General features: G+C 35.6%; 1 long non-coding RNA gene, 1 other non-coding gene and 1 pseudogene across 5 annotated transcripts; all 3 read right to left on the reverse strand.

The window, feature by feature from the left end:
• Nucleotides 1-16,086: 16,086 nt before the first annotated feature.
• On the reverse strand, nt 16,087-74,662 carry LOC106560174. 4 transcript variants are annotated; one of them, XR_005375497.1, is made up of 4 exons: nt 62,652-62,694; nt 28,658-28,751; nt 27,685-27,734; nt 16,087-16,346 (listed from the first exon to the last, which is right to left on the reverse strand). It is a non-coding gene; the product is annotated as an uncharacterized LOC106560174 (long non-coding RNA). The 4 variants fall into 4 exon arrangements; XR_005375500.1 differs by lacking the exons at nt 28,658-28,751; nt 62,652-62,694 and adding an exon at nt 74,384-74,662; XR_005375498.1 differs by lacking the exon at nt 28,658-28,751 and having other exon boundaries at nt 62,652-62,715.
• LOC119865102 lies at nt 41,864-41,999 on the reverse strand. The gene has a single exon (XR_005375960.1). It is a non-coding gene; the product is annotated as a small nucleolar RNA SNORA72 (small nucleolar RNA).
• A 9,028-nt stretch (nt 74,663-83,690) lies between the features above and the next one.
• Nucleotides 83,691-100,882, reverse strand: LOC100683882 (annotated as a pseudogene).
• Nucleotides 100,883-123,097: the final 22,215 nt, after the last annotated feature.

Here is a 123,097-nt window from a genome sequence, read left to right on the forward strand (position 1 = left end):
GGCTAACTGAAAGTAGAGCAATCAGAGATTAGTGGAACATTTCTTCATCTTCAGGTATCATTCAATCAGAGCTGATGCTTAAATCCATAGACTGGTCTTGATAAACTTTAAGAAAGGAGATTTACTACCCCTTACATATAATCTACCAGGACATTTTTTTTTTTTTTCTGAGCATTAACCTGAAGTTTGAAGGGATTTCCAAAGGTTAGTCTCCCTGCCTCTTGGCAGAATTGCTTTCAAGTCATGCCAGATAGATGACTGTGTTAATAATAGTCTAAAGATGCCCTGAAATTGATGCAAAGATGCCACTAGAATGAGAAGGAGATTATAATCGTAGGAAATCTTAACTGTAGTCAGACTGAAACAAAGAGCTTTAACAATTTTCTAGAGAAAATAAAGCTAAAATAACTGTTTATCATACAGATAGAAAGGTGTAAATAGCATATGTCAGACTTTGAAAACATGTGGTATCGAAAAATTGCCAATGTATAGAAAATTAAGTGAGGGTATGATCTCATGAATATTATTAGTAACTGGCAACTAAAAGAGAAAAATTAAGCTAACCAAGTAGCATTATTTTTTAGCTAGCTTAAAAAAAACAGAAGGCAGACTAAGAAAATTCATGCTAATCCATTCTGATTTGTTTGTTCTTTTTCACATTTCAACTCAGGACATATATAACTGACCGTGAGGGCATGGGTTTTTCATATTTTGTCATTTGCACCCAAGTGTCTAAAAGAGCAGCTGGAATACTGTATCCCACAATTTATACTTTTTGTATGATTGAATACCTTCATTATAAACATTTATGTGATCTTTTACATATTTCTTAAAATATTTAATTTTTTTTCACTTTAAGTATTTAGAGGTGATATCAAAGACACCTCTCAATTCACACATGATATCCACAAATCCTATAAAGCATGATGTAGGATGAAGAGATTCAGGGCACTGGATTTAGAATAAAAAATTTGACTGCATTTGGGTTTGGGTGCTAATGCCAATTGGTTATAGATCTTATGTGAGTCATAATATTTCTCTAATCTTCAGTGTCCATATCTATAATATGAGATTAATAACACCATTAGGTTGAAAATCAGGTTTCTCACTTTTGGAGTGAGATGTTACAGGCAAGTAAAAAGGACTAGAAGTATCCATTTAGTAATGGATGAAAGTTGGGAACATTAATACGAACTCATTTTAGCTTAATATTTATAGAACCAGTAACGGAAATATTTATAGATATGTACGAATATATGAGCTTGTATACAAGTATATATTTCCTTGAGATGACTTAAAATCAATGGCACCCAGTAGCAATAAACACACCTAGGACATAGTTTCTAATGTCTAATACCGTTCTCCAATAAAAGTAACCAAGATTTCTTGGAGAAATAACTTATTATAGGACCTAGAACAAAAAATGTTCAAGATAAGTGTAGATTATTCTACAGATGCCATAAAATGCTTAAAAAAATAAATAAAATCCACAACGCACAATGATATATGTGTGTAAAAGGACACAGGAGCCAACTGAAAGAGCTACTAATGGCCAAAGCTGGAATGATTTCACTAACAGAACCATGTATTATTGGATTATTACTCAAGTGTATTGTACTGGTATAAATAAAGCATTTAATAAATAAAAAATGGATAGAGAATAGATTTCCCATGCAAAATAGTTTCAAATTTATGTAGAAACTGTTTTTAAGAATGTGAGGTATGTTTAACCTCTTAACTATGGACTATACATTCGAATTATTCCCAATATAGAAAGGAAGGAAATCTGACAAGCATCACCCCAGCTAGTTAATCAAAATCAATGTCAACACTGATAAGCTGTGTTGTAGAATGTGCCCTTGTTACAATGTGACGATTGTGTCACTTTACTTCTATAACCTTCCTCCCCAAAATGTGTAACTCCAGTCTAGTCATGAGAAAAACTTCAGGTCATCAGGGACAGAAAACCAGGGAATATCCCACAAGATATCTAACTCCCCTAAACTGCCAAGAGTATCGAAAACAAGGGAATTCTGAGCAACTATGACATCTGAAAGGAACCTAGGAGACATCACAACTAATTGAAATAGAATATCCTGGATGGGATCCTAGAAAAGAAAAATAGCCCTAGGGAAAAACTAAGGTAATCTGAATAAAATATAATAATAATGTATTAGTATTGCTTCATTAATTCTAAAAAATGTACTGGGCTATGAAAGGAGTTTCTATAAACCATATGTTCTATACGTTTTCTATAAATTCTATGTTCCATATGCTTTCTATAAATCTAAAACTCTTCTATAAGATGTTAATTTAAAAAATACCTATCAGGTATAATCTATAGGATTGCTGTAAAATTCAAGTGAGATAAATAAATAAATAAATAAATAAATAAATAAATAAATAATTTAAATAAATAAAATATAAATAAATATATTTTATATATATATTTAAATAAATAAATATATATATTTAAATAAATAAATAAATATATATATATATTTAAATCCAATTTGGCATTTTTTCTTTTTTTCTTTTTTTTTTTTTTTAATTGCCGTACAAGGAGATAGAGTAGGTAGCACTTGGAAGGAAATTGGAAATAAATTGCTGGGTCATCTCATCATAGCAAGAACTTCTCTTCCTCTTATGTTTAGCTAGAAATGACTTTGTAGTTCAAGGGGCTCGAGTAGATAGCACTTGGAAGGAAATTGGAATTAAATTGCTGGGTCTTCTCTTCATAGCAAGAACTTCTCTTCCTATTATGTTTAGATAGAAATGACTTGGTAGTTCAATTAAAGGTAGTGTTAACTTTGGTTTCTGATGAATCTATACTGGATATCAGAATTGACTAGACAACAAATAGCTTCAACTGGCAAAAGCTTCTTTCAGATTCACAATACATTTTCATTACAGTTTGACTGTTTCACATCATCCTCACTCAGGAACATGAAATGACAGGTTCCCCACCAACTGGCATCTTTCTCTAATACTGTGATAATATGAAGAAACAGTGAATCTCTCTCTCTCTCTCTCTCTCTCTCTCTCTCTCTTTTTTTTTTTTTTTTTTGAGAGAGAGAGAGAGAATGGTGGGGAAGGGGGTGGCAGAGGGAGAAGGAGAATGTTAAGCGGCTCCACACCAAGAATGGAGCCTGACACAGGACTCAATCTTACCACCCTGAAATCATGACCTAAGCCAAAATTAAGAGTCAGATGCTTAAATACTGAGCCACTCAGGTGCTCCAGAAAGTGAATCTTAAAGGTGACTGTGTCACCAGGGAACATATTTTAGGTCACATTTCATTGGCTAAGTGCCATATCTGTAAGGAAGTGGGGAAAGATAATCCTAAAATATACCTGCAGATAGTAAAAGTGCAAATACCAGTGAACAGAATGAATGACTATCACATTTTTTATAACAGCCTCTGTTATATATTTATTCATTCAACCATCAGCCAACAGTGAAGAACCAACTACAGTTATTCTTGATGAAACTGGAAAGTTTGTGTATCAGAAACTCATTCCCCAATTCTTTATATGCTACAGACCTCTCTCACTGGACAAGTGATGCTCAAAAGCTCAAAAGCTCAAGATTCAAGCTGATATTCAATATAGAAACTCCTTAGGCCATCTACTTGAAAATTTCTTTGTAAAAAGGAAACAATGTTTTTACAGATCACCTTTTTAGAGTGATGAGTTTTGATCTTGGTTTCTTTCATAAGTACATAAGGAGGTGACAAAAGGAGGGAAACAACAAAAGCAATCCATTCACGATAGTCAATTTATATGGAGATTTCATGGCAAAAATCACAGGCTTTGGTTCAAATCCCAGCTCTGCCATTTACTTTTCCTTTTTTCCTTTTCCCACAAAAACACAACAAAACCACGTGTACAAATAAATCCTGAGTGAATTAGGTGTGCTCACCATTGAGCCAGTTGCAAAGACAGATAGAAAGCACATGTAAAACATACCCTCTGCTCTCAAGAAGCCTCACAGTATAGTGGTTTATCTCTGGTTTGTGTCTCTCATAACTGCTCTTGATTAATATCTGTCTCTGGGTGGAAAGCCGTCTCAGTCCCCTGTATGACTCCTCCTCTGATCTGCAAATCATCAGTGCTTGCCAATTACACAAATCTGTTTAACGAGCAAGTATCACCTCCGTTGTATAAAAATGATGGTTTGTAACAGAGCTTTCCAGAGGTTACTGGCAGTACTTACTACAAGTGTCTGAAATTTCACTCTCAGGGATTTGTTTCACTGGTGGAAGTTGGACACTTGAAGAGCCTACTCTAAAAATGTGAAGAAGGAGGAGTACCTTCGACTTATATTAGTTAGAACTAATGAAATTATCACGTGACAGTGCAGAGGGACCAAGATCTTGCAACCATAGGTAACAGTAAGAGCCCTAGAAGACATAAAGTGGAAGAAACAGGCACTGAAAGAGGCTAGATGAATATAAAAAAAAAAGTCTTGCTGAATCCACAATTTTGCCTTCAGCTAAACTCGTATGAAAGAAATAGTGATACAAACTGGAATAAAAGTTGCCTGCTGTTCAAGTTTTCAGTTAATTGACAGACCAATCTTTTCAGCTTAATATTTAAAAACAGTTTAATAAATCCTAAATGTGTAGTACTAATAAATACATTAACAAGGAAGAGAAGGTCCTAGGGAGAGTAAAATTCCTTTAATTCATCTCCATGCCATTATTTTCAAGAAACACTGTAGGGTTTAACATGAGATTAGCATCAAAATCAAGACAGACCATTATAATTTTTTTTAAACATCCTGCAGATATGCTTTCCTTGGTAGATTCCTTTGGCCCCCCACTGCCATTCTGTTTGGAGATAGTGTTTGAAATCAGGACTCTGCTCTGCAGGCCATCTAGCAAGAAGAAATTAGTAAACACATGGCTGGAGACAGGCTAGAAGAATCTATTCACAGTCTAACAAGGCAAGCATTATGATTCCACTGACCAGATAAATGGAGAAGTGAGGAGATTGAAGCTACATGAAAATATTTATTATTAAAACACATTTCAGGAGCTTTCTGTTCTTCAGGGGATTAGTGATGAATGGAAGTACTTATGATTAAATTATGAAGCCTGCTCTTTTGGTAAACAAAGCATGTTTGATGAAACTTGCCAGGGGGTATCTGCCTCCATAATATAAGATTCTTTTCATTTTTTGGTCCTGGAATGACCATGCCTTTTCCTTACCAGAAACAATGTCATTATTGCAAGCCAATGGTCCTGTTCATAGGCTACTTAAAAGTTAGCCATGCATTCTTGTTTGCTTGGGATAGTCCCAGTTAATTCTGCAGTCCCGATATCTTTATTAATGGCATCACTTTTACTCGTGAAAGCATCCGATTTAGATGATAAATTATATGGTCACCCAACTAATAAGCAGTCTCTGTGAGTGGTTTGGGCTCAATATAAATTGATACCAGATTCACACCAGTAATGATCAATGAAGAATTTCACTGAGTATGTCATTCAATTAAAGGGCTGCACTCATGGGGTCAAAACCATGTGTCTTACCCATATAACATGGAAGAGTAAATCTATTCCAAGATCAAATAATTTTCTCCTAACAAGGCGAACTTTCACGTATATTTAGGGACATTGAAAGGGAATGTTTGTGAATACACTTCATTTGAAGGCTTAACAACCATGTGAATTTAGGCAGGTTACTTTACTTCCATGAGGTTCACTTTTCTTATGTGTAGAACTGAGATAAAAAACAACTAGTTTTGGGGCACCTGGGTGGCCCAGTCAGTTAAGTGACTGACTCTTGATTTCCGCTCAGGTCAAGATCTTGGTATTGTGGGATCTAGCCCCATGTTGAGTGCTGCAGCAGGCTCTACACTCAGGAGATTCTTTCTCACTCTCCCTCTGCCTCTACCCCCCCCAAATAAATTAATTTAAAAAAATCTGCGTTACAATTTAAAATAATACAAACCTTCCTAAGGAGAGTCACCTGGACAAAGATCACTGAATTTGGAATCCAAAGAATCAAATAATGATGCTATCATTTACTACCTGTGAGATCTTGAGCAACTCACTTTAGCCACTCTGTGCCTTAGTTTCCTTATGTGCAAATAAAGGCTTTAAAAGTTTGAGGGCCTTCTCTGTTACAAGGAAGGAACATACACAGAAGGTGATGGAATGAGGAAATTGTATAATTTGCACTGGGTGCCCAGAGAGGGACTCACATTAAAGTTTTCTCAGATCTGAGGAGACTGCTAAGGCTTTGGGATGAGGATAATCCTACTGATGTGGATGTTTGTAAAGCAGTTTCCGTAGAATGGGATTTATTTTGGGAGAGAGCTTTCTTTGATTCTTAAAAGTATTGAATTGTTGAGCTTCCTTATTTATGAAGATGTGAGACAAATACTTCTTGCAAAATTTTCTATAAGAAAAATTTGTAGGCTGTGCAGCCACCCAATATTTATGCTATAACTTAGGTTTAAATGTAGTTTGATAAAGTAACTTGGGTATATTAGCCAGACTATATTTCTGTATAATAATCATTTTTCTTTTCCAAAATGTGGACATAAAATGTATTAATTTTTGACAATTTTATTTATTTTATTCATGAGAGATGCAGAGAGAGAGGCAAAGACATAGGCAGAGGGAACAGCAGGCTCCCCACCAGGAGCCTGATGTGGGACTCAATCCCAGGACCCCAGGATCATGCCCTGACCCCAAGAAGCATGCCTTGCCCAAAGCCAAAGCCAGACGCTCAACCAACCACTGAGCCATACAGGTGCCCCATGGACTTAAAATTTGTCATGCCTGAAAATTATTATTTGTTTCTGGGTTATACATATGGATTTATGTCCAAACTTTTGCACAGGAGCTGTCAGAGCCAAAACTAGACTACAGCAGGAGTGTGTCCATTAATCGGCCAACTCTTGATTTGGGCTCATCATGATTTCTGGGTCCTGGGATTGAGCCCCATGTCAGGTTTGGGCTCAGTGGGGAATCCACTTCAGGATTCTCTCTCTTTCCCTCTGTCCTTACCCCCCCCCCCCCCAAATAAATAAATAAATCTTAAAAAAAAAAAAAAAAAAACTAGACTACAGAAGGAATAGGAAATGTGTAAATCCTAAACTTCTCATCAATTCATGCAAGAGAAGAAAACAGTTATAACAATAATAATAATACTTATCACTCCCATAATGCTTATTATACAGCCACACTATAGTACTAAGTACAATTTGACTAAGTTCATACATTAATCTTTTTAATTCCCTCAATAACTCTATAAAACAGGTATCATATCCCTAATTTACAATGAGAAAACTGAGAAGTGAGGTGTGTGTTGTCACATATCTAGTAAGCCATAGAGCCAGGACTCAAAACTAAGGAACTTGACTTCATAGTCTTTTAACCTTATCTAATATTGCTTCCCAAAACTGGCTATAGCATTATGAAATTTATACTGTGAGGTCTTTTTTTTTTAAATACCATGAGATCTCATATTTGGTATTATTTGCAATTAATAAGTTCAAGGATGATAAATGTGGTATCAGACTATCATTTCTGGAGTTTGTGAAGCCTGATTTCACATTTATGAGGGATAATGCCTTCTATTCGCTACAACCATCATCATTCTAGAAAATAGTGAATTCTCAATCCATAGAAGCGTTGGATCTTAGACTGAAGGGTATAAAGATCCCCTCTTTCTTCTGGTCCAGTTGAGCCTGGGATCTGAGGAGTAAAGGTGGCAGAGTATTCATGGTAGTGACTTGATTTCTGCCATTTGAAGATATTTCAGAAGCTAGAAAAGCAGCCAACCTGATGTAGGACTCTGAGATCAGTTTGAGCTCATGGCCTTCAACTGTGGTGACTTTGAGTAGTCCTTTGTCTATATTTCTATTATTTCTAAACCACAAGTAAGTCTTTTCACAAGGTAAAATGTTGTCTTTTCAGTTCTGTGGGAAAACACAGGCATGATTGTTTCCCAGAGCTGCAGTGGGCTAGGAGCCGAGGAGACCAGTGAAAGTCACTGCTGTCCAAATAAAAAGTAGTCTATCCGGAATCACTTGTGGTTATGGCAGAGATAGCCATGCAGGGGCAAGATGAGTTTCTGACCAGAGGATGCTTTGGGATTTGATTAGGATTGCCTTCAGGCAATATTTCAAAAACTCAGAAATTGCTTGGGAGGTATTTGGCAGGGTTAGACTGGAGAAGCTGGTGACAATTTGAGTTACATGTGAATAAGTAAAGAAGCAAAATTACCTTAGAGATAGTTCTAGAGCCTTACAGACACTGGATCTGTGTACAGTTAGACTCTTGGAGAACAGAAATGAATTTAGCTTTCAGGATACAACCTACATGTGATAATGACCCACTCTTCTGTGTATAGTTTATACTCATAATCCTACCCCTCACCCTTCACAAAGCTTATTTAAGCATATCAATATCCATCATTATCCATATCCACTTCTCCCCCTCTGCTGGTTTGGTCATATTTACTACTAGGTGAGGTAACTACTAAAGGCACATATATTTGAACACTGTTTTTATTTCCTTCTTAGAGTCTTCCATCTCACTCTGATGCCAAGGCAAAGGTTAGAACATGTCATCATTCTTAATCATCCTCTTCTGTTTTCTCTACCCTTTTACCATAAGAAAGGATAAGAGCATATGGCTTGGTAAACTTTGCAGATGGCCCAAGAATCTTCTCTTTGCTCCCTGTGAAGCTCCCTGACATTAAGCATCTTGTTCATTCTGTTTACAGATAACAACCCCAATGCCAATGACTAATCACTCCATAAATTCACTGAAAGAGTAAATGAATGTATGACTTAATGCTCATGACTTATGCTTCTCTCCACACAGCTAGATATGCAGTGCAGCCCTGAGTACTTTCTCTGAGCAGGTCTGTTCAGCATGATATCTGCTTTGACTCTTCTTAATATTTCATCCATATGCTGGATTCCACTACATATTTGTGTCTTGGCAGCAAAAGGAGGTGAAGTAGGAAAGCCACACTGTGTAGCACTCTGTAGGCCTCTAGGCTAAGCTGTTTTGCAGTGAACATCAGTTGTTTGATGTGTTTAGCTGTCCTCTTTTCTTCCCCTTCCTTCTACATACCCCTTTATGTGGGTAAGAGCTCTTTAGCAATTCTATGTGGTTCTAAAGCAATTGTCAAGCCCAGAGATGTGTCTTTCTGAACTGAGTTCACTCAATCTGAACCAATTATATTTTTTTCTGGAAAATTTAATTTTAAATATAGGTATAAAGAGGCAGAACATAGTTTGAACTGAGTTATTTGGTAGTAGTCTCTTAGAGACATAATTCAGAAGCTTGTGCTAATATGATCCTTGGGGTGTCTCCAATTTGTCATTTTCCCAAAGTGTGATGGTCCATCTCTTTATTTTTGAAAGCTATGCAGATGAGTCCCCTTCAGCACCTCCTTAGGTTAATCAGAATAATGTTCTGCTACATGCAACCAAATAACCTTAATTATCAAATTTTTCATCAGACTATCAGAGAGCTCCACTTTTTGGGTTATAAATGTAAGTGTGCCCAACAATAATGAGACACCTTACTTATTCTTTGTGATTATCTAATGCATTCAGCCCTCTATCCCCAGTATCTGGAATAGTGCCTAGTATACAGTGAAAATTCCATACATATTTTATATCAGTGAATGAAAGCATGCATTGTTTTCTTATATTGCTCTGAGAAATCTTTTGGGGTAGTCACTGTTACTTGAAAAGAGTTTTAGGCATTTCTGAGCCTTCCAGCCAAGAACCATTTCAAGTAGTGCCTTCAGATTGCTTCTAAAAATGTCATCTTTCTATTGGGAAGGATGCTAGACCACTATTCAGCTGCCTGGTCTCTCTCTTGTCCCTTAGGGTGCTTCTTAGCACTGATCACAGTACTAGTCACTCAAACTGCAGTGGTATAAGACACTAAGTGAAACAAGGAAGAAACCCTCAGGATGCTTTCTTTCATCAGAAGGAGTAAAGAGGTATACCTGGCACTTAGACTCCTGTGAAGTTTTCTATGGCATATTATTACTTTCTATCTCAATAGGTAATATTGTTAATTATATTTGATCCATGTGAAAAACATTTCCAATGTGCCTCTATGCATGTTCTTGCCAATCTGTCAGTCTGTGACATTCCCTGTCTCCCACCATGATATGTGTACTTGGCTAACTCCTCCTATGTTTGCTCCATTTTTGAGAGTGGAAGATATAATTTTTCTCATGTATACTCACTTCTCACTCCCTGTATTAAATAGGTGGTTTCATCAGATAGTCTTCTCAAGTGCTATTCTTTATCTTTCATGAGATTAAATTACTTCTGTAAATTATTATTCAATATCATGCTTTCCAGTAGACTATATACTTTAGGTAGTCAGGACCTTAAATCTTTGTTCCTTGCTGTGCATAACACAACTTCTTTGTCTTGTGTCTACTTTTGTATTTTAACTGACGAACAGAATTGACCAGGAGAACTTTTGCTGACTATTAAGTACTCAATAACTACTTATTAATTTCGTAGCATATGGAAAAGGACTCTATCCAATATATCTAGGAGGGTATATGTGCAAGCCAATTGATATAATTATTCTTTATTGACTATTATCATTGAAAATTCTTAAAATGCCACTCGATATTGTAAATATTTTTTAAATAAATAAAACCTGACCTATTTATTTTTAAAAATGAATGAAACATTGATAACTTAAGCCTCTCCTGCACAAAGTAAAATGCTATTTAAATGCATCCATGATAAAATGAATTTCAATATGGCTTTGAGCACTGTACCTACCATGTCCGCTTTCTAAGTAGTTCCACCAGTATAATTTCGTTGCTTTTTATGCATCAAATAATAAAGAGAATTGACTAGATAGAAGTTACAGAAGGATGTAGAAGTACCACATCCACCTGGAGCAGAGCTCTTGAGAAAGGCTGACAAGAATCCCGAATAGTAACTATATACATCTCTTTCCCTTCTCTTCACCACACAGATGCACAGACATACACACACACGACCCCCAAGAGGTTCCAGAATTCTAAATATGGACTAGGTCTTTTTTATTGTTCAAAATCCTCTACTGTATTCTGCATACTGCTTTTACTTTGTGGGTAATGACTGCTTAGAACAAAGACTTTTGTAAGGAAAAAAGACTGGGATAGTCATTTGGATGGCATCAGATTGTGTGCTAAAATGGACATGCTTTATATTTTGCTTAGGGACACCTAATTGGTCAGGCAGTAACAGACACTGACCCCTTAAAAGCAAAACAAGGTAGTTCTTTCTGAACCAAGACATCAACAGATCTCAAATGCACTGAATAGAACAAGTGGTAAGCAACATCATACAAGCATATATAGCACGGGCCTTCATAAATAAGATCATAGCATGATGTATTACAATTTAAAATATTAAACTATATATTTTAAATCCTCATGTCCATAAACTTAGATCTACCTAATGTTTGCTAGGTGGGTTTTTTAATGTTAGTGATATTTTATTTCTTTTTTCATATTGTAATTTTATATATACAAACATAAAATTTACTATTTCTAACCATTTTTAAGTGTAGAGTTCTATAGCATCAAGAACATTCACATTGTTGTACAGTCACCACCACCATTCATATCTATAACTTTCCTCTTCTCACACTGAAACTGTATCCATTAAACACTAATTTTCCATTTCTCCCTGCCCACCATCCCCAGCAACCACCATTCTACTCTATATATCCATGAATTTGACTGCTCTAGGTACCTCATGTAAGTGGACTCATAAAATATTTGTCCTTTTGTGACTGGCTGTACAAATATCTTTTGATCCCGGTTTTCATTTCTTTTGTATGTATACTACCCAGAAGTGTAATCGCTAGGTTCTATGGTAATTCCATTTTTAATTTTTTTGAGAAAACATCATACTATTTTTATAGCAATGGCACCATTTTCCATTACCATCAGCAATGCATAAAGGTTCTAATTTGCTCACATTTTCACCAACATTTATTATTTTCTGCATCTTTTTTTTTTTTTTTTTTTTTTGTAAAAATACCCACCCTAATAGGTGCTAAGTGACATCTCTTAAAGCTAGCTTAAGGGACTCCTGAGTGGCTCAAGGATTCAGCATCTGCCTTGGCCTCAGGGTGAGATCCTGAAGTCCCAAGATTGAGTCCTGGGATTGAGTCCTGGGATGGTGCCCTGTATTGGGATCCCTGCATGGAGCCTGCTTCTCCTCCCTCTGCCTGTGTCTCTCGTGAATAAATAAATAAAATCTTTTTCAAAATAATAAAAATAAAACAAAACCTCCTTTATTTTTTTATTTTTATTTTTTTACAAAACATCCTTTAACATGTATTTGCCAGGCATGTAAGAAAACTGTGATTTGCCAGCCAAGATTTGAGACATCTGTTTAAGAAAATATGCCTTTTGTGCTTGCCCCAGTTTTGCATAGTTTCCCTCTACCTATCCAATTTCTTGACCCGTGACTTTTAGACTCACATCTAAATCCTCCAGATATAGATTGTATTCAATTTCAGTGTGCAGTTTTTCAATTTGGGAACCTACCCTTAGCATTCTTTCCTATAATCTGACTTTGTCTGTCTCTCTGACTCCAGCAATTTTTGTGGCTCAACTGTGAATTCACTACTCTTGTGTAGTTCAGTAACCCTGCCTATAAAAGAAAGACATAGACAATAACCACCACCTATGGGATGTCACCAAGCCTGAGATTTTTGCCTATCACCCTTGCTTTCTGACTTGTAGGATGATTGTGACTCTAAAAATAAATACAGCTTTTGTTATGTGCAACATAGAACATCTCGTCAGAAGTACATCTCATCGGAGCAATTTCTCATATATTAGATTGTTCATCTAGTTTTGCACACTTTTGGCGCATGAATCTACATATGCCAATAGACATATTCCATCTATCTAGTACAGATATCTGACTATAACAGGATCTCAGAAATATATGAACATGGACTTAAGGAGTAATTGAAGATGTCTGTTCTCTGCAAATTGATGATTATATCTAGTTTTCTATATAATTAACTTATACAAAATTATACAAGGCAATAATATATGTATAAAAGGAATTTCTCTTCTTCCTCCAATAAATCTATGAAACTGTTAGAATAAAAGAATGTTTGCATTTTATTTGGTCCAGTTTTACCTTCTCTTTATATTACCCACTGTTATTGACTATATTCTTTGTGTTTCATGAGTTTTTGGTATATCTGTTCTACCAAAATTCTGTGTTAGATATGCCTCTCATAATGGTGCCTACGCTATTTTTTTTAATTCACTATTTGCAGTTGCTTAATTTTTCTATTTTTAATTTAGAGCTTTTATCAGATATATTTGATCCTGCCAATATACTGCACAAAATGCTGTCACTAGTTACTTGTTATATGTTCCTGGAAATGGCCTTACTGCCCATTGAAAGTTGGTCAGCTTGTCTTCCTGTTGAGTACTCTGGGCAGCTGCTTCTCTCTTCTATCTCTGCTTTAAATTTGCAGAACAGGGAGCAATATTTTTATGTGGCAGGAAGAACACTCTCTGCCCTTCCAAGCTCTAGCTGGACTAAAAATTAAATGGACATCAAACAGATTACCAGGAGAAAAATCAAATTTCACAAGTAAAGAGAATCCACAGAGACATAAAATTCCAAAGACAGGCAAAACAAGGTATATATATGTCATACCGAACTAAGAGGAGGGTAGTATAATCCAACTAACATGACTGTTCCTCCATGAGTTAGAGAGACTGACTACATCAGGTGGAGTTGTCACATAAAAGAAACTTTATTTACAGCAAATAAAGAGATCACGGGAAATAACTGCCAAAGCTGTGGCTCCTGGACAAGGGTGAGTGGTTTCTTTCTTTCTTTTTTTTTTTTTTTCTTTTTTAAGATTTTATTTATTTATTCATGAGCAACACAGAGGCAGACACAGGCAGAGGGAGAAGCAGGCTCTGTGAGAGGAGCTTGATGTAGGACTTGATCCCAGATCCTGGGATCATGCCCTGAGCCAAAGGCAGATGCTCAACCACTGAGCTACCCAGGCAGCCCAAGTGAGTTTCTATTATTTAGGATTAGGATAAATATTCAGAAAGGACAACCTTGTCACTGCACATAAAGGCCATAAAGGCGGGCATCAGTTTGCACAGGAATACTTTAAAAACATGCATCCTGTGTTATGTTGATGAAGCCTGTGTTGCTCCTAGGACGGAGCCTTTAAAATTCTAATGAAGCAGAGGTAACTCTCTGCAAGAAGAGACTAAGAGCATGCTCCAAGGGCCGATATAAATTGGAATGGGGTCTTGGCTGGTTATCTCAGGTAAGGAAAGAGCACTTTTGCACCAGCACTGGGAGTTTTTACCATTGATTTATTGTCTTTGACACAGTGAGACTATTTCCTGGCTTGGGAGAGACTGTTAGTTTTTGCATTCCCTTTGTTCCCTTAAAATCCTTAACTACTGAGGTTTTTGCATTTCTTTATAATCCCACATCTCTTAGGAAGTTCTGCAATAAGTATAGCCTGTAAGGCTAAGATCAGGAAAAATAGCTGGGGGTTAAAATACTTCCCCTGACTCAACTCTGCTTACAGTATGGGTCTGAGGACTTAAGGGGAAAAATGCAATTCACAGGAAAATGAAAAAGAGTCAGTGTTTGGTAAGCAAATGTTTTCTGGGCCATACGGAAACAATGGTGTAGGGAGGGCAATTTTGACAAACAGACTCTGCTAAATTCCTCCCGATGTCCCCTAGTTCATATTAAAATATAGTTACCTATGGAAATAGCTCTCTTCCGGAGTGGGTTCTCTACCTAAATTCTTTTAGGCCTGTCAGTGAGAGAGAGGAGTGGTCAAAATTTCTTCCAGAGTCTTTCAGGCCTGGATTGTTTTCAGCTCAAGCATGATCTGCAAGCCCAAGTGGCCAAGGGGTCTTGAGGCAACCTGTTCTTGGTCCCTATGTGGAGGCCGAGAAAATTAAAGCCATTCCGCTTTAAGTTCAGCGTTTGCATAAGTACAGCCATCTCAGGCCCCTGTGAATAAGAGCTGAAATTTACAGGGATCCCTGGGTGGCGCAGCGGTTTGGCGCCTGCCTTTGGCCCGGGGCGCTATCCTGGAGACCTGGGATCGAATCCCACGTCAGGCTCCCGGTGCATGGAGCCTGCTTCTCCCTGTGCCTGTGTCTCTGCCTCTCTGTCTCTCTCTGTGTGACTATCATGAATAAATAAATAAAATCTTAAAAAAAAAAAAAAAAAAAAAAGAGCTGAAATTTACATTACTTCAGTTACAGGAAAAAGAAAAAAGTTTACAGCTTAACGCCCTAGAAAGCCCCATATTAGAATGAGAACAGAGCTCAATGCCCTTGAAAGCCTCATATCAGAATGTAAACAGAGCTTGAGAAATTCCTCCACCCCTTCCCCTAGACCAGCCCATAGAACTAAGCTGAAACCCACTTCAAGTCCCTGCTCCACTGTGTCGGGTACACTTGGACCCAAGCTCGAGCTTGTAAATAAACCCTCCTGTGTTTGCATCGGTGTCGGCTCCTTGGTGGTTTCTCGGATATGTATCTTGGGCACAACACCTACACTCCTTTTTCAATGGTCTGAGTTGAGAATTAATTCTTCTAAAAAATTAAATTACATGGATATTATAACATTTCCATATATGGATTTTTATTATTTAGCTCTTTAACTTCTAAATAGCACAAGGCTTTGCACGCAATCGTGAAAGGACTAATGATTACAAATTCATGTATTTCAGATAAAGTCACATATCTCAAAACCACCTTTGGTCGGTAAATCAATTAATTGTATTTATAATAAAATGGAAATGCATTTGAAATTCGTTTGAAATTATAGTTGTTATCAATAGTCTATTTTCTGTCAAGTTGCAGCCACTCCTCCCTCCAGAACTTCCTGAGGTCTTGGTACTGGTACCCTCTTATTTCTTTCTAGGTTATCAAGCTCCTATTTATCTCTGCTTACCCCTTTTGTAACCGGGGCCCAAGGGAACAAGAGCATCTGGCCAAGTTTGGCCACTCTCTGCGATATATATCATCCAAAGAGAAAGAAAATACTGGTGATGAAGCAAAAAGGAATTTATTTGCAATGAGGTCAACACTGGGACGAACATCTCAAAGACTGTCTCCAAAATGATGAGACTACTTCTGGATTTAGATAAGGGGAATGTGGGGCCAAGATAGGTGGGTACATGCAGGTCAGGTCCATCGTTGTCTTGAGGTCAATCACAGGGGTTCTTGCTGGTGCCAGCATAGTACCTGTAGCTTGAAGGTTTAGTTTGGGTTCTCTTATGGGATGGTTGGCCCACCAGGTCTTTTACCTGCTGAAAAGAATATAATCGCATACACAGTACAGACTGAAGTCAAAATGGAGGTAGTTGAGATGTTCTACTACTTTCTCATGCAGTGACTCAGTTTTATCTGCCTTTCAAGCCTTATCTGTTATACCCATCTCTTTGCCAAAAAAGGAAAAAATAAAGTTTTAGCATGTTATTTTCCATTTGCATAGACAGATCACTCCAGCTAATGACATTAATATTTTTGTTCAGTGTTGAACATAGACAAGCTTCCATTTTTGAGTCATACTTTGTAATTCAAAATCATTTTACCTACAAAACTTTGCCTCCTTTCTAAACAACAATATAGAAACTTTTAATTCAATTTTGGATATAACAAACAGAAAGTGCTTATGTTCACTGTGGAGGCCAAGAAAATTAAGGCCATTCCACCTTAGGTTCAGCGTTAGCACAAGTACAGTCTCAGGCCCCTGTGAATAAGAGCTGAAATTTACATTACTTCAGTTACAGGGAGAAAAAAAAAAGTTTACAGCTTAACACCCTAGGAAGCCCCATATCAGAATGAGAACAGAGCTCAATGCCCTTGAAGGCCCCATATCAAAATGTAAACAGAACTTGAGGAATTGCTCCACCCCTTCTGGAGGTCCCCTAGACCAGCCCTTAATACTAAGCTGGAACCCACCTCGGGGTCCAAGTGTGTCGGGTACACTTGGACCCAAGCTCCAGCTTGTAAATAAACCCTCATGTGTTTGCATCGGTGTCGGCTCCTCTGTGGTTTCTCGGATATGTAATCTTGGGCACAACATTCACGTCGCCTGTAATTGCCTAATTACTTTTAATCATATGTATTTCTCTATAAAAATATCATGATAGATCACTGTTTCCAGATATTTCTACTAAGGATTAATTGCCTTTAAAATAAACTACAAATAGTGTAACAATGAGCATGCATAAAAATGGATTCAGGACACTTTTTAGGTTGGCTTGGGAGATAATGAGTAGTTCTGTGTCCTTTGACTCCATAACCTTGATTGACTGCTATTTTTCATGCATCAAAACCTATCAAAATAATTTATGCATTTGTTCTTAGAGATGGTATTTTACTCATTAAGAGAACGATGATAGCGAATGATACAAAACACATATTCAGGAAGTTTGTCAAAACATTGTTTAGTGACCATCTGTGCTTACCTTTTTATCCTCCCCCAAGCAGATTTGAAATTACAGGAGGGAATAAAGAAATTGTTAACTTACAAAAACAAAGAGAATGGAAAGATGATGCTAGAGAATGAAAGAGTAAGATCTGGAATCATGAAATGGGAGCCAGCATAGGAGAGTAACAGCAACTTTCCAGGATATCATGTGTCCTCTGGACATTTAGAGCCATCTTTTCAAACTTGCTGCTAGAGGACAGCTAACTACAGGAAGGAGAGGGGGGCAAAAGTTGGTTGGAGAATGAAACTTTTAAAAACTGTGGGTTTAGATATTGAAAAGAAAGCATTGTTAACTGTTGAAAAATATTTTGAAGTATATTGAGGGGAGTTTTAGCTGATATGTACAAAAATTAAACGAAATAAATAATTGCAGAATAAACTAAATAATTCAAGAAAGAAATCATTCAATAGTTATAAATAGATGAACAATTATAATACCCTAAGTCCTAACTATCACTTTATTAAATAAAACTTTAAAAAGAATAGTAGGAAGGTATGAGTAGCAGAAGTATAGATGGCTTATGTAAGCAAGAAAGAGAGCCTCTCAGCATTTTAAAAAGATAATAGACAATAGAATCTATCTATAGTAAGTAATTCAAGAAGTAGCAATACACATATTTTGGGAGATGAAAAGAGTAGGCAAGAGACCATTGTTTTTTTCTTAGAAGCTTTTTAAATTATTTGATTTATTTAAATATGTATATATATTATTAATAAAAAGACAAAAACAATGAAGGAAATAATTGAAGAATTTTGGTCAATTACATTTCAAATAAATTTGAAGAAAAAGATGTTTCTTGTGATGGCACATGCCAGGATTACAGACTTTTAAGTCAATTTTCTAATGATTTTTTTATACTTCCAATAACTTGTACTCTCTAATCAGGAAGTACGAAGTTATGTAAAAATAAGGCTTATTGTTGTATATAAATTGAAGCTAGGGACCAATATGTTAGTTCCTTATTCATAATTAAAAGCTTTAAAACTCCATTTAGAATTTTTAGAATTTTTTAAATATGAGGAAAAATATGTAATATTTCAAAAATCTGTTTTCCTGGAGTATAAATTATACTTAGCCAAATGCACAGACCATAATTGACATTTGATAAGTTTTAAAAATACATACATTCATATCAAGTTATAGAACATTTAAATCACAAGAGAAACATCCTTTGTGTCCCTGCCAAGTCAATCATACACCCTTTCAGGGACAAACACCATTAAGATATCTTCACCATGGTTTAATTTTATCTGTTCTAGAATTTTAGAAGGATGAAATCATAATTTATGTACTCTTTTGTATATGAATTATTTTGCTCATTATAATTTGACATAGTCACCTATATTATTATACATAATGGTAGTTCATATCTTTTTGTTGATGAATTCTACTTTTTTGTATGACACCTCAATCTTATCCATTCTCTGTTGGCATTTGGAATATTTCCAGTTTCTGACTTCTGGAATAAAATTTCTATGAAAATTTGTGTCCATTTTTTTTTAAGACATACATTTTCATTTGTTAAAAGAAAATACACATGGAGGGGTGCCTGGGTGGCTCAGTTGGTTAAGTGTCGGCATTCAGCTCAGGTCACTATCTCTGGGTCCTGGGATTGAGCCCTGCATCAGGCTTCCTGCTGAGCAGGGAATCTGCTTCATTCTCTCTCTCTCTCTCTCTCTCTTTCACTCTGCCTCTCTCTGTGGCTTATTCTCTCCCTCAAATAAATAAATAAAAATTTTAAGGAAAAAAAAGAAAATACACATGAAAAGAATTCCTGGATTGAGAGATAGATATATGTATGACTTTATAAGAAACTTCCAATGTTTTTCCAAATTGGTTTACTTTTGGTTTACTCCTACCCACCAGTATATAAGAATCTCAGTTTTAGGGGTACCTGGGTGGCTTGGTTGGTTCAGCAACTAATTCTTGATTTCAGCTCAGGTCATGATCTTGGTGTTGTGAGATCAAGCCCTACCATGGACTCTGTGCTCAGTGTGGAGTCTGCTTGAGATTCTCTTTATCCCTCTCCTTTGGTTCCTTCTCTCTCTCTCTCTCTCTCTCTCTCTCTCTCTCTCCCCAAAATAAGTAAATCTTAAAAAAAAAAAAAAAAAAAAACTCAGTTGTATCAAATATGTCCTTGTAATATTTGGTGATGTCAGGGTTTAGTTTTATTTTATCTTAGCAATAAATGTATGGTATCTCATTGATTTAATTTGTATCTCTTCAATTACTATTGAACACTTTTTCATGGCTTTATTGCCATTCATATAAAGTACATTGTGAGGTATCTGGTCAAACATTTACCCATTTTTTAAAATAGTTTTTATTTTTGACATGTAAGAGGGTTTTTTTTTTTTCTCAGCCCTAGTCCAGTGTCATATATATTGAGAACATTTCTTTCAATCTGTGGTTTGCCTATTCATCTTTTAAACATGTCTTTTATGACAGTGTTTATTTCTATGATGTCTAATATATTATTTTTTATGGTTAGTGCTTTCTTTGTTCTGTTTAATAAATATTTGCCTACTGCAAAACCCAAAAGATAATATCCTATGATTTCTTCTAGACACTTCATAATTTTAGCCTTCTAGGCTTATGTCTATGACCCACCTCATATTAATATTTATAAAACATGTGTGATAGCAGTTGAGGTTATTAAATATATGTCATTCTAGAGCATTTTATAAAATCATTGTGAAAAATTATTTAAATTCATCTCTAAGAATTCTGTCTTTTGCTCCTATTTTAACTGTATAATTTGTATTGCTTTATAGAAATATATTGAGATATAAAAACTATATATTTAATATGTAAAATCTGATAAGTTTTGATACATATACTCACCTTTGAAAATATTACCACAATCAAGTTAATTAATGTGTCTTTAAGACTCACTTTCCTCACATATTTGGAGTCCTTTTCTTTTTGCCCACTTAATGCCACCACAGTGCCTCCTGATAACTGTTGATCTTTCACTATAGATTAATTTGATAATTTTTAGAAATTGTTATACACGTATTCATCAATGTGTATTCCACTCAGCACAATTATTTTGAGATTCATGTATTTTGTTATTCATATCAGCAGTTTTCTTTTCTTTTTTTATGGATTTTTAAAAAATATCTTATTTATTTATTCGTGAGAGAGAGAGAGAGAGAGGCACAGACACAGGGAGAAGCAAGCTCCACCCAGGGAGCCTGACGTGGGACTTGATCCTTGGTCTCCACGATCACACCCTGGGCTGAAGGCAGGGCTAAACCGCTGAGCCACAAGGGCTGCCCAGTAGTTTACCTTTCTTGCTGACAATTCCATTGTATGAATGTGCCATAGTTTATCAACTCACCAACTGATAGACATTTGCAGTGTTTATAATGTTTGACTGTAATAAGTAAACCTGCAATGTACACTATTATACAAGTCATTGCTTAGACATATGCTTTCATTTTTCTTGTGAAATGAGTTGGATTGCTGGGCTGGGTCATATAGTAGATGTATGTTTAATTTTTAAAGAAACTTCTAAACAGTTTTTGAAAGTTTTAAAACAGGTTCTTTTTTTTTTTTTTTTTTAATTTTTATTTATTTATGATAGGCACACAGTGAGAGAGAGAGAGGCAGAGACATAGGCAGAGGGAGAAGCAGGCTCCATGCAGGGAGCCCGACGTGGGATTCGATCCCGGATCTCCAGGATCGCGCCCTGGGCCAAAGGCAGGCGCCAAACCGCTGCGCCACCCAGGGATCCCAGTTTTTGAAAGTTTTAATACCATTTTACATTCTTACTAGCACTGTGTGAGAAGTTTGAAATTATTGAATTATTCTTCATTTTCAGTGTTTTCTTGGTAATTATAGTCCTTTGCATTTTCATATTAAAAACACCTATACTAAATAAAACAAACAAACAATAAATAAGTAAATAAAAATAAAAACACCTATACTTGGATTTTCATTGGCATTACTTTGCATCTATTGATCAGTTTGGAAAGAATTGACATCTCTAAATATTGAGTCTTCTGACCCCTAAACTTGGTGTATCTCTACATTTACTTAGGTTTTCTTTAATATCACTTAAAAATGACTTATTTCACTCAGCCTACAGGTCATGTGTCTCTTGACAGGTATGTACCTAAGAATCTCCTATTTTTCATGTTATTGTAAATAGTACTGATTTTTTTATTTCAATTACTAATTGTTAAGTGCTACAACATGTAAAAAAATCTTTGAATTTATATAATAAGCTTGCATTAAGAAATCTAACTAAATTCACTTATCTATTTCATTTCCGAATGGTTTTCTGCATAGATAAAAATGGCATATTCTAATAAAAATAGTTTTTTTTTTCCTTTTCAACCTACGTGCTTTTATTCCACTTGCTTGCCTTATTACACTGATAAAAACTTCTAAGACACTGAAAGTGGATATCTTTGTAATCTTCTTGATCTTTGGAGGAAACAAGCTGTCAGCTGTAAATTTTTCATGGATTTCCTTTACTAAGTTCAGTACATTTCTTAACCTTTCTAGTTTGTTGTATTTTTATCAGAATTAGATGTTGGAATTTTTTCGAATGTTTTTTTCTTACGTAGGAGATAATCATTTTTTCACTCAAGAATATGTGAATTATATTGATTGGTTTTCATATGTTCTTACATTCTTATGGAAAATATCATTTCATCATGGTGTAGTTATTGTTTACATATTGAATTTGATTTACTAAATATGTTAAGAATTTTTGTATCTATATTCATGATTTAGTTTCTTTTCTTAGTTTTCAATATTGAAATGCTGGCTGTATAGAATCAACAGGAAATATTACCTTATCTTTAATTTTCTAGTAGAATTTTCAGAGAAGTTTTAAATATTTGGTGGAAATTAATAGTGAAGCCTTCTAGAACTTTAATTGCTTTAGTAATTATAGGGTTGTTAAGATTATCTATTTTTTCTCCAGGGATTTTATTTATATCTCTCAAGGGATTTGTCTATTTTATCTAGATTGCTAAAATTATTGGCAAAAACTTGCCATACTATTCCTTATGATATATGTATAACATATATAATACATATATATTTTAATATATGCTTGGTGTTATGATGCTACCCCAGTAATTCCTGATATTAGTAACTTATAACTTTTCTTTTTCTCTTATGATCATCGTTCTAAGAGATTTATTAGTTTTATTGATCATCTTAAAGAATACCTTATCATTTCATTTATTTACTCTATTTTCCTGTTTTGTTTTGTTTTGTTTTCCTGGTCTTATTTCTCTTATTTCTCTTCTTTTACTTAATCTAGATAATGTTAGATTTTGTGAAATATGTTTTCTGCATTAACTTAAATTTTCTTAATGTGTTTCTCTCCTTTATTCTGTTGAAAAGATTAGTTAAATTAATATTTGAATGTTGAATAAAATTTGCAGTTCTGGGATATGTCCCACTTGTTATACTCAAAAAGTTAATATTTTAAAATGATTTTTGTGTTTATATTCAATGTGTTATATATAATGGCCTCTATTTTTCTCCTCTTATAATATTTTTGTCAGATTTTAGTATTAGGGTATCACTGGTATCGTAAAATCAGCTTCTATACTATTATTTAAGTATTTTGTAAGACTGATAGTATTTATTCCTTAGGGGTTTTATTGAATTTACCAGTGAAGCAATCTAGCTTTGATTTTTTTTTTTTTTTAATGAATGTGGAAAGGCTTTTTATAATGAATTTACTTTCCTTAGTAGATTTTTGGTTATTTAGTTCTATTGACTCCTCTTGAGTCTGTTTTGCTAATATATGTCTTTTAAGGAATATATCCATTTAATTAAATTGTCAAAAACTTTTGGCAGAAATTTGTTCATATTATTTCTTCATTATTCAGTTGATACCTGTATGATTTCTAGTGATGTACCCTTTTTTAATATTTGCTGAGAGTTATCCTTTCATTTTTTCCTGATTTGTAACTTAGAATGTTCATTCCCTTCCCCTCTGTTTCTCTCCTTTTTATCAATCAGAAAATTTATCAGTATTGTTGATCTTTAAAAAACAGCTTTTTTTTTTTAATGTTTTACTTTGCTTACTCATTCTAGGTGCTTTGGGTTAATGTGTTCATTTCTAACTTTTACAGATGGAAGTGTAACTGCAATTTTCAAACTTCCCTCTTTTCTAATATAAGCATTTAAGACTTTGGATTGACCTGTGAGCACTGTTTAAGTGTATTTTAATTTTATGATATGTTGTCTTTAAAGTATCACTCTATTTAAAATATTTTCTAACTACATCTGTCATTCCTTCATTGGCTCATGGATTGTTCAAAAATATGTTGCTTAATTTCAAATATGTGGTGATTTTTCTACATCATGTTTTTGTCATTGTCTACTGTTATGGTCAGAAAATATGCTAGTATGAATTCAATCCTTTAAAGTATACTGATTTATTTTATAGCCCAGTATAGTTTGTTTTGGTGAGTTATCCATTTGTGCTCAAAAGTAATGTGTATTTTTCAGTTTTTATCTTGTAAGTTAAAAGTTTATCTTGATTAGATTGTGTTTTGTTTAAATCTTCTGTATTCTTACTACTTTTTTACTTACTTGTTTTATCTTTTAACTTATTGAGGGAGGACTATTAAAATTTGCAATTCAGGATCCAATAATTTCTCCTTAGTTTGGTTAGTTTTATTTTTATTCATATAGATGTTCTTTTATTAAGTGCATACTTTTAAAGGATTGTTATGTATTTTTGAGTAATTAACCCTTCATTATAATGCCCTCTTTTTCTCTGGTAATAATTTATGTTTTAAAATCCCTTTTTGAACATAATGTAGCCACTCCAGGTATCTCAGAATAAGAGTTTTTATGATATATTATTTTTATCATTTTTCTTTTCACCTATCTATATCTTGACGAGTAAAATTTGTCAGTTTTAAGAAGTAGTTAGATCTTGCTTCTTATTAACTAATATTAAAATCTGCCTTTTAACTTGTGTGCTTAGTTTATTTTATGCTTTTAATGGGATTACTTTGATATTGTTGAGTGTAAGTTTGTTTTATTGTTTTTACTTATTCTTTATTCCAACTCTTAATTATTTTGTTTTTTTCTACCTTCTTTTTGATTATTCATTTTTAAGACTGTTTTTTTCTAGATCAATTTTTAGGTTCACAGAAAAATTGAGGGGAAGGTACAGAGATTTCCCATATACTCCATGCCCACATGTCTCTATAGCTTCCCCCATTATCAACATCCATCAGAGTAGTACATCTGTAACAACTGATAAAATCTATTGACTCATCATAATTACCTAAAGTCCATAGTTTACATTAGGGCTTATTATTGGAGTTGTAAACTCCATAGGTTTAGACAAATGTATAATGAGATGTACCCATCATTAAAATATCATACAGAACATTTTCAACTGCCCTATTTCATTTTTAGCATTCTATTTTATGTCATTTATTTGCTTTTTCATTTTACTTTCTTATTTTTTAGTGTTTTTCTAAGATTTGCTATATGCATCTAACTTACTAAAATATATCTCGAATGAATATTATATCACTATGTAGAAACTAGAAATTCAAAACAGAGGTCTTCCATTTACTCTGTCCATTCTTTATGCTATATTCTTTATGTATGTAGATGTAAAGTAAAGGCACTTTACTTCTATAGTATTTTACTTCTATAGTAAAAGCACTTTACTTCAATATACATAAAAAATGCCACAGCACATTTTCATTTATTTTTTTTTCCTTTGGTCATTTGTCTTTTATAAAAACAAATAAGAGACAGGAAAAATAATTTTATATTTTCACATATACATTCCAGTCATCACAAGTTATCCATGCACATAGATCTGTGTTTCTTTCTGATAGCAATTAGTTTGATGTTTGATCTGGCAGGACATTTAGTAATAGATCAGCTTGATCTCCCAAGGATTGTTTTCAGGCTTTGTTAAAGCATTTGTTGAATAGTACTATTGCTAATATGGACTTTTTGAGCTATCAACTGTCTTTAGTGAAATCCCTTCCTTCTGCTTCTGAGAAGTCTACTGTCTCCAAGGATGGTGTAACCTTCAGAATATATGCTTTTCTCAAAGATTCGTGGTAGCTGTTGTTTGCTGAGCCTTAAACATTTTCATTTAAGTATATGCATTTAATATTCTGACAAAATCTCCATGCAGACTCTGTACTGCTTCTCTGAGCCTCTTCTTCTTTTCTAAAACCCTGCCCCACGAATACTACCTACCTCAGTAGCCCTGAGCTACTTCTCTTCACTGAAATCAGTAGTCTTACTGACACCTGTTTTGGTTCACAGTTTTGTGCTGTAGTTTAGAAAGTGTCCTCAGGCAGAAGGTCAGGTTGAAACTCACTTTGTGTTTCCCTTCTATCAAAAATTATAACTTTCTGCTATTTGTTGTCTAGTGAATGGAAAATTCTTATGAATTTTACTTAATTTTATACTTGTTTAAATCTGGAATAAATCAATACCTGTTACTCTGCCATGGCTAAAACTACCCTACTTTTTCTTAAGAACCTAAACTTTTCAAGAAATAACTAAAGAGCTCCTAAAAATTACACAATTAGTATATATTTAAGTGGAATCCTTCAGAGAAAGCTACCATTAAGATCAAAAGATGTAAGAAAGTGAAGTTATAAAATTATTTTGTCCATTTTTCTACTTTTTAAAAAAAGATTTGTTTATTTATTTGAGAGAGAGAGCATGAGCAGGGAGAGGAGCAGAGAGAGAATCTCAGGCAAACTACCCACCAAGTGTGGAGCCCCGACAAGGAGCTCAGTCTCACAACCCTGAGATCCTGACCTGAGCTGAAATCAAGAGATGGACACTTAATGGACTGAGTCACCCAGGCACCCCTCCCCCCCAACTTGCTACTTTCAATAAAAAGTGTCTCTAACCTGGCATCAACAATATCTTATGGTGTATAGCTTATGGTGATCCTCAGCCATATTTCTCATGGGTTTTCTATCTTCACTTTGCAATGTGACCACTCATCCTTGTTTTCAAGGTTTATTTTATTCTATTCACACTTCCTGTGTGTAATGCAGGGCCCTATTCATCTTGTGTATTATACACCTTGTGTATAATATAACCAATAATTTATATACATATTTGAATAATCTAGGCCAAATGGTCTTGCTAAATTTAAAAGTTTGTAAAATAAGAAGAGAGATAAAATATTTTAAGTCTACTTTACTTCAATTGATTATTTTTAGAGCCTTATCAGCTTTATTACATTCAAATTATAGATTTAATATAGAGTGCTGTAATGGGATAGAACTCATTATGATTTACCTTTAAAAAAAAAAACTTTTCTTGCAGGGGAAGCAGAACAGGTATCCTATGATTCATATGCTAAATTCTGCAGTTGGATATATTTAAACATGAAAGACCCAATGGGACTTGAATGACCTGTAATTATACTTTATTTTAAATAGAGCCACATGACCATTCAGTAGTACAATGAGTAGCTTAAGTCTTAAAGATTTAGGATCTAAAATTTATTAGTATATTTAAAAGTGATCAATTAGTTTTTGTTCTGCTTATAATATTTTAATTCACATAAGCCCGATATATCAGACAGGATACAACTCATTGACTTGTTATAAAAGATGGTAAGTAGAGGATTGCCTTTATTCTATATTTCTCTATCCTTAAACCCTGATGCACATACATTAAAAGAAATTGCCTTCTCTGTAACATGTTTTCCTAGGCTGACTGTAACCCCTCCTTGACATGTATGTCCTTTAACTGGGTTAATATCATCAATGAAATTATAACTCATGAAAATATTCTTGACAGCCTAGTATAAATTTTGTCTCCAATTAGTGTAGATTTATTTCAGTTATTTAGCTCCAAGAAGAATTTTTAAAATCTTTTCTCCATGTTCGTGAAGTTAACCATCTTCTTCAATAATCCCAGAATGCCACCAACTACCCAGATGAAAAACCGTCAATGAAAGAACTTTGCCATAATTAATAAAATGTGGGCCTTTTACATGAAAAGATAGACTAGTGTTCAGTATTATGGCATTACGAGAAGAGAACTTGAATGAAAACTGAATGTAAGACATAGATAATTACTCTGAAGATTTTTGCAAACATTTCAAGGCTCAGAAGATCATAGATACAAGTACCAATAAAAGAATATTCTTCTCACTTACAGATGGTGGAAACCAATGCAGTTTGTGTACTGGATTTTCTTAGTCAGATTCTAGGATACCAAAAAGACTAGTTAGTATCACAACTACAAATAATCATATTTGAATATTAAGAACAGTTCTCAGCCACACCCACGTAAATGTATATACCCTTCAAAATAAGTTAATAAAACGGAAAAAAAGTATTTTAAAGATGAAAATAAAGCACTAAGACACCAAAGGTAAAGATATTAAGACAATTCCTATTCCTATGCATTAAGAGAGGAATTCAGTTTTTGAAACATGAAATAATATGTGTATGCATTTTTTTTTGTATTTAAAGGAATATTATAGAAATCCTGACAGAACTGCAGCAAAATAATAGTTCTTAAAACAAAAAGAGTGTGTGTGTATTTTCACTGTTACATGGCTCACAGATCTGTTGGAGATGAAATAGACTAGAACATGACAAATGCAAACACTAGTTCCAAAAACAAGATGGAAGAGCTTTTGTTCTAATTTATAGATTCAGAGTAAATCTTGGTGTTTTATAGCTTTAATGTAAATCCACAGCACAGAGCAAAAGTATTTATTTTCTACCCTGAACAGAGTACAGTTTGATATAACTTACTTGGTTTTAAGACATAAGGAAATAATGGTTCTGTCACTCTCAGCTTTTAGCTTAAAAGAATGAAAAAAGGGAAAGAAGGGAAAGCTTACACAATCTCTTTGAAAAGCTATCCATATGAAAGCTTTTGTATATTTGAAATTATTTGCTAATGAATTTATTTATAAATGAATTGATTTCAAGGGTAAGATACTATTCAATTCACAAGAGTCATCAGAAAGTTCTCTAAATTCCCTGTACAACATTTAGTCTAATTGCCAGATATACTGAATATCCCCTTCTAAATTTAATTTTTAATTTTAGAATGTGAGCTCCTGAAATCTTCTAAGTTCATTCATTCATTCAATAGATTAATTGTTGAGCTCTTACGCTGTGCCAGGCAGAGTCCTTGTCTCCAAGGAAACTTCAGTCCAACATGAAACAAGTTGGGTGGTTTTCTAGTCCTCATAAAGCTTTCATGCTACTGGAGAGATTGATATTAACCAAAGAATTTTACAAAACATTTTAAATTTTGGTTTGATACTTTCTGATAAGGGAAAGTCAGTGATTCTATGAGAGTGCCTAATTGGAAATCTGAAATTGCTCTTCTCCATCTTAATAAATATAAAACTCTTTCAAGTTCAGAGAAGTGATCCGAAACCCCTGCTTATTTTATAAGGTGCTTCTGTTTAATTGCATCATTGTCTTGGTTTATTTGCAAGTTCATATTAACTAGCAGAAGTGAACAGCACAGAGAAATCAAACATTCTAAAGTTTAATAGGAGAGTACTTAGGAAGTGTTTCTTGTTTGCTCACTATTTGCTAGGCATCATTCCATGCTCTAAGGATATATAAATACATAAGGTAGTGCCAGGGTCCTTAATAGCCAGTGATTCAGGAGATGGGGGAGGGGTAAATAAGAGATGGAATGGGTGCTTGGTTTCCTTTAACTGCTCCAGAATGAGACTACCTTATATTTCCAGGATGAGTGGAAAGAACCAATAAAGAAAAAGATATTAAAGACTTAGGATAAATATTTATATAGTTAATGGAGTATTTGTGATATCATACAATAAAATGCAGTGCAAAAACAGAGGGATTTTTCCTAAATTCTTATTTCTTCCATGAGTTTCTACAAGAAGCAAACCATCTAACATATTAACAAAAATTAACCCAGGGATAGGGATTCCAAGCAAGTATAAACTTTTTCTATTGTTGTTTATCTCAATTTAAATATTTTTATTCCAAAGTGGCATAGTAGTTACTGCTTCAAAATATGCAACAAATAGTGGTATGCATAATGTAAAATGTGGAAACCCTCCCCCTCCAGGCATACTCTTAGAGTTAACTTAAGCTAATATTTGTTTCCAAACTCCCCTCCCAAACATAAACTTTGAAGTAAAAATAATGTAAGTCAGCATGATTTGTTCCTTGCATCATGAGTTTCAGGAAAATTCTGAGGCTACAGGATAGCAAGACACTGATTATGGATGAGACTTGAGTACCAATCAGGTCAACGGTTTTTCCCATGCAAATGGAATAGAAACCAAAGACAGCTTAAGTTAACGAAAGAGCACTGCATAAATCACTGGGATCCTGAATTCCAGTCCCAGCTCTGCATTGATTTTCTGTATGACCTTCAGTGAGTCACAGATCTCCTTGGTCCCTATTTCCTTTTTTATAAAATGAGTGCGATTTGCTAGGTGATAATTATGGTCACTCAACATTAATGATTGATAGATTTAAAAAATTTTATTCCTTCAAGTTGATAAATTAGGTTATAGCTTTCATAGGTTTGAGGATGATTAGAAATAGTGCTTTCAAAGGCAGTGATCTTAGAATGATAAACAATTTAATGATATTTGCCCTAAAGGATGAGTCATAGGAAATAAACACCACAACCATGTAGAATTTATTTATTTATTTATTTATTTATTTATTTATTTATAATTTTATTCATTTTTTCATGAAAGATACAGAGAGAGAGAGAGAGGCAGAGACAAACGCAGAGGGAGAAGCAGGCTCCACACAGGGAGCCCAATGTGGGACTCGATCCTGGGACTTCAGGATCACACCCTGGGCCAAAGGCAGGTACTAAACTGCTGAGCCACCCAGGGATCCCCACCATGTAGATTTTATTTTATTTTATTTTATTTTTTAAAGATTTTATTTATTTATTCATGATAGTCACACAGAGAGAGACAGAGAGGCAGAGACACAGGCAGAGGGAGAAGCAGGCTCCATGCAGGGAGCCTGATGTGGGATTCGATCCTGGGTCTCCAGGATCATGCCCCGGGCCAAAGGCAGGTGCCAAACCGCTGCGCCACCCAGGGATCCCCATGTAGATTTTAAATTCAATTTCACTAGCATTATAAATGGTGTCTCTATCTAAAACGAAGACTTTGTCATTGGCTCCAAAATATTTAAAGATACATTACCTCAAAAGATTTTTAATATTACAAAGTAATTTGCATAATCCATTTCCATTACTTTTAATTAACTATGCTATAAGAATTCCTCCATCCTTTAATAATGACCAAATATAGGTTGGATTATTTTGAGGCATCTTAAATCACATTTTTGCAAAACACAAACAGCAAAAAGTTACATTAAAATTCTTTAAAGCTTAAACCATTTCACTGATCTTTTCTCTTTGTAACCTCCCAACTTATCAGTTTAGACATAGTTCTAGAATAATAATTTATTCAATCATTCATTTAACAAACATTTATAAAGTGCCAATTAAAACATTTAACACTTAGACTCACCTTTCTAATTTGATTGATTTTTATGGAAATACATGTCATAGAGGACTTAAGTTATAAATGGATGCTCTTTCTCTCTTAGCTGATAAGAGGAATTAAAATAATCAATTAGGGAATTATAGCTATTTGGAAAAGTAGATGCAAAAATTACCAAACTATTATTTTTTAAATATGCACACTATTGTAATTAAGTTCATTTGTTTGATACGTACACACTTACTGCCAATTATTATAGACTCATAATTAGCATTTATAATGTCAACTATCTTGTTAAATATGTGCATGTGCTAGATTGTAAAACATCTTTAATGAAATTCAACCAATATTTATTGAGCATTTATCATGTGTCCATTAGTATTCAAAAAGATAGTGATATAAAGACGAAACATGTGTGTGAATATGTATGTATATGTGCTTCAACAAGTTCACAGTCTTTAAATGGGAGAGGCCAACAAAAACATTATGATAACAGGAAATGGATGCTACAAGAAGCTTAAACTCTCTTTGAGAGCATAATAAAAGGAGTAATTAATTCTAATGGAAGGAAATGGCTTTATAGCATTGAGTATCCTTTAGCACCAGATCTTGAGCCATAATTACAACTTCATTGAATACAGGTGATGAGATACAAGAATATTTGTAATTCTCCTTTCCCAAGGAGAATTACATATAATTACTGGGAAGAATGAAGAATATTCTTTATTTAAGAAATTATAAGTAGCCTAATCAGACTCATGCATAGCCAATAATTGGGGTACAATTTTGATGTATCCTGAGTGCCATATCAAGATATTTTGACTATCTTATATTAATTGAAGTGAGTGTTTTCAACACTAGTTGTGATTAAGAATTACTTCCAGAAAAAAAAAAAAAAAAAAGAATTACTTCCAGAGCAGCCCTGCTGTCCCTGACCAAGATCAAATGGAAAGGAGTCACCGTAGGTAAACCCATAAAACAAAATACTTTTCAGCTCCATAAGTTATTTTGATGCATATTAAAGTTTGAAAACAATTGTATAAGAGAAAGGGAGTTCTAGGCTTGCAAGTGGGAAATTATATGATATATTCGGGAGAATCATTCTTGCCACTGATTGGAATCGAGAGAGAAAAATTAGGACGTGGTCCATTATCCCTGTGCCGGACCACTGAGTTTTAGAGGGAAACAAAACAGAAGTGTCCTGCTTTTGTGCAGCTTACATCTTTTTTTTTTTTTTTTTTTAATTTTTTTTTTAAATTTATTTATGATAGTTACAGAGAGAAAGAGAGGCAGAGACACAGGCAGAGGGAGAAGCAGGCTCCATGCACCGGGAGCCCGATGTGGGACTCGATCCCCGGTCTCCAGGATCGCGCCCCGGGCCAAAGGCAGGCGCCAAACCGCTGCGCCACCCAGGGATCCCCTGTGCAGCTTACATCTTAATGGAAGAGTCAATGATAAACTATTTTGTGCCCTATGTGCAAGTAAAGATGAAAGTGCATATTTAAATAAATAAATTTATCTTATGTACTTTAATTTTTTTTTTTTTTTTTGCTTTACCTACAACCAGTGGTTGACAAACTTGGATGTATATCAATAGTAAAAGGGGATCTTATTGAGAATATGGGCATCGGAAGGCACAATGGAGTTTGAGGTCCATGAGTGTGTATTGCTAAAAAGCTTCCCAGGTAGCTTTTCAAGTGGTTTCATAACTAATTTGCAGGATGGTTTTGCTCAAGTGCGAACACAGAACTTTAACTTTCAGATTTGCTAAATAACTTCAGCTTTGCATTTTATGCATTGTAAAAATGACCTGAGATTTAGCTGGAAATTATAATTCAATTTAAAGGTAGCAAAAATTGTGCTGCCACCATATGCCAGGCACTTAAGGTTTGTGGGTGGGTGGACTTGGGCAAAAAAGATGACTTTTGGGGACTACACCTTGATACAGGAAACAGACCTACCCCTGACTATAATACAAAGTAGAGTGAAATAGTACTAAATAGAAGGACCAGTTACATACTGGGAGAAAGAAAAAGGAAGTTGTAATTAATACTTTCTGGTGGAAGCTGACTGGGAGTGTGGATGGCCAATTAGAAGCATCACCTGGAAGGTTGTAGCATAGTAGCTGGGTTTTGCAAGATAAAATGAATTTCAAAAAGAGTTGCAGATGGCATTTCAGTAAACAACAACAACAACAAACTTAGATTAGGAAAAAGTTGCATTTTAATATTGATAATTTTGCTTAGCATTTTCAAGAGGTAATGTTCTCCAAAATTCTTGTCACATTGAAAGACAAGTGTCTAGTTCTTTTGTACTCACGCAGTTTGCAAGATAAGAAATGCACATTTCAAAAACTGAAGAAGTAATCTTACAAGAATAGAATAACCCTGAGCATTTGACTGTGATTTTGTTTCAGTCACAATTTGCCTAGTTCAGAGAACGATGAGTCCCTAATGCTTTCCCACATTCTTTTCTTGGTTTTCATTTTCTTCTTTTGAAGATCATAGAGATCTGCATAATAGGCTACCTGTCCTAGAAAGAGCTAGGAGAATGATAGCAAAGCCAACTGCCTTAACTCCCATTGAAAACAAGTCTTAGTAAAAAGAAAAAAAAAATCATACTTAAAGAACAAGGAATAGCATCAGTGAAATCTCATGAGAAGTAAATTTCACCATCAAGATGACATTTGAAAATGTTTTCATTGGTGAATTTATGCTCAATGTTTCTTTTGGCCACATAATTCTAGGATTGATTTTGCAGGGTTGTTATTTTTTGTTATTTTTTTTTAATTAGTATGTCCTTTCTTTCTTAGGGCTGGCAAGCAGAAAAGTACGTAATACACAAGCTGTTAAAATATGCCAAGGTCCATAGAATGAAACATAAATCATGCCCATGCAATACCAATTATTTCAAAATTTTGGGTTAACATATAAAAATCACTGATTTGTCCCAAATGTTTTAGTTCTTGAAATGTTGGAAATAAAGTTAGCTATAGCTCAACATGGCTAAGAGAACTGGGCTTCCTAACATCACATGCACCATTTAAATAAGGTCAGAATATTCATTTTAAATTGTGTTAAGTTTTACTCAAAAATGCAAAGCTTTTATGGAAAGAGCACTCGTGAGGTGGAGGCAGAATATTTGAAAAGGGAAGATTTTTAAAGGAAACTCAAGCAGCTAGCCCAGGTAATAAGTAATCTTCTCTTTCTACCAATGAAATAATATGGCTTAATGAAAAGACTGTAGGTTTTGGCATCAGACACATTTAGGTAAGGATCCCACCACCACTAATAACTCTATGACCTTCAACAAATTATTTCAGACACATTTAGGTAAGGATCCCACCACCACTAATAACTCTATGACCTTCAACAAATTATTTCAGACACATTTAGGTAAGGATCCCACCACCACTAATAACTCTATGACCTTCAACAAATTATTTCACCACCCTAAGTATCAGTTAACTTCTACATAAAATGTGGAAAATATCAGTAAACCTCAGGATTATTCTAAGGAATCGGAAAAATATAAAATAGCACATAGTGATCACAAGGTAGACTAGGGATTCATGTATTTCAAATTGATAGTAAAAGGAACACAGAGTCCCATCACTTTAGGTTTTGTAATGACAAATATGCAAAGAGTGATTCTGTGACTTCAGCATGTTGAGTTTGCCTTTCTATTCACATTCTAGAATGTTAGAGTTTATTATTTCAGGTTATTTCCCTTCAGTCACAAGTTCCTCAGATGACACTGGCCATTCTTTGGATTCTGTTGGTACCTCTTCTGCCCACATGATAGAATGCAGCCATTTGTCCAGCAGTTCTTACTCTAGGACTGCAGATTCACTGTGAACTCCTGCTCTTAAAACAGCAAAGAAAATTCTGTTGGAAAGAAGTGCCTCGGTATGCAGTGTGCACACAGTTTAATGACTAGTTTCTCACGTCATGAATTCTGTAATGGGAGGAAGAGCTCTTCCCTCTGGGCTTTCTCTGCAGTGGCACCCACCCCTACTCACTTCCACTGGTCCCTGCCAAATACTGTTTGTGAGACAGTCACAGAGAGTTAGCAAATTACTGCTATTCTGAGCTCGTCTGCAAAAGCAGACAATGTCAGAAATGCCAAGATCTGGTTAGCATTATAATTTACCAGCTTTGTTGGAGGTGGAAATACCCTGCATGCAAACACATGCAGTGTGAAAAGACTAAAGCCAAAAGAAAGGATTAAATTGTCAACATGGTCTTGGAGCAAGAGAAGGACACATCTTAAATATAAGAATACTGTATACGTTTATGCAGAGATGTAACAAAACAAAGTAGACCAAATTATTTAATTACAAAATTTGACCCAGAAATGCAGAAATTCTACATATAAGTGAAGAGGATTTTATATACTAACACTATGTTTCACCAACATTCACTCTGTATAGCAACATACAAATATAGGTATAACATACAAGGGCATATTAACTGCATATAAAATATAGATTCTTTATATAAACCTGTAGAAAACTCTTTATACAAACATATATTTAATCTCTATGTATGTAACTGGAATGCCATAAAAAGATGACAAGCTCCTTTGGTAGAATGAACTTTGGTTTTGTTACCACTTTGAGATACTGCACTTTGTCACATGGCTGTCTGATGCTTCTTTTTAGTTATCCTCACTCTCCATACAAGATCTCTGTATTATCTCTATAATTTTCCCTTGAAGAAAACATTTCTGCCTCCTGTTACTGATGTCATGTAAGTCATTCGGCCTTATCTCAGATTGTTCTTCAAAATCCATTATTTTGGGAGGCTTTTTGGTGACTTCCTTATTCAATTTTCTCATCCCCAATAACTTCATTTCTCCCAAAATTTCACTAAGAACATTTTCAAATCAAAAAGTTTGTAGGTGAATACTGATTTATGCATCATCCAGATCCTACAATTAATGTTTTTCTAAACTTTCTTTGTCACAGCTTTCCATCAAACCATCTCTCTATCCACCTACCAATTAATCTCATTTTATTTAATGCATATTTAAAAATTTGTTATTGAAGTGTAGTTGACATACAATGATATATTAATTTCAGGTGTGATTAATTAATTTCATAGTCATTTGACAATTGCATACATTATTCAATGCTTGGAACTTCTTGGGGCTGCCCTCTGTAGTGATGACTCAACATAGCCTTAAGTCTTACTGAGACAGCAAAATCCCCAGCGCAGAGAACTCCTCTATGACAAATTATAAAAATTATAACATTTTTGAGAGAGCCACGTAAAATAACTTGGCCAAAATTTACTAGGATGTAGTATTATGCAGTGTATTAGAATGCAAGCACTGGGAAGAAATGGTCCAAGTTCCCATCCAGGCCCTGCCAGTTACTGCCTGCCTGAACTTCTGCAAAGGACTAACCACTCTAGTTCTGTTTCATCATCAGGAATGAGAAATATAATAGTATCTGCCCCATAGAGTGGATTTGAAAACAAAGTGACATGAGGCATTTAAAGTACTTTACACATCAGCCATTATTATTGCTATTTTTTTAATTAGTATTTGCAAAACCAGATGATAACTCTAATGTAATTCTGTCTAAAGATGTACCTCTGGTATGTGCAGATTTAATGACTACCAAGAAATTGATTTTATCAGTCTATCCACAAATAAACCTTCACTAGGTGTAATCCTCCCGTGTGATTGATAGCAGTGTGTATGATAAAATGTGATAGACAACCACAGATGTTCTATTCCGAGCAATTAAAGGCATGAGCCCGATATAAGTGGGTTCCTCACAGATATGCTGACACAAAATAAGAAAAATAATCCACATCTTCCTTTTTTCAGAGCAGAATGTCAATCTCTTTTAGATTTCTCAGACATCAGCAGAACATTTGCTTTGTTAAGAGTTACTCCTACTGTCAGCAGAAGCAGGAAGATGACATGCTTGCTTGGCTCTTTGTACAAACCTTATGCACTCACAAAGAGGGGGCCTTAAAATCATGTGCATATACACAAAATAACATATTTTATAGTAGTGTTCATTTAGAAAATTAATTTTCTTGTCTTCCCTGTGCAGTTCCTTGAGTATAGTATACAAAGGATTAACTAGTTGGCCTAAATAATTTTTTTTCAGGAATAATCATCTCATTTTGCAGGGAGGAAGGATGGAGGGAAAGGAAAAGAAAGAAGTAATATAGTCTTTACAGTCATTTGGTAGGATGTCTAAGTGTGTGTGTGTGTGTGTGTGTGTGTGTGATGAGGTACCTTTACCTGCACCTTGATAAACTGCCAAGTGCTTCTGTTGAATGCTCCTTTCTTCCTTGTATTATTACTCCTTCTCTATCTCACTTTGCTTGCTGAAGCGTGTTTATGTCAAATGAATCAGTGGATGAAAACTTTTATTTAAGCAGAGCAAATACCACTACAATTAAGAGATCCCTAATTTGCCTCGCACGGTGGGAAAGTACAGTCTCAAAATCAGCACTATTTGTATTTCGTTTTAGATACTAAACATACAGACTACAAAGTTTTGTAAAGCTAATTCTGTACATACACAACATGGAAATCTTTGTCCATTTTATGTACTTGCTTACTCGATCATTTTGCTTCCTATAATCCTGTATAGGCCTTAATATCTTGAAATGCCACCGTAATTCTTCGCACCTGGAGATCTTTCACCCCCAATTTGGATAATGTGGGGATACTGGTATTTGTTTGTTTTCATAAAGCTCACTTAAATGACTTGACCATAATTAGGGAATAGAGATGAAAATTCCACCTCTGGCACAACTGTATATGTTTTTGTTGAATTCATCCTGTTTTGTTTTTTTAATGCATCAGCCCTCCACCCCCATTTAGTTTTTGCTAGAAAGGTCAGTGTCTGTTTAAAGGGCTGGAGGAGGGGAGAAGCTTCAGTAGCTGATGCTTTGTGTTGGCAGGGCTGTTTGAAAAAGCTGTCACAGCTGACTGGATCTATTTTATGCTAGCCCAGCACCATTAACCCTTCTCAACCAGGAATGGTCAATTAACTCATCTTAAAAAAAATTAATCTCATTCGAATTCTTCATGGGAACAATGATTTTGTTCTTAAGCGTCAAGGTGTATGTGCTAAGGAGGGGTACATGAAAGAGAATGTCTCCTGATTATTGCAGAGCTCTTTCTTTGTGATACGTCAAACTAACTTCCGTATAATTATATACTATAGTAAAAGTATGTGATAATGGGTGTGTGTGTGTGTGTGTGTATACTGTTATTTATATAACATTTGGTAATTTCCAGTGATTCTGGAAATGCATGCCATCTTTGCCTTTGATTCCTAAAGTAAGAACATGATGCAGAGTGACAAGGAGATATTACCCAGATATCACTGACACACTAATAAAATTCAGATGTAACAATATTTGCTCACCACATACATAGAACAGAAATGCAAAGTTCACTTTGCTAGCACTCACTTTCACTCCACCCTCTGTATTTTTACCATCTTCAGTGGTCAGCTTAATTCTTTATTTACGTTAAAGAAAATAAATAAAATAAATAAATAAATAAAAGATTTATTTTATCTTGTATGGAATCATGGAGCCTCTCTTCCAGGGTTGACATCTCAGGGTTGGGGATGCCTGGGTGGTGCAGTGGTTGGGCACCTGCCTTCGGCTCAGGTCATGATTCTGGGATCTGCCACCCAGTCCTGCATTGGGCTCCCTGTGGGAAGCCTGCTTCTCCCTCTGCCTATGTCTCTGCCTCTCTCTCTCTCTCTCTGTCTTTCATGAATAAACAAATCTTTTTAAAAAATCTGTTGTTTTTTGTTTGTTTGTTTTTTTAGGCTTTTTGTTTTGTTTTTTATCTTTCTCCTGGATTCTTCCTGTATGACCTTTCCACAATGATAGTATCTTCTCTAGAGAATGAAATGGATTACAGATAACATCTGATTTTGTCAATCAGACATTTTTTCAGTTAAATTCAAAGATATTTTTAGACATCATTTTCATAATTATAAGTTGTTTTATAAGGGCATAATTTCTCATACTATATTCTAATGAGTACAGAAAGATAAGTCTTAAAATCATACTTTTATGGGAGAAAGGAACTTACAAAGGAAAAATACATTTATTTGGGGGTGTTACTATGAACTGGAAAAAAAGTCTTATAATTATCAAAATTTTATTTTTGTTCTTAAGAAGCAATGTATTTTTGCCTAAGTTTACATCTGTGTAGGAGTTCCGAACATATGTTGTTTTTCCTCTTTAACTATGAAATGATAGTAAGGATGCATAGACGTACATAATCATAAGCTTCCCAGAAAACAAAAACTGCCTCCCATTAGCACATCAGAGAAGTTGATTCTTTAGAGCAATCTATAATTGGATGCGATTATATTGACTGAGAAACCAAAGCAGAAGGGGTTGAAGCAAAGAATATGATCAGTAAAAGCAGGGACTCTTCTCCCTCCTGGGCTTGAAAAAGGTTCAAAGCCAACACTGCAGCTACAGAAAAATAAAATATTTGCCCCAAATCAAGATAATTAGCGACTATTTAGCTTTATCAGGTGGCACCTCCTCTCCTCCTTCAGGCTCCCACAAACAGAGGAAAAGGTGGCTAGCTTTTGTCCCAGGATAAACCCCATAAAACTGCTTTCTGTAGAAACTACATTGTTTGCCTGGGGGAAAACTTCTGTGAGTCTTTTTGCTTAAGAGAGAAACAAAAAAGATCAAAGTAACTTAAAGTAAACTTAACATGGTGCGGGCAGTGGAGGATCAAAGACTAGACAAGGCTGCCAACTGCTCTATTCCTGATATAGCCCTCCTTATTTTCATCTGTGCTAGAGCCCCCAGCTTACCTGCCTACTCTTGGCATTCCGTGCATCTTCATAATATTGTCAATATTTTCCTGAATTATTTAAGTAAATTAAATTAGTTCATTTCATTCTCACCATAGCCCTGTGTGGTAGGTCTCGTTATCCTCATCTAAGACATAAGGAACCTGGCGAACAAAAATATTAAGTAATTTGCTTAAATTCACACACAAAGTATTAGAGCTGAGATGTGAACAGAGTTTGGTTCAAGAGTCCTTTGTACTTTACCATTGCCCTGGGTCACCCTGATGCATTGCCTGCCATTCAATGAGCCATACAAATTCTATAAGCATCTTTCCCATCTTTCCCATAGAGGACAGGACTTCATAGAAACAGAACAACAAACATACAGGGAAAACCCATGTCATCTCTCTTTACTTACCTGCTGAGTCCCTAGTTCATAAATAAATATGAATTTGTCTAATCAAGAATCATCAAACATCATCAAACATTTGAGGAAACACAACAGCTAGCAAAAGGGAAAATGAATAAATGGAACAACTGACACATACACACACACAAAGAACCAGAGACATTTTAAGGAACAAAAGAGAACTTTAATTTTTTTTTTTTTTTTATGATAGTCACAGAGAGAGAAATAGAGAGAGGCAGAGACATAGGCAGAGGGAGAAGCAGGCTCCATGCACAGGGAGCCCGATGTGGGATTCGATCCCGGGTCTCCAGGATCGCGCCCTGGGCCAAAGGCAGGCGCCAAACCGCTGCGCCACCCAGGGATCCCAAAAGAGAACTTTAAATATTATGATCAATAAAAAAGTAAATACTTCAATGGAAGAAAAAATAATTACATAAAAGTAAACTTTCTCAGAAATTTCAAATGTGATTCCTAAAATTTATAAAAATCCATAGAATGATTAAATAGCACAATAGATTTTATTTAAACAGAATTGTTCTTTTTGAAAAAAAAAGAATTGTTCATTTTGAATGACAGGATGATGAACTTTCTCAGAATATGGAGAAGAAGAGAGAAATTGAGAAATACAAAGGATTAAGACAGGTAATCCTACATATATTAAATAGAAATTCTGGGATCACAAAGACACAAATTTTAAGAAAAAAATTATAAAATTACAAAAGAATATAATCTCAACAATCTTAAGACATTTTTATTCTATTTATTTATTTATTTATTTATTTATTTATTTATTTAGAGAGAGAGAGAGAGAGAGAGGCAGAGACACAGGCAGAGGAAGAAGCAGGCTCCATGCAGGGAGCCCGATGTGGGACTCGATCCCAGGTCTCCAGGATCACACCCCGGGCCGCAGGCGGCACTAAACCGCTGCACCACCAGGGCTGCCCTTAAGACATTTTTATATGAAAGAATTTGCTGACCACCAAATAGAATAGGATAAAAAGATTTAGAGTATTATGGCAAAATTTCTGATTTGAAGAGAAATTATGTGAGCTTTCAGAATGGAAAACATAAACAAGCTGCTTCCAAAGGAGTAAGAACTCAGTTTGTTATCACATTTCACCACCATTCCCAACAAGTTTGATGATAATGGAGCCTTGCCTTCAAAGTAGAAAGTTGAATTATCTTTAACTTATCATTCCAAAATCCATCCAATTTTCAGTTAAAAAAAACAAAAAACAAACCCAGACAGATTCAGTATGTGCTTATAGATATTTCAAAAAGTTTTCTTAAAAATACATTTGAACAAAATGGTAAATACATCCACGATATAAAAAGGTATTTAAAACAAATCCAGTAGGAACTAAAGAGACAAATAATTAAAACCAGAGATGACAATGTGCAGTAGGCCTAGAAAGCAGTAGATCCAAAGTAGACCAAAGAGTGAATTCATAAGATTGTCTGCATGAAGAAAGTGGGTTTTTTTCCATATTCATTTAATGGCAACTGGTAATCATTAAATTAGCAATGATTATCTTCAAAAGATATTACAGTAGCTGTGCTGTCATTTCTCAAGAATGATCAGATACCTAGAGTCACAGACATTTCCCACATAGATTGCCTCATATAAATCAGATTTGGTTTATCACCAGCATTTAAAAAAAACAGACCTAGGGAAAAAAGTAGATCTGGAGAAGTATGCATAGTCTTAATATATTGTGAATGTTTAGCCTGCCCTGATTATTACAAAATTAGAACAGCAAGAATATTTCAGAAAGTAGGTTTAATCAATAGATTGTGTGATTTGGAAAATAAAGATCTTCATTTGTTTCCTTTATCAACGAGAAACAAACAAAAGAATATAACTCTGGAAACATTTAAAAAATTTTAAAAACCTAAAAAAATAATAAAATCGTGTACATAATTTGAAATAAGCTGAAAGGTTTGAGCGAATACTTGAGTATAAGAGAAGAGAATTCTCTTTAGTTAGGCATGTAGAAAATTCTTATCTCAATGACAAGATTTCATGAAATAGAATTGAATTTCTTTTCTTTTGTCAAATCACAGTATTTCTTAATTTAGAGATATATTTTACCTATTCTTAGTATTGTTTTCATTAGTTACCTATCTTTAGAATGAATAGGAGGCTAAATATTCAGGAGAGTTAAGTTTAGTTATAGACCATGAATGTCATAAATCATGGAATCCTGAAAATATCTACTTCATGTCATAAGTGACAAAAGTCAGAAACACAAGAAGCAGAAGAGAGAAGTTGCATATTAGTTAATTTCCTCCTCTTACATAACAAGGCATTAGTAGATACTGTTTAACAGTTATGGACTAAAAGTAGAGATGTGTATGATTTTACAGTAAAGATAACTATAAGAAGGGCAAAAAAATTTAAAAAGACTTGGAAAGGAGAGGAAAACAGAGGTAGTAGGTAATGTAACTGCTAAATTTCAGCTATAATGATAAGATGCCTAGAAATAGGCAGTTCTTCCAGTTGAAGAAATGGTACTGACAAAAAAAAAAAAGTATATGACATTTAGGTTTATAGTTGTAACTATAACATTAATTTTTAAAAATTTAGGGGATCCCTGGGTGGCGCAGCGGTTTGGCGCCTGCCTTTGGCCCAGGGCACGATCCTGGAGACGCGGGATCGAATCCCACGTCGGGCTCCCGGTACATGGAGCCTGCTTCTCCCTCTGCCTGTGTCTCTGCCTCTCTCTCTCTCTTTCTGTGTGACTATCATAAATAAATAAAAATTTAAAAAAAATTTGTAAAAATGTATATCAGAAACTGGGGTAGTGTGCCCCTCTATGAAGTAGGGTGGAGGGAAGATCAGAAAGCACTTTAATATTGTATATACCCCTTTCTACTGTTTAAGATTATAAATTAGGAACATATATTATTACTATAACAGAAAAATTAAAAGATTAAAAACATGTGTCCATAGACACACATACGTCTGTCTATACGCATACATATGCTTATACATAGATACATGCATGCACATAAATATATGTGCATATGTATATACACATCCATACTTTCTGGTCTTTTCCCTCTTAGAGTGTTTGTAAGACTCATACAGGTACTATTTTCAGACATCTAATGCTGACTTTATTTATTTATTTTTTTTTAATTTTTTTTTAAGATTTTATTTCTTTGTTCATGAGAGACAGAGAGAGAGAGAGAGGCAGAGACACAGGCAGAGGGAGAAACAGGCTCCATGCAGGGAGCCCGATATGGGACTTGATCCTGGGACTCCAGGATCACGCCCTGGGCCAAAGGCAGGCACTAGACCGCTGAGCCACACAGGCATCCCCCTAATGCTGACTTTAATTAAGAGGTGTATGTTTTCTACTTGTGCAGTCCTGCATAACCACTGCCAGTATTTCTCCCTAAAGGTGAAGCAAATTCCAGGGATAATAAATATATATGGTATAATAAATTGTAATCTCTATTAGATACACAAAGTTAATCTCAGTACTTTAAAGATGGGATGGTATATTCAGTTCCATGGACTTTATTATTTTCTTATTGATCATTAGGGCTTCAAATGTACAATTTCTCATGAAAGAAGCTGAACTGTTACACATCCAGAGGCTTTCTTGTGCACTAGTTGCTGAATATTTTAATTACTCACTCTGTAGAACACATTTTGAGAGTAATTACTTGAAGATGCTGAAATCCCACAGCACAGAAATTTGGCCAGATCATGATCCATACATGGTTCAGAAAAACGGTGCCGCTAGAATATTTGATCAGAATAATCCCTTGCCTCATCCAAACTCTTCCAGAAGGTAACTTGGATAAATAATATATATATATATATATATATATGTTATACATTATATTTTTTAAATGTATAAGTATTTTATGTATATATGCACATACACAAAACATTTTCTCTATATGTATATGTATATAAAATTTAAATATATCAATACATTATATCACACACACACACAAACATTTTCTTTATCCAGGCATCCAATGAAGGATACTTAGGTTGTTTCCATATCTTAGCTATTGTGTTTAATGCTACAGTGAACATGGGAATGCAGATATCTCTTCAAGATACTAATTTTAATTCCTTTGGATATAGACTCAGGAGTGGGATTACTAGATCATATGGTAATTCAATTTTTAATTTTTTGAGGAACTGCTGTACTGTTTTCCATGATAGCTCTACCAGTTTACATCCTCATTAACAGTGCGTAAGAGTTCCCTTTTCTCCACATTCTCACCGTTATTTGTTCTCTTGTCTTTTTGACACTAGCCATCTGAGAGGAGTGAGGTAGTATCTCATTGTGTTTTCTTTTTTAAGATTTTATTTATTTATTTGAGAGAGAGAACACCCACAAGCAGAGAGAGGCAGAGGAAAGAGAGGGGCAAGGAGCAGAGAGAGAGGGAGAAGCAGGCTCCCCTGCTGAGCAGGGATCCTGATGTGGGGCTCCATCCTAGGACCCCAGTATCTCAGCCAAAGGCAGATGCTTAACCAACTGAGCTACCCAAGCACGTTGTCACTGTGGTTTTGATTTGCATTTCCCTGATGATTAGTGATGTTGAGTATCTTTTCATATACCTGTTGCCATTTGGAAAAATCTCTATTCAGGTCCTTTGACCAATTTTCCTTGGATTATATGTGTTTTTTTAATTTTTTTTAATTTTTATTTATTTATGATAGTCACAGAGAGAGAGAAAGAGAGAGAGGCAGAGACATAGGCAGAGGGAGAAGCAGGCTCCATGCACCGGGAGCCCGATGTGGGATTCGATCCTGGGTCTCCAGAATCGCGCCCTGGGCCAAAGGCAGGCGCCAAACCGCTGCACCACCCAGGGATCCCTGTTTTTGTTTTTATTTTTGCTATTGAGTTGTATGAGTTCTTTAAATATTTTGGATATTAACCTCTTGTCAGATATATGGTTTGTGAATATTTTTTCCCATTCTGTAGGTTGCCTTTTCAATTTATTGATTGTTTTCTTAGCTATGCAGAAGTTCTTTAGTTTAATGTTGTCCCATTTGTTGATTTTAGTTTTTGTAGCCTGTGCTTTTGATATCTTATCAAAGAAATCATTGCCAAGACCAATATCAAGGATCTTTTTTCCTATTTTTCATCTAGGAGTTTTAGAGTTTCAGGTCTTACATTCAAGTTTTTGATCCATTTTGAGGTGTTTTCTTTTTCTTTTCTGATTGGTCTAAGATAGTGATTCAGTTTCATTCTTTCACATGTGGAATCATAGACCAGAGGCACAGATGGAAGCCCAGACATAAATCATACATAGACCAGAGGCACAGATAGAAAGCCCAGACATAAACCAGTGCATATACAATCAATTTTTGACAAAGGCTAAAGAGTTAAAGAACACACAATGGGGAAAGGACTGTTTCTTCAACAAATGGTAGTGGGAAGTCTTGTATCACCTTCCTCATGAAGCCTTTCTTAATCATTTCAATCCACATGCATTTGTGTACTCAGTCATTAATGAGTGCCCCAAATGAACATTGTTAATAAGCTCTAATTATTTACCAGGTAATAAGATACACCTATAAATAAAAGTTATAGACCTTATCCTCAAGCAACCTATGGTCTGGTGAGCAAAACAGATATGTAGGTAAGTCAAAACATAACATAGTAAAGGAAATAAAGTGGTCTTGGTGGAGGGAAGCATAAAATGCTTTAGGAACACAGAGAAATATGCAACCCAGTCCTGTGAGAATGGAGAAAAAGTAGTGATGAGGATTCTGGAAGGAATATCTGAATTTAATTATAAAATATGAGTAAGAGTTAATCAGCAGAGTACAGCCTTCTAGGCAGAGGACACCAATAAAACATATATTAACTGTACTCCTGACTTGCAAAGTCTTCTGATTTGTGTTACTAAAGAATTCCCTTGGCTGCTTATAGAGAACTGGTAAGCAAATCAAAGTTGGAAGCAGAGAACCACATGGAGACTATATGCAGTAATCTGGTAAAAGAAGATTGTGATTTGGACTATGTTTGCAAAAGAAATAAAAAGACTAGGAGGGATTTGTGATATATTTTTGAAAGAAGAAATAGCGTAAATGGGTGATGGGTTATTTGCTGGGAAATGAAGGAAAAATGGGAACAAAAAATCATTCCTAGCCATCAGATGAATAGTGGTATTTTTTACTGAGAAAAGGCAGTATGGTGAACAACATGTTTGGCATGGGGAGATAATTAATAATGTGATATTTTCATATATCTTGTATCTCTAATAAGTAAAATAGAACTCTTAAGAGTCCTAAATATGGCATGTTGTTAAAAGAATAACTCTTTCAGGGATTATACTATAGTACTAAGAAAATTAACTTCATTTAAGTTATATAAAGTAATTTTAGTATCAGTTATATCATTAAGTATAGAGGAAATTCATGGTCATAAATAATTCAGGAAATGAGGTGGTTGGAGCCAAGGGCAACTTAATTCAACCAAGGGACATGGTTTTGCCTGAAACAGCCTTCATATGTTGGAATGGTGGAGGCATAGGTTGAGGGAGGGGAATGAGGATGTGCATGCTTCTCCTTTCTGGAAGCCCACAGGCCTGAATAAAAATGGTGAATGGCTTTTCTTTGCTCCTAGTAACTGCAAGCTGCTCTCAAATCTCACCCTGAGCTCCAGCCATACTGATCCTTTTTCTGTTCCTTGAAAAAGCCCTTCTTCATGAATTTGCAATTGCTATTTTCTCTGCCTTGAGTGCTCCTTATCCACCCCTTTGATGGTTTGGCTTAGTCCCATTTTTTAAGTTTCAACACAAATGTCCACTCTTCAGAGCAGTTTCCTTTAGCACTCTAGCCAATCTCAGCAAGTTGTTTCTGCACACCATTGTTGCTATCATAGTCTGTGTGTTCATATTTCATTGTTCCTGGAATGTAATCTCCACAAAGGCAAGCTTTGGCTATCTTCTTCACTATAATCAAGGCCAGTTATAAAAGGTCATGAACAAGGATTTGTTATTTAACTGAAAAATAAAGATTAATGGTTACAAAGCAAATCAGAGGTATAATTAATATATGCTTTAATGATTTCCTCTCCCTAGAAAGCTCTTTACATTCTTCTTTGCATCATTAACTCACACTTGTTCCTCACAATTGAATTCAGATATTACTTCTAAAAATCTCTAGTCACTTTTTCTTCCCTCTCATTATACCAGGTTGCATGCTTCTCTGTGTCTCTAGAGCATTCTATGTTCTATCAAAACCCCTTGATTTATTGCATTGTATTGTACTTTCTTGATCTGTCAGGACTAACTAATCCCCATCAGTATGCAAACATGCTGTGATACATATCATCTCAAAATTATTTTAAATCCTTCCTTTACCACTGCCTTCATTTCTAGCTGGCACCCTATTCTATGCTTTCCTTTACAATAGAATTTTTTTAAAGGGTTGCCTGTATTTCATGTCTGCTTTATGTCCTCCTATTTTCTCTTACATCTATATCAATCAGATTTTTGTAAAAAAAAAAAAAAATCAAATAGGGCAGCCCAGGTGGCTCAGCAGTTTAGCGCCATCTTCTGCCCAGGGCATGATCCTGGAGACCCAGGATCAAGTCCCACGTCGGGCTCCCTGCATGGAGCCTGCTTCTCCCTCTGCCGGTGTCTCTGCCTCTCTCTCTCTCTGTCTCTCATAAATAAATAAAATCTTTTTAAAAAATCAAATTAAAAAAAAAAAAAACTCCCAGGACACTGCTCTTGTCAATGTCACTAATGACCTCCACATTTCTAATTCTGATGCCAATTTCAAGCTTCACCTTAAACAATATATCAGTAGCATTTTCAATCAGTGATTACCCCATTCCTAAAACACCTTGCTCACAGCCTCCAAACCACACTACTGATTGATTCTCCTACTTCAAAAAGGCCAGTTCCTTCCTGTCCTTCTAAAGTCTAAATGTTGAAGACCCTCATTCACTCCCTAATATGCTAATTATTCCCAAATTCATACCTTTAACCCTAATCTCTAATGCCATTAATTTTCTAAGTAATGTTATTAATCCTTAATTTCCACTGAACTTGCCCCAAACTGAAGTCTTTTTGCTCCCACAAACCTGCTCCTTCTCCCATCTTTATCTGAGTAAAAGAATCCTTATCCTTCCAGTTGTTCAGGCCAGAATCCTTAGAGTTATATTAAATTGTTCTCTTTTTCTCACCACAGCATTTAATCCATCAACCAAACCTTTAGATTATATCTATAATTAGACTACTCTTCTCCACTCCATCAGTGCTGTCCTAGATGATGCAAACCTCTTTTGTAGCCTGGAGTGCTATACTGCAATAGCCCCTAAATTACACTGTCAGCTTCTTTGCCTTTTTGGAGTCTGTTCTCCACTCAGCAACCATAATGAAATAGTCCTCATAAAGAGAAGTCTGATCAATTTCTCCTCAGCTCAAAAGCCTGTAAAACATTTGCTGTCTCTCATAAAACATCCACTGATTAAAATATATATATATTCTAGAGCTAGACTTGTAGGTCTTAATTGTGGCATTTGCTGTCTTCCCCTACAGTTTTGGATAAGTTATTTAACTCTTCTTTGTCTCATACTTCCCACGTGTAAAATGTTAATAATTAATGCACCAGATTCTTAATATTACTGTGAGGGTTAATTGACTTAAAACTGGTAAAGCTCCTGGGATGATGTCTGGCACAAAGAGTTATGTAACTGTTAACTGTTATTCATTGTTGTCTGGAGACCCGACTCCATGTAGTTCCCCAATCACCATCTGATTTTCCATCACTCTCTCTCTTGTTCTTTTGCTCCAGGTTTGATGGTCTCTTGCTGTTTACCAAGCATGCCAGCAAAATCCACTTGCAAATCTCTCTCCCTTTATAGAAGATAAAGGCATAAAGTTTTTGACTCATACATTTACGTGGCAAACTATTGCAAATTCCTTGGCTTTCTGCTCAAATAATATTTTATGAAAGGCTCTTTTGCTAATCCTCTTATATAAGAGAGCATACCTTGTCACATTCCATCTTCATGTGCTATTTTTTATATTATATAGTATCTTGTGAAAAAGCACGTTTTCCTCTGTTTGTCTGGACATTATTAATTTTCCATGTCAGAGTTAACTTCCATGAAGGAAGAAACTTTGTTCAGTGCTGTAAGACATAAGCCTAGAAAGATGTGTGGCACATAAGAAGAGTTCAACAAAGATTTGTTAAACTTCTCCTTCAATAATCATAAGCATTTATAAATCATAATGGGATGTTTACCAGATGACAATTAATTAACATATAAAAATTGACCTCATTAGCAAGTTATAATAACAAAGCCTAAACATAATCAATCAACATTTATTGATTTTTTAGATTTAAGTAATTTTTCCATAAATTGATTAATTTGGTACTTTTATTTCATGAATTTAATTTCCTATATCCTAATTGTGATTAATATTTATTCAAGCTCTGGGATGCCTGGGTGGTTCAGCGGTTGAGCGTCTGCCTTTGGCCCAGGGTGTGATCCTGGAATCCCGGAATCGAGTCCCATGTCAGGCTCCCTGCATGGGGCCTGCTTCTCCCTCTGCTTAGGTCTCTGCCTGCCTCTCTTTGTCTCTCATGAATAAATAAATAAAATCTTTAAAAAAAATGTATTCAAGCTCTGACTCCTATGATAACTATAATTACAGCAATTTTGAGAATATTACAATTGTAATGGCCATATGTCCATAAATAAGTTATTATTTAAAATAGAGATTATGTTTAGTGAAGTCCACTTAAGAAGTTAGAAATATAGTCTTAAAACATACCTTCCCTGCCAGCTAGAAAATGTCATTAACCAGAATATCACTGTTATCAGAATGTGTTATTCTCATTTTGAGTTAGTAATTTTTTAAAGAAGACTGAATATGTTTAGTATTATAGCTCTTTGGAAAGAATACTTGCCATTAAGATTCTTAGAAGATTTTTTTTAAATAATTTTATTGATTGATTGATGAGAGACACAGAAAGAGAGAGGCAGGGACACAGGCAGAGGGAGAAGTAGGCTCCCTGTGGGGAGCCCGATGAGGGACTTGATCTCAGGACCCCGGGACTATGACTTGAGCCAAAGGTAGATGCTCAACCAATGAGCCTCGAAGGTGCCCTGGAAGATTTTTTAAAGATTTATTTATTTGAGAGAGAGAGAGCAGGGGCAGTAGGGAGAGGGCAGAGGGAGGGAGAGACTCCAGCAGACTCCACGCTGAGCCTGGAACCCCTTGAAGGGCTCTATCTCATGATTCCCAGATCATAATCTCAAAATCTTGACCTGAGCCAAAGCCAAGAGTCCAGTGCTTAATCAACTGAACCACTCAGGTGTCCCTGGGAATCTTAGGAGATTTTTGAAACCACAAACCTTTTGCTATCCCATTGCAATCAGACATTGTCCCAATCAAAACTTCATACAGAAAAGAAAACAGAAGAAGAGGAGAGGAGAGGAGAAGAGAGGAGAGGAGAGGAGAGGAGAGGATAGCTATGAGAGTAGAGGATCTGATATGCTATGCTACGTATCTATGCTGTCTAGTCTCTTATTGTTTCTGGTATCTTTCTTTTCTTTTCTTTTCTTTTTTCCTTCTCTTCGCCTCTCCTTCCGCTCTCCTTCCAGCCCCGCCCCCGCCGTCTCCTCGCCCTCCGCTCTACTCTCAGACCCGCTACGCCCCAACAAAAAGAAAAGATGGGATGCCTAGGTGGCTCAGCAGTTGAGCATCTGCCTTCCACCCAGGGCATGATACTGGAGTCCCGGGATCAAGTCCCACATCGGGCTCCTTGCATGGAGCCTGCTTCTCCTTCTGCCTTTGTCTCTGCCTCTCTCTCTCATGAATAAATGAATAAAATCTTTAAAAAAAAAAAAAAAAGAAAAGAAACTTTTTGGTAAGGCAGTTTTAATTCAATAATGCTACAGTACCTCCACCATAGTTGTCTCGTAATCTACCCCTCTTCCTACTGTCACTGACAGAATTCTAAAAAAATCTTGTTACAAAACTTATCTCAAGATAAATTGAACTATCAACAAAATTAATGTTGTGCTTGAAGATCCTAAGTTATGTACATTTTTCCTTTCAGCACTCCTCATTTCTGTCAGAACATATGTGAGAAGAGAAGACATTAACAGGACTCTAAAGCAAATAGGCACAGGAAAAACAAAGTGAAAACTAAGGAAGCAGTGTTAGTAGAGGCTCAGTTTAGGAGATGTGCCACTTTAGGTGGGTTAAGCAGCACAGATTTTTAACGCAAAAGAATAGTGCTTATAAATGCTTCAGAGGGGCTAGCAGAGAAACTTCAAAACTAAAGATTATGGGAAGCACATCAAGAACACCATAGAGCTTGTGCTCCAGTGAAGTTACTACCTCAGAACCAAGGAGAATCAGGAAAACCACAATTGTAAATATTGAGTTTTTCTTTTTTAAAGAGTTTATTTATTGAGTGAATGAGTGAGAAAATGTGTATGAGCAGAGGTGTGGGTAGGTAGCGAAGCAGAAGGAGATAATCTCAACCTGACATCTTACTGAGCACAGAGCCCTACTTGGGACTTATTCCATGACCCTGAGATCATGACCTGAGCTAAAATCAAGAGTTGGGCACTTAACCAACTGAGCCACCCAGGAGCCCCTGGAAATACTGAGTTTAAGAATATATCATAATAGAATCCAAAGAGTAGTGTGTTGTTAAATGTGTGACAACCAGTTGGGGTTGTTCCCCATCTCCTAGTGATTTAAAGTATTTGCCAGTAACTGCAGTATTGATTGTGTCACCATGACCTATTATAAACACTGAGGTGAAATTACTATGTGGAGTTGTGAGGAGATGAACAGTAGTAAGACACCATTAGGTATTCTTCCCACAGTAGATACAATAGATGTAAATAAATTCAAGAGTATAGAATATAGTAAGATGCAATAATTGGGAAGTGATGAGTTTTAAGTATTACCCTAATTTTTAATATAATGTATTTAATTGTAAATTATATAATTTAAAATTTAATAATGATTGTGTTTAAAAACCAGGTTGTTAAAGAAAGGACTAACTTGTATATTTATTTGGGGAAAAATATGGGTAAAAGAAAAAAATGCCAAGGATCCCTGGGTGGCTCAGCAGTTTAGCGCCTGCCTTTGGCCCAGGGTGCGATCCTGGAGTCCCGGAATCGAGTCCCGCGTCGGGCTCCCGGCATGGAGCCTGCTTCTCCCTCTGCCCGTGTGTCTTTGCCTCTCTCTCTGTCTTTGTGTCTATCATGAATAAATAAATAAAATCTTTTAAAAAAAAATAAAAGAAAAAAATGCCTTCCTTGATAGAGACTACAGTATAGTAGAAGAGCTATAAAACACAGTTTTAAAAAAAAAAAAGGTCATCTGTAAAAACAAAGCATAATTTGAAATTGTAAAACAGAAGCAGAACCGAATCAGGAAGAATTCAGAGCAATCATCCACATTCAATTTGAAAATGAAGAAAGAACTCGAGGAGGATAATGGCCTTTGTTATGAACCTTAAAGGGTAAGTAGGTATTTGAGAGATAGAAGCATATGAGCCATGATTCATGATTAAAAACATATTAGCTGAGCATGTTGCTTTAGGCAAAGAAGTAAATATATTGCAAAGTTATTGGGAACTGAGAGAATCAATAGGAGGCTGAAAGGACTCAAATCAGAAAACAGGGGAGAAAAAGAGCAATTTAGAAAACTGGCAAGAATCTTGCTAGGCAGCAAGAAAAATCTAGCCAGGAGAATGCCTGGGTGGCTCAGTGGTTGAGCAACTGCCTTTGGCTCAGGTTGTGATCCCAGGGTCCTGGGATCAAGTCTCACATCAGGCTCCCCAGAGGGAGTCATGAAGCATCTGCTTTACCTTTAACTCGTCACCATATTAACAACAACAAAAATGTGAGTTGTAAATGCCTTTTAATCCTTACCTCATTCACCAGAGCCAATATCCTAGGCAGGGATAATCTGGAAGTGTCCACACAGCCAGTTTAGGTCATGGACTAGCCGTCTGGACTCAGAAATTGGGAAGTGAAGGAGTGAGAAAAGGAAAAGCCTGCTCTGTGATATCATAAGTGAGAGAATGAATATTGCTTCTAGTGATCTGGATACCAAATTTTAGTAATTCATAATCTGGAATATTATGCTATTTGTATGTACTAAAATATTGAATTTTTAAAACTGACTTGTCAATATTTTTTAAAACATGAACCTTGAATAATTTACATTTTGAATCATAACCAGAGAGATATACTTGGCATTAATATTTTGAATAAAAAATACTCATTTGGAAGGCATCCTTCATTGCCTACATAATGCTCAGCAGAAGCAGAAAATTGCTATTCACAATGTGTAGTTCCTCTGAAATGATGATGTGTAATCCAAGTTTAAAGATTTTTTGAACATGTAGAATATAAAAGTGAAGTACTGAAATTTATACCTGTACCTCTGCAGTGTAATCTCTGTGTTTCCATTATTAAACTAATGGACAAGGATGAACTGGAAATGTTATCTTTGAAGTGAAACTAAAGCTCAGTATCAGTAAGAAAATGGTTGTTCAAAAACAATGCCCTTGGGACGCCTGGGTGGCTCAGCGGTTGAGCATCTGCCTTTGTCTCAGGGCGTGATCCCGGGATCTGGGATGAGTCCCACAGCCGCCTCCCTGCGAGGAGCCTGCTTCTCCCTCTGCCTGTGTCTCTTTCTCTCTCTCTCTCTCGGTGTTTCTCATGAATAAATAAATAAAAATCTTTAAAAAAAAATAATGTCCTTAATGTTCTCAAACAATGTTTTATTTTCTTGTTAAAGAGAGTAAAAGCCTATCTTGTCACCATTTTCTTGACTAGAGTAGAATCAGAAAGCTTACTGACCAACTGAAAACTATTATAAAAGACATGCCACAGATTCAACAATGATCTAACACTAACACACTGTGCCATTTGATTGTACCTTTTTTAAATGCTCAAATCAGATAATTTCATCTTATATTTTTTATTATTCAGAGTTTGAACTCATCAATTGATGTATGTTTTCATAAATACAATTTTTAATAAAGATATTGGTTAGAATATATAGCTTTTATTAACCTAATATTGATTGTTTTATAAAATGTTACATTTTTGTTTTTAATATGTATTAAGCTTTAGTTTATTGATTTCAAATTCTGAGTGCTTTTTAAGACAAAGATTATTTGCAAATAAATACCCAAAGAGTAGTGATATCATTTTGCTGTAGTACTGTTGTCAGTAACCACTTTACAATAGCACTTCCCACAATGGAAGGATTTCCAAAAATAAAATGGCTGTATGAAGTAGAATAGGATAAAATTTACCTGAGAGATAACAAATGTGGGATCAGAGGCAGGGAAACCCACTGGTGAATGGTGAGTTAGCTGGAAATTCAGTTGTAGATGATAAGCCTTATTCTCTTTGTCATATCTTTATTTTAGCCATGGAAAGCCATATTCTGTAAAAATCTGCAGTATATTATACTCATTTTTTACTGGAATTCAGATGACTCATTGTAAATCAATGAAAAAAGCTTGGGAATGGGGCAGATGTCATTTCTGAATACTACGGCTGACCGGATCACATGTTTTCATCTTGATAAAAAGTAAGTGAACAGACAAAACATGGACCATCCAACTAAGCATATGGGCAGACTAATTGCATGAGAGTCCAGTTAAGTCAGCAGTGTATGATTATCATCACAAAATGTTTAATTATGCTGAAACCTTTCCAAGAAGTGAAAGTTATCAGATGATTATACAAGGGAAAAGGGTATGTTTCAAATACAAAACAAAGCAAATGTTTAAATGTATTAATTCTTCAGGCAAGTAGAAGGAAAGGATTTTAAATGACCACTCAGGAATGAATAAGAAAATATTTTTTAACTCAATCTCATGCCAAGCCCTTGATTTTTCCATAAAAAGGCTAACTAGTAATCCAAAATAACATAATCTTAATAGCAATAATAATACTTAAAAGCTTGCTATTTACTGAACTAGTAGTTCTCTTATTGTCTGAGTTTAGCATTACAATATACAGTCTGCTAGCAGCACATAAAGGCCCTTGTCAGTAGATGAAATGTTATACAATCACCTTGTGGAGGAAAACTCCTTTCAGGTAAAGATTCTACTAATTTTTACAAATCTTCATGTGCATATAGTAATTCCTTCATGTAGGTAGTTTAACAGTTCACTGCAACAGCATAAAGTCATTTTTCTCAAGCAATCAAGCACATTCAGCAAAATGAGACAGAGAATGTTGTTCAACCCAGAATCCTCACTGGAGAAGAATTAGTAACCTTACTTCACATAAAATTACCAATGTTTAAGACCATGGATAGCTAAAACATTGCTTTTAAATCCAAATGAGTAAGAGCCATGGATCCCTGATACCATACTTTCTGTACCTTAATGCAATACTTTAAATTTCCTGAGTGAGAAGAGGAAAGCTGGTCCAACATTTGCAACGACACAGAGGATTCCTATTCAGCAGGGAAGAGACAACAGCTGAAGACTGGCAGTGCCAGAATGGCATCATCAAATGGCATCTCTCTGATTTCGACTTCAGAGACAGAATTATTCCATTTGAAGAACAGAACTAAGAGCAAGTGATACTTGACAGGCACATTAGAACCTTGTGTCCTATTTAAAAAGCCATTTCAGTAACTTTGCAACATCTAATCATACAGGCTGCCAACATTTTCCATCAGCAAAGTAGTGCCTCGTTTGCATAATATGAATGACATCAAGAAATGTATGAAACATTACATTAAAAGGTGACTTAAAATCAAGTCTTTCTTATACTACCTACAGTTATGTGAACAAATCTCATCACATTCAGGCCTCAGTTGCTTCAGATACTGGAAGCAAGAATACTTCTGTCCTTGCATCTAGATTGAACTGGAAATAATAATAACTTCTGTCTCTGAATATAAATTGAAAGGGGTGTTCTCTCGGGGTTCTTTCACTGATGAGATTCATGATTCTCTGATTCAGTATGTTCATGCTCCCATAGAAATGAAAGAAAATTAAATTATTTTTCATCCTCTTACCTGCAAAACCAATGAATTAAATACTATCATTTTAATTATAATAAAACTAGCATGCTGAGGATTCACAATATGTTGAGCATTGTATTAAGCACCAATTAATCCTCAGTACAATGTTGAGAGATTGCTATTAACTTCCCCATTTCACAGATGAGGAGCTGAACATTAAAGGGATTAAGAAATGTGTTGAAGGTTACATATGTTCTGAGTAATAAACTGATCTAAATTTGGGTGTCTTGGGACGCCTGGGTGGCTCATTCTGTTAAGCGTCTGCCTTGGGCTCAGGTCATGATCCCAGGGTCTTGAGATTGGCTCACGCCCAGCTCCCTGCTCAAGAGGGAGTCTGCTTCTCCCTCACCCTTTTCCCTCTCCCTCTTTTATTCCTCCTTCCTCCCTTCTCATGCTCTCTCTCTCTTTCTCAAATAAATAAATAAAATCTTCATTATACATGGCATGTCTCATGTGCCAGAATACTATCCTTCCCCTTCGTGGCAGTTTCTCTTGCTTAGTACCACTGAAAGGACTTGCATCCTTGCAACAAGGCAACACACATCTCTGCTTCAATCCATTATAAGGATTCTATTTTAGCCCTCATCCTACAACAAATTTTCTGCTTAGAAAAATTACAACAGGCTGGTATGGTACTTTTAACTTTTCCAAAACAATGTCACATGTGTATTTTCCCCAAAAAAATGTTTTTACCAGATAGAATAGCTGTCTCTGCCCCCATTTTTCATAAAATATATATATACAATAGAGAAAAGATAAACTTTTCCAGAGTCAGGGGATGATGATAGTGTGGTAGAAGGAGGTCTGCACACGGAGTTAAGCTGAGCTGAATCTAAAGCCCCAGGGTTCCTGGTTCCCTTCCAGTTCTCTTCCCAGTGCTTCATCAGTTTTTACTTCATGGTTTTCTGCAGGCCATGGCCTTTGCTGAGTTCTACACCCAGCAGTAACAGCTGCAGCAAACCCTGAAGTGATTGTATGTGAGGCATAGCCTCACCACAAAACATTTCCCAGTGAGACATGCGAGCCAGTGAAGATCCCTCCAAATTCATGATAGACATCCTAAAGAAAGAAAATGGAGTTGAATCTCAACTAGAAGCTGGGAGTGAAAAAGCATCTGGGAAACATTTTTAGGTATTTCTTCTATCATCTGATAACTATTTTGAAGCAAGAATCCAGGACATTTTGTCAAGCTGAAGATTAATAGTCTCTAAAATAAAAACAAAAATAAAAAAGATGAGCAAGCAACCTATTCAAAGAGATGTTGTGGTCAGGAAGACAGTGCCTGGGTGATGACAAGCAGCTGAGTCTCCATGAGGCTGATGATGATGCTACATGTTGAGAGTTCAGGTGTCTCATGACTGTGTACACAGGGGCAGCAGAGCCAGAGGGAAGGAATCCATTCCACTCATTCCCTAGGTAACTCGCTTGGCATTTGATCTTCATCTTACCTCTTTAAATCATTCATCCAACCTGTAATTATCTCTAGTTTCTTAGAATGGGTTAAAATATGGCAAGACGGCCAAGATCACTGTCCTGTACATGCACATGAAGTCCTCATAAAATCTGGTGAGTTATCGCTAAGAAATCTTTTTTTTAAAGATTTATTTATTTATTCGTGAGAGACACAGAGAGAGAGGCAGAGACATAGGCAGAGGGAGAAACAGGGTCCTTGAAGGGAGCCCGATGCAGGACTCAACCCCAGATTCCGGGATCATGAACCAAAGGCAGGAACCCAACCGCTGAGTCACCTAGGGGTTCCAGATCACTAAGAAATCTAAGAGTTAATGATAATGGTAACTCACATCTACTGACAGCTACTATTTGCCAGGAACCATGTTTAACATTTGATGTGACTACCATACGAAAACAGTATTTTGAAGGAAAGGAAAATGAGTTGTATGTACATTAAGTTTTCACCTTACAGTCACACAGATGGGAATGAAAAGAACCAGGATATGAACTACAAGCTGGGATCCAGAGTCTGAACTCTTACCTACTGCCCTAAATAGCAGCTGCTTCTCCCAGAGCATTTCCTATGGGTCAGGAACAATGCTAAGCACATTATTGTACTTTCTCCTTGTATTTATGGTCATTCTCATTTTCCTGATGAGGAAACAGAAACTTAGAGAAATGAAATGAATTATTCATTTGACACAGCTGGTTAGTAGTGGAGCCCAGATGAAATCTATGTTTGTTTGGCATTTGTTTGCTTATCCATTGCAGTCTCTATCCAAGCGTGTGTGTACTCTGCCCTATTGCCTCTATATAGCAGCACCACAAAGTGCCAGGAAAGAAAATACCTCATCTTGCTCCTTTGTTCACATAGAAACTGAAGCTCAAAAGGATTAGGGACTTACTCAAGATCATGCAATTATTTACTGCAAAGCAGTGACAAAATCTTTCAATTTACCCAGAGATCATCCAAGTAGGTGATCTCTCTCTCTCTCTCTCTCTCTCTCTCTCTCTTTAAAGAATTTATTTATTTTGGAGACAGAGAGAGAGAGATCGTGGGAGAAAGGGCAGAGGGAGAGGATAAGAGAGTCTCAAGCAGACTCCATGCTGAGTGCAGAGACCAATTTGGGGCTCTATCTCACAACCCTGAGATTATAACCTGAGCTGAAACCAAGACTGTGCCTCCCAGGTGCCCTGATCTTTCCTCTCTTAAAGTATGCTCTCTGACCTTTTCTCATTAGGTTACATCTACTACGAGACATATTCAATTTAGAATTATATGGTGCTACTTATGGTAATTATTATAATTTTGTATTTGAAGAGAAATTTTTTTTCTGAGGAGCAATTTTTCACCTATATTGTTTTTTAATCACCTGAAAAAAATAAAAACACACGAGACAGAAGGAAATGCTCATTTTCTTCTCAGACCTGAGTTCTGCTTCTACATTTAAATTTAAAAGTTGGACTCTGTCAACTTACTTAATTACCCATCTAACCATACTGATGGATTCTCAGAAAATATTTGGACAGATTTATGTATATTATATGAATGCCATATCAAAGTTTGTTTCTATGAGAATTCATATGAGAATTTCTAATATTTGTAGGGCATACTTGGGCATATTTTGGTTGAAACTACTGGGAGGTAAAAATCTATCCCTCAAGTACACTTTTACTTTCATAGAGTAGTTTCATTTTCAAAACTGCGAGATGAGTTTGTGGCAGTCAGATTATTTGTGTTTTTAATGTTCTTTAACAAGCAAGGAATTAAACCTGCACAAGATTGGATGGCAGGCAGAGATTCCTGACCCAAAGGGTGCTGTGGGATGGTTAATAGCAAAAGGTTCCTAGGAGAGAAGGACAGTCAAAAAATAGACTGTGTAGTTTATATAATAAAAAGAAATCAAGCATGGATAATATGGAGATTGAGGATAGCTACACTGAGAATGATGTTTTGCCCAGTTTCTCGATCTGAGTCAGTTCATAAACTTGGAACCCATGGACTGGAAAAGAGGCCAGCTATTCAGAAGGGATCACTGTGCCATTAGATCTGGTAATGTTTCCCTCATACCTTCCCCAAAGGGATATTTAGCCAGTTAGTCAGTATTCATACCATGTGAAAAGATGAATACTTCCAACAATTCCAGGACTGTTAGACACAGGGGGTCAAGAACCAGGGCAGCCCAGGTAGCTTGGCGGTTTAGCCTTTGGCCCAGGGCCTGATCCTAAAGACCCAGGATTGAGTCCTGCGTCGGGCTCCCTGCATGGAGCCTGCTTCTCCCTCTGCCTGTGTCTCTGCCGCGCATTCTCTCTCTCTCTGTATCTCTCATTAATAAATAAATAAAATCTTTTAAAAAAAGAACCCAAAGCACCATCACAGCCTCTGTTACACAGGAATATATGCAGGGCAGGTCATAAATGGAGTCCTGGCTCAGATCTAGCTCATAGTGGATCACCTGCTCTTCATTTTCCCAGTCACTGAACAAATAATTTGAATTGATATCTTTATAGTTGGCAAAATCCTCATATTGGTTCCTTGATGGATGAAGGCCAGTAGAAGCTCTGAAAATTTCCCTTTCCTTCAAGATAGCGCATTACAAATAATATTGCATTCTCATGGGAATAACAGTAATTGATGTCACCCTAAAATAATTGAAAGATACAAGAGTGGTGGTCTCCATATTACTGTATAATCCAGCAGTCTGGCCCCTACCAAAACTGGAGGAATCGTGGCAGATGACACTGGATTACCACAGGTTTTTCCCAAATAGTCCCATTGAATTTGCTGTACTGAGTGTGGTATATTTGTTAAAGAAACTTAGCATAGCCTCTCGCAGGTAGCACTGAGACACTGATTGATGAGGTAGAGGATATGAACTACATCCAGGGGTTCCTATAAAGAATGATATCTTTTTGGGTTTAGCCATTGGGAATCCCTATGAAAGGTCAGAAGGAGGGATTGGATGCCTGGATTACTGTAAAGCCACCTTGAGCAGGTTGTGTTTCCTTGATTGAAAGTTACTGATCTTCTAAGCAACTCTGTGTCTCCAGGTTCCAATATCCTTTATATTGCTTCATTCCTTTATGCCAAAGGTTAACAGCTTGACTATCACGAAACTCCAGGTTGTAGTTATAATCCCACATCATTGTAATTGCTTCTTTAATAAACAAATCTTTAATTATTTTATTTTGAATCTTCCCTCTGTTTTCTTTGGGCCTTTATTTGAATGTGGCCTCTACCACATTCCCCTAAGATATTCAGAGGGAAAAGACAGAGAAATTGAGAATTAGAAAGATAAAAGTTATACAGAATGGTCTATGACTTCATTTTCTTCTCAGTGACTCCTGGGCATATTTTAAGAATTTCACCAAAACCTAATAAATGATTTGATACACTGTTGTATTAAAATGATGATAATCAATATGTGGCCTCTACATCCATGGCAACAATAATACTTGGGAACTTGTTAGAAATGTAATTTCTTGGGCTCCATCCCAGACCTACTAAATCAAAGACTCTGAGAGTGGGGCCCAACATTCTATAATTTAAGAAGCCCTTTAGGTAATTCTGATGCATACTACAGATTGAGAACTATTATATTAAGGTATATGGTGACCCCACCTTTCTAATACATTACACAGAGAAATGCTACTTTAAGTATGACCAAACACTTTGGACTCTGTTATTGGTCTTTTTTTTTTTTTTTTAATTAGACAGTACATAGAATGTTTAACTGCTGTGCCAAGTTTATCATAATTTTCAGTTCTAGAAACTATACAAGCCAGAAAGAGGCCTCTAAGGAGCAAATATAATTATTTAGATTAGAATTCTTTAATAAATGTTCCCTGTGATACTACCATGAACTATTTTTTAAATATAGAAATACAATTTTATTTTTGAATATTGATCTTACATATATGTGATCTTGCTGAATTCACTTATTCTAATTTGGATTTTCTATATAAACAATCACATCACCTGTGAATGAAGACTGTCTTATTTCTAGTTTCAGAGTAAAAGCCTTTGGTATTTCACTATGAAATAAGATATATACTGTGGACTTTTTGTAGACACTTATTTTTTTGCTATGAACTATTTTTTTTTGCTATGAACTATTAATAAGAAGTATTGGGAAATGGGAAGTGATGGACCCTAGGTCAAATAATTTAAGAAAACTTTTAGTTCAATGGTATAAATACATTTATTTATAGTATAACTATCCTAGGTCATTAACATGCAGTTGTGCATTAAATGTTTCCATGAGGCCATAAAACATGTTACATCTCCTAGAGTGTCATTGATATATTTTTGGATAAATCTCAGGCCAAGAAATGGCATAATTAGTAAAAACAGCTATATCACAGGAAACCTAAGGCAGATATAAACCGAAAAATGCAAGAATTGATGTTATATGGGCCATCCTGGTAAGGGTCTCTGATTCTCCAAATAGGATGTTAGAATTATTCTTTAGAATGGCAAAATTGTCACAGGATTTGAGAAAACAGAAGGAATGATGGGATCAATATGAGGGAGGAAGAAGTTAGCTTTGTCAGGTCATGACAAATTGGTAGAGTGGCTCAGGTAAGGAATAAGCTTCGAAAGCAACTCAAAGAAAATTTTATGTACTAAGGGCAATTTTTCACTTAAAGTCAAAGAATCAAGAGAGAAATTTATTGATTAATCCATTATTTTATGTGGTCTCAATTGAATTCAGAATTGATCATCAGTGGAATGTCAATGCAAATCCAAGTATACTATGGAGCATAATTTAAAATATGTAGATATGATTATCTCTCCTACCCTCTTTGTCTCCATGGACAGTGGTCATGCAGAAACTCAGTGTCCCCAACATGTCCCAAATAAAGTTTTCTCTTTCCTACTACCACTGGTAGCATGAAGGGAGAGCCCTAGAACCCTGTATTCTGTCAAGACTTATACCTTACCTTCCTTCATAAAATGTATCCTCTTACCACTGCTAATTCTGCCTGGAAAATTTCATTATGACATCAATCTCTGGAACAGTCAGTGGTCACCAAGGGAAGCCTAGAGCATCCCTCTTCCCCAGACTAATCATAAGGCATCATGGGCAGGAAAGCAACTCACCTTAGGGTGAACACTGCCTTTCATCCTTCCCTGACTTATTTTCCGTTCAGCACTTAACTCTGATATAATTTATATTTTACCTATTTAGAAATTTCTCTCTCTTTCTCCCTCTCTCTCTCTCTCTCTCTCTCTCTCTCTCTCTCTCTCTTTCCCCTACAATAAAAGCTTATTAAGGGCAAGATTTTTTTTTCTAATTTTTTTCTGTATCTCTTAAGTCTAAACAGTTTCTAACACATAGGAACTACACATACTTAATGGATAAACGAATAACAGTATGCCCCACTACTCTCCATATTATCAACTAACATGAAGCATGACTAAATAGGCATTCACTGATTCTTCTAAGTATTGTAGTTCTGTACTTCCTCTGTATTCCAAAAATACTATATGAAAATTCTATTATGTTTTACTCTAATTTGTCCGTTTACAAATAATCTTTTCAAAAAACAACAAAAAAAATCTCCTTAGGGAAAGGATAATGTTTTATCTATCTCCAGGCTCATTGGGCAGAGTCTGACATGTTTCTTAAACTGGTGATGGAAATATACAAATAAATGAGGAAAATGATATCTGAGTTGATAAAAAAAAGTACCTTCCTTCAATTTTTAATAATAGTATAAAGATACATAATGATCTGGAAAAAAAAACCCAAAACATTACTTGCAGTTAAAGAAATCTACTATTTTTAAAGCCTCTACTCCTTTTTCAGTTTTCCCAGATCTTAATAACTACGTACTCTCCAAAATGGCACAGGCCACTTCCACTTTCACAGACTTGTAGTATCAAAAAGGAGAAAGGGATGGGAGGATAGGCAAAATGGGTGAAAGGGAGTTGGAGATACAGGCTTTCAGTTGCAAAATGAATGAGTCATGGAACTGAAAGGCACAGCATAGGGAACATAGTCAATGGTACTGTAATAATGTTGTATGGTAACTGATGGTAGTTACACTTGTGTTGAGTCTAGAATGAAAGAATAAACTTTTTGAATCACTATGTTGTACACCTGAAAATAATGTAACATTGTGTCAACTAAAATTTCAAAAAAAAATTAAAAAGGAAAATATGCCAAACAAGTTATAAAGGTTTTAGATATATATTCAATGCATTAATATATTTAAAATAAACACAATAGAATATATAGAATGTATAAAACTCAATATTAGTGTGAACACACAAAAATATAATATGCACATGGACAAGGAAAAGATGACTTGCAAAAACACTTTCATTTGCAGGATGGTCCCCTCAAAAATTTTTCTTGGAAAATTGCATAGTAGGTTTAACAAATACAGATGAAATTTTAAATAAAAAATTTAATAAATTAAAACCTATGATGTAGACACCATGGCAAATTTTACATACAACAAATAAATTCCTTTTTAAATAAATTTTTTAAATTATGATATATGATATAAATTAACTATGTTATGCACAAGAAAATTACAGAATTTGTGAAAAATATGAATTCACAATAAACTATAAAGTGTTGCTCTAAACTGGCAAATACATATGGGTATGTACAATGAAGGCTTTATTTTATTTGTAAGTATATATCTCTGGCTCAATATACAATTCCCTTGGAGAGAGCATTAATAATCCACATTTCAGGCCTGTTATTGTCATTGTCATGGTTTAATGTCCTGACCATAATGTGAGAGTAAGCCACAAAACATGCAGAATCAAGTCAAAAGTAATATTAATATCCCCAAGGTTTATGGCCCTGCCTGCCAGATGGGAATTATGTGGGAATAATTCAGAATGAAATGAGTTAAAAAAAAAAAAAAAAAAGAACCTTGAATCCATTCTGTATGTGGAGTAATCTAGGATGGTTTGAGACTCAAGAAGGATTTGTAAGGTATCTATTAGCTAACATAAATCCAGAGAATTTAGGATAAAGACCCTATTAGTTAGAATGTATGGAGTTGGAGGTGATATATAAGAATTATAAATGAGGTCTCTATGTATTTCTTACTGTCCTGAGCAAAGCCATTCAGATGTCGGGTCTCTTCCCAATCACTGGTTGGTCTGCAACCCCAGCTAAATTGGGCGTATAATCCAAAATTCAACTTAAGGATAACCTTAAGTTGCCTGAAGTGATATTAATGTTTCCTTGGTAGATGAATATGGTTCCTTGGTGGGCAAATCCACTTAATTTAAAATAAATTATAAAAATTTAGAAGTAATGGTACCTATAATTTAATGTCCTTAAGAACAATTTGTGTGTCTGGAGGTATACATATACAAAATTGTAAATATTGTTTGTTTGTTTTTTTAAAGAAGATTTTCCTTATGAGAGAGAGAAAGAGTGAGCACAAGCAGGGGGGAGAGGAGGGAAGGAGGTAGAAGCAGACTCCCCACTGAGGAGGGAGCCCAACATGGGATTGATACCAAGACTGGGATCATGGCCTGAGTCAAAGGCAGACACTTAACCAACTGAACCCAATACTGTTTTTTTCTTCTAATACTGTTTTTTAATAAGAAAAACCACACACTTGAATACCTAATAGCTTAACGTTATGATTATAATTAAAATATTTATGTAAATGATGAAACTTATTTTATTTTTTATTTTTTGAAACTTTTTATTTTAATATGACAGGTTAAACATTAATGAATTTGATAACAGTATTAAATATAAGAATTAGCACATACTAACTTTAATCTGTTGTATTTATAAGACTCATTTAAATACTTAGAAGGGTTCTATTTGTTAGGTAGTAGAAGTACTAAAGGAGAAAAATTGATCAAAGGTGATTGTTAAAATTCGATACATTAATTAAATAGAAGGAAATATTTGTCATTGAAAACTAAAAGCTTAAGGGTTAATAGGTTTTAAAATTTGAATATAAAAAAAATAAAAAATAATAAAATTTGAATATAAAACAATTATTTTTAAATGCTAATATAACTACGAATTTTATTTTCTGTGCACAAAAGCCACCCTCAAAGACACCAAAAGAATTTCCCATTAACAATAATAAATGTGAGATTCAGTGAACTTTGTAATATATTCGGCTTATAGCCCTAAAATGCTTATGAATTTTTCTCATTCTGAGTACCAGATTCCTGACTACTAATTAGTCAGGTTTCACCCAGTCAAATTACCTATATTTTATAGTTTGTAACTTGAAGAATAGTCGAATCTATAATCTAAAATCTATGATGAAAACTATATATACTTTTTTTATACATAACTTTTTACATACAAAGGAAAAAATAACTATAAAAATACAGTTATTACAGAGCTGCAGTCTAAGAGAGGAGCAACATGACCAGGGTAAATAGTTGTTCATTACGGAGACATGTAGGTGTGTAGTGATGTCAGCAAGATGTCCAAATAAAATGCTCTTTGTTTACATCCCATTCTCAACACTCTTCCACATTATTAATCATCTTGAAAACGCAAGTCTAAACCACAATGGGCTATTGCATCACACCTGTTGGAATGGCTATTATTAAAAAGACAAGAGGCGTTGATGAGGATGGGTAGTTAAACCTTGTGCATCTTTGGAACATAAATTGGTATAGCCACTTGGAAACAGCAGAAAGGGTTCTCAAAAAATGAAAAATATAACTACCATATGATCCAATAATCAATCTCTCTGTTGGATGTCTATCAAAGAATATGAAATCACTGTCCCAAAGAGATATCTGTATCCTCATGTTTATTGGGGCTTTATTTACAATACCCAAGACATGGACACAGCCTAAGCTTCCATCAGTGAATAAATGGATAAATAAGATGTGGCATATATAATAAACAGAAAATTATTTAGCTGAAATAAAGAAAGAAATACAGCCATTTACAACAATATGGTTATACCTTGAGTATGTTATGCTAAGTGAAATAAGTCAGACACGGACAAATACTGTGTGATATCACTTATATTTAGAATCTTAAAAAAATAAAAAGCTGAACTAATAGAAACAGAGTATAATGGTGATTTTTCAAGGACTAGACGGTGGGAGAAATGGGGACATATTGGTCAACAGGTAGAAATCTTCAGTGATAAGGCGGTTAAGTTCTGGAGATCTAATGTACAGTATGTCATTTATAGTTAGTAATACTATATTAAATATGAAAAAGTTGAGTGGAGAATATGTCTTAAAATTTTCATTACAAAAAATGATTAGTTATTTGAAGTGATGGATATGCTAAGTAATCTTTTGTGGTAATCATTTCACAGTATATGCATGTAGCAAATAATCACCCATATGATTTAAATTTACACAATGTTATGTTTATTTTATCTTAATAAAGCTACATGGATGGGTAGAAAGCACCTAGATAGATTGTTGCTTAGTTATACAAGGTGATTATTATCCTGTTGTATCTCCTAGAAAGTGAAGAAGCAGCTAGTAGCAACAGAAATCAATAAATTGTCATGAATGACAAATATCAGACATTTGTAGGATTTGAGAAAAATAGAGAGGGAAGAATATAGAAGTAGAGAAGGTCAAATAAACATGGCATCAGGCAAGGCTATAAGAAAGAAAACTATTAAAAAAATGTGAAAGGGTTGGACAGAAGGCTGTGGCAGGTGTCGCCAAAGGGTCAAAGGATTGAGTTGCTTGATAATTCAGTTTTAAGTTATAACTTGTTCTATGCTGTGCTAAAATTTGTCTTTAATATTTAGTGAAACACTTTTGTCCAAATTAGTATAACCAATGGCTCTGGGGTCTGAAGAAAGGGGAGATTTTCCACGGTTAGGAATATAAAAGGCAGAGAGAAAAGTACAATCTTAGAATGTAAAATTGAGAATTCAGCAGAAGCAAGAAATTTGATCAAGGTATGCCTCCTAAACCCACACAAGACTGCGAGGTGCCTGGACTTTCCATATAAAGTGGAGTAGGAACTCAAAGTAGTTTGTATTTAAAGACAGAAAGATATGGACAACGACAATGAATATAAATAAAAAAAGGGAACCTCAGTTAGTTAAGTGTCTGCTTTGGTTCTAGTCAATTATCCCAGAGTCCTGGGATCAAGCCCTGTGTAGGGCTCCCTGCTTAGGGGGGGCATCTGCTTCTCCTTCTGCCTTTGCTCCCTATCCCCCACTCTTGCTCACACATGCACTCTGTCTCACGCATAAAAGATAAGTAAAGTATTTAAAAAGAAATAAATATCTGATGAACAACAGATAATTGGAAGATTTAATGACATTCCAGTGACAAACATATGGATTACTTTTATATGTAATGAAATGTAAAAGATGGACAGTAGACACTTTCTCCTCTACAAGGAATTGGCAAGAACATTTACTGCATCAGAGAGAATCTGTGAACTGGCTCACACTGTAATCTTCTCTTAGCCTTGCCATGGCTCTTTATAAACTTTCTGGTGATAGCCTATAAAATTTGCTGGGGTCAGATACCTGTCTTGAAAATTGTCCAGAAAACACTTCTCATTTTCTCAAGTTATGTTCCTTGTGTCTATATTCACAGCTTTATCTTTGGTTTGGAAACTGGCTTATACTCTGTTCTTTAGGTAACCCTTAGCTCTACCTGCTTCCTTAATGTCAATGTTATCTATCACTTTAGTTACAAATATTCCTCTGTTAGCATAACCTTCATCAAAGCCCTGCTTCTTTCTTCTGACAACCAAGGGATAGGGATAAAAACATTATTTCCATATTTCAGGAGAAACTCTTTGTGTTGTTTGCGGCTTTTTGTATCCTCAGATATCTACCAATTAAGACATGTAATAATGTTCTATAGTTTTTTTCTTACAACATATTTGCAACTATAACTACAAACTCTGGGAAGAACTTTTTTTTAAATTTTTATTTATTTATGATAGTCACAGAGAGAGAGAGAGAGAGAGAGGCAGAGACATAGGCAGAGGAAGAAGCAGGCTCCATGCACCGGGAGCCCGACGTGGGATTCGATCCCAGGTCTCCAGGATCGTGCCCTGGGCCAAAGGCAGGCGCCAAACCGCTGTGCCACCCAGGGATCCCATGGGAAGAACTTTTTTAACTGAAAGATTAAATTCTTAAAATTACATGAAAGTATTTGTCATGAATCTACAAAGTTTATAGAAATCATTTTCAAATGTCCTCCATCCAGAGGCCTCTAGCTAGAAAGTAACAGATTAGAAGAGCCATTCTGAGACCATAGCCAAGTTTGCCAACTTCAACTGGTCTACCCCAACCCTCCTTGTAATTAGTATTCATCTTCCAGCTGAGATGCTTTGGAGAAAAACATGAGGCAAATCAGCAGGATTTCTTATTAGTAACTAAAGCAAAAATAGAAAATGTCATTAAACAAAAACTCTTACTGAATTGTATGGGCTAGCAGCTAACCCTTTAAAAAAATCGGATGCATGAATAAGAGTAATCAATAGCTGGTATCATTGCTTCTTTTACATAAGGAGCAACTAGCTATGGAAAGAGATGCAGACAACCTAGCAGGTTATTTCTGAGAAGGAATCACAGATGGAAAGAGAGCCCTTCCTAACATCCTTCATTCACAGTGAACATAAAGCCAACACTATTTCTCTGGTGGAATGAAGCCTCTTGTTTAATTACAATGACAGCCCTCTTACAAGTATAGCTTCTACTCCCCTTTCAGGAAGAACTTTCTTGAGCTATTTCAAATAACAAATTATTTGGTAGTTTAAATCACTTCAAGAGAGTATATTTTTCTGAAGAATGAACTTAAACCAGCTGTATGAGAAACAATGCCATGCAAAGGGAACCTAAGAGAATGGAACTCTCAGTTACTGGCTCTAATCAAAGCCAATTCCTATATCTAAGCTTCATAGTTTTATAATAATTAAAATACCTGTGAATGTTGCCTTCCTTATTTATCCCTAATTGTTGGGCCCTTTCATGTCCTAGTGAGAGAAAGATTCCCAAAGTTCTTTTCTTGCACCTACAAGAAATTATGAGAGTGAATAGAATAATATTTATTTGCCTTTTCATCTATCTTACCCTATTTCCATGTCCCATAGGTAAGAGATTTAAGAGGTATTATATAATTTTCATTTGCAGATAAACATGCATGTATATCTATAGTAGGTCAGACAAAATCCTATGCACTTTCACAAATATTGTTTTTTTAAATTACCTTTTCTGCAAGATGTAATTATATCATTTTACAGTTTATAAAACTGAGACTTCATGAAAGTAAAATATTAGGTCAGTTGCCAAAGGTCAGTTGGCTAATGTGGAAGAGAATTGGGTTTTAGAACCTGGTATTTCCTTGGAGAGCCTGATAGGTAAGACATTCGAATTTTCTTGGGGAGAGAAACAAGGTAATGTTTTTATTGTATGTTGACAAACATAGAAAGTAATCAGTAAATGGTTGTGCAATAAATCTTAAGTCACTACTCCTTTTCTACTTGGCCACGTCTTCTTGTCCCTTACGTGTCTTCTGCCCCTCAATGCAAATCTGTGTAGAGTAAGTCACAACATTCAGCATTAAGGTTTGTAAAAGTACTGAGTGGCATATTTCAAGAAATACTCATTTAAACTTGGAGCCATTAAATGAGCCTGAACTCAATGTATAACTTAAGGTGATCATGGGCGGTAATACATGATAACCGACAGCATGGAAGGGGCAGGCCAGGTACAATAGTAATGTAATAGACAATAGTACTATACTTTTAAAATAACTGTCTACCCTAATGAAACCTTAATCCACTGTCCTCATTTACATTGGCTTCTTATACATTTCTCCTGTTTAGGAGTAGAGTTGAATACCTGAAGAGGTCAGTCACTGAGATTAGGTACTACTAAAAAACAATGGCATTGTATAAACCCTTGCAAAATGCATCACCAGAGCTGAGGTAACATAATCATTGGTAGATATTCTTTTCTCCTCTGTTTTTCTCTCTGTACAAGAAAGAATCAATCAGATTACCCCATGGAATAAAACTGAGACAAATTTAATTGGAGCTAGGCAGGCAGTGCACAAAAATGTAGATGTATACTTACACTTCCTTCTCTTCTAGATGTGTGTGGTTTCTCTTACTTCATTGAAAGCACAGGCCCAGCTCATATGATACCAAATTATAGGGCAGTAGACTTCCCTTTTCACCACAGCTTTTCATAACAATTTCCAATTAGTAATTCACTCGGTGTACCAGTGTTACATAATTTTTCTCTCATTGTATTATTTTTTGTTTGACAGTGAGGGGAAGTATTGGAGAGGGATTCAGAATGTATGTGTGGATGAGAATATTTTTCCATGGTTCTAAATTTCATGTTAAATGAGTTTAAGAACTTGGTAACCTCATTATGAATATATAAGTAATCTGTAGATGTTACTGGCACAGAAAATGAATAATTTTTTCACTTAAAGGAGAGAAGTTGAACTTTTTGGAATACTTCCATTATCTTAAGAATGTGCATTTCAAGAAGCCCTCAGGTCCCATAGATTACACCTAGACAATAAGGCTTCCCCACCCCTGAGGTGACACCAATACTGTTTCTGCTAAGTACAAAAGAGAAAATTGACTGTATCTTTTCCAAGGCAATTGGCAATAGGGCTGTAGTTATCTTTTTTTTTTTTTTTTTCATTTTTAAAATAGCCAAAACCAAAGGAACAGCCTGACCAGTTAACCTGCCTACACAATTGCAGGGCAATGAGGATCACATGTCTTTGGGGCTGGCTCTGCCTCCCCCAACCTGTATTCAGCAAAGGTACCATCTTCTAAGCAAAATGACACTTTGACAACTGCAGTCATTATAAGACAAATGCAGTTCTCGGGAATTGGAAACACTCTACTGTCAGCTTCCTGGCTCAGGATGTTCCCAGGCTAATGATTATCTCACAGCTGCAAACCTTGGAGGATGCTGCTCTTTCGTTAAGGCTCAATGAAGATTTCTTCTCTGGGGTACCCAGACTGGATGCTGGGTGGATTTCTTCTCCACTGCCACATCAGTCTGACCAAATGAAAGAAGAAAAAAAAAGAAATGTCTGTGACTTAGACTATTTCCTCTTCTCAGGTTTTGGAAAGGTCTTCCCCTAGGTAGCCTTGGTATCTTGAATGATTTAACCCCACACCTAAAAGACCTGTGAGACAGGGTTCAGCCTTTCATGTGGACATTTGTGACAAAATGGGAGTCTCTATCCTTGCTTTTTTATTGTGATTTTAAACCACAATACACCTGAAATCAGGAGACTTGGGTTGTACTTCCAACTCCATCACAAATTATTTACCTTCTCTGGATTTCATTTTCTCTATTTCTAAAATGAGCTCTTTAGGTTAGATGGTTTTAAGGTTTTCTCAATGTCAAATATCTTTAATCTTTACAGACTTTTTAATTTGCTTCAAGCTAACGATAGCTTGAGATGCAAACTGTCACATTAGTTGGCATCATATTGTAAACTATCCTCCCCCCATACAGACACAGTCTATTTAAGGACAATGAGAATCAATGCTATTGAAAATCTGCAAAAACGTCAAGCACTATTATTTTTTATTTCAATCCTCATGCAAGTTTTAGAATTTTTTTTTAAAGATTTTATTTATTTATCCATGAGAGAAACAGAGAGAGAGAGAGAGGTAGAGACACAGGCAGAGGGAGAAGCAGGCTCCATGCAGAGAGCCCGATGTGGGACTTGATCCCAGGATTTCAGGATCACATCCTGGGCAGAAGGCAGAAGGTAAACTGCTGAGCCACCCAGGGATCCCCAAGTTTTAGAATTTATATCATTATATAAATTTTTCAAGTAAAGAAACCAATAACTTGATAGATTAAAAAGCTTGAGGAATTACTTTGCTTGCAAATAGCAGTTTGAGGATTGTAAAGCTATGTTTATTGCACATTTTTATGGTGCCTTCTACTATATATCTATTTACATTATTCACTGATAAAAAGTCTTCTATTTTTTTAAAGATTATTTGTCAATAATTTATAGAATAATTTATAGAATGTGCCAGGCTATTTTCTAAATACTGAGAATATACATCCTGCCATCACAGAACTTATGTTCTAGTGGGGAGGAAAGATAATATACAATAAAAATAATGGGTAAATATCTGGCTATCATGCATTACTAGACAGTGATAAAAAACAAACAGAAGAATAAATGCTGGCAAAGGGATTGAGGTTATTGAAGTGTTAATGAAGGTGAGGATAGTGTGCCTATTTGAATGGGGGTAGAATAAAAATTTTCATTATGGAGGTGATATCTGAGGAAAGGACCCACAGAGGTGAGGGAATAAGCCATGCAGATAACTTGAAGATCTAAGGTATAAGCAGAGGGAACAGTAAATATAAAGCTCCTGAAGAATTAGTGTCCTGTAATGTACAAGGAGCAATCAGTGAGGACCCAGTGAATGGAAGGTGGGAAAGACACATCAGAGAGATAATGAGGTCATGGGTGATGGTAGGAAATGGACTCTACAAGGTCTTACAGGCCATTAGAAATTCTTTGCCCTTAATTTCAAGTGAGGCATAAGCCATTGGAGGCTTCTGAGGGGAGGAATAACCTATTTAACTTACATTGTGAAAGATATTTCTGGTTGCTAGGTAAATAGAATATATAGGAATAATGGAGGAAGTGGAGAGAACAGTTAGGGTCTATTGGTCATGATGATCTAGATGAGATATGATATTGGCTTAGACTAGGCCTACAGTGGTGGCATAGAAATAGTTAGAAGTGGTAAGAGTCTGGGTATTTGAAGATAGAACCCACAGAACTTCCTGAATTGAATGAGAGGTAAGAATAAAGAGGAGAACTAAGAAGGGGCCTATAGTTTTTGATCTCAGGAACTGTAAGTTTGTAGTTATCACGTGAGATACAGAAGACTTATGGAGAAGCAAATGTGGGGGGATACATTAGGAGTTTTGGATGCTGAATATTTGGGTGTTTAAAATTAGATTTTAAGTTTGGCTTATGTATTAAATACCCATGGAGACATTAGGGAGTTCATTATATGAGATCAGAGTTCAGAGGTCTGAAGTAGAGACACAAAATTTTAAATAATCAGCCTATATATGGTACTTCAGTCCTTTGAGAATGTATGATCTTTCTATGGAATCAGAGTAAATACAAACAAACAAACCCAAGAATTCCAAGAACTAACCCTGATGTATTCCAGTATTTATGGAATGAGGACTAAGGAAAAACCATCAAAAGATTATGAAAAGTATCAGCGAAAAGGTAGGTAGAAAACCAGGATCTGTAGTTTCCTAGAAGCCAAGCAGGGAAGAAAGCCTTTCAAGGATGAGGAAATGATTCTGCCACACATCAGTGATAGGTACAATAATATGCCATCTGGAAATTTACTGATTGATATAGCAAAGTAAAAATCTTGGTAACAAAGATCTTGGTAGAGACCAACTCCCCCATCCCCTCAACCCAAAATTGACTGAATTGCATTTAAGAGAACATGCAAGGAAAGAAATTGAGGCTGTAAGACAAGACAACTCTTAGAATTCTTAGGAATTTTGCTCTAAAGGGAGAAAAATGTGGTAGTAATTGACATGAAGCCATTATAAGGATAATAAAGATGGTTGCTAACAGACAGCATCTGAAAATTCTTTACTTTTTTAATATAGCAAAGAAACAACAGGATCAAGGTTGATAAGCATTACAATTCAGACGATCAGTAAATACTTACCGAATGCCTTCTCTGTGTCAGGTGCTTCTCTAAGGCACTGGATACACAGCAGTGAACCTGCAGAGAAGTCTGTTTACAAAGGAAAAAGTTCTGTGCAGAGAATTGAAACAGAGTTTGCATAAAAGGAAGAGTGACCAATGGCTATTAGAGATTGCATGTTCAAAAATGCAGTTCAAGAGATCTCCAAGACTGCCTTTAAGTTAAATAATTCTCTCGAAGGACCCACCAAATTCAGAAAAGCCCTGATACGTGGGGCTGCAGTTCATTAAAGTAAAAGGATGTGAGCTAAAATCAGCCAAGGAATGATTCACATAGGGCAGAGTCAGGAGATAAGAGATGTTAAACCTACGTCATTGTCCCTCTCAGTGGAGTCATGCAGACAGCAGTTACATCTACCAGCAACAATGTGTAGCAATATTTATGGAATATTCCCAATCAGAGAAGATCACTGAAACCTTGGTGCCCAGCATTTTATTGCAAGTCAGTCACAGAAGCATGACTACTCATGGTACTCAGCCTTACTAAATTGTGACCCTACTTAACTCAGTCTCTGGCCCCTTCAGTGGGCAAGCTGATAGCAGTGGCCTAAGGCCCCATCAAAACTAATGTTGTTAAAATAAACTGTTTGTTGTGGCCCAAGAACCCAGGAAAAGGCACTCTTACAAGCCAGAACATTCCAAGACGTTAGAGGTTGCTTTGCAGAAACAGTCCAAGGGCCAAAATTTTCCTTGGAAGGTGTTCTCTCATACTGTAATGTAGAATTTTAATGTTTTCATGTAACTATCCATATCTTTAAATAATCTTTAAAAGGTTCTGGTATTGTCTTACTTAAACAACTCTCAGCTTCCAGAAGCTCAGCTAGAATTTCTGAATATTTTAGCAGTTTAATCTGATTTTTCCTTCTATTCTTTTGGCTAAAAACTGTTTGGTAGTTTGAAATTTATTTGATTTCAAGAAAGCTCTGGGCTGAATCAACTGTGTCCAAGTTGGTAAACAAATTATTTTTAATTACTGAGCAGCTTGAAATAATTTAACCATTTTCATTCAGAAGATGAAAAAGATGGAATACATTTTGTGACAGCTGAAAACTAGTATCATATTAGACAATCTGAGAACAAAAATAATCTTTAACAGACCTGGAAATATAGAATTTCAAACCCATTGTTTCTCATGACAGAAATAAATATTTCAAGTTGTAAAAAATAAAAGATTAAAAAAATAGACATCCACTTACAGTCCAAAAAGAGATAACTAAAATGCACAAAGTAAATAACCTTCAAGATATAAACTATAACTATTGTCACAGTGTTTTAGAGAACCCCTAAATACCTTATCACAGCAATCCACATATCCCCTCCTGCATATATTCTGAAGTTTTTGAATTTGCCATATTACTATCATCAATAACCAAGAAACAAAATGTGGTAGTTTCTCTGACACAGAACAGCTTGCAAGCACATGCTCAGAAATCAAATATGAAGGGAAGAATAATAACTGATTATTTACTCTGAAAAAAACTTTGTGTTCAAAGAGGAAATATTAGTTTATTAGTTTTATCAGTTTTGAAGTCTCTATCAGTTTGGGAGAAGAAAGGAATTGGAGGACAGAGATTGAGTTTGAGGTGCTTGATGTGGTACTTGCAACTGCTCTATATTTTCTTCTTTTTTTAAGATTTATTTATTTATTTAATTGTGATAGACATAGAGAGAGGAGAGAGAGAGAGAGAGAGAGAGAGGCAGAGACACAGGAGGAGGGAGAAGCAGGCTCCATGCCAGGAACCCAATGCGGGACTCGATCCCGGGACTCCAGGATCGCGCCCTGGGCCAAAGGCAGGTGCTAAACCGCTGAGCCACCCAGGGATCCCCTGCTGTATATTTTCAAGGGTTCTCCTTCAGAGCAGCTCATGCTTGATTTCTAAGGGCTATCCTTCATCACATCTCTAGATCACTAAAAGAAGGATAAGCATTAGTTTATCGTTTACCATCTTTTAAGTAATCCTATCCTAACTACATATTTTAGTATTATCTAATTGTTTTTTTTAATCCTATAATGATGATGTTATTATGCCCATTTTATAGAGAAAAAAAATAAGGACTGGAGACACTGGATAACTTGCCTAAAGATAGAAGGCTAGTAAGGAGCAGGAGTGAAACCTGAACCTCGTTCTATCCCTGAATTTGAAACTGTGGAGGTGTTTTATAGAGATCCAAAGGATCAGATTCATGAAGGTCATTGGTCATGAATGAGTCTGCAGAATAAACACTTAAGGTAATTTTTCATTAAAAAATAATGGAGCCAGAAAAGAAATGCTTATTGAGCATTAGAACTCCTCGGCGGTGCTGGCCTACAGAAAAGAAAATAAACCTCAAAGGACACACAGTCTAGTCAGGAAGAAAAGATTCTCCAATCCATAATTATAGTCCACTTTGATTGGTGGTGTAAACGAGTGGGTTGTGGGACATAGGAGCGAGTACTCTGTTCTATTCCGAGTTTAACAAGGATCATATGAGAGTTGTACTCAAAGCATGAATTCTTCAAGGAGGTGAACTGTGGAAGGAAATTCCAGGTGAAAATGTATAAAGTATAAAGAAAGGCACAGAAGCATGAAAGATTGCAGACTGGTTAATGAAGGAGGAATTTAATGATTTGACCATAGCATGCCATGTTCGAAGGGATTTAAGAGGCGATAAGACTGAGAACAGTTTAGGATCAGATTACCTATTTTAGGAAATCTGGAGTCTATTGCATAGTCAAAGAATAATCATTGAGAAGGGAATGTATGAATAGATATCTGTGTATTGGAGTTTTTTAAATGCTTGCTTTTTTATGCCTTAAGGATTGGAACAGTTTCTCCCTGGAGTTAGATGGCTTTTATTTAGAAAAAATATCTTGATGAGTTACTTTGAATGTGAAAGATATAACATGTTCTCTTTTTCTCCTGCCTTCCTTCACTGGGACATAGTTTGAAAAGAGACAGTAAGACAAAATGATATGTAAGCTGGACTGCATAATAATTTATAGTATAGAAAAAGAAGTGAGAGAAGAGAAAAAGCTGAGCTGCATCACAAGTGGGCAGAGAGAAAGAAACCACTGTTATGATTTTGAGCATTGAGAATGCCTGAAATATTCCTCTTTTTTTTAATTTTTATTTATTTATGATAGTCACAGAGAGAGAGAGAGAGAGGGAGAGAGAGAGAGAGGCAGAGACACAGGCAGAGGGAGAAGCAGGCTCCATGCACTGGGAGCCCGACGTGGGATTCGATCCCGGGTCTCCAGGATCGCGCCCTGGGTCAAAGGCAGGCGCCAAACTGCTGCGCCACCCAGGGATCCCTATTCCTCTTTTTTTAAGATTGTATTTATTTATTCATGAGAGACAAAGAGAGAGGCAGAGACCCAGGCAGAGGGAGAAGCAGGCTCCCTGCAGGGACACCCTATATGGGACTGAGGCCCAGAACCCTGGGATCACACCCTGAGTCAAAGGCAGACACTCAACCACTGAGCCACCCAGGTGCCCCCCGAAATATTCCTAGTAACAGCAGAATCTAACATTCAGTCTTATGGGTCTCCATTGTAATTTTTACCTCAGACTTTGGTAAAAATTTATATATAAGCTTTGTGCAGATGTACTCGAGAAAAAGTATTGAAAAGGGACTATATCCCACATCACAGTGGCACATGTCAAAGAAGAAAGCAGCTGAGAGGAAAAAAATTTGATTTCTAAATGGATTTTAGAGTCCATTAGGCATATAAGGTAAAGGACAGAAGAAACTGTGAGAATAAATTTCCACACAGATTTGCAGATACCATGAGAAAATATATTGACTTCCCAATCACCCAAGGTAGGGGTTTTTAAGAAAATTTCATTTAAATACCATAGGACATTGATAAATAAGAAATAAATATGACAATTAAGTGATTCCTGCAGTATCCTGTGTAAGTGATGTGTAAGTGATGACAGTGATTTGAATTAAAGTGTTTGTGGTAGAAATGGAGAATATTAGATGGGAACAGGGTTTCACTCTTGAAAGTAAAATCAGAAGTATGTGGCAATTATTTCGAAAATTTTTAAGGTATTTCCTCCCTTCCCCCAAACAGTGGGATAGACACTAATGCCATTTACTGAGACCAGAGAAGGGTAGAGGGAAATAAGTAGGATTAAAACAAGAGATCCGTTTTGCTGCGTTGGACTTGAAATGTATTTTAGATAACTTAATGAAGTTATTGCTACCTCTCTGTTGATAATCACCTAAGAAAATAGTATATCTGAGGCACTTGGGTGGCTTAGTCGGTTAAGCGTCTGACTCTTGATTTCAGCTCAGATTATGATCTCAGGGTTGTTAGATCAAGCCTCACATCGGGCTCTGTGTTCAGTGAAGTCTGGTTGTCCCCTCCCCCTGTTTTTCCCCCTTTTCCCTCCCTCTCTCTCTCTCAAATAAATGATTAAATCCTAAGGCAGAGGCAGGGAGAATATAGTATATACGAAGAGCGTTAGTGAACATTGAATGGAGCCCTCATGTACTGCAACATTCAGAGGCCTAACAGAAAAGGAGAAGCAAGGACAAGAGACTAAAATGGAATAGCCAGTGAGAAGACTAAGTTAACCAGGATGTGATGAAAACAAAACAAGAGTATTTCAAGAATGTAGGAGTCTGCAAATATACAGATGCACTGAAACGCCAGAACACCTGCACCCCGATGTTTCTAGCAGCAATGGCCACAGTAGCCAAACCGTGGAAGGAGCCTCGGTGCCCATTGACAGATGAATGGATAAAGAAGATGTGGTCTACGTATACAATGGAATATTCCTCAGCCATTAGAAACTACAAATACCCACCATTTGCTTCGAGGTGGATGGAACTGGAGGGTATTATGCTGAGTGAAATAAGTCAATCTGAAAAGGACAAACATTATATGGTCTCATTTATTTGGGGAATATAAAAAATAGTGAAAGGGGATAAAAGGGAAAGGAGAGAAAATGAGTGAAAATATCAGTGGAGGTGACAAAACATGAGACACACCTAACTCTGGGAAACGAACAAAGGGTCATGGAAAGGGACGTGGGGGGGGACTGGGTGACAGGCACTGAGGGGTCACTGGACGGGATGAGCACAGGGTGATACGCTATATGTTAGTGAAGTTGGAGTTGAACTCCAATAAAAAATATATTTAAAAAAAGAATGTAGGAGTCTGTTTGTCCCAAATGCTGTTGACAATTTGGCTAGGAGGAGAACAGGTAAGAATTCTTTGAATCAGATGTTTAGAAGTCAATAGTAACATTGACAATAGTATTTTTAGTATAATCTGAGTAGAGTATGTGCGAGAATTTGCTGTAGAATTACAGAAAAAAAAATCAGGACTTTCAGAAGGAAATGAAATACATTGTTTAATATGAGACATACTAGAAAATGTTTGTATGTTCCTAGAACTATTCTAGAATGAAGAGATAAATTACAGAGAGTATGTAATAACAGGAACTGTGCTTTAAAAAAATGTATAGTATCCTCCAATTGTCTTGCAAAGATCTACTTACCATTGAGGCATCTGCTCTTCCCCAGACATTGAGGTTCCTGGGTACTAAAGGTTTGTAGTTGGCTCAATAATACCTTGGTTGACATTTCTTGGAAAATAAGTCAGTTCTTTTATTTCTCCTATCATTTTCTTTTTTAAATTTTTTTATTTCAGAATAGTTTTAAATTTTCAGAAAACTTGAAAAGATAGTGTTTCTCATACTTCTCCTTTGTTTCCCCTTTTATTAACATCCACTATAGTATAGTACATTTTTCCCAGTTAAGGAACAAATATTGATATATTAGCTAAAGTCTGTGCTTTATCCAGATTTACTTGGTTTTTACCTAATGTCACTTTTCTGTTCCAGAAACATCACATCTCTTTAGGCTACCCTTGGCTGTTTCAGTATCTCAGAATAACCTTGTTTTTGATAACCTTATAGATTTGAGGAATACTGGTCAGATATTTTGGAGACTGTCCCTCAATTGGGACTTTTCTGATGCTTTTCCCATTATTAGACTGGGGTTATGCATTTTTTGAATGACCACAGAGGTAAAGTGCCAATCATATTACATCATATCAAGAAAATATTCCATTACTATTGATGTTATTATTATTTTTTAATGAGAGACAGCAGGGGGTGAGGAGGAGGAGCAGAGGAAGGGGACAAGCCCACTCCATGCTGAGCATAGAGCCCAACGCAGGGCTCCATCTCGCAACCTTGAGATCATAACCTGAGTGGAAACCAAGAGTCAGATGCTTAACTGACTGAGCCACCCAGGCACCCCTGTTGTTAATCTTAATCACATGACTGAGGTGGGGTTTGGCAAGATTCTCCATTATAATGGTCCTCTTTTTCCACTTTTGTATACTGTAATCTTTGGAAAGTTTTTATGCACAGCACACACTTAACTGTTATACCTCCTCAAATCAGAGTATCTACACAAATTACTTGGAATTCTTCTGCAAGAGATTAGTCCCCTCCCCTTTATTTCTTTACTTACTTCTTTATTCAATCATTTGTTTACCTCAATATAGGTTTACTGGTATTTGTATTGTACATGGAATTATAATTCAGTACAAAACCATTTACATTGTTGCTCAAGTTGCTCCAGCTTTTAGCCATGGGGAACTCTTTCAGTTGTCCCCTGTGTCTCTTGGACAGATCCCTATTATGGGGTGTTTGTTTATGAGTACTTTCTTATTTTTGGCACTAGAAAATGCTCTAGGCACATCTTGTAAATTTCCTCTGCCAGTCCTACAATCAGCCGGAGGTTTGCAGCCCGGGTTCTCTTATATTTGACAATGGTATAATAAACCAAGATCTGGGCAGTGGTATGCTCACTGGTACTGGGATGTTCTTCTTTTAGATTCTGTCAGCTGTCAGAACAGAGAAATATATGTGTATATACTAAACCATGTATATTTAAATATATATATTTAAATTTCAAATCCCAATTATTCACTCTGGGTATATAGTGAAGTCATGATGCTTATATATTATGTCTGTTTCCTGTGACTATCCTAATATAGGATTTTGTTGTCGTTGCTGTAGATTCTTTGAGATTGTCTACATAGACAGTCAAGTCATCCATGAATACAATTTTGCATGTAATTTCTTTCTAATGTGTATACCATCTATTTCCTTATCTTGTTATATTGCACTAGCTAGAACTTTCAATGTGATGTTGAATAGAACATCACAATCCTTCTCTCGGTTCACCTAACCAGAAATTTATCAGTTTTATTGACCTTTTTAAAGAAGCAGCTTTGGTTTTTATTTTCTCTGTTTTTCTGGTTTCAATTTCATCAATTTCTACTCCATTTTTTTAATTATTTCTACTGCTTTCTTCTATAAATATAAATTGCTCTTTTATTTTACTCTGGTTTCTTAGATGAGCAAGCTGCAGTTATTAATTTTATATATTTCTTTGTTCCGAAATCAAAACAGTATAACTTAATGGTTGGCTTTTCCCCATTCCTTTATTTTTTGAAAAAAATTTATTGTTTGAGAGAGATAAAGAGAGAGAGAGAGAGAGCATGTGCTTGTGCACAAGTCAGGAGAGGGTCAGTGGGAGAGAGGGAAGCAGACTCCCCACTGATTGCAGGGCCTGAAACGGGGCTGGACTTGGGGCTCAATATGGGGCTCAATCCCAGTACCCTGAGACCATGACCTGAGTGGAATTCAGACACCTAACTGACTGAGACACCCACATGTCCCATCTTTATTTTTAATTTACTTTTATAGTCTTACTTTAAAAGAAGAACTTTTGTATACTACATATAGTTGGGTTTTGTACTTTGATCCATCTAACAATTTCTGTCATTTAATTGATGTGTTTAGACCATATTTACTTTGAAATAGATATTGATATAATTGGTTCAATATCAACTATGTTAGCAACTGTTTTCTATTTGTTGACAGAGGTTTGTTTCTCTGAGCATTTTATGTAATTTTACATATCTCCAAAGTGGCTGCACTAGTTTGCATTCCCATCAACAGTGCATGAGGTTTCCCCTTTCTCCATATCTTCGCCAACATCTGCTGTTTCTTGTGTTGTTAATTTTAGCCATTCTGACTCGTGTTAGGTGGTATCTCATTGTGGCTTTGATTTGTACTTCCCTGATCATGTATGATGTTGAGTATCCTTCATGTGTCTGTTAGCCATCTGGAAGTCTCCTTTAGAGAGATGTTTGTTCATGTCTTCTGCCCATTTCTTTTTTTTTTTTTTAAGATTTTATTTATTTATTCCTGCGAGACAGAGAGAGAGAGAGAGAGAGAGAGACAGGCAGAGGGAGAAGCAGGCTCCATGGGGGGAGCCCGATGGGGACTCAATCCCATGCCTCTGGGATCACTCCCTGAGCCAAAGGCAGACACTCAACTGCTGTGCCACCCAGATGTCCCCTGTCCATTTCTTAATTGGGTTGTTTATTCTTTGCATGTTGAGTTTGATAAGTTCTTTATAGATTTTGGATACTAGCCCTTTATCAGGTACTTCATATTTGCATATATCTTCTCCCATTCTGTAGACTACTTTTTAGTTTTGTTGATTGTTTCCCTTACTGTGCAGAAGCTTTTTATCTTGATGAAGTCCCAGTGGTTCATTTTTGCTTTTGTTTCTATTGCCTCTGAAGATATGTCTTATAAGAAGTTGCTGTGGCCAAGGTTAAAAAGGTAGCTGCCTGCGTTCTCCTCTAGGATATTGATGGTGTTCTGTCTCACACTTAGATCTTTCATACACTTTGAATTTACTTTTATGTATGTTGTAAGAAAGCTTTCCAATTTCATTCTTTTTTGCGTGTAGCTTCCCAGTTTTTCCAACACCACTAGACCACTAGTTGAAGACACTGTCTTTTTTTCATTGGATATTCTTTCCTGCTTTGACAAAGTTGGCCATATAGTTGTGGGTCCATTTCTGGGCTTTCTGTTCTGTTCCATTGAACTGTGTGTCTCTTTTTGTGCCAGTACCATACTTTCTTGATTACTACAGTTTTGTAATATAGCTTCAAGTTTAATTGTTTTTTGGGGGGAATAACACACCCTTTTAATGTTTCTGAATATTTTTAAGGTTTAAAAAGTGTTTAAAGTTTGTAATTCTTAGTAGGAAAACATTATCTGAATAAATACCCTAATGGCAAACCACTGTAGAATGTTTCAGTTGCATGTGGGGCAGAGGGGTAGGGATTCTCTTTCACAGCACCTCAGCTTTCTTCTTGAGAAGGTCAGAGGTACACTGGTTTGTATTATTGCAACATCCATTAAGTGATCGAAGTTGCTTTTCCTTCAGCAGGGGCTTTATTTGTCAGAAGGGCACTATGCTTGACCTCCAAATTTGGCTGACAATTTACTGAGGAGATTCATAACCTTTGGGTTGCTCTGATATTTTGACATATTTGCTGGGTTCTGGGCTACATCCTGGAAGGCCACCATAACTTCTGGATCCTGCATGGCTGCAAGAACCTCTGGGTCACTAAGAATTTCATTGAGCCCAGGCATTCCTGCCATTCCAGGCATCCCCCCTGCCATTCCAGGCATCCCTCCAGGAAAATTACTAGGCATTCTCCCCAGAAAGCCACCTGGGAAAGAGCCATACTGAGCTCCTGATTGTCATCTGGCTTTTTCCTCCCTCTGGGCTCTTTCATGTTTTTCCTGAGCTTTCTTAACCCTTCCTATTCTTTCTTTGATCTCTCACTCTTCACATTTTTGTTCATACTTCCTCTGATGTTCAGCAATTTTTGTGGGCCCTCGGTTGAACTTCTTTCAGCATTGCACTAGCATCTTCATCATAATCCAGTTTACAAGCAAGGGCAAGATCATGTGCTGCTTCTTTCCAATGACCCAGAAGTCTGTGTGCTTTCCCTTGCCACTTGTAAGGCTGAGCTGAATCAGGATGCAGCTATTGAAATGCTGAGCTATTTCAATAGTTCTTGTCACAGTCTCGAATGGCAGCATTTGGCTTCTGTAATTTGATGAAGACACTGGCTCTCTTGGCATACAAAATGGCTAAGCGAGGATTCAGTTTGATGGCATCTGTGAACAAGTCAATGGCTTTCTGTAGTTCACCATCATTTAGGGCATCAATGGCAGCCACTTTTTTTTGTCATTTGCCTGATCCATCATTTCCTCGGTTATCTCTACATGTTCATCTCCCATTTGTTGAGGAGCATCAGTATCTGGTTCAGTTAGACTTTCATTGTCAATTTCTAGATTACTTTCCTCACTTGATGGTTCCTCTCTTTATGTTTTCCTCCGCCTTCTTACTGTTTTTTCTTCGTTGATATGGTCTTCTGATTTAATTTTATGAGTAGCAGGTGGTATTTTACCCCCCATGCTCTCCACCCACTCCCGCAGGAAGCCATTTCCTCGGTGTGCAGAACTCTCGGATCCTGCTTACACATTTTCATGAAGGCCCAAAGCTCGCTCACTTTGCGGGGTCCGTGATCCAGAGGCGCTGGCAGGGGGCAGGGGGCAGGTGGCAGGTGGCAGGGGCAGGGGCAGGTGGCAGGCGGCGGGCGGCAGGCGCAGCTGAGCTTGCAGCCGATTCCAGGCGCGGGGACTAGCTCAGCGTGACCGTGTGGAAGGGAGCTCGAGTCTGGAATTGTGATGCCTCCAGCTTTGCTTAGCCACATTTTTAAATTTCTACTACAATGTTTTTTTATTTCTAGTATTTCCTTTTGATTCTTAGGTTTTCCACCTGCCTACTTATATTACTCAGCTTATTCATACATGTTGTTTACTTGTTCTGTTGAAGCTCTTAATATATTACTCATACTTATGTAATTCTTTTATTTCATTCCAAGCCTGTGTCATGTCTTGAGTCTGGTTCTGATGCTGGCTCTCTCTCTTCAGGCTGTTTTTCTTTTAACTTTTTGCATGTCTGTAATTTTGTTGTTGAAAGCTACTGGGGTAACTAGGCCTCTAGTGTGAGGATTTATGGTAAACTGGCTAGTAGTGGGACTTTGTTTAATGTTTGTCAAAGCCACAAGTGCCAGAGGCTTTGAATCCTTGTCTCCATGTTTGTGTCTCCCCTCTTGACTTTGGGGTTCTCTGTGAACTCCTCCTCAAAGAGTATCTTGTAGAGCTTTCAGCAGTGATCCACTATTATTACACTGCAGCTCTCTTGGAATGGTGGTTAAGTCTCAGGGAGAGGATCATTCTATTATGTTATGATTAAATATCAGTCCTCCAGCAGGCCTGTGTCTCTGGTCTGTGAGCTTCATGAGTGTTTCTTTTTATATAGCTTTCCAAACTCTTTAGGGAGTCAGGAAGGCTAGCACAGGCTAAAGTGAGACAAATGTATTTAACCCACTGTAACAGGGTTCTGGGAGTCTTTCCCCCTGGTGAGTAGGCCTTTGTTATGGAGAAGGTTCTAAACACATTTCATAAGAATTTCTCTTTTCTTCCCTTGCCAGAGCCACAAAGGGATCTTTCTCACATCTTCACCACAAGAACCTGGTGTGGATCCTAGAAGTATAGTCCATTAAAGTGCAGGGACCCCCTTTTAACTGCTGACTCTCACACTGGTCCACAATCAACCACAAAATTACCAATCAAGTGTTCATATCAGTTTATGGCTCTAGAAGCTTCTCCCATGGGTAATAAGATCTTGGCTGGGACTCCCTGAATTCACCTGTCTCTCAGGATTTCAGCGTGGCAGTTTGTATTGCAAATTTCATTGTCTGCTGTATCCAAGAAAAAGTATTGATTCTTGGTTTGTCTAGTTCTTTCTTACTATAAGGATAAGAATAACAATTTCCAAGCTCCTTATATATCAGAGCTGAAAACAGAAGTCAGTTGCTTTGTGTTTAATTTATCAATTCATACCTGTCCTGTTTTTTCTGTCATCTAGGTCTTTTCAAATGAATAACCTGAGCTTTATCTAAGACTTCAGTGCCTGAGTGATACGGCTGTTAAGTGCTACTCTTCCGTGGAGTTATTTAAATTTTACCATGGCACAGAAGCATATGTAATATGAACAACAGATTTGGTTTTAGAAGACCTGACTCTAGCCCTTGATGGCTGTGTGACTTTGGGTGTTAGGATTATTAAATGGATCAGGTAGGGTATATGCTTAATCAATGCTTGATTTTATTAGTGTTATTTAGAAATATTTCTTAAGCTTTTAAATTATGTATTGTTAGTAATAAAATTATCATTTAAAATCTAAGTACGTGATTTATTTTTTTAATGTTTTATTTATTCATTTTTGAGAGACACAGAGAGAGAGGCAAAGACACCGGCAGAGGGAGAAGCAGGTTCCACGCAGGGAGCCCGATGTGGGACTCGATCCCAGGACCCCGGGATCACGACCTGAAAAGGCAGATGCTCAACCAATGAGCCACCCAGGCACCCCAAAGTACTTGATTTCTGTACGAGAGAATTCTAGATTTTTTAGGGCAGATCAGAGAAATATTTTCCAGCTGATAGTCATATAAAAATACTTTTAAATTTTTACCAAGTAGGTTACTCCTATTCACAACGTATTTAAGAGTAGTTAAGAGTTATCAAACATTGAAAGCTTAGGGCCTACTTGGGTCTGAATCCTTTGTTCTTTTGTTTGTTTTGTTTTTATAGGTGAAATCCTAAGAAACCAGGTCTTATTTTTCATTCATTCACTAATTTGTGTGTCCATTCACTCATTGCATATATTTATGGAGCTTGAACATGTTCCAGTCATGTGACTGGTATTGGAGATAAAGAGTAAATGACTTAAAGCTTCTCTACTCGAGGTGTTCAAATTGTGTTTGAGAACAGCTATATGAAGCAACAATTACATTAGATTGAGGAAAATTTTGTTAACAATAGGGCTATGAAACAAAATAAATCAAATTGTGAGAGAATGCTCTAAAGTTTAGACTTGATCATGTATACCTAGCATTAAGCCAAAGGATAATTTTTTAAAAAGGGAAGTGCATGATGAGATTTTTTATACTATATTTCTGCAACTGAGCAAAGGATTCCAAATAGAAAGATACTGCAATAATATAAGTGAGAGGTTTAAAAAGCCTGCATACGATAATGTAAATAAGATGAATTTGGGAGTTCTTCAGGAAATGGAATTGATAGAGGCACGTGGGCAGTTTAGTTGGTTAAGCATCTGGCTCTTGGTTTTGGCTCAGGTCATGATCTCAGGATAAGGATCTGTCCTCAGTGCAGAGTTCACTTGTGAGTAACCTCCGCCCCCCTTCCCTTTGCCCCTCCCCCCCAGTTCATGTGCACACTCCTGCACCTGCTCTCTCTTAAATAAATATATGAATAAAATATTTAAAAATAAAAGGAAAATGGAATTGATAAATGATTTCTGAAGATAAGTGATAGAAAGGCTTGTACCAGATTTCTCCCTCCTTTAATTCACTGAATGGTTAAAACTGAAAGCAGTAACTAGGACTCAAGCATATTCTGTGAGGGCGTCAAGTATAAAGAGGACTTTTTTGGCCACTAAACGCAGTGTAGTGGAAAAAGAGAATTGATCTGAATAAACAAAATTGTATGTATAAACGGTGGAATTGTATGTGCAAACAGAAGACCAGAAAAGGGGAGCATAGTTCAATGTAGATTTTTAAAATTATATTTTGTTCAATCCCACAGTGCAATGACAAATTCAATTGATTCTAATTCTGAATGGGAATTTCTGGGTTTTGAGGGTCAGATTAAAAAGGAGAATTTTTTTTAAAGTCAAAGACATCTTATGGGAGTACAGTATTCACATGAAATGTCATTGACAAAAGAAAATCTGGAAAAATTGTAAGAGTCAAAACTGGAAAAGAGAAAGATCAATAATGATTATTATAATAGCATACACTTAAACATGAACAAGGGACTTTTCTAAGGGCTTTACAAATATTACATCATTTAATCTTTGCAACAATCCTGTTAGGTAGACAGTGTTATTTTTCCCATTTGCCAGAGAGGAATGAGACACAGAGAGCTTAAGGAACTTACCCAACTTCACATAATTGATGAGTAGTACAACTGAGTTTTAAGCTCAAGCCATTTATTCTGATTATATTATACTACCTCCCAGATTATGACACTATAAAAGTTTTTTTTTTCTTTAGTGATCTGAATCTTTAACATTAATATAAGCTTTTGGGAAAATCAAAACCTTTGAATATTTTTTAAAGTTGACAGCTTTTGTAGTCATGATGGAGAGTCAAATGTGAAGGTATTGACATTTTCTATTATACATTTTTAGAATTGCACAAACATACAAATATTACTTAATTCATTTTTGTTCTAATTATGATAATTTCTGAGTGCTTACTATGGATCATAAAATATTCTAAGTGCTAAATATATTAACCCATGTCACTCTCATAACCACCCTGAAAGATAATGCCATTGTTATCCTCATTTTACAGAGGCACGGAGAGGTTGTCACCCAGGTAGTAAGGAGTTGAGATTTGAATCCAGGCTGTTTGACTTCATTTCCTGATACTTCTAAGCTATTTGGCTTTCACTATAAGTTTATAGAAATTCTGGAGTGGCTAGGTCCCTCATATGGCTAAGAATCCAACTTTTGATTTCAACTTAGGTCATGATATCAGAGTTGTGAGACCCAGCCCCACGTTGGGCTCTTGTTGAGTGTGGAGCCTGCTTGGAATTCTCTCTCCCTCTGCTCCTCCCCTACTCCCCTGCTCATGCTCTCTCTCTCTCTCTCTCTCTCTCTCTAAAAAAAAAAAAAAAAAAAATCCACCCATTTTTCTGATCTTAATTATTTTTTATTGTGAGACTTATTATAACATGAATTCACTGCAGTTTTAGATGACAGGAGTTTTCTCCATCGGTTTGAGACTTGTCAGTATTATTATAATACAATAAAGGTAAAGTTATCCCAAACATCCACTAGCATTAGCAAAATTCTGTTTATTTACCACGATGAAAATGATTTGAGTTAGTGATATTTTTCTCATTACTTCATTGTACATATATAATTTCTTCATAATGTTTTTAGCTAGTCATTATTTGTTTATTTATGGGCTTGTGATACTCTTACTTTGGGAACTAGACCTTTGAGATAGAACTGGCAAGATTATAGTTCATGACGGAATTGAATATATCATTAAGTTATAGTTCTTTAGAAAATAAATGTATTGTTCTTACCACTTAACCATGATTTGACCCTAGTTAACTCAAACATTGAAACTTTGAATGATTAGTGACTAAATGCTGAAGGATTTATTTATTTATTTATTTATTTATTTATTTATTTATTTACGTAATCTCTACACCCAATCTGAGGCTCAAATTCATGACCCCAAGATCAAGAGCTGCATGCTCTTCTGACTAAACCACCAAGGTGACCCAAGGCTGAAGTATTTAGACACCATGTATAGGCTTCATATATATATATATGAAATATATAAATATATTTATATATTTATATTTTTACTCATACAGATATTCACCCATATTTGACACACTTACAAATATACAATGATGTATGCATGTGTATATATTTAATATCTAATGTGCTGTAGTGTGATATATGTATTTCAAAGCTTTGATTTCTTTCTTCAAAGTTCTATGCTATAATGGCAATGTGTACATAAATGATGTGAAAAGACAGACTCTTCCCTTTCTCTATACATACCTGGTATTTAAATATTTGGTGTATTGCTAAGTACCTTTATCTTCCTAAAACAAGAAATTCTGGGAGATTACACTGCAGTGTAATATAGGCTTAAAGAAAATGAGAAAATTTTGAATAAAAATATTTATCTTCCTGAACATTCTTTTCTGAAATCAAAAAGGTGACATAAGGTAATACAACCTCTAATTGGAAAGCCTTCAACTTATATAAGTATGGTATGTCTTATCTTCAAAATGAGAAGCCAACTTCTTTTCTGGACAAGATAGAGCAAAAGGAATAGGATTTACCTAGCCCCTGTAACAACCAAGAGGAAAAACAAACAAAATATGAAGAAATAGTTTCCAAACATTGTATGGTAGGCATCAAAGGACAGGGATCTCTGAAAGAGGGAAAACCAATGAAGTGAGCCCTATCATAATTCCAACTTACTGCCTAGAAAGTGAATTCAGACATCTGTTTAGAGAGGAGAGCCGAAACAGCATATACGTCTGCCAGAGTGAAGGAAAGAGAGCCTGGAATCCATGGATAGTAAGAGATCACAGAGTGAAGTGTTCAGGAAGGAGAGAGCTGCCAAAATAGAGCACTCTAGAGATCACAAGACCCCTACATACATACCTTAAGTTTTCGGCTCACTACTTGTATCAGTGCATGTATACAAGACCAGGAATAGAAACACCCAAAAACATCAGAGAATAAAATCCCTGGAGCTCACAAAGGGCCATAAATAGTCATATTCCTACTAGCCAATGTGAAATGCATACTAATTCATCATTACCAGGCAATTAATCACCAGGGTATTTGCCTCAAAGTGGGACAAAATTAGCCCTAAGATAAATGCTGTTTTGGTTTCACTTAACAAAACATATGATTAAAACTTTAAAGGATTAAACTGTTTCCATGTAGCTTAACTATATACCAGAAAAAGGCTCAATAAATGAAATTTATAAAAAGTCTAGTATTCAACTGGTAAAATTCACAGTTTATCACATATAATAAAAATTACTAGGCATGCAAAGAGACCCAGAAGATAGTAAAAAGACCCAAATCTAACTTCTTGAGATAAAAAAAATATGTCTGACTTAAAACTATTATTCTTGATGGAAATAAAAGCAGACTAAATGTTCAAAAGAATAGTGAATTTGAAGACAGTAATAAAAACTATAATTATCCCCTAAACATCATGGCGGTTAGGGGCACCAACCTTTCACAGTGAAAAATCTCTGTATGACTTTTGACTTCCTCCAAATTTAACCACTTAAATCCTACTGTTGATCAGAATTCTTACCAATAACATAGTTGACCAACATCTGTTTTATATATTATACTCTTATAATAAAGTAAGTTAGAGAAAAGACAATGCTGTTAAGAAAATTACAAGGCAAATACATTTATAGTACTGTACTGTATTTATAAAAAATAAATACACATATGAGTGGACCTGCTCAGTTCAAGCCCATGTTGTTCAAGAGTCAACTATATTTAAAATAAATATAAGGAGGGAAAGAGTCTGAAAAATAAAATAAACAACATCAGTGAATTTTGGATCAACTTCAAGCAGTATAAAATAAGTGTAATTTGAATCCAAAAGTAGGGAGGGCAATGGATTTTGAGAAGATATTTTAGGGAATACTTCTTGAATTTTTCCAAATTTGATGAAACTATAAACCCATAGAAGTGCAATGAATCCCAATAATAAGGAAAATAATATAAAGAAAAACAAACCAAGGCAGTTCATTGAGTTGATTAAACCAGCTTAATTAAATTAAGTTGATTTAACCTAAGAAACAATCTGAGAAGAGATTACACAGGATGACAAAGATAAGAATGATAGATTTCTTTATGGAGACATAAAAGGCAGAAGAGGAGTGTCATCTTTGAACTCTGAAGGAAAAAAAATCAATCTGATATTCTATATTCATCAATCATATCTTTCAAAGATGAAAGTGGAATAAAGACTTTTAAAAAACTGTTTTTGTTATGTCTCCCCAAAACTTCTCTTTTCATTAAGGTGCCTCTGAAAAAGAGCCATTTCAGTTTTTCTCCTTGATTTTTAAAAATATCTTTATTGCAATGTAATGTATATACCATAAAATCCACCCATTTAAAGTGTACAATTAAATGGTTTTAGTATATTTACAGAGTTGTACAAACATCATTACAATCTAAGTTTAGAGCTTTTTCTGACCCCCTTCCAAAACCTCATTTCCCAGTCCCCTAACCAGCCCCCTAGGCAGTCCCTAAGTGATTTCTTTCTCTATATATTTGATCACTGTGGACATGTCATATAAAAGGAATCAAAACACATGGTCTTTTGTGACTGGCTTTTTTAACTTAGCATGATGACTTCAAGGTTAATACATGTATTATTACTTCATTCCTTTTTATTGCAAAGTAATATATCATTATATGGGTGTAACACATAATACAATGAATAAATACATATTCAATGGACATTTGGCTTATTTCCCCTCTTTAGCTATTTTGAATAATCCTGTAGGAATATCTGTGTATGAGCTTTTGGGTGGCTATATGTTGTCATTTCAGTTAAGTATATGTCTAAGAGTTTGTGCAGTGGTTTTATCATGAAAGGATGTTGTATTTTGTTCCATGGTGCTTTTGGTCATATCCAAGAAATCATTGTCAAATCCATTATTGTAAAGCTGTCCCCCCATAATTGCTTTGTTTCTTTCATTTATAATGTTGAGTCATTTTTTTTCTTGGTTAGTCTAGCTAAAGATTTGTCAATTCTGCTTATTTTTTTCAAAAAGTCATCTTTTAGTTTTATTAGTTTTTTATGGCTTTTCTAGTCTCAATATCATTTACTTCTACTCTGATGTTTGTTATTGCCTTCCTTCTGCTAATATTGGGCTTTTTTTTCTTTTTCTAGTTTTGAGATATAATTTTTTTGTAATCTATTTATTCATGAGATACACACAGAGAGAGAGAGAGAGAGGCAGAGACATAAGCAGAGGGAGAAGCAGGCTCCCTGTGGGGGAACCTGATGTGAGACTCGAGCTCAGATCCTGGGATCACAACCTGAGCCAAAGGCAGATGTGTAACTGCTGAGCCATCCAAGCATCTCTAGTTTTGACATATAAAGTTAGGTTGTTTGAAATCTTTCATTTTTCATAATGTAGGTATTTATCACTATAAACTTCCTATAAATGCTTTAGGTGCATCCCATAAGTTTTAATATGTTGTTTTTCCATTCATTCTTATTTGTCTCAAAATAGTTTGGATTACCATTTTGATTTATTCTCTCACCTACTGGTTGTTCAAGAGACTATGTGTGTGTGTGTGTTTTTAATTGGAGTGTAATTGGCATATAATATTAAATTAGTTTCAGGTTTGCAACATAGTGATTTAACAATTATATGCACTACAAAATGCTCATTATGATAACTATATTACAACATTATTGACTGTATTCTTTATACTGTACTTTCCATCCCAATGACATATTTTATCATTAGAAGTTTGTACCTCTTAATCCCCTTCACCCATTTTGCTCATCTCCCCACCCCCTTCCCTTTGGCAACCACCAGTTTGTTCTCTATAATTATGTATGTATTTCTCTCTTTGTGGTTGTTGTTGTTGTCATTTGTTTTTTAAGATTCTACATGTAGGTGAGCTCTTATGGTATTTGTCTTTGTCTGGCTTATATCACTTAGCATAATACCCTCTAGGTCTGTCTATGTTGTCACAATGTCAAAATCTTTCTTTTCTATGACTGAATAATAGTCCATGATGTATATATGTCACATCTTCTTTATTCACTCATGCATCAATAGACACTACCCATTTCCATATCTTAGCTTTTGTAAATAATGGTGCAATAAACATAGTGAATATATCATTTTTAAATTACTATTTCGGGCAGCCCAGGTGGCTCAGTGACTTAGCACCACCTTCAGTCCCGGGTGTGGTCCTGGAAACCTGGGATGGAGTTCCACGTCAGGCTCCCTGCATGGAATGGAGCCTGCTTCTCCCTCTGCCTGTGTCTGTCCCTCCCTCTCTCTCTTTCTCTCTCTCTCTCTCTCTCTGTCTCTCATGAATAAATAAATAATTTTTTTAAAAAAATAAATTAATATTTAATTTTCTTCAGGTAAATACCCAGAGGTGGAACTACTGGATCACATGGTACTTCTATTTTTAGTTTTTTAAAGAACCTCCATACTATTTCCCTCAGTGGTTGCATCAATTTATACTTTTACAAACAGTGCGTCTGGGTCCCCTTTTCTCGACTTCTTTGTTAACACTTATTATTTTTTTAATCTTTTTGATACTAGCCATTTTAACAGGTGTGAAGTGATATCTCATTGGCACGGTTTTGATTTTCATTTCCCTAATGATTACTTATAACCTTATTAAGTTATTTACAACCTTACCAGTTTGATGTCCTTTCAGGAGTTTTGTGGTTTCATGTTTTTACATGGAGGTCTTTACTCCATTTGGAGTTTATTTTTGTGTATATTAGAAAGCAATTTATTTTAATTCTTTTGCATGTAGCCGTCCAGTTTTTCCAACACAGTTTATTGAAAACTATCTCTTGTATATTTATGCTTTCTTTGTTGTAGATTAATTGAACATATGTATATGGGATTTTTTTCTGAGCTCTCAGTTCTGTTCCATTGATCATTGTGTCTGTATTTTTGTGTGTGCTGTGTGTTGTTTAATTTCCATATATTTGTGAATTTTTCCATTTTCATCCCTTTATTGATTTGCAGTTTTATGTCACATGGTCAGAAAAGATACTTGATATAATTTTAATCTTTTTAAATTTATTAAGACTAGCCTGTGGTCCAACATATGATCAATCCTCAAGAATTTTCTGTTTATACTTGAGAAGAATATATATTCTGGTGCTGTTGGAATGAATGTCTGTGGGCTGCCCGGGTGGCTCAGCGGTTTAGCGCCACCTTCAGCCCAGGGTGTGATCCTGGAGACCCAGGATTGAGTCCCAAGTCGGGCTCCCTCCATGGAGCCTGCTTCTCCCTCTGCCTGTATCTCTGCCTCTCTCTGTGTCTCTCATGAATAAATAAATAAAATTTTATTTTTTAAAAAGGAATGAATGTATATGTTTTATATGTCCTTTTTGTGTATAGTGTTATTCAAGTTCTATGTTTCCTTATTAATTTTCTGTCTAGATGACTTATCTAATGTTGAAAGTAGAAAGTCTACTACTATTATTGTATTGCTGTCTATTTTCCCTTCCAGCTCTATTAATTTTTGTTTTAATATTTAGGTGTACCAATGTTGGGTGCATATATATTTTCAATTCTCATATCCTCTTGAGGAATTGGCTCATTCATCACTATGTGATGACCTTCTATGTCTCTTGTGACTGATTTTGACTGAAAGTCTATTTTATCTGGTATATGAATAGCTACTTCTAGTCTCTTTTGGTTACTATTTACATGAGACATCTTTTTTCCATCCCTTCATTTTCAGTCCATATATGTCCTTTAGGCTAAAGTGCCTCTCTGTGGCCAGCATATTGCTAAATATTGTTTTTTATCCATCAACCACTCTGTCTTCAGTGGAAAATTTAATCCACTTGCATTTAAAATAACTATTAATAGATAAGAAATTACTATTTCCATTTCCTCAATTGTTTTCTGACTTTTTATAGTTCTTTTGTTTCTTGCTTCCTTATTAGCCATCTTCCTTTATGATTTATTTTTTATAGTGGCACATTTTAATTCCTCTCTCTTTATCTTTTGTGTATCTACTATAGGTTGTGTGTGTGTGTGTGTGTGTGTTTGTCTGTTTACCATGAGGCTTACATACAAGCTTATAATAGTCTAAGTTAATAACAACTTACCTTCAATTGCACACAAAAACTCTATACTTTTTCTACTCTTCCCCACATTTTGTCAGCAAAATAATTTACATATTTTTGTATTTTGCATCGATTAACAAATGATTGTATCTATAGTTCTATTTAATACTATTCTCTTCTAACTTTTATGCCATGGATAAAATGATTTATATACCACTGTTAGAGTATTAGAGTATTCTGATTTTGACTATATATTTACCTTTACCATTGAGTTTTATTCTTTCATAAACAATCAAATGAGGCTTTAGCCTTGCTCACATGGATTGGCATTGTTTGCAGATCTGTAACTGGGATTCCTGGGCATGGACCTGTCTCCCCACACGGCCTTCCTTCGACTTGAACTCCATTAAGTTTCACAGTTTCCAATCTGGGTCCCAAAATTCCCACAAAGACACATTTTTTTCAATGGATGGTTGCCAAAATATTGTGGCTGGGGGTATTATGAGTGGGGGACCTTTTATTCTGTCATCTTACTGACATCATTCCTCCATCATTACTTTAAATATAGCTTTCAGAGTACCCATATAAGAAGAGAACACTAGATTTGATTTTTTTTTTAGTAGAGAACTGTTCTACATCTTCCCTTCAAGAAATTCAATTTAAATGCAAAAACCTTAAATATATCAAAATTAGAAGAACAGAAAAAATAAAACAGAAAAACACCAATCAAAATAAAACTGGATTTCAGATCAAAGAATATTACCAGAGATAAAGAGGGTCAGTTCACAATGATAAAGTGGTCAATTCATTAAGTGGACATACCAATCTTAAACATTTACATATCTAATAACAAAACTCTAAATCAAAAATGACAGAATTACAAGAAGAAATAGACAAATCCAGTTATACAACAGAGCATAAAGATATATAAAGTAAAAAATTATATAAATAAAAAGAGAAATAAAAATATCTACAACTCCAATTGGAAATTTCAATAGCCTTCTTTTTTTTAAAATTTATTTATTCAAGAAAGACACAGAGAAAGAGGCAGAGGCATAGGCAGAGGGAGAAGCATGCTCCATGCAGGGATCCTGATGTGGGAGTTGATCCCAGGACCCTGGGACCATGCCCTGAGCTGAAGGCAGATGCTCAACCAGTGAGCCACCCAGGTGTCCCAATAGCCTTCTTATAGTAATGAGTAGATGTAGGATATCACTAAAGATATAGATTAGTTGAGAAACATTATCAATCAAATTAACCTACTTGATATTTATAGTTTCTTTCCCCCAACAAATGCAAAATGATTATTTTTTTTCAGGTATATCCAGAGAATTTACCATTATAAATTATATCCTGGGTCATAAAATAAGAGTCAACTAACTTAAAAGATTTAGTATTGTACAAAATATATCACAGATCAAAAAGGAAATTATCTCTTTGGCCTAAGTTAGGTAAAGGTGAGTTTCTGTCACTTGCACCCAAAAAATTCTGGAATAATAAAGTGCCACCCATGGTGTCTCTGAGCTGTGATTGGAACATAGGCTTATTATTCCTTAGGAGCTTACATCTCACTGTGACTACAGATGTTTGATAGTATTATTTAGTTTTCTTACATTGATCTTCCCATCTCAACTTCAGTTTTTTTCTTTTTGTTTTTCAAGTTTTTTAATATTTACTGCTTTTAACAATATTTTACCCACAGTTCAATGTGGGGAGAATTAGGAGAATACCTTTCTCAGTGTTGTGGTGCTAGAAGTCATATAACTATCATTTTTAACTAATCTCATAATATTCCCTCTATTTCACATCCTGAAAGAAGAAAGCAGGTATTGCATAACCTAATTGTTCCAAATTTGTAGAATAATAAACTTCATGCTTGAATGAATTGAATTAAACCTATAGATCTTCCATAGAAATGGTCAGACATACACACACAGCAACACATAATTTTCAGAATTTCATGGATTCCAAGTCAAGAATCTCTCTTATTAGCAGAAAGGTCTCATTCTAATTCAAAATGATTTTATCATCCATTATTGTATTTTTATATTTTATTTATTTTGACAAAATATAATACCAAAACTACTAGGAATTAAGAAATACTTTAATATTTTTATTGTAATGTTTACATAACACCTACATAAATTTTCAAAATACCAAAAGTCTAAGTCCACACTGTTTTGTTTATTCACCTGTTGGTCTTACAAGGTACATACATAGATTCTCTGCTGTAACCAAGTGGCTTTACCAGACATCACTGTGGTAAAATGAGCCACTGAATCACTGGTGTATACCTCTTTCAGATTCCTCTTATGTTTCTAAAATACTGAGTTACAGAATACAGAAGCCTTTCTAACCATCATACTTCTCATTATAAAATGAAACCTGACACCTTCGTTGGGCATCATGAAAAAGAAAAGCCAGATAGGATTAGCTGAACATTGTGAACAACTGTATATGCAAATAATGATGATCACTATGTATGCCAGGCTTCAATATAAAAGAGGAAAATTACAATAAAAATAGTCTTTTCCCATTTTCATATGTTTTCAGTAAGATTTGCTCATTTGACTCACAACAGCCCTAGGAAGAATGTAGAGAGTTAATATTATTATTGTTGTTATATTTAAAAAGTAACAGTGATCCAAAAGAGACAATTAGCTCCCACTGTAGTTATGCAGCTATGATTTGCTCATATAAGCCCTAGTCATAAACCCTCACATTTGAAACAAAAAGCATTTATAAATCTAAATTTTATTTGCTAGTACATAGATGGCATAAAGAATTGTTCAAAAAAAGCCCAAACAGAATTTAGAACATAGAGATCCTTAGATTATTCTTAAAATGATAAATAAAGCAAATGCTCTTGGTAGAAAAGCATATAGACACAATTTTTTTATCAAATAAACTGTCTCCGCTAAGCTATCTGTCTTTTTACTATCACTTGCAGTGAGGGAGTCTTGGCACATCTGAGAAATCATAAAATAAATCCACAAATATAAAATTTAATGAGAAATCAAATAACATAAACCAATCTCATAAAAAACGAATGAGGAAATGAAATAAAAAAACAGTCAGGAAAAAAATTTGACTTTAGTACACTTGATGGTTTGCCAGTTCACAGCCTCCTATAAAAAATCACTATTATTAATGGATACAGGAGCAAAATATCTGGAGAATGGAAGGAGAGATTGCCACAGTTATTATTTTTGCTGAGTTGATTATATAATTTATGACAAGAAGTATATGGAAATACCAGCATCATCACGTAAAGATTGACCAGATTTTCAATTATTTTTGAATTTTTCATTACTGAAAATAAAATGCAATGTAGTAATGATACAAATTCTGACTGAAAGGATGTTTCATGTGATATACCAGAGAAGCCTCTAGATAGCAGTCAGATAGCTTGGGCGTTTATCTCAACTTTTCAGCTGATTAGCCCTGGTGTGATCTCAGCAAGGTCATTTCACCTTTCTGGCCCTGTCTTTCCTTATCTAAATGAAGAAGCTTATACTAATAAACCAAACACACCAAGTAAAAAAATTAGAAGGCAAAATATGAAAAGTTCCTTAAAGAAGTACTTCAAAGAAATATAGTACAAGTTTTGATTGTATGTGAGAGTAATGAGGTAACAATAGTGATGAATATTTATTCAGCGAATCTTTATTGAGAAACTACCATGCTATCTGTGTTAGGGACTAGAGAATATCATCAGATAATCTGAAAAGGGAAAGATATAAAAATACATGTATATGCAATTTACAGAATATTCATTCAGTTTACAACATGGAAATAAATATTGTTATGTCATTTTAAAGTATGGCTCTGACTACATGAGCACTAGAAATTTTGTCCTCATCACAAAAGCAGTAATTATCTCTTTCCAAACTTAAAAATATTCTTAGAAGAAGTATCTGAGATACTGAGACATAGCCCTTATTAACATATTTCCAAAAAGTTATTAATGTGATTCTATATATACCCAGACAATTAAAAGTCAAATAATATTAAAAGTCTTCCAATGAATAGCAGTCATGAGCTCCAGCTAGAACTTCCTATCACCCAAGTTTTGATCTTTTGAGACAGTCACTTTTAACACATTTAATTTGTTTCTGAAATTTATTTCCACATATCTAGATAATAAGATTCGTGGTATTTATTGATTTATCAGTATATTATATATTGATTTTATTTCATTTTACATCAGGATTTAAGTATTTTATACTCACCTTCCCCATCCTTCTTTTTTTCCATACATTGTTGGTTTGCTTTTCTATAGCCACAAAAAATTACAAAACTTAGTGTCTCAAAAAGCACAACTTTAACATTTCACTTTTCTGTGAGTCAAAATCTGGTAGATCAGCTAGTTTCTTTGTCTGGTTCGCAAGACATCAAATCAAGATTTGGTGAGCCCGGGCTCCCATCTGGAGCCTCTTGAGGAGAAACCATTCCTAGGCTCTTTCAGGTGGTTTATACACTCAGCTTATTCAGCTGTAATCTGAGGTCATCATTTCTTTCTTGGATGTCAGCTGGAGGTGTTCTTAACTTCTAAATGCTTTTCTCCGGTCCTTTCACACCGCCCCCTACATCTCAGAACCAGAAAAACAAAGGTGTGAACATTAGGAGGTGGGAGCTATCCTGGGTTACCATGGAAGCTGTCTGCCATAGGCTACCATCCAGCCTCCAGTGATTCACCATCTTCCCACATGCAAAAGATTTACACGCTCCCAAAGTTCTTTACAGGCCCGCCCCCTTAGAACATTCCTCAAAGTCTGTGATCTTGTCATATAGATCACATCCACATTCAGATGAGGTTTCTGGGTATAACCCATTAAGTACAGCTCTTAGGAGACAATACCCCTCCACTGTGGATCTGTGAAACTAAAGAAAAAATATATCTTTCTAACACACCCAATAAATGTTAGAGAAGCAGAGGATAAAAGTTATTGTTTTTCCCCCCTCTGGTCAAAAATAGAGAAATATAAGGTCGAAAAGGAGTCACAGGTCCATAGCAGTTCTGGCATCCAGCCAGCAAACTCCAGCCATAGTTCCTTGATTAGGTTTGGAAGTCTGGGAATAATTCTTCCCGGCTTCTAGCTCTGTTTGGGCCATCGGTAGTGCCCTCTGAGCCATACTTCCTTTTTAAATGAAAGATTTAATGTGTTTGCAAGGAATTTTATCAGCCTATTCGCTTCCAGTACAATTTGGGGGCTTCAGGATCTTTCTGCACTTTGCACCCTTTCTGTCCAAGTGGCCAGTTTTTGCTGAAATAAAGTTCTCAGAAATTCTGTACGTCTCCCACAGATGTCATTGAGGTTTACTCCATTAGACAAAAGCCATACCTACAATTTTTCTAGGTATTGTCTCTATTTTGGACTTCTGCTGGGATGGCTGAAGAACAGTGCCCCAAAGCTTTGGTATTTCCAAAGCTTGCTCAGGGTGCTATCATTTGATTGAGAGGATCTGGGAGATACACACTCAATCTTATGAAAGAGCCCTTTATGTGACTATTCTGACCTTTTTATCTTTTTTAAGGTTTTCATAAAATGCTGTGCAGTTAACATCCTGGCCTTTCCTTTAGAGCATGCTTCCCTAACAGCAAATTTCTTTGTGTTGGCATCTTTCACCATCTGGAGAAACTGAAAATTTTCAAAACTATTGACTCCTATTTCTTTTTTTGTTTAATAGTCTTCCCTCTACTTACCCTAAGCATCGAGGAGAAACCAGGTATTTCCTTCAACAACGTCCGTGGAAATCTCCTTTGCTATATAACCAAATATATCCCGATTAAATGTCCTGATTTTCATATAACTGCAGGAGATAATGTTGCTAAGCTTTCTGCTACCATATAACAAGGATTTCCCCCATACCTTAAATTTCTAATAATCTATCCCTCACTTCCTTCTGAGCCTCCCCCCCCAACACACACACACACACACACACACACACACACACACACACTGCATTTCCTTTAAGTCTAGATTTCTACTAGAAATCTGGTCAGAGCAATTTAGGCTTTCCAATATGCTCTCCCAAATTCTTCCGGCCTCAGTTCATCACTTGGTTCCAAAATCATTCACATTTCTAGGGCTTTGTAGCATAGCACCTCACTTCTGATACCAAAATCTGTTATTTTTTTAATCTTGGTGCATAGCAAATTATCACAAACTTAGGGACTTTAAGCAACACGCATTTATTATTTCACAATTTCCATAGGCTTCAGGTATATCTCAGCTAGGTCATCCTCTTCAAATTTCATTAAGACCGCAATCAACATATTAGTCAAAGGTGTTTTTAGCTTTTGGGCACTGATTGCTCAGAATTTTTAAACTACAAAAATTGCTGGTGCACTAATTTGTCTATATTTGAAGTACATGAATCCATGTGGAGTCACTGTTTTATGATGCTATGCTTTTGTTATTAAACCTCTTGATCTGATGACTTGAGAGTAAAGCAAATTGGTTTTGTTTTGTTTTAAGTAGGCTCCAATTCCAGCGTGGAGCCCAGTGTGGGGCATGAACTCACAACCCTGAGATCAAGACCTGTGCTGAAATCAAGAGTTGGACACTTAACCAACTGAGATACTCAGTTGCCCCAAAGCAAATGGTTCTTTAAAATTGACCTTAGAGAGCTTGTATTTAATATTATGGTTGGTAAAGTTTATCTTTTCATGAGTCATACTTCATTCTGAAAGATGTGATTCCTGTCTCATTTTTTAAAATGGTTCAGCATAATATTCTCTGGAATAACAACAAGGTAGGATAAGAATATGATGGAAACCAGGATGATAGTTCTGGCTAAAGAAGCTAAAGCTAAATGGTTGGCTTTTCTATATGACTTCAACTTACTTTTTTATTTTTCTTTGTGATAGGAATCAAAAAGACAAATAAATGTATATTCTAAATCAATATTAGAATACAATGTGTCAGAGACAGTATTTATTTATTTATTTATTTATTTATTTATTTTTCAGTATTGATTTTTTCTGATGAAGTTATACCATATCTAGAACCACCGATATAATTGATATGAACAGCTGCATTAGTTTCTTTTCTGCTATTATTTTCCATATCCTTTTTTTTCCACTGACCAAACAGGCAAGTTAAATATGAATATGGTAGGAATCACCCCGTTTCTTAGGTTATAGGCAATAGTCTCAGGGATGTACTATTGCTTTTAGTTTACCATCTTGGCAGGGTATGCTCATATTGAATGCTTTCATACCCTTCTCACCATAGTAACAATTTCCTGCTCTTCCCATCCTGACTATAATGCTTAATGACAAGGGCAGAGTTCTGCCAGTAACTAAGTTCATTTATTCCCCACTTTCTGGGACTGGACAGATAACCTCAGGATGCATCCATGACCCATGTAAACTTCAGTTAGACTGACTTAGGTCAATTCTTCCGTTGTCACTTGACTACACTTACTCATGGCTTGTGGCATTTGGGGTTTACGAAGTTAAGCATGAAAGCAATGTCAATAATAAGTAATTCCAAGAATACCTGGCAATTTTCTTTCACCAGTGCATAACCAGTATCCCCTTGGGAAAGTTTTGGATGAAGATTAATGGCCTAATCCTGTGGCTATATACTAGGGTCCTTCCATAAAGGAACTCTGCCTCCTTCTCTATGTAGCACCAGACCAGTGAACTGTCATATGCCTAAACAAAAATAAGACTATTCCTACAGTATTAGCTACATTTGATTTCTGAACAAAAGAGCTAGCTTTATCACCTTGTATATGTTAGGTACAACCATATATAGCTGCCCATTTATTTTATCTTAAGGATGCCGATCCATTAGTAGTTGTCATAAATCTGTGTGTCAGAATAACCTAGTTCCCATGGAGTCCTTGTGGCTTATTTTATTACTTGCTTCTACTTTGTCTATGGTATTTAAGCAATCACATTAAGGTCTGGTCTGTATCATTCGGCTCTATTATTCTCTTTTTTCCCATTGAAATCATATAATTCAGTTCCAATATAGCACCATTTTTACTTTCTTCCTCACTTTATTTCTGACCTACATATGAAAACCACCGGAGACCTCCTTTAGTGTTGTTGATACTCCCTGATCAATATATTTCTGAATTCTTAAATGAAGAGCATGGCCTTGCTTATTGACAGAAAGTGTGGTTTAGGAGTAGCTGAACAGATTTCTTATAATAGGTCCATTTCAATGTGCTTATTTCTGAGAGTTCTCAGACACCTTTCTCTACAGTTATGACAAGAAACTTCTGGCATTATGGCTTCATTAACTAAAGACCACCATTCCATTCCATCCAGGCTTCAATTATCCAACCAAGTTAACCATTAATGCTAGTCCCCAGTGCTGAAGCTGCCAATTAAATACAAATCCTTGGTGGATGCTGTCCTGTCAGTGATGGGCCTAGAGGTAATGTGAAGTACTGAGCTGGGTCTTATGGAGAAATGCTTGCTCTCACATGCAAAGTATCCATTAAAATGCTTTTTAAATATAAAAAACATTCCTTCACAGAGAGATGTTGTCTGCAATGACCAAAGACATTCAAGGAAACACTGAGGTTCAAAGTTCTTAGCCTCATTCATGAATGTACACGTGTAACAATTCTATGTCTCAAGTTCCTGCTATTCTAGTCATACATGAGTATAAGAGACTTGGTGGGATTAAGCATTTAATTGGTATTGCAGAGTCTTTAGCATTTCAATCATTTCTTGGACATGGTCTTCATGTGAGTGAGAACAGATTCGTTTAAAGCTGCCATTGAGGCATTCCAATTTTTGACACATACTCTTAATTACATGTTAATAGTTTTTTTACTTGTATTTGTACTTCTATGTGATCTCTAGGACCAATCCAGTAAGTGATGTGATTGCATAATTTTTATAATCACTAATATTGCCACTATGTTTAATTGCTACAGCCATGTGATTTCCCAAAGCCTGCCCCTTTACTTGTACTTTGTACCTTTACTTATACTTCACGCCATGTTATAAGCAGAAATAAAGATTAAACATGCCTCATTTTTTCTAGGCAAGACAATTATTCTTCTGTTACTAGAAAGTATGGACCAGTATCATCTCCAAATACGTATTCAATTAATTATTTTTTTCTGGTCACTTGCAGGACCAATTACTTAACAATTAGGATTCCATTAAGAAACAGATGGGACACTTAAAACAAAATCATTCGCGGAGGGTTTTCTTGTACATTTATAAAAGTAGCAATGTAAGGAAACCAGAAGGGATAGTAGGCTAATCAGAAGTATAGCTGTTACCACTCTTGGGCCCAAAGAGATATGGGAAGGAAGAAGTAACTGAAATTCTGATGGAGATAGTGGTTGCATTAGTTTTCTAGGGTTGACAAAAAAGCATGAACTGGATGACATAAAACAACAGAAGTATATATTTTCTCACAGTTTGGGAGGCAAGAAGTCTAAAATCAAGATGCTAGCAGAGCCATGACGTTCTGATGGCTAAAAAAGAGGATCCATCCTTGCCTCTTTCTAGATTTTGGAGTTTACTGGCAATCCTGATGTTCCTTGGCTTAAAGATACATCTCTCTAATTTTTGTCTCCATCTTCACATGCCCATCTTCTCTGTGTATCTTTCGGTCTTTATGTCACTTTACCTCTTCTTAAAGGACACTAGTCATTAGATTTAAGGTGCACTCTACTCCAGTATGACCTCATCTTAACTGATTACATCTCAAAGACCCTACATGCAAATCAGGTCACATCTGAGGTCCTGGGGATTATGTTAATTTGGGGGGCAACTCTGTTGAGCTCAGTACAATTTATATAGACATATCTTGAGAAAGGCTTTATCTTTCAATAGAGTGAAACAACTAGCTTGAATTCACCTAGTAATGAGAGCTAAGAAAATAAATATTTTGATTCCACTGATTTCTCTCCATCTAAATCTCCTGTTAGGTTCCCCACTGGCCAACACCAACTGGAATCTAAAAGCCATGGGACAAAAATATTTGGTTGGCTTAGTGGGTAAAGTATCTGACTTGATTTTTGGCTCAGGTCATGATCTCAGGGTCGTGGGATCAAGCCTGGTATCTGGTTCACAGTGGGCATGGAACCTGCTTAAGATTCTCCCTCTTCCTCTCCCTCTGTCCCTCCACACCATTTGTTTGCATGCAATGTGTGCATGTGTGCACTCTCTCATTCTCTAGGAAATAATAAATAAATAAATAAATAAATAAATAAATAAATAAATAAATAAAATGGAATATTACTCAATTGCTTATCCAGAGAGCTAGGTGGAAAGAAGTAGAAAGCAAAAGTTGTAGAGCAAAAAATATTTAGCTTGCCCCTTACAGGATTCACAGAAATCTAAATAAGCTTACTAGGTTTTTAAGCAGAGTATTATGGAAAGTAGACCAAAAATTAAATATTTGGTGGGATAGAATGATGAAAAAAGAAGGTTATAACCTAACTTTCATAAGCAAAGCAATAAAAAGCTGATGTTGATAGAATTTTTCAATATTTACTCTGGAGTTTTATTTGTTCTTTAACTTCTCAAGAGTCAGAAACTCTTGGATACATGAGAGAAATTAAAAATGTTTGAAAGAAAACTATTAAATTCAAATATTTTGAAAATCTAATCCTATGGAAGGAAAACCAGTAAGTTTATATGCTGAGCTAGATAAAGGCAATTAATTTTCTAAAAATGCTTGGGAATAGAAAAGTACCTATTACTTCACTTTAGAAATAGTAGAGGCCAGGTACTCAAACACTGGTTATGAGAATATCTGCATGAGTTCTGATCTTCCAGTCAAATAAATATGTAAATAAATTTTTTTTGAGATTTTTTTGAAAATTATGATTGATGTAACTAGGAAAAAAACAAAAACAACCTTCCATTACCCAAAGTAAATAAGCATTTTTCATCCAAAAAACTCATTAAATTCATTCTGTTTTTTAAAAAAAACGAATTCTTCTTTAAAAGGAAAAATGGTAGAGGCACCTCGGTGGCTCAGTGGTTGAGCGTCTGCCTTTGGCTCAATTTGTGGTCCTGGGGTCCTGGGATGGAGTACTGTATAAGGCTTCCCAGAGCCTGCTTTTCCTTCTGCCTATGTCTCTGCCTCTCTCTGTGTGTCTCTCATGAATAAAGAAATAAAATATTAAAAAAAAGGAAAAATGACAGTACATCTAGGTTAAGATAATGTAAATATAGCATTCTCAAATGTACCATCTCTGTATGCCATACCAGAATGTTTTAGGTATACTAAACAATAAAATGCATCAGCACTGAAAACTTAGGCTAGCAGTTATTAATTCATTAGTGTCAGTAAAGAATGTTCATTAGAGGCAAGATTTAGTGGCATCTTTTTGTATACTTCAGCTTCTGATCTTGAACACTAATCACGAAAGAGGTAAACTTTGGTTTTACTCGCCTTAACTCTCTTACTCCAGCTAAAACACACGTTTCTATATCAACTAGGTGCTCTGTATAGGAATACTCTTTTCTCAAGCAGTCATTGTCCCACATCCCACCTCATGACCTTTCTACATACAATCGTACACTACCCACCTGATGAGTGGGAGAAAAAGAAAAAGAAAACAAGATATTGAAACTTGGCATTCTCTTGGGGTATCTGGATGGCTCAGTTTGTTAAGCATCTGCCTTCAGCTCTGGTCATGATCTGGGGTCCTGGGGTCCTGGGATTGAGCCCTACATCAGGCTCCCTGCTCAGCTGAGAGTCTGCTTCTCCTTCTCCCTCTGCAACACCCTCCTTGTGTTCTCTTTCCCTTGCAATCGCTCACACACACACTCTCTCTCTCAAGTAAATAAATAAAATACTAAAAAAGAAAGGAAGAAAGAAAGAAAGAAAGAGAAAGAAAGAAGAAAGAAAGAAAGAAGAAAGAAAGAAAGAAAGAAAGAAAGAAAGAAAGAAAGAAAGAAAGAAAGAAAGAAAAAGAAACTTGACATTCTTGTGTAGAATCCTCTCACCTAAAGCACTGCAGCTGAAAGAGAGACAAGAAGAAAGGTAATTCCTGTAGAAGTCTGTGTGTGTGTCTATGTTCATTTTAATGTTCTTCAAATGATCAAAGAAAAGCTATGTTATGAGGGACATTGTTTTTTTGTCTTTTTTAGAAACTATGTAATATCCCCAGTTTATAAGGAAACATATCAAACAATTACAAAGGTTAGTGAAATGCATAATTACAGGTTATTTTTAATTTCCTTGTCACAAATTTCTGGATTTTCTATATTTTCTACACCATGTCTATATAATTTTTTGTAATTAATAGGAATAAAACAAATTTTAAAAATAAAGAAAAGGTCAAGAAAGGAAAAAAGGGAAAAGCAAAAGGAAAAATAAAAAGATAAGACCTCTTGTCTGAATGATGTTATCAGTTTTTGTAGCAGTGGCTGAAAAAAAACAATGAATGAAGAACAACGTTCATTGAACAGATGATGATTCTTGAGTTTCTCAGTTTGATTCTTGAGCCTTAATTTAATTTTTTTATATTCGTATCTTAATTCTGTGATGTTTTTCTCACAACATAGTAAGTGGATGTTCCCTAATACACTGGTATAGTTTCCTAGCAACACCACATGGTTATTTTAGCTTGTAGTTGGGTTTTTTTCCTCTTGAGTTTTTGTTTTTGTTTATTTGGGCCAACCTATTACGAAGTACTTACCTACAATTCAGTTGTTTCTTCCATGCCTCAAGATCTAGCTCAAATATTTTAAGAAATTTTCCTGAAATTTATACTCTGTGCTTATCTCTCTTTTCCTTTAATTACTATTAAACTGATCTGGCTTTTAAATAAATATACTCTTTTTTAGTACATTATTTTTTATGTTAAACTTTATCTTTTCAATAGGCTGTGATAAAAATTAAATTTGGCATTGTATTTGCATCCAGCTGTACCATAGCTGATATATTTTTATTTCTTCAACTCTGAGGAAGAGCCAATAAAAATTTAATCTTCCTGACAAAATTATACTAGATAGATACAGAGATATATTTAAGCTAAAAAATGACAAGGAATTAATTTGCATGCTGATTATCTTAAAAGTGATCTATTTATAATATGGTTTATGTGACAAAACTAAATTTTCCATTACAAACATATTTTCTTTTAAGATAGTATTTATTTATTTCTGTGTGAGAGAGAAAGAATGCTTGCACATGGGGGGTAGGGGAAAGAAAGGATGAATAAAGGGGGAGAGAGAGGGACAGGCTGACTCCAGGCTGAGCACAGAGCCCAATGTAGGACTCCATCCCAGACCCTGAGATCATGACTTGAGCTAAAACTAAGAGTCCAGTGCTAAACCAACTGAGCCACCCAGGTGCCTCTACAAAAATATTTTTATATTCTCAGTGAAAATTTTTGACTTTTGGTCATCATTAGTATTACAGGAAAGTTTGCATCATTGGGAAATTAAACATACAAATGAACAGTTTCCCTTTTCCTCTGTCGATACATCTAACTACCTAGAACAAAATTGCTAGTAATGAACACTGAATCTATGATCATGTTCATAAAGAATAAATATGTAGATTCAAATTTAATTACAACCTTTGCCTATTTGGCTAGACATTATGTTTACTGCACATGTGTAGTCACTCAGTCATAAATATTCTCTAAATTTCTCTAATATACCTGAGGATGTATTAACCAGTACTTGAGTATTTTTATATCAATAAGCATATTCTTTCAAAGATTTTTAGTATTGTTGAAACATACATTTTAAAAACAATTTTCTTTCAAGTTTCCACAATGCTTCTAAGTATCAGGTCAACAGATATTACACCTTACTAGAAGTGCTTTCTAAATGCTTATTGATTGAACATTTTTTTCCTACTTGAACTACTTAAGAGGAATTTCTCTCAGAGATGAGATACATATGAATATAAATAAGTCAAGAGTACCCACTCTTAAGGAATTTATAATCTAGATGAAGGAGACTAGTTTATACACAATCAATACAAGGTAATGAATACTATTCTGGATATATGAACTATGATCAACAGAAACACAGATAAAGAAATGTTTAACCCTGCCTCTGAAGGGAAAAGAAAGATTTAACCAATGAAATACTATTAAATTTGAAGAATTTATCCACTCATTTATTTATATATCCACCCTTTTGTTGTCGTTCTTGAGAAACTTTATGTTCCAGGCACTGGCCTAGGTAATAGTGATGTAATTTTTAGCAATATATTCAACCCCAGATATATTATAACTAATACAGGATACAGAAATGATTTAAATAATTTCCTTAATGGATATATAATTGCAAACTGAAGTGTATTATATAAAGACAAAGAATGAGGGTCTGTAAAAGCATATAAGACAGTACTCAAATTTACCCTAAGGAAATGTGGCTTAAGCTTGGTGGAATTGATTAGGCAAAGTAAAGAATGAGATCAAGAAAGATCATTGCATACACAAAGATCATCTAAAAGAAAATAGAACACATGGGAAGTGATTTTTAAAACACACAACCACAACCACCAAAAACCTTGTAGTAAAGCAGAGTATTGAAGAAGGATAAAGTAAGATGGCATGAAACCCTAGTCAGGACCACATAGGCAAGACTCCTAGGCCATGTTTAAGACTGTATACTAATGCTTAAGAGCAGTGAAAACCAATGGAAACTTTTGAATAGAATTCTACCATTCAAAGAAAAGGATTTGGTACAATGCCAGCATTAAAATAAGAGAGCATTTGGCATACTCAGAAAATGGTAACTTGTTGAGTTTAATTAATGCAAAATGGATATAGAGAGCTCTCCATGACAGCCTTAATAGCCCCTGACCTCCTTTTTCTTAGAGTACTTTTTTTTTTTTTTTTTTAGTGGAGAGATTGAGTGTTTGTTTATTAAAAGATTTGGACTCCATTATAATTGGCAACTATTTTTGTTTGATTTCTATTCTTGTTTTTATTTGAATTCCTATTAGTTAACACAGTATAATATTAGTTTCAGGTGTACAATATGGTGATTCAACACTTCTGTGCAACACTTGGTGCTCATCACAAGTGTGCTCCTTTATCCCCATCAAGTATTTCACCCATACACCTCCCCTCTGGTAACCATCAGTTTGTGCTCTATAGTGAAGAGCCTGTTTCTTGGTTTGCCAGTCTCTTATTTTTCCCTCCTTTGCTCATTTTCTTTGCTTCTTAAATTCCACATATGAGTGAAATCATATGGTATCTGTCTTTCTCTGACTTACTTCACCTAGCATAATACTTTCTAGCTCCATCCATGTCACTGCAAATGGCAAGATTTCATTCCTTTTTATGGCTGAGTAATATTTCATTTTATATATATATATAAAGTAATATTTCATTTTATAATCACATCTTCTTTATCCATTCATCAGTCAGTCAATGGACACCTGAGCTGTTTCCATAATTTGACTATTGTACATAATGCCACTGTGAACATCAAGGTGCATGTATCCCTTTCAGTATTTTTATATTCTTTGGGTAAATAATCTAGTAGTGCAATTGCTTGATTGTAGGGTGGTTAGTTCTATTTTTAATCTTTTAAGGAACCTCCATACTGCTTTCCAGAGTAGCTGTACCAGTTTGCATTACCACCAGTATAAGAGGGTTCTTTTTTCTCCACATCCAATACCTGTTGCTTCCTGTGTTGTTGATTTTGACCATTCTGACTGATGTTAGGTGATATCTTACTGTAGTTTTGATTCGCATTTCCCTGAAGATCAGTGATGTTGAGCATATTTTTATGTGTATGTTGGCCATCTGGATATCCTCTTTGGAAAAATGTCTATTCATGTGTTCCGCCCATTTCTTAATTGGATTATTCATTTTTATAAGTTTTTCGTACATCTTGGATATTAATCCTTCATCAGAAACGTTATTTGTACCTTCTCCCATTTCACAGGTTGCTTTTTAGTTTTGTTGATTATTTCCTTACCTCTGCAGAAGTTTTTATCTTGATGAAGTTCTAATACTTTATTTTTGCTTTTGTTTCCCTTGTATCCAAAGACAAATTTAGGAAGAAGTTGCTATGGCCAATGTCTAACTACTTGTGTTCTCCTCTGGGATTTTTGTGGTTTCAGGTCTCACCTTTAGGTCCTTAGTACATTTTGAATTTATTTTTGTGTTTTGTGTAAGAAAGGGGTCCAGTTTCATTCTTTTGCATATTGCCGTCCAGTTTTCCCAACACCGTTTGTTGAAGAGATTGTCTTTTTTCCATTGGTTATTCTTTATTGCTTTGTCAAGGATGAATTGATCATACAGCTGGGGGTTTATTTCTGGTTTTCTATTCTGTTCTACTGATCTACGTGCCTATTTCTGGGCCAGTACCATACTGTTTTGATCATGACAGCTTGTAATATAATTTGAAGTCTCTAATTGTGATGCTTCTCACTTTGCTTTTGTTTTTCAAGGTTGCTTTGGCTACTCAGGATCTTTTATAGTTCCCTAAAATTTTAGGAGTGTTTTCTCCCAATCCATAAGTATGAAATGTATTTCCATTTCTCCGTGTTATCTTCTAATTTCTATCATCATTGTAGAGCATTCACTTTACAAACCTGTAATTACAAATTCTTTCTCTACTCATTTGATGTATAACTATTTTTAAAGGCTTTTTGCCAATTTTTCTTAGAGACTTAGAGATGTATCCACCGAGGACCTAGGAGCTATGTCTTTCAAATGTAATCATCAGGGAAGATAGCACCCCTATTTCCCACTCTCTGTGGGAGGGCTGATAGGAGTCTAATTTGGGCAGGTGTCTTATTTTTTTTTAAGATTTATTTATTTATTTATTCATGAGAAATACACACAGAGAGAGATAGGCAGAGACACAGGCAGAACCAGGCTCCATGCACCGGGAGCCCGACATGGGACTCGATTCCGGGTCTCCAGGATTGCACCCTGGGCCAAAGGCCGGCGCCAAACCGCTGCACCACCCAGGGATCCCCTGGGCAGATGTCTTATTCCAACTTGTAAAAATATTTCCTGTCATGAAGATAAAAGAAACTTTACTTTTCCTTTGTGCCAATTAGTAAACATAGATGGTCAATGACTCCCCACCTAACCCCAGCTCATAAAAACCAGAGTCTTTGCTTCAGTGGAATTGAGCTAAGACTAGCCTTTCTCCCCTATTGAAATGACCTTTGGTACAATTGTTACTTCCACAAAGATCTGACCATAAAACAGGAAACAGTATGCTCAGGAGTTTGCATTCCATTATTAGGCAACGTGGAACCATCAAAGGAAATTGAGGGGAGAAAAATTAGATAATTTACAAAGATGTCTTTTGGGGTAGTGTAGATGAAAACTTGAAGATTAGGTAAGAGATATTTTAAAAGAGCAGCAAGGATCTGATAATAGATTATATGTGAAAGATAAATTAGAGGAATTTTCAAGTCTGAAATCAAGATCTATAATTTAGCTGAATGGATAGATATTAATCCCAATTATTAATTGTCTCAGTTCATGCTTTTCTTGCTTGAAATATTCCATTCCTAACTCTCTATGTGGTAGATTGCTTTAAAAGCTTCTGTATGTGTCAACTTACTTTTGTGTTTTCCTGGTAGAGCTCCCAAGTGGCAACAAGTTATTTCTTCCTATGGATTCTAGAGTACATTTGATGTCATTCTACATTGTGGAGTCTATAACCTTGTTATTTATTTGTTTGTTTGCCACATTTTACAGAGAAGAAAAAGTCTTATTCAGGGTTGAATGTCTACCATTGTACCTGTTACATAAAAGTTAAGGCTCATAGAAATGGGGAAGTAGAAATGATGAGAAAACCCCAAGTGTATATGAGTGAAGATAAAAGGAGGTAGGTTGTCAGGGTGCGTTGTGAGAGAAAGAGCACTGTTGATCATACAAAGTGGACCTAAGGTTTCTATTTAATGTACTAATATAAAGTTTCAAATTATAGAAGTTGCAGAATTTGAGCAAAATCAAACAGAAGCAGGGAAGAGGAAAAGCTAATATAACTAAGAGTTGCACTGTAACTAAGTACAGCAACAAAGCATGCCTCCAGAGAACTGCAAAAATGAGTGGATACACAGATTCCCAGGAGTACATGGAAACAACCCAACTTTTGGAGAAGCGACTATTACAGCCTGGCTTCAGAGTTGCACTAAGAAGCAAGGATATTAAAGGACTTTTAGAGAACGTCGCCTTAGGATAGGAACATTTCTTTTGTTTGGAGTCAGAAACTGGGGTAGAAAGAAGGGCTGCATGAATGGAAGCTCCAACTCCAAAGATGTACTTGAAAAGAGGTGACTTCAACTGCCTATTAAAAAGAAGAAAACCGATTTTTGTGATGGAAGTCTAAGGTTCTTAAATAAATATATCTTAAGATTTACTTGACAATCCTTCCTTACCATACCCTGGAATCCCAAATTATCACTATGTGGGATTTACCTCACTAGAAGGTACTCAATATTGTTTGTTGATTGGAATTGAATTGGTACATAGTCTGTATGTTAGTGTTTTCTATACAGAACTTTAGTCTTGGTAGTATTGTCTAGCTTAATCAACTATCAAAGTAAAATATTTCCTATGAAATTTACTAATTAAACAATTAAAGAATCTGAATATCTATATCCATTAGGAGGCAATTAACTATCATAGTATCTGGTACTTAATAGGTACCCAAAATTTTAGTTTCATTTTCCCGTGTCTTTTCTTTCCCTATCAAAAGCACATAAGGAAACAACCAACATGCTGTAATACTTTAATAAATATTGAAATGGAGGGGTGCTGAATTAATAATTCAGGCATCTGACTCTTGGTTTTAGCTCAGGTCATGGTCTCAGAGTCATGAGATCAAGCCCCATATTGGGCTACATGCTCAGCAGGGAGTCTGCTTAAGATTCTCTTTCTCCCTCTCCCTCTGACCCTCCCCCCATACGCATACACACTCTCTCTAAAATAAATAAATCTAAATAAATAAATAAATATTGAATTGGTATATAGAACTTCTGTTGATATTGTAACTGTATCAACTATAAATGATACCTAATTCAGAGATAAATATTCCTTAAGTAGGTTGAAGTTTTATAAATCTAATTAAATATATGTGAATGTTAAATGACCTCTGAAGTAATATATTTAATAAAAAATTTCTAAATGTATATTTTAAATAATAGATTTTGCAACATTTAAATTTTGTAGACATTTGTAATTAAAAATCATTAGAAATTCTGGGTGGCTGGTACCATAATTGACCTGTCAGAAGAATTGATGCCTGCTCTTCCATGAGTTAGCAGAATCATTTACTCACTCATAAAAAATAAGATGATTTTCTTTAATGACTTGAGACCATGCCTTTATTACTTTGGTGACTTTGCTTTAGTAAAAGGAATTCCATGAAATTTGTTAAGTCATTTAAAGTTGTTTATTTGCCTCTTTGATTTCCTTTTATGAAAATAAAATAGTCATGGTACACAATAAATATCTCAAGTATTTTAGTTGAAAAGATACCATAAAATAAAAGTTCTTTTCATTACCCTATAGGTGTAGGGCAATAGATAATAAAGACTAATGATGTATTTAATGATATTGTACTTATGCTGAACATGTCCACTGTTATAAATTCAGCACAGTAGGAGATATTTCAGTATGTGTATAGTGACAATTAGGATATGAGAATTTTGAAATTGAAATGGTACCTCAAAGTGACTCAATTAAATTATTCTTGTCAAAGATCCGTGTATTGTAACCTTTAGAGATTAAGTGATAAGTGCAAATTTTCAAAGCTAGTAAGGGACATATCCACACTATACCACGGGATACCATCCTACCCAACAAGCTTATTACCATCACTGAGCTCTAATTTTCTCAACTATAAAAATAGGATAAAAATACCTTAAAGTATTCTTTAAAAGGATGAAATGAGATAATGCCGTAAGTACTCAATAGATTATTGTTGTTGCCAATGCTATTATGCCACCTGTCTCAAGTTAATATTATTGCTTCCCAACCTCAACTAGGAAATATTAACAATAATAGAGTGTAATAATCTGAATTTAAGAGCAATCTATCTTAATAATGATTAAATGAAGGTAATCAAGGCATTTCTCATAAATGTATTTTTTCTAAAAGCTGCAATAAAGGCTGAGTACAATTACCTTTTGTAATATGATAAAATTGGGACACTAAGGCTGCAATTTCTTACCTCATAACAAATTAGTATGCAAGATGAAACCAAAGTTATTATCTATGCCAGAATTTCCTGAATTTTCAACACATTAGGTAGTTCTATTTGTCTAAGGAGCAGAGTAGGTGAAAATACTAAAATATTTCTTTAATATTAAAACTGATTTTACCTTTTGCTATTTTTACTTCTTTATTTCTATGTTAAATACTTTCCAGGAAGGAAGAAGAAAAATAGATGCCAAAATCAAATTTGTTCTGCCATAATGGATTAAAACTCTGAAAACCCCACAAAGGATGAGACTCATGTTTGAAAATACTCATCTCAATTGGTCAATCATATATACAACATTTAAGTTTAATAATTCTCTTTACCATCAGAAAATTATAAAATTCAAGAAGTTACACTTTAATAGCCCTAATCTTGAAAGAAGAAAATGATTTAAGTGAAACACCAGTTACATTCTAGCTTCTTCTTTTTGGTCAGACTGACCAAGGATCTCCTCTGTCCAGACCAAGAATCAGGTCCTCAAAAAGCTCAAAATGCTACCACAGGATTAGTGGAAATCACTAGGTCCAACAGGGTGATGTTATCAGCAAATCTAGGAAAAGCCAATGGAAATGTTGGGGGTGGGGGGGAGTGGGTGAAATAAGATGATTTTATTTTTTTTTTGTTTTTTGTTTTTTTTTTGTTGTTGTTGTTGTTTTTAATAATAAGATGATTTTAAAAATGAAAGTAGAATAATTGGAAAAGAAAGAAAGGAAAGAATCAAACAGATGACCTAGTACACTGAGCAACCACTCAGTCATGCCCAGAAATTGTCTTCTCTTTAGTTCTTATTAGTGGTGCATTCTCTCCTTCCAAATGCATTTAAAAACAGAAATGGAAAAAAGACTGAAAAATTGTGCCATAAGTAAGACCTTATTCTAAATTTAATTTCTTTCTAATTTTTAAAATTTTAATTTGAGCTCAAAGGGTTGAAAAAGTGTATTAGTTGTATGAACAAACAAAATCACTTTGAAGAAACTTCAACTTTCCTTAATTGCTTGCTAGTTTTACTTTATAAATATTGATAAATTACTCACTGAGAGTCTGGGCAGAATGGAATTGGCACACCTAAACAAAATACTGTGTACAGGGTTTGATATGGAAACTATTTGTAAAACTATAGGTGCAATTAGAAAATTTAGTAAGGTATAGCAATAACAGGGAGCTATTACTACCAACAGACTTTAGTGGGCAAGGGTGGTAGTTACCCAACAAATGATAAAAGACACTATTTTGTGGGTTACAATGACAACAAATAAGGTATTTTGTAAGTCCACAAGGGGTGGTGCTGGCACAACCAGAGAGGATAATAAGGAAATTCTATATAGTAAGAATATAGGTGTATTTTGAAGAAAATTGATTTCTATCTTTTCTCCATCTGCTACTTGTGAAAGATGGGCTCGAACAATCTGCCTATTGGCTGTTCATTCCTCCAGGGAATGATGGGGCATTAGTATAGGCCTCTGCTGTTGGCAAGTTGAGCACTCAACACTGTTAAAAATCAGATCACCCTTAATAAGATGAATTTGATGTTGTCAGCCTACTCCCTGCTATCATAGCACTTTTTAAGTGGACTTATTGAATAAGCATTGGAGTGGCTAGAAGTATTCTGACATCCACAAGATAGGTCATTTCATCTCAGCAAATCACGATGGACATTTATATCGAATGTGAATATTTTGACACTCTGACTATTTCAAGAATCACCAACATACCTCTCATAAAATCATTGTCACCAATATTTGTGGTGGTTAATTTTATGTATCAACTTAACTGGGCTAAGTAATGCCCAGATAGCCAGTAAAACATTATTTCTGGGTATGTCTGTGAGGGTGTTTCCAGAAGAGGTTAGCACTAATTCAGTAGACTGGGTAACGATATTAGCCCTCACCAATGTGGGTGGGGATCATCTAGCCTGTTGAGGGCCTGAATGGAACAAAATGCAAAAGAAGGACAAATTCCCTCTCTCAATTCTTGAGCTGAGACATCAATATTTTCCTCTTCTAAGACATTAGAACTGCTGGGCATTCTCCAGAATTTATACAAGCAGACTGCCCTGGTTCTCATGCCTTCAGACTTGAGTTGAATTATACCACTGCTTTCCTGTTCTCCAACCTGAAGATACCAGATTGTGGAACTTCTCAGTCTCCATAAATATGTGAGCCAATTCCTATAATAAACCTTCTCTTATCCATATCTATATATCTATATCTGTCTATATTCTATTGGTTCTGTTTTTCAGGGGAACAGCAACACAATATTCTAATCCTGTTCTAAATCACTAACAGGATGGCCAATCTATCAGAAACATCTGAATTCATATAGATTAGTACTTAAGTCATGTCTTCTTCATACAAAGTAGATATAGGCATACGATTCACATAATTGCCTTGAACCCCTAAGCAGGTACAGAGGCCATCCGCATCCAGTTGGTGCTGGCATACCAGAAGTTGTAGGGAAATACCCTTGAGGCAATACATATGTGTTGAGATAGAAATAAGCTGCAAGACTATATAGCATGAAAGAATGAGCCCCCTACTTAAGCAGTTTATTTGTACTTTCTGGGCTTGCTGAGCCTAAACTTATATATACAATTTTCTAATTTCCAAGGGAATGCTACTGCATACATCCAATTTTATTATTTAGTAGATAGGATAATGCCTCATATATGATGGATGACTCAGGTCATCTAGTTTCTTGTGTCCTCTGAACAGGCTTTTAGTTATCTGGAGGGCTCAATAGCAAGCCACAAACTGATTTTCAAATGGAATATAGTTATTGGCTAAATAAAGCATAGACTTAAATGGAAAAATTGAAAGATCTGCACTGTGATTATCCTATTCTGGCTTGCTGAATGCTCCCTATAGCATTTCTTTATGCTATAGGCACTTCCAATTTCATTAGGTATGCTGAGTCATAAAGTCCGAGTGGTTGTGCACCTCACATCACAGCTTGACCTGATTCAAGGTTCTTTCTTGCTCTCATCCTACTTAAAGCTAGCAGTCTTTAGGTGACCAGGAAAATGAAGCACAACAAAGAACCCATATGATGTATATTGCTTCCAAAAACCCAGAAAGGCATACCAAAAGAAATTTTCCTCCTCCATTATATTTTGAGGTAGCAGGTTCATCAACATGACTTATTTTAAGATAAATATGCAAATATACACCAGGCCACCAAACCCATTTAAATTATACCAACATAGCTGGCTCCTAAACTTCTGTAGGCTACATCTTAGACCTTAGACGTATATTTTTCTTATTAATACAATGAGGTGGTTAATATTTTCTACTCCTCAGGTTCAATTACTGTTATCAATATAATGGATTAGTATAATCTGTGAAATATCAAGGTGATCAAGATCTCTCTGGAATCTGTTATGACAGAGAAAATGAATGTTGACATGGTCTTGAAACAACGTGTAATACCTTTGCTTTTGCTGTATAAAAGGAAACTGGCTCTGATTATCTTTGTTGATAGATGGGGGAGGGGTGGCATTTTCTAGATCAATACCTGTATCCCAGATACCAGGAGGTTTATTGATTTATTTCAGTAACAAAATCACATTTAAGAGCGCATGGCAATTAGCATCACCACATGTTTAATTTTGTGAAAAATCATTCTTCAGGTGAGTGGAATCTGAATGTTGAAGGATTCCCCAGTCTACAGCTTTCAAATCTTTGAAGGTGGCACAAAATAAAATATATCCCCTTCTCCCCACTGCCACTACAGTTGTGCCAATTCTTTACTACTTTATAGGGGAGGGAACGATTCCAGATGCTTCCACTTGGCCTCCCCTATCATTCTCACTGCATAGACCAGGAAACCAGTGTGGGGGTACTGCCAATTATCCCTATAAGAATTCTGGGAATAAGAAAATAACCAAAGAATGTATTCACAGTCCCACTGAGCCAACTGTAGGATAGACTTGGTCCAGGACTCATCACTGGAACTTTATAAGCATTTACTATGTGGCATTGGGAATTTTCATCAATTCAAAACTAATATTTACTAAGCCCTGAAAATTCTAGAAATTTTAGTTAATTCCAGAATTTTATGAGTACACCGCCACTCTGGTAAATGCAGATTCTTTTGGGGAAACGTTATGTGAAGAGTCATAGTTTACAGTGATTTTCTTCAAATGAACCTATCTTCCACATCAACTGATGCCTCCAATATGTGGAATACCTTAATTTTAAGATACGGGAAGGAGGGACACCTGGGTGGCTGAGAGGTTGAGCATCTGCCTTCAGCTCAGGGCGTCATACCGCTGTCCTGTGATCGAGTACCACATCAGGCTCCCTGCATGGAGCCTGCTTCTCCCTCTGCCTGTGTCTCTGCCTCTCTCTGTGTGTGTCTTTCATGAATAAGTAAATAAAATCTTAAAAAAAAATTATAGGTAGGAGAGCGAATCCCAACTATGACAAAGTGAATTAGGATTCTTCCCATAAGACCTAAAATAGTGTGTGTGTATACATATATACAGTCAATTCTCATTATTCACAGATTCCATACCTTTGAATTCATCTACTTGCTAAAATTTATCTGTAACCTCAAAGTCCATACTCATTGGCTTTCTCAGTAATTTATAAATATGTACAGAGTGAAGAAAATATTGAAATCACCTAAAGCCTGCGTTCCCAGCTGAGTTTGGATGAGGTGATTCCCTGCCTTCGTGTTTCAGCTTACAAGTAAACAAGGGTCATTCAGAGTTATTTAATGCCACACTTTCTACATTTTTATGCTTTGTGTTGGTGATTTTACTGTTTAAAATGTCCCCCAAGCATAGACCTAAGTAATGTTCTTAAGCACGATAAAGCTTAGGGAGAAAACACATGTGTTAGGGAAGTTTCATACAAATTATGTTAGAAATTTCATAGTAATTATGGTGATGTTGGCCAGGTGTCCAATGTTAATAATGAATCAATATGTATTAAATAAAGTGTCTTTAAACAAAAACACACATAAAACAAAGTTAATATATTGATCAGTTGATGAAAATGCTGTGGACAGAGGCTTTGGGGAACGTAGCCCTGTATTTCCCTTTTGGAGTAGTGGTTCAGTGCTTCAGTTTTCCCTAATTGAGTGGTTTGGTAGCTTTGTAGAATATAAATACCACACAAATAATGAGTACAGCCAGAATTGGCTGCCTGTATACATATATATCAAGAAGCTTGTTAGTTATCTGCTTATTAATTTCATTCCTAAAGACGGTATGATCAATTCATCAATATGGCAGATCTTTCTGGGTGAAACATTCTAATTACCTGTTCAATGTAGTTATTGTGGTAACTATGCCCACCTATCCCTTTGAGTTAAGTGATACATCTGGTCTCTCCATTCCCAAATCCTATTATTGTCAATGAAATCAGGAAGCCTGATACCATTGTATCAACCCCAGTGACAGCTCCGAATTACAGAGGTCAATCTCAATAGAGGTTTTGAGGAAACTAATGTCACTGGCTGTGTGCACCAGTTTTGATTACTTCAGCCTGATCAAACCTCATATTTCATTTCCCTTGGCCTAACACCCTTACAATCCACTCGTATATATCTTCCTAGACTCGTAGTGATATAAATTGGTAAGGTCCTATAAGTCTTTCAGTGTGTAATGTATCTCTTTCTATACCAGGCCTTGGGTGTCACTACCTGAACTATGTTGGCTCTAACTCTTACATGTGGAGAGTCAGTGAGGAGTGGGGCAAGCTAGATGTCCTGAGGAGTATGAGTATGCCATTGTGAAGTAACCATCCCAGATCAAATCACTGCAAGGCTATTATGAGACTTGAAAAACTGGTTCACTCAAAAACCATCTTTTTCTTTTCTTTTCTTTTTCTTTTTTGGCAGGTTAAGGAGAGAATTGTTGCTTCCCCTACCTAGGAATATTCATTGAAATTTGTGACATAAAATTCATCAGTCTTATCTGTGCTTACCAAAATATGCATTTACCATCTCTCAGGGTCTCTCTACTCCCACATCAGTTCTTTAATCTTTACTTAAGAGGCCTGATTGGGTTGATTAATTAGTGTTTCAATGCTGTAAGGCCCTGGGCTTTATCTTCTCTCATATCTATCTTGTGACTGCAAGAAATAGGAGACACCTTCAAAGCTTCCATAACAGATTTTTTAAAAAAATTTCCCACTGGTTTCTTCTGATTTGGGCAGTGGAAGTCTGCAACTTATCTTTCTCCCCTCTATGCTCTCAGATTTTCAGCATTAGCTCTGGTACAGCAGTCTTTGCAATCACTGTGGTCACCAAGGTTGGTAAATGCAATAGCCACTTGATATCCCAACACCTTGCTCTCTATCTGCACTTCACCCTCTGCTACCACTGGTGGTAGATCCGTAACTGTGACACCTTCAGGAGACACAGACTTCTACTACCCCATTCTGCTTCAGCAAAATGACATTACAGACCCATTTTAAAGGTCTGTTTCTTGGGGCAACTTCCTGTATCACTTACTGTATGAGTCAGGATCTGAAGAAGTGAGGGCACAATTAAAATGGGGTAACTTGGTATAGTGAAGAAACTGTTTACAGATGCATGAGCATTAAGCAAATGTACAGTGTCCTGAGCTAACAACAGTAGGATGGACATTTTGCCACTGAGTGTGGTGAAGCAAACAGAGGGAGTAGGAAGATATCTGTAATGGAGTCCCAGGCAACATGAGCCATGGCCTTCAATAGCTCATCTACAGTGACACCTACAGGGAAGAAAACACAAAATAAAAACCCATACTTAGGGGCACCCTGAGTGGCTCAGTGGTTTAGCACTGCCTTCAGCCCAGGGCGTGATCCTGGAGACCTGGGATCGAGTCCCATGTCGGGCTTCCTGCATGGAGCCTACTTCTCCCTCTGCCTGTGCCTCTCTCCCTGTGTGTCTCTCATGAATAAATAAATAAAATCTTTAAAAAAAATACCCACACTTACAACTGCTGCCACTATTCTTTCATTAATCAGAGGAAACAATGTTAATGTCAGAAAGCAATGGGGCAAATTGATAAAATAAAAGAAGTTCAAGTTCCTGAGACACAGAGCACAGGGAAGAGTGCTAACACAATACATTCCCTTATTCAACGTAAATTAAGGAAGTAATATATATCAAAAGCAGACTCTGTTGTGATGGAGACCAAAAGAAACTACACACAGCTCTTTCCCTATATTGCAATGAGGGAAACATAGAAT

This window comes from Canis lupus, chromosome 21 (genome assembly GCF_011100685.1).
Source record: "Canis lupus familiaris isolate Mischka breed German Shepherd chromosome 21, alternate assembly UU_Cfam_GSD_1.0, whole genome shotgun sequence".
Classification (NCBI taxonomy): Eukaryota; Metazoa; Chordata; class Mammalia; order Carnivora; family Canidae; genus Canis; species Canis lupus.